Source organism: Microtus pennsylvanicus, chromosome 4, assembly GCF_037038515.1.
Source record: "Microtus pennsylvanicus isolate mMicPen1 chromosome 4, mMicPen1.hap1, whole genome shotgun sequence".
Classification (NCBI taxonomy): Eukaryota; Metazoa; Chordata; class Mammalia; order Rodentia; family Cricetidae; genus Microtus; species Microtus pennsylvanicus.
In genome coordinates, this window is record NC_134582.1 from 82,645,751 (window position 1) to 82,789,929 (window position 144,179).

The following is a 144,179-nucleotide window of genomic DNA, read 5'->3' on the forward strand; positions in this document are numbered from 1 at the left end:
GAAGAGGTGCACTAAGAATGCATGGAAATGTGCTTAGGGGTTGAAGAAAAAATGGGTATAGACAGTCATAGAAAAAATATTTGAAAATAATAAAGATAAATTCTTAAAGAGAAAATAAAGCAATATAAAAAGAATAAGCCACATAAGGAAGGGAAATACCATAACAGGGCATTTGAACCCTAATAGTTCTACATTAAATGCTTTAAAATCAGAAACAGAACATGAAAAGAGGGGCTGGAGAGATGGCTCAGCAGTTAAGAGCATTGCCTGTTCTTTCCAAAGGTCCTGAGTTCAAATCCCAGCAACCACATGGTGGCTCACAACCATCTGTAATGAGGTCTGGTGCCCTCTTCTGGCCTGCAGACATACAGACAGAATATTGTATACATAATAAATAAATAAATATTTAAAAAAAGAACATGAAAAGATATGGGACTTAACTGAGATTGGCACAATACTGATTATGATTACTATCATTTGGTATTTCATATTTTATTCTAATAGTCACAGTGGCTTTCTGTGCCCTTTCAAAGGAAAAAAAGCTTTAGAAATACAGGAAAAAGAAAAATGTAAAATGTGGATTGATAAAAGACATGCCTTAGAAGAAAAATTAGACTTATAAATAACAATGAGAAAGATACTAAAACACAGGCAGGAGGATTAAGAGAAGAGCGACCACATCACCATATAATGAAATATAACAAGGTCAGCCAAAAGTTGTTAGAAAACCAACATTAGCTTATTTGGTTACCATATGACAAGGATTACAGGCACTACAACAGCCATTCCAAGAGCGGCTGGAGGCTCAACATATAAAAGAGTTCACCAGCCCTTGGAATTCTCCTATATTTGTCATTAAAAAGAAATCTAGGAAATGGATGTTAGCAGATGTAAGAGCAATCAATAAAGTCATTCAGCTAATAGGTTCCTTACAACCAGAATCCCACTAACTTCTTTATTACATAAGCCATAGCCTATATAGTAATTGATTTGAAAGATTGCTTTTTCACGATCCCTTTGCATGAGCAAGATAGAGAGAAATTTGATTCACAATGCCTACTTAAAATAATTCTCAACCTGTTCAAAGGTACCAGCATGGGATCATGCCACAGAAAATGTTAAACGGTCCTACCTTATGTCAATATTTTGTACAAAATCATTAGAAATAACTCATAGTTTCCTCAATCTATAATTTATCATTATATAGATAACTTACTGGCTGATTCAGATACCTTAGGAAAAAATATTTGATGAAGTAATGAGAATTTTACCTTGTTGGGGATTATAATTTGTTCCTGAAAAAAGATACAAAGAGGAGATTCTTTCAATTTCCTAGGACATAAGATAGACTTACTGAAAATCCAATCACAAAAGGTACAAATCAGGAGAGATCAATTACAAACTCCTAATGATTTCAAAAATTGATGGGAGATATTAATAGGCTAATGCCCACAATTAGGTAAACAACCCAAGAGCTAAGCAATTTATTTCAAGTCTTACAAGGTGATAAGGACTTTAAATAGTCCAAAAAAATTATCAGCCGAGGCTTATAGAGAATTGACTCTGGTATAAAAGAGGTTCCGGGATCCACACGTGGACTGCTTGAATCCAAAGCTTGATTCTGTCTTAGTTATTTTGCCTTCTACTCACTCTCCCACAGGAAATCTTATGCACAGAGAAGATAGTGCCTTAGAATGGATATTTTTACCATACAAACAGAGTAAAAAATTAAAGGGCTATGTAGAAAAGGTTTCTGAATTGATTCGGAAAGCAAAAACGAGACTTCATCAACTAGCAGGAATAGACCCAGCAGAAATTGTGGTACCTTTTACTAATGTTGAAATGTCCTCATTATAGGAAGAAAATGAACATTGGCAAAAAGATCTCAATAATTTCTTTAGAGAGATTCACAGCAAAAATTCTGCAAAGTAAGAGACTTCAGGTGCCTTTGGCTGATGAGCTGCAGCAGCTCCACCCCTTCATAGACTTCCTAAACAGGGGAGTGTGTGACGCAGGCTGCCACCCTTGCTCTAGTAAACTAGTCAGCTTTGGGGGTGCTTACACTCCCATACATGTTCTTGCATCTTATATCTACTGAAACTAAGTGCATGTTCAAAAAGGCTCTCTGTAGAAGCATGTTCCTGTCCTGGGTATGCCCATGCTGAGGGAGGCACAGGGCAGGGATGGCAGAGACAGGAGACATGGGAGCCCATCCTGTTAGACCACTTATTGCGTACATAGTGTATTCTATTTTTCCTGTTTGCTCTCATTAGTTTCTGGATGCTTGATCTTCTAGGATGTCCCACCTGAGATCTTCTGTTGCTGGGTGGCGAGCAGAGGAAATTGGAGCCCTCTCCATAACACTTGTGTTCTGTCTCACAGCCTCCAAACTCCTACCTGGATCCTGGGTGTTTGGGGCTCTTGGAGGCAGGTCAGGATCTCCTCTCACTTGCTGCTGTCCTGCACTTGGATGTCAGTTGAAAGCCCACCTCCTCTGAAGGGACCGGCACTGTCCATGATAGGAACAGTCTGTAAGTGATAAAATGCCTGGCTGAAGAAAACCGCAAGTCCCCTCAGACTAGACTGTCTTTCTGTCATTATTCAACCATTACTGGTCAGCCACAGTCATATCTCAGACAGGACTGTTTGTTGAGACAAGCCGTTTCTCAAGATATCCCATTTTGCCTGAGCAAAACAGTTCTCAGTAAAGAAGGTCATGAGGAGTCTTCCTTAAGACTGTCGTAGCCTGCATGTACCTGCCACAGTCCTATCAACTTTTATTCCTATGTCTCCCGCCCCACTCATGAGTCCGGACCAGCTCCCTCCTTTGTACAGACCTCCCATTCCTACAGGAGAGAGTCTGCCCTCGCTGTGTGCTCGAAGCCGCATCTCTTGAGGTCAGATCCTGACTCCTTCCAGACTTTTGCTTCTATATCCTACATTCTAAATCTAACATCTGGTGTCAAAACCTGGGAGAACTTCTGGGGCCACTGCCCACGGGTAGCTCATGGTCTTTCTTCTTAATTTCCTTCCTGCCCTAGCCTATTCTTGGGATCTATTTCTTCAGGAGTATAGACATATTTGGTGATCTTAATATAAAGGCTAAAGAATCTCCAGCCTACTTGAGAGCTCTGATCTTTGTAACCTCTGCCTCTATGAACAGGTCAAGTCCCACAGACACGGTCTCTTTGGGCTTTACTGGAGCTCTGTGTAAACCCAGGTCATTTGTTTGGGTGATGGCTAGACTGTCTTTCTGCCTTCCTCTCATTTTCTCTACCCTGCTTCTCTCACTCTTCCTCCCTATCATAATTGTCTGACCTCTAGTTCAGAGGTCATTTTCCATCTGACTGTATCACACATCCAACACAGCTAACAAGCTGGACAAGGTAACTCATGAGACCTAAACCAGAGGTGCTCTGTTAGGACTGCAGGAGTCCGCTCATCTCGTCTTGAGACTCACTTAGTTGACAGTTCTGGGAACTTTGCACAGGCTCCACAATCTCCTGACTCCTGGAAGGCACAATTCAGGGAATAGCCTCTCCTACTTTCCATGGCTGATTAATCCCTAAACTCAAGGGATGCCTCGGCTGTGGAATTTGACTCCCATTTTTTACCTTGGTCTCAAACCCACTGTGGGTTCCAAATTATCTGTACACTCTGTTCACCTTTGTGGGCTAACTGAAAGAATTCCAGTTAGGAGAAATGAGACTCAGGATGACTCTTTTTTTTTTAATTTATTTATTATGTATATAATGTTCTGGGCACCAGAACTCATTATAGATGGATGTGAGCCATCATGTGGTTGCTGGGAATTGAACTCAGGACCTCCGGAACAGCAGTCAGTTTTTTTAACCTCTGAGCCATCTCTCCAGCCCCTCAGGATGACTCTTTCGCCTCTCGATATTTATTGAGATTTGACCTCAATAAATACTGTATAACAATCATTGACCAGAATGTTGACCTTTTGATTTTAATATCTTAACTTATTTGACATCATAAAGCAGGATAAAAATGGTGTAAGTTTCCCCTATGTAGCTCCATCTACACCTTCTGCTATTCTTACCTCCATGTCTTTTTTGTATCTTCATTCCTGTTCTTAGAAACCCAACTCACTAAACACTCTCTCTGATGTTGTCTGGCTAATACAGCCCCGCTACCAAAGCAGAGGTCACCATTCCTGAGAAACCACTCTTCTGCCCCTCCAAGAAGCAGAGCTGCTGTGAGTGACTGAGGAGCTGCAACAGCAGACTCTGCGGCATTGCCATGCCTGGTACTTCTGCCTGCTCTCTCTGGGCATGCGCCTGAGATTAAACATTCTCTCCTCCTCAGACACAATCTAACAATATGATTACTAAACATCTCTAAATTGAGTTTCTCTTTTACAATAAAAAGCACAAAAATACAATTGCAACAATGCTTAAAATATTTGTTTTTAAGAATATACCTTATGTATGATTAAATAGATACAATCTGTCTATTTACACATGATTATGTTTTTTATTACATCTTGTACTGTTTACTAACTTGACTTAGTAAATTCATTTCTAAAGCTATCATGTATCATGGTATTAAGAAATAAAAATGTTGCCGGGCGGTGGTGACGCACGCCTTTAATCCCAGCACTCGGGGAGGCAGAGGCAGGCAGATCTCTGTGAGTTCAAGGCCAGCCTGGACTACAAGAGCTAGTTCCAGGACAGGAACCAAAAAGCTAAGGAGAAACCCTGTCTCGAAAAATCAAAAAAAAAAAAAGAAAAGAAAGAAATAAAAATGTTATACTGACGAAAAGATGGAAATTGTTTAAATATACAAAGATTTGTGTATGAAGGTAAAGCTTTTGGAAGCTATGAAGGTCTGAGTAAGAAATTTAAGGTGCATAAAAGATAAGACTTAAGGATACTTAATATTTAAGGTATTAAAATATCTTGACATCTATAAACAACAATCACAAAAACTGGCTAAAATCTAAGTCTTATCAAAGTTTATCTAAAGGTATCTGACAAGTAAAATATCAAATAGCAGCTTAAAGCACGGGTGTAACTGGTCTTCTGGATGTTAGGAACCATCCTTGAAGGCTACTCTCATATGGTCAGAGGGACTAAAAGGGAAAATCCTTCCCCCTTGCCCACAAGATTACTGAGATCTCAGGGGTCTGTGGTCATCTCTAGAAATGTTCTGTAACTGTGAAAATCACCTGTTCTCTTGTTCAGGGAGGCCACGGGGACCCCTAATGAATTTAACAGAGTCCAGTCTACAAAGAGGGTCAGCACAGAGAGAATGATCACTTCCGTGCTTCCAGGGAAGCCACAGCCAGGGTGGGAAAAGCCTCCGCTTATCCTCACACAGATGGACAACTGGTGAAGAACAGTTCAAGGAGCCAGAGGTTCCTCAAAAGCCACAGGGGCCCTTGAGGACTAGATCTTCATTTGGCCTTAATGGTACAAAACTTAAAAATAATTTTGGCTATCTAGATAGTCTTGGGCACCCAGTGGGAAAATATAGCCAAAACTAAAATTGTTTCTCTACCAATTCAAGGGACCACAGTTCTGGGACATTGTACTTGGCCATATAAAATGTTATGTGGACAACTGTTCCCCACTAATGATTCTCTTACACTTACACACACTAGAGCTCAGATACACGACAAGACCTTGGCTTCCATCAGCAACTACAGTAGCCACCCATAGCTAAAACAAAAGCAAAAACAAACCAACAAAAACAGGCCTATCTTACTAAAGAAGGCCACTCTAAAAGCTGTTCTCACCAACTAGAGAGCACCAGCTCTTTCCAGAAGCATCCTCTCACAGCTGCAGTAGGTCCTTCTGCACCTTCACTCCCCTGCTCCCTATTAAAGAAGACTGCCAAGTCCTCTACCATCAAACCCACAGGTTTGGAAAATTAACCCGAATGTCCAGGCAGGATCCTGGGAACGTTCCTAGGCGATCCCATAAAAATGTCTTAATAAGATTCTACTTCTCTTGTAATCTCTGGTTACATGCAAAGTCCTTTACCTATTTAGTTCCATGTGTTCGGGCATTCTAGGTCCTTTACACTTTAATGTAAATTTTAGGGTTAGTGTGCCAAATTTCCCTCCCCCAAGAATCTGCTGGGATTCTGAGCGAGGGCTGCACTGAATTCACAGATACCTCTGGAGGATGGCTGTCCTCACCCAGCACCCACTGACCACAGCTTCCCTTCCTCTCCTCAGTGCTTCACTTCCAAATAGTTCACCCTTTTGTGAATGAAACTGTAGAATCAGATTAGTTTCCTTCTCACATTTGTTGGTTTATGGAAATACAGTTTTGGTAGAAATATTATTTCCTATAAACATAAAATTGTTTATTAGTTCTAGTATGTTCTGTTTTGTTTGACAGATTCACTGTTGTTTTCTACATAGGGAATCATGTCTTCTGGAACTGTCGGTTCTGGGTGCATTCCAGTCTGATGACTAATTCCTCCTTCCTTTCCTTTCCTCTATCCTCCATTTCCCTGCCCTTTTAATATGAAAACCACATATTTATAGTTTCCTGTGTACAGTGTGTGTGTGTGTGTGTGTGTGTGTGTGTGTGTGTGTGTGGTGCGTGCCTGTAGGTGCATGTCTGTGGGGCATGCATGGTGTGTATATGAAGGTTTGTCTGTATGTGTATATGTAGGGGGAAAGGTCATTTGGTGTCATTCTTCAGGTGTCAATCATCTTGACTTTATTAAAACACACTGTGTGTGTACATGTGTGGAAGTGTGTGCACTGTTGTGTATGAACATGTGTGGAAGTGTGTGCACTGTTGTGTGTGAACATGTGTGGAAGTGTGTGCACTGTTGTGTGCCCGTGGAGGTCAGAAGTTAACTTGTGAGAGTCGGCTCTTTCTTTCCACCACATGGTACTGGGAATTGAACTCAGATCGGGAGGCTGGGTGCCAAGCACCTTTACCTGCTAAGATAACTTACTGGCCCCACCTTCAGAAAGATTTTTTTCTGAGTCAGGGTCTCACTGTATAGCACTGGCGGGCCTGGACTCTTCATGTAGAACAGGCTGGTCTAAAACTCATCTGTCTGCCTTTGCCTCCTGAGGTTAGAGATGATAAGTGTGTGCTACCTGCCTGGCCTTAAGTGCTGTGTAGAGTCGATGGCAAACTCCTCAAAACATTTAGGGAAGAAATTTTTCATTTGGACGGTGTCAGAGACTGACCCCAGCACAGCCTCCTGCCCTCAATTCCCTGCAGTCACTTCAGGGTAAGAGGCTGTGCAGCTGTCCTACCTAACCCCTTTTTAAAGCGGCAGTACCCAAATACCCAAATCAGGCAACGAATAGAAACAACAAACCCACTTCTCTCACAAACACGACCCCAAAACTCCACAAAGTGTTGGTACATTTTCCAGAACCGTTTTGGGCAAACCTGCCACGCCACGACTCTGGAGGTGGAGGCAGGAGGATCAAGAGTTCAAGATTAGCCTGAGTGCCATAGTGAGGTCCAGGTCAGTCTCGACACAGCAAGACAGAGATTCTGAAAAGTAGATGAAAAGTAAAAAGCAGACACTAAAGCACATCAATTTCAAATATAAAAAACAAAGCAATCATACACCTGCCGCTGTAGCTTTGGGGGGCAGTGTGCGGTAGCCAGGCTTCCCAGGCACTCTCCTGCCTTTGCATTCTGGACAGATACTAAGAATCATAAAGACACATTTTACCACTAGCTATCAGTATCTTAATAATTCCTACATTTACTTCCTTTTGTCTACTTCTACTTCTTCCCTCCAGGTTCAACTCCATGTTCTCTAGTAGGTGGAAAAATGACACTGATTTTCTTTTGAAAAGAAAAAACCTTTATTGTGCATGGTTTATTTAGCAAGTGAAAATCACATTAGTGACAATTCATAAAAAATAAAAGCAATAAGAAAAAAGCGATCCAGACGCCTCCCAGAGTTCCCAGTTTTGCAATTCATTTCCCGCATGCAATGTTAACACTCAGCCCTGCCCCATTTAGTAGCTGAAGCAAGGGAAGTTTCCAAACACTAAAGTTTACCTCCCTCCAGGGACCACAGTGCCCATAGCATGAGCATGCTTCTCTCTGAGCAATCTGTGACACTGAAAATGCTGTGTAAAATGTTCAACAGCTTACCTCAGGAACATGAGGGCTGTGTGTGGGGTGCTTACTCCAAAGCTTCAGAAGGATCCCCAAACTGAGAGGCATCTTGGGGTCATGTGACTATTGCTGAGGAATGGGAAAGATCATTCAGGTGACAATGAGCGGGTAGGTAGAGGGGAGGGAGTCCAGGTCCTGAGTGAAGGAGCAAGTGCTTCCGTGTCATCACCGCAGAGGAGGGCAAATCATGGAGCCAAGTGAAGTCAGAATCAAGAGAACCTGTTGGCCACCTTTCCTAGACGACATGTTAGCATATTCCAGTGTAGTGTGGCTGGCCTGGTGACATGAGCATGTCTAGAAGGATTTCTGTGAGATCTCTGGACTCTGAAGTTCATGCCCTATTGCTATGTGCTGCAGGTGTTATTGCATGAAGCTCATGCACTGTCACTGCGTGCTGTAGGTGTTATTGCATGAAGCTCATGCACTGTCACTGCGTGCTGTAGGTGTTATTACATGAAGCTCATGCACTGTCACTGCGTGCTGTAGGTGTTATTGCATGGCATTTCTGTGGTGGTCAGAAGTCTCTCTGGGTTCTCTATGTGAGCACTGTACAATCCTCAGCACTTCTGTGGAGATCTATGGCCACTCTAGAGGGTGTGGTGCGCCTGTCTGTGAGGGAGTCTATGAAGAGCCCCATGGAGGCACTGGGGACTCTGTGCATAGGTCTGTGAAGATTGCAGGGAACTCCAGAGGTGTGTGAAAGAGGGAGGCTGAGGGGAAACTTTGGGATTCTCTGTGTGGGTGTCACTAAATGTCCATGGGGAGGGTCTGGGAGTGACTTCAAAGGTCTCTGTGTGTGGAATGTGAAGGTCTGGAGGGCATGTCTAAGGAGAACCTGGGAAGGCTCTATCAGAGTCTGCAAAGATGAATGTGGAGGGGCTGGGACAATAGGTCATCAGAAGCACTCACTGAGAACCTGGGTTTGCTTCCTGGTACTCACATCAGGTGGCCCACAGCTGCCCGTAACTCTAGAAGCAGGGATCTGAAGCCTCTGCAGACACTGCAGGTGTGCAGGCCCGTACAGACAAGCAGGCACACACATGCACTTCAGTTAGGAAAACGGTGCTGATGGGAGTCGCTGTGACTGCTCTTGGGTTTTGATGCATCCTTGTGTCCTTGTGGATGGGTCCTGGAACTCAAAGCCTGGCTGGAAGCTGAGGGAGGCCCAGGCTGCAGCCACATTTTGGACATGTCCCTCCCCTGTGTGAACCAGCCCTGTAGGATAACCTGGTTTCCTGCTGGTCTTGGGAAGGCAGGGCTGGAAGCCCAGAATGACTTGCTGTGTGACCCCAGGTCATGTTCTGATCATGTCCCCTCTCTGCCCCAAATATAGTGGTAGAGCCATGTGTATGCATGAGGGTCGCCAGACTAGGAGTCCCAGAATTCCTCGGTCTAGCTTTCCCATCAATTAGTAACTCATCCCTCTGGAATTAAACGGGCAAGAGCAGCAGAGTAGACAGCTCTGCTCTTAGGAAATAGTATTCCCTATTTGAAAGCTCTGTTTGCCTTCAGAAGTCTGGGATGAAGCTGGTCTCTCCAGGCTTGTGGTGGAGGCCATGAGCAAGGAACCCTGGAACGGTATCACAGGAAGGATGGCTCAGAGTTGGAGGTCTCATTGGTAGAGTTAGTGCTATGTCCTGTGAGAGCAGAGGTTTCCTGTCCATGGCAACCATGACTACACACACAGGCCTGAGCAGATGGAAAGGCAGGCGACCCCAGGGCAGGGTGACACACTCTTCAAATGCCACCTTGTAGCCACCACACTGCAGGACTTGGGTTCAGTGTGGCACAAGAGGGGGCAAGGCAAAGACTGGGAGATTGACATTGCATTGTCACCCAGACAGAACTCAGGGACTGCGGGGCTCAGATCCCTCAGGCTCGGAGGATGACATTACATTGTCACTCAGGCAGAGCTCAGGGGCTGTGGGGCTCAGCTCACACAGGCTCCATCAGGGAGAACAGGGGCTTCTCTCCTGTGGATTTATTTTCCCCAGGAAACCCATGAAGCAGGAGTCTCCTTTTAGCTGAAGACCACCAAACCCCAACATTCCTGAACCCTCCTGTGACATGTGAGGTACTGGCCTTCCTGTGTCTCTGCACACCCAGACCTTCACCTGCACAAATGCAGAACAAAGCCAGAGGGGCAGGCTGAGCAAGACCCTAAGGATTAGTGCATCTCCACATATGGAAAGGCTTTCTGGGTCGGCTTCTCTGATGCTGGGATTGTGGGCGATGGAATAACCAGGCTAGCTTAATATGAAACAGCAAATTTTAATGAGGGGATCCAGCGGTGAGCAGGAGATACAAAAAAAAGAGGGCAGTGGGCTCCTGCTGGCCAGATTTATAGGTAGACATTAGCCCGAGGCGAACTCGCCCCCTAAGAGGGCTGGGCTATCCCTACATGGGATAGCAAGTCTCATGGTGCAGCTAGGGATTTGGGGTGAATGTGAGCCTCAGTGCCACTGTCATGTCTTTGTGCCCTTCACTTCTAGAAGCTGCTTCAAAGACGACCAAATGCTGACCTTGCCTTATGCCCAGCTCAGTGCAGACAGAAGCCACCATGCTCAAAGCTGAAAGAAAATCAGGAAGCAGTCCCCGTCCCAAGAAGCAGCCGCTAGCACACAGATGGTGAGCTCATTCTATCAGAATGAATTTTTACTGAAGAATCTTTCCTCTGCCAACATGGCTGAGTAATACTGGGCTGGTCGGACATGCCACTTTATTGAATGACTGCCTGACGGACATGGGAAAGGTAGCCCAGAATCTGTCCCCTGTGGACTAGAGGAGAGTCTCCTGGGGACATAGACTCTCTGGGCAGCGAGGTTTGATTGCTGTCCCTGTCTGTGACCCACCTGTTCTTCATTGGATGGTGTGGCCTCTGGGGCTGGTATGATGGCCACAGCCCAGGCACTACTCTGCTTTCGCCTAGGTCATAGTGCCCCCTGCTGGTGATGAGAGTAGCTGCTCTCAGAGGGCTGGGGTTCCGCTTCTTGTCATCTTCAGTATGCTGGGACTCTGTGTAAGCGCCCATCCTTTGCAGCAGCTTGTCTCTAATGACGTCACGAGCATCCTACTACCCCATGTATAGGAAGAGATCCTTTGGACTTAGGCCTGGACTTAGGCAAAGGCTCAGCTTGCAGGCTTGGCAGGCCCTCACTCCTGCAAGCCTTTTTCTTGCTTGTCCTGCTCTGGGCCTCCCTGGGCCACCTCTCTCCATGGCTGTGGAAGTAGCCTGCTAGGACTCCTTCTGAAACCTTTTCTTTAGTGACCTGCTCTTGGCTGTACCTACAGTTCATTCAGGGCACAGGAGCTCACCAAAGTCTCCATGTTTCTCCTAGATGCACTCTGAGAGGTGCTCAGAGAGATGCAGGGAGCAGGTTGGCTGGGGTGGGCAGCATGGCACAGCAGGAGACTATTGGGTTAAGTGTGTATCTTTGCCAATATTGTGATTTTAGGACCAGATACCTACATTCTAGAGAGGGGAAGGGCTTGTACTGGTCTCCATGGAACCTGACCTCATCGGATTCACTGCTAATTCCGGCAGTGACACTATGTTGTCGTGCACTCGGCAGACATCTGCTGCGTCACTAGTGACTCCACGGTGGTTGGTCACTGGTGATGGGAACCCTATTTCGGTCTGCATGGTGGTCACACTACTTCAGTGTCTTCTGAGACCACACACCCTCTCACAGCTGTGTGTCCCCATCATCTTTGCAGGGCATGGGCTTGGCTGCAGCTGCCTCTTTGGGTTCCCAAGACAGCCTTGCTCTGCCAGGTCCCCGACCAGGAGAGAGCAAGCATAGTCCTGACACAGCAGGCAGTTTCCCTACGCGGTGGTGTGGCCCATGACAGCCAGCAGATGGGTTCCTCTGAGTCCCCGAATCCCTGCAGGTGACCAGGAAAAGAGGATTCTGCAATGCAGCAGCTGGTTTGATCTTACTTATCGACTCTTCTGGACATTTCAATGAAGTTTTATCCATGAACGCGGCAACCTTAGCTTTTACGGAACAAAGTGCATGCTCATCTCTGATGTGACAAATCTTATATCACACTGTCAGCCCAGTATAGTGCCTTGACTGATTCTGTCTCTGTTTTGATGATGCTAAGTCATTAGTTTAGTTCCTGGGGCTCCAAGAGAGGAACAGTTGGTTGTGTCCTTGTTTCATGATTACTTATGCCTTAGCAACACTTGCCTCATTGCTGTTGAAGGGTCTGTTTCCAAATCTCACAAATCACCTCCTGACTGCTATCTACCTGATACAATCCCTCATGAGCTCAAGGAACACTGTAGAAGAGGAGGTGTGTGAGATAGTAAGAGCCTATAATAAAGGGTGGAATATGTAGATTCAGGTTATGACTGCAGCCATATTGATTCCAAAATGTCATTGTGTATAAAGAATAATCTTAGCCAGAGTTTTCTGTATATTGTCTTGCAAAATACAAATAGATCCTTTAGAGGGGTCTGTGGGACTTGATGATGGGACCCTTGCTCCAGGAGCAATCTGACTCTGGTGTTAAGATAAACTAAATCCCAGTGATCGAGAGCCTTTGACCCTAACTCATATATGTTTCTTCTGACTCAAACAGTGAGAAACCAGCTGCCTCTTAGGCCCACACTTCTGTAAATTTTTCAGTAAACTGCATCTTGTACAACCCTAGATCTGTCTGCTTTTTATTCTTCCATCAATCCTCAGCAAACACAAGTACATACCACACTCACAAACCTGTCAGTGGAACAGCTGGAGAAACAGTACAATGGGGCACTCCCTGTGATGGAGTCCTAAGGGCGGTTTCAGAAGGCAGGTGTTGGGAAATGTGCTGTTTGAATCGCTGTGAAGTGATGGGATGAGGAAAACTGAATGGGAAGTTTCTGACACCAAGTGTGGAGAAGAAAGGCTAGGCCTGGGGGTAAACTGAGGCAACAGGGCACTGTCTGAACAGCACACATGTGACTTTAGTCTGCTCATATGCAGCTTCACTCATGGGGGCGGAGTTTGGCTTTTTTTAAAAAAATATTTATTTATTATGTATACAATATTCTGTCTGTATGTCTGCAGGCCAGAAGAGGGCACCAGACCTCATTACAGATGGTTGTGAGCCACCATGTGGTGGCTGGGAATTGAACTCAGGACCTTTGGAAGAGCAGGCAATGCTCTTAACCACTGAGCCATCTCTCCAGCCCCTAGAGTTTGGCTTTTATCTCATGTCTTCTGCAGATGAAGCCACAGGTGACCAAAGGTGACATCACGTGATGTTCCAATCATTCTTGCATCTGTTAACTGAGAATGGACGGTACATTTCAAAACAGGAACAAGACGGACGGTGTCTACTATCGACACAAGAGTGCACACTCCCAACGTGGGCAGAGTTTAAAGTTTATAAAGTTTATAGTTCTAAAGTGAAGCGCACTGATAACCTGTCTCTCATACTGCCCAGGAATGTACTCTAGCACACAGCGACTGGTTCTTCATTCTTCATACATGGCTTTGAAGTTAGAAAACATAAGCAAAGGGGTTATCTAAATTGGCTGCATGTATTTTTATTTCCCAGCCAGAAAATGCGTAATCGCCTGGAATACAAATAAGGCAAAAGTGAAACCCTAAAATAATGTTCCTATTTCATTTTAATGCTTTTTGGCCCCTGTTCCTAGTTATTTTATCTGCTCATATCCAATGCCTGTACACACATAGGTCAGTTACCAGAGTGAAAAGATAACTTCCATACAATGACAGTAGCTCCGATCTGTATTTGTATTTCAACTTTTATTATTATTTTTGCTGTTTGGGGGAAAGAAGCCTGAACCAGTGGATGCCAGGAAAGGACTAACCCACTGAACATCTCCAAACCTTAAATTTTTTGTTACAAATGGATTGAGAACCCCAAAATATCCAATAAATACCCAGCTAGCTAGCTACACAGTTTCATTACTGTTGCCTAAACTCTCGGCTCCATTACCATTTCTGTTTACAGGGTTGTTTTCTCATATGTACCTTGCAAAGTCACTCTCTTCTGGTTTGGCAAGAGCCCATTAAAGCATGCCTCTAATAAGAAATATAATCCTTCAGCCATTTAAAGTTTTTACTTAATTTTTTATTTCTGCTTATGTGTATGTCTTTGTATGTATGCTCTGTGTATGCGTGTGTGTGTATGAGAGAAAGAGAGCAAGAGAGAGAGAGAGAGAGAGAGAGAGATAGAGAGAACAGGAGAGGGAGAGAGAGGGAAAGGGAGAGAGACCACAGAAGCCAGAAGAGGGTGTTCCTGGTAGTTGTGAGCCACCTGATGTGGGTACTGGGAATTGAACCTGCGTCCTCTCAAGAGCAGCAAGTGCTCTTAACCACAGAGCTACCTACCTAGCCCTGTAACAGCGATTTAATACATGCTTTTAGCTACAAAGAGACAGTGTGGGCTGCACAAATTTTACTTTTTTTAGAGGAGGTGACAGCAAAAGGATCTGGAATTCAAGACCAGCCTTGGCTACATATATATTTTCAAGGGCCACTAGGCTAGCTGAGACCCTGTTTCAAAAGCCAATCAAGCAAACATGCAACGATTAACAACAAAATACCATCCTCAAATACAAGAGTGTCTTTAGGAGACTCTGTCATAGTTATAAAATTAGAGATACAACTAATTGTTGTATCTTGTTGTCTGTTTCCAAACAACAAGAGTGCAAACTAAGTCAGGCATGACCTTGTCTTCCTGTATTTTGTTTCAAAGGCCCCCAGAAAATAGTTTGTGGGGACCTGAGGATTTAGCACGGTTGGTAGAGCACTTGCCTAGCATGCACAAGGTTCAGTCCCTGGGTTCAGCCCTGACATTGCTTAAAACAAGGGTGGTGGTATGCACTTGTGATCTTGGCAATTACGGGGTGAATTAATTTGGAACCAGCAGGGGAACTCTAGCCTCCTTTTTCTTATCTCCTGGATCTGTGTATGTGGTCTAATGTCTATAAGTAGCTTAGAGATTTCAATAACTATGAATGTTTGGAATGGAAGGCAACAGAAAAACACAAAGTGTAGCAAACCTTTTAGCAGGACAGTGTTTGTAGTCCAGAGTTCAGCTCAGCTCTTCCGCCCATGAGCAAATAGGAGATTTTGTTAGTGTGAGTCACCATTATAAACCCAGTGGTGAGGAGAGTAGTTCTTGGGAGCAGTCCTCTGCAGAAAGACCTCACGCCAATCAACAAGTCGCCATTACTACAGGACTACCCTGAGTCACAACCCTAGAAATTACTTTTACACACAACACTGCTGTCATGATAATGCACAGCCACAAACACAGCCTCCAAGATGTGTATTTGCTTAAATCTTAAATGTTGAGAACTCCTATCGATCACTAGGCAGGAGGGAAGAAAAGATCAGTGGAAAAGGTTAGTAAATACAAAATAGGCTTACCTTTAAAATGCTCAGTCCCCACCCCCATGTCAATACCAGTGATCTACCCACAAAACATATGCATTTGGATTTTATTCTCCAATAAAGAGTAAAATTTTTGCAGGCCGCACTGTCTCAACTTGTAGCTAAAAGCATGTATTAAATCACTATTACTGGGCTAGGTAGGTGGCTCTGTGGTTAAGAGCACTGCTGCTCTTGAGAGGACGCAGGTTCAATTCCCAGTACCCACATCAGGTGGCTCAGACTACCAGGAACACCCTCTTCTGGCTTCTGTGGTCTCTCCCTCTCCCTCGCTCCCCTCTTTCTCTCTAACACACACACACATATACAGAGCATACATACAAAGACATACACATAAATATAAATAAAAAATTAACAAGTAAAACTTTAAATGGCTGTTATAACCTGATATTCAAATGTGGCCATGAAATTAAGGATTATATTTCTTACTAGAGCCATGTAATTATGGGATGTCCTGCCACAGATGACTCTGAGAATGGTTTTTTAAATTTTTTTATTTATTAAGGATTTCTGCCTCCTTCCCGCCACCGCCTCCCATTTCCCTCCCCCTCCCCTGATCAAGTCCCCCTCCCTCATCAGCCCGAAGAGCAATCAGGGTTCCCTGACCTGTGGGAAGCCCAAGGACCGCCCACCTCCATCCAGGTCTAGTAAGGTGAGCATCCAAACTACCTAGGCTCCCCCAAAGCCAGTAAGTGCAGTAGGATCAAAAACCCACTGCCATTGTTCTTGAGTTCTCAGTATTCCTCATTGTCCGCTATGTTCAGCTAGTCCTGTTTTATCCCATGCTTTTTCAGACCCAGGCCAGCTGGCCTTGGTGAGTTCCCGATAAAACATTCCCATTGTCTCAGTGTGTGGGTGCACCCCTCGCTGTAGTAATATGGGCGGCGGCGGGGCTGCATCCCCAACACCCCAGCCGCCTGCTCGGCTAGCTTATGCCCCGAAATAATTACACGGACACTGTATTCATTTAAACACTGCTTGGCTCATTTCTACCTAGCATCTTCTAGGCTAACTCTCCCACATGGACTAGCCCATTTCTTATCATCTGTATAGCACCGGTCTTACCGGGAAGATTCTAGCCTAAGTCCATCCTGGGTCGGAGCTTCATAGCGTGCGTCTTCCCTGGAGCAGGTAGCATGGCGTCTCTGCTGAAGGCGTCTGCTCCCAAGAGGAGAGCTGTCGAGTCTGACCTCACTTCCTCTTCCTCCCAGCGTTTTGTTCTGTCTACTCCTCCCACCTATCTTCTAACCAATGAAATGGGCCAGGGCAGTTCCTTTATTAGCCAATGACCTTCCTCCATCACCTCGCCCTCCTGAGTTCCTTGCTCTCTGCTTCTGCTCCAGATTTGGACCTTGAGATTTCTGTCCGGTGCTCCAATGTGGGTCTCTGTCTCCTTTCATCGCCTGATGAAGGTTAATATTCAGGAGGATGCCTATATGTTTGTATAAAATTCCACACCCCTTTATGATAAAGGTCTTGGAGAGATTAGGGATACAAGGGTCATACCTAAATATAATAAAAGCTATTTACAGCAAGCCAACAGCTAACATTAAGTTAAATGGAGAAAAACTCAAAGCCATCCCACTAAAATCAGGAACACGACAAGAATGTCCACTCTCACCATACCTCTTCAATATAGTGCTTGAAGTTCTAGCAATAGCAATAAGACAACATAAGGGGATCAAGGGGATTCGAATTGGAAAGGAAGAAGTTAAGCTTTCGTTATTTGCAGATGATATGATAGTATACATAAGTGACCCCAAAAATTCTACCAAAGAACTCCTACAGCTGAAAAACACCTTTAGTAATGTGGCAGGATACAAGATCAACTCCAAAAAATCAGTTGCCTTCCTATACACTAAGGATAAGGAAGCAGAGAGGGAAATCAGAGAAGCATCACCTTTCACAATAGCCACAAATAGCATAAAATATCTTGGGGTAACTCTAACCAAGGAAGTGAAAGATCTATTTGACAAGAACTATAAGTCTTTGAAGAAAGAAATTGAAGAAGACACCAGAAAATGGAAGGACCTCCCTTGCTCTTGGATTGGGAGGAACAACATAGTAAAAATGGCAATTCTACCAAAGGCAATTTATAGATTCAATGCAATCCCCATCAAAATCCCATCAAAATTCTTCACAGATCTGGAGAAGAAAATAATCAACTTTATATGGAAAAACAAAAAACCCAGGATAGCCAAAACAATCTTATACAATAAAGGATTGTCTGGAGGAATTACCATCCCTGACTTCAAACTCTACTACAGAGCTACAGTATTGAAAACAGCTTGGTATTGGCATAAAAACAGAGAAGTCGACCAATGGAATCGAATAGAAGACCCTGACTTTAACCCACAAACCTATGAACACCTGATTTTCGATAAAGGAGCTAAAAGTATACAATGGAAAAAAGAGAGCATCTTCAACAAATTGTGCTGGCAAAACTGGATGTCAATCTGTAGAAGAATGAAAATAGATCCATATCTATCACCATGCACAAAACTCAAGTCCAAATGGATTAAAGACCTTAATATCAGTCCGAACACACTGAACCTGATAGAAGAGAAAGTGGGAAGTACTCTACAGCACATGGGCACAGGAGACCACTTCCTACGTATAACCCCGGCAGCACAGACACTAAGGGCATCATTGAATAAATGGGACCTCCTGAGGCTGAGAAGCTTCTGTAAAGCAAAGGACACTGTCACTAAGACAAAAAGGCAACTCACTTACTGGGAGAAGATTTTCACCAACCTTGCAACTGACAAAGGTCTGATCTCCAAAATATATAAAGAAATCAAGAAACTAGACCGTAAAAGGCTAATCAACCCAATTATAAAATGGGGCACTGAGCTGAACAGAGAATTCTCAACAGAAGAACTTCATATGGCCAAAAGACACTTAAGGTCATGCTCAACTTCCCTAGCGATCAGGGAAATGCAAATCAAGACAACTTTAAGATACCATCTTACACCTGTCAGAATGGCTAAAATAAAAAACACCAATGATAGCCTTTGCTGGAGAGGTTGTGGAGAAAGGGGTACACTCACCCATTGCTGGTGGGAATGCAAACTTGTGCAACCACTCTGGAAAGCAGTGTTTCGGTTTCTCAGGAAATTCGGGATAAACCTACCCCTGGATGCAGCAATACCACTCTTGGGAATATACCCAAAAGAGGCCCTATCATACAACAAAAGTATATGCTCAACTATGTTCATGGCAGCATTGTTTGTAATAGCCAGAACCTGGAAACAACCTAGATGCCCTTCAACGGAAGAATGTATGAAGAAAGTATGGAATATATACATATTAGAGTATTACTCAGCAGTAAAAAACAAGGACTTCTTGAATTTTGCATACAAATGGATGGAAATAGAAAACACTATCCTGAGTGAGGTAAGCCAGACCCAAAAAGAGGAACATGGGATGTACTTACTCATATTTGGTTTCTAGCCATAAATAAAGGACATTGAGCTTATAATTCATGTTCCTAGAGAAGCTAAATAAGAAGGTGAACCCAAAGACAAACACATAGGCATCCTCATGAATATTAACCTTCATCAGGCAATGAAAGGAGACAGAGACAGAGACCCACATTGGAGCACCGGACAGAAATCTCAAGGTCCAAATCAGGAGCAGAAGGAGACGGAGCACGAGCAAGGAACTCAGGACCGCGAGGGGTGCACCCACACACTGAGACAATGGGAATGTTTTATCGGGAACTCACCGAGGCCAGCTGGCCTGGGTCTGAAAAAGCATGGGATAAAACAGGACTAGCTGAACATAGCGGACAATGAGGAATACTGAGAACTCAAGAACAATGGCAGTGGGTTTTTGATCCTACTGCAGGGACTGGCTTTGGGGGAGCCTAGGCAGTTTGGATGCTCAGCTTATGAGACCTGGATAGAGGTGGGCGGTCCTTGGGCTTCCCACAGGTCAGGGAACCCTGATTGCTCTTCGAGCAGATGAGGGAGGGGGACTTGATTGGGGGAGGGGGAGGGAAATGGGAGGCAGTGGCGGGGAGGAGGCAGAAATCTTTAATAAATAAATAAATTATAAAAACAAAAAAAACAAAAAAATCAAAAAAAGACAAAAAAAATAAAATAAAATAAATAAATAAAAAATAAAAAAGAGAATGCGTTTCATAAATCTAAAATGTCATCGTCTGTAAGTCATATCATTATACCATGAAAGAAAACACACACTGCTAATTTAAAGTATGGCTGGCTATGGATACTTTCTGATATCTGAGAGGCTGCATAATATGAGATGATTACAATAAAAATAAATCCAAAATTGTATTTGAATATTACTTTTAAAGTCAGCCACTGTAACATGAGGGCCGGGCTTGTTGGGGTTTCTGTCCTGCCTGGTCCCCCAGCCATTTAGTCCCAGAGAAAATCACAGAGATCTCCATAAGTTATACAACTGATTGGCCCAATAGCTTAGTCTTTGTATTAGCTCTTGTAGCTTATATTAACCCATTATTTTTTATCTATGTTAGCCACATGGCTCAATACCTTTTTCAGCTGGGCAGGTCACACCTGCTTCTTCAGTGATCTGGGCAGGACTGTGGGAAGAGCTTCCTTCTTCCCAGAATTCTCCTGTTCTCATCACCTTGCCTCTACTTCCTGTCTGGTTGACCTGCCTATACTTCCTGCCTGGCCAATCAGAGTTTATTTAAAACATGATTGACAGAATATAGACAATACTCCCACATCAAGCTGCTTTTTGCTTTTTTTCCCCCTTTCTTTTCTTTCAGAGGTAAAGTCTCATAGAGCTAAGCACTGGCCTCAAACTCACTTATGTAGCTTCAACTTTTGATCCTTCTTGCTCCAATTTCTCAATTGTTATTATAGGCATATGCCATCTTGCCCAGTTTTGTTCAGTGCTGTGGATCACACCAAGTGTCCTGCATGGCTCTTTGCCAACTGAGGCACACATTACCTCCCCACCCCACCTCACCCCAGCCCATTTCTGATGAATCATTTCTCTGTCAGAGACCAAACACGTCTTACCGATGCCCTTGTTCCTGATGAAATCCGATGTTACGGGTCACGCACCTATCCTGCCATTCTTCCAGGGTTAGTACGCGGTTCTTCTGCACTTCAGCATTGGGGAGCTCTTTCACACGGAGTGAGGTGCCATCAGCCATAGTTTGAAGACAATTTTTGTCTCAGAGGATGGTATCTCCAGTGCCTAAATGGAAAAATATCTGCAATGACATCAGGACCTGTGATTCTGTTGATGAACTATACAAAACCCTCTGACAATAGCTTCTTAAAAATAGATGGCTCAGTGGTTAAGAGCACTGACTGCTCTTCCAGAGGTCCTGAGTTCAAGTCTCAGCAACCATATGGTGGCTCACAACCATCTGTAATGAGATCTGATGCCCTCTTCTGGCCTTCAGGCACACATGCAGACTTAACACTGTATACATAATATATAAATAAATCTAAAAACATGTCAACATCAAAGCCAGGAATGGTATCACATGTCCTCAGTCCTTGGGAGACAAGAGGGTTGTTGCCAGTTCCAGGCCAGCCAAGGCTTCATAGCAGGGCCCTTTCTCAAAAACGAACAAGACAGGCATGGTGGCATATGCCTCTAAGCCCAGCACTAGGGAGGCAGAGGCAAGAGGCTCTCTGTGAGTTCCACGCCAGTCAGGGCTACAGTGAGACCTTGAATCAAAAGAAACAAACACCAAAACGAACCAAACAACAAAATCCAAGTTTCAACATCCAGTAAGTTATACCAAAAATTACATTTCAGTGAGTCTAGGACTAAGAACACTTCACTGTTCTATGTCAGGAAAGTTGGCCTCAGAGAATAGCCTGTACCCCACCCTACAAGCCTGCAGATGTAACAAGGAGTGGAAACCTGGCTGTAAGAAGTTGACGAAAGAAGTTTGTGATTTTAGCCTTTTTGAAACCATAAATTCAGCCAATCATTGCCCCAGTTCCACTCCCACACCCATTTCTGGGAATAGTACTGTTAAGACAGGAGGGCTCGGGATGTTGTACTGCCAAGATCATCCATTGGCTGGCCCCATGGCCAGATCAGAGTTCAGCCTGTTGAACCCGTGGAGTGCTTACCCAGCAGACCTCTGCTTCCTTCATGAATGGTTGACGCATTTAAAAATCCCGACATTCAGGGGGGTGAAGAAGATAGATACGTGGGTTCAATATATTACTGCTACATTATTGAAAGATTGTATTGTCAAATAACGTTCTCATAGCTTTTGGAAGGGTACTGCAAATTGAACCTATGGGTTCGTGTGTTCCAGGCAAGCAGTATGCCTCTGAGCTATAGCCCTGCTCCCACGTGCACTAGAACATGATTTAGAGTCCGTACTTAGGATTAAAGGACACCATCCTTAACTCTGGGAAGAAAGATGCACCTCACAGCAAGTGTTTATTAACTAAAGGCTTTTTTCCAGGTTCTGATGTCAGGGGGCAAAGCCTAGAATTCTGAAAGATCAGTAGCAAGTACGGGATTATTGTGGATATAAAAAAAGCAAGAGAATTGCTCTTCTCCCATCTGGATTTCCTATCATCAGAAACTGTGGCTCCAAAAGTTGCCCTCAGAAAGAAGTGCTCTTCTGAACTTAGAATCATCTTTACCCTGCACAGCTCTATCCCTCTCACCGAAGCCATCATAAATGCAATCACTTAGCTGTAGTAACAGTGCCTCAATGTGGTTTTCACTGTTCTTTTTTGGAGAAATAAAATTCTGAACACAATAATAGTGCAAAGTATGACGATAAGAAAAGACAAACCCACAATAGTTTCCTCTCATAAATGTTCACTTCCAGTATGCTCATTGGTCCAAGCCCTAAAAAAAAACACTTGTTTCTGCTTTAGGATTAATTTTTTTTTAACAGAGGGTCTTTCTGGAATTCACCACGTAGTAGGGACTGACTCTAACTCACTGAGTTCCTCCTGCCTCAGCACTCTCGAGCTGGGTTACAGGCCTGCACCATAACGCCTGACGTCTGCTTTAGCTTTATTCCTAAATTTCGTTAAAAAGTAACTTCATTAAAGTCCACACATCTAGAGTATGAAGATGGAATGGGAAATATTTTACATTTGGACACGTGTAAAACACGTGAAACACGCCATTAAGCACGGCCTCTGCATTCTGACCTCTTCCCAGGTTTTGCGGCGGTTCCCGTAGCTGGTCATCCGTGCTTTTCACATACTCCCTTTGAAGAACCCTGTAACAGTCTTAGCAAAAGCACTGCCTTTCTCACCGGCGGGGGAACTTACCTTGGCTGCGCACTGCTGCCTTCCTCTGACCCTAGGGGGCACCTGAGTCTGAGACGACTCGACTGGTGCAGTGAAGCGTAGGCCCCGCCCCATATAGACAGGCCCCGCCCCGGAGAAGACGCCCGGGCTCCTGTCCTATAGGTCCTATCCGGGCGTGAAAACCCCGCCCAGAATGAACTGACGCCTACGCTCGCCAGGCCACGCCCAAGACTCTCAGGCCCCTCCTACGTCTTATTAACCCCCCCCTCTCTGGCACAAGGACTCCGCCCCCCAACCAAGGCCTCGCCCCCGCGCTGGCAAAAGGGCTCCGCCCAGAGCCCGTAGGTCCCGCCCTTCGCAGGTGCGGAGTTTGCGCAGCGGCGGAAATGGCCGAGGCGGGGCGAGCGCCCGGACCCTCCCACTCCTTGGGCCTGCGAGCTCCTCCCACTCCGGGTCACGCCGCGATAGGGGCGGAAGCGGCGGCGGCCGAGGTGCTGCAGCTGCTGGTGCGGACCCTGCCGTCCTGTGCAGCCCGAGGCAGCGCTGCCTCCTGGCCAGCGCTCTGAGGTAGGGACTAGCGGCTCCGCGGACGCGCCCTGGGGAGGGCGTCGGGTTTCGGGTGACGGAGCCGCACAAAGCGGCCGGCTGTGGGGCGAGCCCAGGCGGGAGGCGCGCGCGTCCCCCGGGGCTCCCCGGCGTCCCGCGTCTGCAAGGATTGGCGTGGGGGACCCTGTGCGAGCCGGGGCTTCCCGCTCTGGGCTGCGGGTTTTCCCACTCGCCGCTGTCTCCGAAGTCTGCCCGGAGCCTCTTGCGGCTTGGCCGGCCAGAGGTGAGTTGGGGTGGCGGCTTCACCTGGCACGCTGGCGCCGTCTCCAGCCCCAAACCGGGCGAAGGGAACCACAGGCTGGGTTTCCACCCGGGGCTCTAGGAACCCCGCAACCCGGAGGAGGGCCCTCACGCTGGGAACCCACCCAGGGCCGTCGGACCCTTCAGCATGGAGGCGGGACCCCATTCTTTGCTCCCACCGGGTTGTAGGAACCCCTTAGCCTGGGACAGGGACCACACGCTGGGCTCCCACTCGGGGCTGTGGGAACCCCCCAGCCGCGAAGAGAGTCCAGGCTGCGCTCCCAGTCGCGGCTGTGGGGGAACTCCGTAGCCGGGAAGAGGGACCCTAACTGTGCTCCCAGCCTGGGCCCAGGGAACCCCGCAGCCAGGAGGAGGAACTCCAGACTGCCCTCCTACACAGGGCGTCGGGGGATCCCCACAGCAGGAGGAGGGGCCTCAGGCTTTTCTTCCCACGCTGGGCTCTCGCGGCCAGGAGGAGAGACCCCACGCCAGGCTCCTCACCTGGGGCAGTGAGGCGCCGTTGGGTTTGCAGATGTAGCGGGTAACCCCAGCGCAGCTGCCCTGATTGCTCCCGGGATGCCTCCCCTGGGGATTGCACACCGCCAGGTTCGGTCTCTGGTGGCTGTTAGTCTGCGCAGCTGGCACGTGAGAGCAAGGAAGAAGCATGCCCAGCTGCAGAAAGTTGGGGTTGAGTGATCTGGAAGTCAACCACAGAGGCCCAAGTCCTTGAGCTCGCCAGAGACCACGTCTGTTGTTTGGAGAGTCCCCCAGTAAACACAGGCACAGGCACAACTCTGGCTTTGGCTAGGTCCTCTCCCCACCCCTGCCCCCAACTCACAGCAGTCCTCCTGCCTTGATCTCTCTGCTGAAATACAGAGCCACCACATCTGCTTTGAATGTTTACAAAATACATTGTGGTGAAAGCCTTTGAGGTTTTCTTCTGAGGGTACATGAGACAATTCCCATTAATAATTGTCTTCCATACAGGGAACAGTCAAGAAAAGACAAGGGGCAATAGGGAATTCAGAATTGAATTGTTGGGTTGGTATTCAATATTAAATTATAGCACTGGGTTTGTCTTTCTGAAACTCAGATTGGCATGGGAATATGAGGTGCCCAGCTTGCCTTATTTTAAGTGACCCAAGGGGATTTCAATTTGCTAGCGAAGTTTCTAGTAGTTTGCTCTTTTCTTACAACTAGCACTGCCTCTACCGTGATTTTTTTTCTATTTTGGATTCTTTTTGATTCATGTTTTTATAAATTTTATAGTTGGTGTTTAAATTAAGTAGTTTGAATAAGCTACATTCAGAACGCCTGGGAGTTATTTTAAACATAATTCTAAATATTGCTCTATTCACTTGTATCTTAATCTTTTAATCAAAAGAAAATCAAAACTCTGCATTTAAAATTAGGAAGAAATAGGCTTATAAAATATTGACCATGGGGGCTGGAGAGATGGCTCAGTGGTTAAGAGCATTGCCTGCTCTTCCAAAGGTCCTGAGTTCATATTCCCAGCAACCACATGGTGGCTCACAACCATCTGTAATGAGGTCTGGTGCCCTCTTCTGGCCTTCAGGCGCACATGCAGACAGAATATTGTATACATAATAAATAAATAAATATTTTAAAAAAAATATTGACCATGAGGCAAATTTTATACTGTGTAATCACTTAAAATAAGGCAAGCTGGGCGCTTCATATTCCCATGAGTTTCAGAAATACGGACCCAGTGATTTAATTTAACATTGAGTACCCAGCCCAGTAATGGAGTTGTGAATTCCCTGTTGCCTCGTGTCTTTTCTTGACTGTTGATATCTTTACTGAAGAATCAGGTGGGAGGGAGCAGCTGTGTGTGGTGCTTCTCTCCTGTAATCCCATCATTCTGGAGACAGAAAGGAGATTGCCAAGAGTTAGAGTAGCCAGGGCTACATGTAAAACCCTGAGCTAACAAGAAAACCAGGTGGGAAAGCAGTCAGCATACTTGTTTGTTTTAATGACCCTTTATTTCAAAGAGTAGATTTTCAAACAGAAGTTTGCTGACTTCAGCTCAAATCATTTCCCCTTCATTTTAATGAGGACCCAGGGACTGAGCAACAGTGGAAACGCTGATGAATTACATTAGCGCTTTAGAGAGTGAAAGCTCTTTGCTCTGATTGGATTCTTACAGGTGAAGATGCACTGCCTCGAAAACTTTCAGATCTGATAGCTCCTACAGTGTTCTCATTTCTGCAGATAGTTCTTGTGTAAAAATGTGAAATGTCTGGAAACCATGCTTGGTTTTAGGAGCCATGCGTTTCTGGCTTATGTTCAGTGTTGCATAAATCCAGGCTAATTTCTCATGTTCCTGAACCGCACATTGAGCATCAAGTGCTCTTGCTACAGTTCTTACGTGTACTAACTAGGCTTCGTGAACACAGAATATTTACGTATTCTATTTGTGGCCCATCTTGTGAATGCAGAATACATGTTTTACATGTAAAAAATTTATGTATTTTTATGTATGTGAAAATACTTAGGTGAATGGTTAAATTGGACACCCTTTTTGAAAGTATAGATGAGGCATGAGACGTAGTTCAGTGCTAGAATGCTTGCCTACAGCACAACATAAAATAAGTTAATTTTAAAAAGTGCGACTGGAATCTGGAAAGTTCATTGTTGTTGTTGTTTTCGGATAGGTTCTCTGTGTAGCTCTGACTGTCCTAGAACTTGCTCTGTGGACCAGGCTGGCCTTGAACTAGGAAACTCACCTGCTTCGTCTCCTGAGTGATGGAATTAAAGGCATGCACCACCACCGCCATACTCAGAAAGTCTTTAACAAGAATTGAAGGTAGATTGTATTTTTACTATTAGCACTGTACCAGCGTAGTGGAATCCATAGGACGGATTTTATTTTATGTGTTGGGGACTTAGTTCAGGGCCTCATGCACACCAGGCTTGTCTTTTATCACTGAACTAAACTCCTAGCACCCTCCACTCCCCATTGGGGGTCAGTGAGACACAGAGATGGAGCAGCAGGTGAAGGGCTTTTGCTGCCAAACCTAATAACCCGAGTTTGATCCCTGGAACACACATGGGAGAAGGAGAGAATTGGTTCCTCCCAGAGGTTGACCTCTGACCTCCACATTTGTGCTATGGTATGTGCCCCCCCCCAGTACATAAACAAAGAAAAAATGCCTCTTAAAAAAAGTCATCTGCATCTTAGAAGATGTAGTCTTACTGTGTTGTAGCTAGCATTCTGCTGGCTTGCAGAAAGTCATGAAAAGTTGAACCACCCACAGTATTGATGTTGTGATTCTTAGTGTGGATGTGAGAGTTTGCATGTGTTGTTAATGATTTATGAGAACTGGACTTGCGGACATGAATGCAACTTACAAGTGGAAACTGAGTATACAAGGTCTTCAGACTTTTCTCCAAGATTAACAGGCGTGGCGTCAGTTCCTGCCCTCTGTGGTGCGGCTCTGCTGCCCCCACGTTACCCACACAGATGTCCTCCTTACTCTTCCCTTCCTCCGTTTGGTGTGTGAGCGATGGCAGGGCAGGAAAGGCCGAATAACTATAGATTAATAGGTCATTGTTTACTCTAAGCGTTTTCTTATCTTATTGAATATTTTCTGATAGCTCATACTCTTTCATGGGTTCAATGCCTAATTCATAGATGTTTGGTTTTGTTGGTTTTGAGACAGTGGCTCACGTCCAGACTGGCCTTGAACTCACTGTGCAGCTGAAACTGGCTGTGAATTCCCAGTTCTGCCACCATCTCCTTCTCCACTGGAACTGCAGGCATGAGTGGCCACACCCAGCTAGATGTTTGCTCTCAATGCTTGTTTGGCCATGCTGTTAACAGACTAGTATGGAAATTAAGATTTGTCTAGTAGAAGATAATAGTGCTTTTATCTAATCCAGATTCTCGTATTCTATGTAGGAGTATTCCTGTACAGTGCCTGGTATTTCTTAACTTGTACTCAGGAGAAATAAGTAAGTTTTATACTAAGACATTTAGATCGAGGAAACCCTAACAGGACAGTTAGGTGGAGGGGCCATAGCAAAAACTGACAAGGTAACCCATGCAATCCTGGCTGGCCTGGATTTGTTGTGTATCAGAGGATGACCTGGAACTTCTGGTCCTCCTGCTTCTGCCTCCCAAGTTCAAGGCTGACAGGTGCACATCAGCAGGCTTGGCTTGTTCTCCTTTTATACACGACAGCACAGACATCAGGAGGTTAAACAACTTGGAAGCGGGGGTATTATCCTCAGCCTGCTCGTGACAATGGCTTGAAATATCAGCACATGCTAATAATTTAATGGTTTATTCCTCCCCCTCCAGATTTTCCAAAAACAATGTCAACACCTCGAGGGAGGTCAAAGAGGAGAGGTGCTTTCGAGGTTTCCGATAGCCTGCCTTTGAGGAGCTCCGGGAGGCAGGTACTCTAGCTATGCCCTGGAGGATGGCTGATGGGGAGTGGAGAGTTGGAGCTGCACTGACACGGCCCTAGTCCTTGCCTGGGTGTCTGTGGAGGAGCCCATGGTGCAGTGTGTGGAGTGTGCAGCAGGGAGTGGAGGATGAAGAGACTGTGGATCACCTGGGGGGGGGGGGGTGATGGGAGAATCATAGCTGGGGGTGGCAGCTTCCAGAATGGGACACTGAGGCCAGATCATGCCTGGCTTGGATGCCATTCAAGGGGATTTGGTCCTGAGCTTGTTGTTGCTTGTTGATGGTGGATTTGCTTGTAGTGAAGTATTTAATAAAAGTCGAGTGCTCTAATTCTTTGTTTGTCTAGCTTTTAAATCTTCCGTACTGAAATATTTAACTGTTTTAAGAGAGGGAAAATAATTCTTAGTTTATAAATAACTTTGTAAAAGGATTTATTTTTGTGTATGTGTATGCACGTTTTGCCTGCGTGCATGTATATATACATATGTGTGCATCTGCAGAAGTCAAGAGAGGAGGGTATTCTGTCTTCTGGTAGGGGAGCTACAAACAGTTATAAGCTGCCATGTGGGTGCTGGGAACCAAACTTGGGTTTTCTTTCTATAAGAGCAGTAAGTGCTCTTAACTGCTGAGCCATCTCTTCAGTCCCCAAGAATGACTTGTTTATCTTGACTGTCAGGTTTTCCCTTAAGAAAAGCTCATGTGGATGCTAGTTCTGGACCTACCTATCATGAAGGTGCTGTTTCTAGATTCTCTCGTAATAAGTTATTTATACAAGCCGTTGTACTGGCCAACCCTGTCCTATTGCCAGGATGCTGTTGACCTTCACATTTAGGATTTCCGGAGCTGTGGATGTAGCTCAGTTGGTAGTGTCTGCCTGCCATGTATGTTTTGGTCCCTAATGCTGCAAACATAATGACATTTAGAACTTTCAACTCAGCAACAAACCTGCTGTGGTCACCCTTTCTCTACCTGTGAAATCTTCACCTCGGCTGATTCTCCTGTAGGCAAAGAAGAAAGCAGCAGAGACCACAGATGAGGACGAAGATGGTTCGTCGGAAAAGAAGTACAGGAAATGTGAAAAGGCTGGCTGTACAGCAATGTATCCTGTGTGCTTTGCAAGTGCTTCTGAAAGGTCTGTGTGAAGGGCTCCCTTGGCCTGTGCGTCTGCCTGTGAGCGTGTTGTTTTGTGGGAATGGCACGCTTCATGCTACTCTCCATAAAAACAAATGCAGGAACTGTAACCTGCCAATTCTGACTGCTTAGACAGTCACCACACACCGCAGCTTCCTCGACACTCTGCTTGTATCGAGCCTAGTGAGAGAGATCCCATCCAGATCAGCTGTGCCAGACAGTGTCCTCACATGCACCTAGCCGTCGCTGTGCCAGCCCTGGGGCTTGAGGGTCAGGGCATAGGACATCACAGATCCAGGCTTCCAGTGGGAGCCCACGTGTGTTTGCTTTTTGTTATTTTTTTGTGTGTGTGTACTTCATGTAGCATGCCTACTTCTTCCATATCCTTATACAGGTCTCAAAAGCGGCAGAGTTGGGAAGAGGTAGCTCAGTTGTAGTACATGTACGTGCCTGGCATGTACCAGGAACTGGGTTCCATCCCAGTGCTCTGGAAAGTGGACATGCCAGCACATGCCTGGTAATCCTAACACTGGGGAAATGGGGGCAGGAGAACCAATAGTTAATTCAAAGTCTTCCTCAACCACACAGCAAACTCTGTGCCTGCCCAGGGTGCAGGAGACCATGCCTCAAAACAAAAACAAAACCCTAAAACCTATGGTGCCAGCTGTATGTAGACTCACTATTTTTGTTTGTTGTGGCATAGTTAGAACTTCTTTTTAACTCCATAGGAAAATCTTCAGTAATGGCTTAAGATTGAATAAAATCTGAACAAATGAAACCCCGTTTGGCTCTGCACACAGAGTTGGCCATGTCAATGACCACATGACTTCTCACTCTTGTGCTGTGTCATCAGCGGCCTGGCCGGTCGTTTTGGACAGCTTGTCTGCTGTCGAGGGTGCAGCCAGTTGGATGTTATTATAGCCTTATCACACACGTGCAGCCTCAGAAAATCCCAGTCATGCTCCCAGTCTGGGTTGGACTTCAGTGCCTCAGGCAGCCATGAAGGTTACATCTGGCTGGCCTGAGTCCTCCCTGTATTGTCACTGTACCTGAGGGTAGTAAGCATGCCTGCAATCTGACATCCAAAGTGCTTAAACTCTAAAACTTTTGACTGTCAGTAACCTTTATGTTGGGTCCCCTCCCCCTCACGTGTGTGGTGCAGATATTCTAAAACCCATAGAACAACTGAGATTTAAAACAGTTTTGATCCCAAGCATTTCAGATCAGGGACTCTCAGCCTGTATGACCTTTCAACCTATTCCAACTTCCCTTGTTAGTCCCTGGCTGATAGAAGTGGAGATACTGTAAAATGGGCTGGTTAAATGAACATGAGTGAGAATTAGTCTTCATTACCAACGCTGCCTGGTTCTGCTCTTTTCAGATGTGCCAAAAACGGCTACACCTCCCGATGGTATCACCTTTCCTGTGGGGAACACTTCTGTAATGAATGCTTTGACCACTACTACAGAAGGTTTGTTCACTGACGTCTCTGTGGTCGAGGGGATGTGACAGGGTCCGGGGACGATGGTCACAAAGCTAAAACTTGCTGGGCTTACTGAGTTACTGAGTCATCCAATACCTATGATGACCTGAAGTGTGACCAGAAAGTCAGTGCTGTAAGCACTGCATATAGTGACTGAACCTGGGTATCCAGAAACAGGAATGAATGCCTGGGAAAATACATACAGAGTGAAGTCATGTTATTTATAGGAAAATGAATGTAACTGGAGATACTCATATTGATTGAATTAAGGCAGATTCTTAAAGATAATTATCAGATATTAAACGCATTTTTTCATTTCTGGTCCCTAGATTTTATATAGGTAACAAAACCACATAGGTACGTTTGAGATAAACATAGAAGCAAAACTGTTTAGGGACTGATGAAGGAAAAGGAAAAACGGATTGTAATCAACATACAGTGTATGTATGAAACTTAAGATAGAAAATGGGTGGCGTGTGTGCAGGCTTATGTGTCTGCCATGATGTGTTCGGTGTGTATAAGGTCTCGAGAGCTCCGGCGCTCCGCTGTTCTCTCACAGTGCACAGGGATAGGGTGCAGAACTGGGAGGAGCTGGCAGAGCACTGGGCAGCCATCCTAAGCAGGCCTTGAGCTTGTGTCTCCACTGATTGCCTGGGATTACAGGCTCGTGCCACTCGGCCTTGCTTTGGCTTTTACTAGTGGATTTCTGTATTCACTCTTTTTCTTCTGATTTTAGTTGAGTATTTTATTACGTTATTCCATCCCCTGATAAAATTTTACAGTTGCTGTAGGATTTACCCTGAACATGAGAACGTTTTCCCCCATGTAGAACTCTGTCCTTACTTGTTACAGGTGTACACTGCCCACAGCATGCTCCTCCTGCTAGCCTACTTTGGGCATGCCGTTGTTAACATCCCTCTGTGTGCCTAAGAATAGTGAAGTCTTTGATGTAAATGTGATCAGAGTTGAGTGTGAAAACTACAACTTAACCTGTAGGTTGACTTTTTTCCCCTGCATGGTTTCCAGCCACAAAGATGGCTATGACAAATACATGGCGTGGAAAAGAGTGTGGACCAGCAATGGCAAGACAGAGCCCAGCCCCAAGGCATTCATGGCAGACCAGCAGCTGCCCTACTGGGTAAGGAGGGACGCTGCTGTCGCAGCGCACTGAGGAGCAATGATGCTGCGTTGTGGGAAGTCTTCTCGTGGTCATTTCTAGGCTTGTTAAAGCAGAGTCTTTAAACTTGTGCAGAAATCTTTGCTAACTCAGAATAGTCTAAGGAAGAAAGTAATGTCACACACTGCCTCATGTTTATCCACCCATCTTTTGATGAAACTTGGGTGGTTTCATCTTTCAGCTAGTATGAACAGGGTTACACATAATTGGATTCCTTTCGACAGTTCTTCAGACATGTATATGTAGGGATGGGCCATAGGTCATTCATGGTTGGTTAGTTTTTGGTGCTTGCTACTGCACTACTAATGTACACTCCCGGTCCCCCTCCTACTTTTTATTTTGAGCCAGGGCTTGCTAAGTTGCCCTCGAGGCCTGGCTCTTGCCGTGCTCCTGAGAAGCTGAGCATTAGCTTCCTGTGTCTCTGTTGTGCTCTGCAGTGCATGGGGTTAGATCTCGTCATACCATCCCCAGTTCTTTTTGGTTTTTTCTTTTTGTTGTTGGAGACAGGTGTCTCACTATGTAGCCTTGGCTGGCCTGAAGCTCATTATATAGAGGAAGACTTTTCTCAAACTCAGAGAACGCCTGCCTCTGCCTCCCGAGTGCTGGGATTAAAGGCGTGCGCCACCACATCTCAATATTTTTGCCTTTTTTGAGATGGATGTCATGTAAAGTAGACTATTCTCACACTTGCTAAGTGGTTAATGTTGACTTTGAACTCATGATCTTCCTGCCTTCATCCTTATCAGCTCTTGTGTTTTATAATGCTGGCTGTCTGGATGGTGACGAGGTGACTCATTGTGGTTTTGCTTCTTATAGTTCCTCAATGCTGGTGCTGTTTGGCCATTTGCAAATGTGCAACTCTGCTCATTCTCAAGTTAGGCTTTTTCTTCTTGTAAGAATTACTTACATATTCTGGATACAAACCCTCATCAATTCTGTGATTGGCAGGTATTTTTTCATCAAGTGGTTTTTTTCCTTTGCACGAATCATTTAGTCTGATAAATTTCAGTTTATCTATATTTTCTTCATGTCTTTGGTCCCTGCTGGGAACTCATTGCCAAATCTGAGGACATATAAAGACCCATCTCTGTGCTTTCATAGAATTTCACTGTTTTAGATTTCACATCTAGGTCATTAATCCATTTTAATTTCCGGGTATGTGGGAAGCCAGATACAACTTCATTCATTCACACTCGGATATGCAGAATTTTCTATTTTGGAAAAGGAGCTTACAGAGATGCCACTAAAAGCCATGTGCTCGCTCTTAGACACATCCGTGGCTGTTTGTCAGACTGAGAAGTTAGCATGGGTACAGTGTGAAGAACTGCATTGCCTGACTTGATTTGAATTTTATTGATTTCTCATCCTTTCAGTGACCTAGAACCTGATCCAGGACATCACAATTTGCGTTTCATGGCATACTTTTTGAGTAATAGTATCTGAGCTTAACACATTATCTCCTTGGGCTTGAGCTGGAAAATCTTCCTGATAAGTTTTCAAAACTTATATCATTATCCTGTTGCCTGAGCTAGCATTGAATCAGAAATTACCCTGATCACATCATCGGAAAGAAATGCGAGATAAGGGGTCTGGAGGTAACTCAGTGCTAGAACAGTTTCCCACCATACAGTTCCTAGGGTCAAAACATGGGCCAGATCATGTGGGGACGGCAGTAGAGTGAGTGGGGCGTCATGTAGTTCAAGAGCAGGCGCTTTATTGATCTCGCCTTAACTTCCCCTGTAGGTTCAGTGCACAAAACCAGAGTGTGGAAAGTGGAGGCAGCTTACCAAGGAAATCCAGCTCACTCCACACATGGCAAGAACTTACCGCTGTGGCATAAAGCTAAATACTATCACCAAGGTATGATTTTTATGGTGACCTTTTATGTGCCAATCTATTTGTAATTGTAGCCTGTCTTTTTCATTTTGTGTGTTAATCCTTGTGTTGGTCTGTATGTAAACAGAAGTTCAACAACAATAAGTTAATTTGACTTTTCTTTTACTATAGGGAATTTGGTAATGGGCTGTTCAGGTTGGTTTAGTTATCCAAGAACACTGTCTCATGTCTGGTCCATCTTTGATTTATCTTCTATTCTCAAGTGACAAGGTGGTTGCTGTATCACCATCCACTGTGTCCGAGTTCAAAGCAGAAGAGAGGGAAAGTGCAAAGGGCATGCGTGGTGTGCTAGCTGGGATTTGTCCCTCTCTGTTGGGTAACAGCTCACCTATTAGAGTTTTCCTCGTGTCGTTGGCTAGACTGCATGAGGACAAAGGAAGAAAAAGCTTCACTCTGTGTGTTATAATGCCAGACAATGCAGAGCTTTGTCAGTAAGGAGGACAGGATGAGTGGATGTGATTGGCAGTTAGGAATTGGCCGTAGTTGATAGAATGTGCCTTTGCTGAAACTTGGCAGCTTGTATTTTAAAATGTGTTAGGCATATTGATTCTCCCAAATGTCTCATACTTTAAGTATTAAAGAGTATTAGCTATCAAATCCCAGAATCAAAATAGTATTTTGTTCTTTTGGTTTTTCTAACTGGGGGGTCCTGACAGATTGTGAAGTGTGAGGTTTCAGTGCTTTCAGGGGTCTGTGGTATAATCACACAGCTGTTGCCAGCAAAGGGACCTGCGCTTTAAATGCCTTCATTCTAAACAGTAAGTGCAAGGTTTTGTGAGGTTTAGGATCAAAGCTTTGTTTTTGTTTTTTAACTTAGGGTTCAAATTACAAATATTATTGGGTTCAGGATGTAGCTCAGTGACACAGCATTTGCTTAGCCTTAGAGTGGCCCTGGGTTTGATCTGCAAAGGGAAAAGCACCCCCTCCCTCCCGTGTGTAAAATCAAAGTGGCCATACTTACTGTATAAAAACAATGATGAGCCAGGCAGTGGTGGCGCACGCCTTTAATCCCAGCACTTGGGAGGCAGAGGCAGGCGGATCTCTGTGAGTTCGAGACCAACCTGGTCTACAAGAGCTAGTTCCAGGACAGGCTCCAAAACCACAGAGAAACCCTGTCTCGAAAAACCAAAAAAAAAAAAAAAACAAAAAAAAACAAAAAAAAAAAAACAATGATGAGGCCTATGGGTAGAGACCAGTGATAAGTGCTTGCCTCGCAGTCTTTTGCAAGGTGAAGTGAAAAAGATACAAATATTCACAGGTCAAATTGTATGTTTCCACATAGTATATTGCATGTAAATGTTACAAGGATTTACGAAATGTTACCTTAGGATTTACAAAGAGCAGATTGTGTTTATGAATATATACACATCCAAATAAACTCCTTCTGAGCCATCTTGTTTATGTTTTCAGAAGTAAACTCTTGGATGAACAATATGGCTCGGTGGTTAGAGTGCTTGCCCAGCATACATAGGGCCCTGAGAATAAACTTTAGCAGAGGCTGGGGTGGGTAGTCCTAATGATTCATTCATCTCTCCAACTTTAAACATACATTTGATAGAGGCTCATTTTTAAGGCTTTAAATAAGCATATCCAAACTGCTTTTTTAAGACTTTGGAGGGGAAAAAATAGGCTCAGTGGGGTGTGGTGGCTACTGCCTATGATCCCAGCCCTTGGGAGATAGAGGCAGGAGGACCAGGTCTTCCCTACATCACAAGTTGGAGGCCAACCTGGGCTATGAAAATTACTAGTCTGTGTCTTGAGAGGGGAAAGGAAAGAAAAAGTCTGAGACAGAGTGACGGTCTAAAAACCGCCCACATTGAGAGGTAGTACTTTTGGGTTTTGAGGTGTGGGGAATTGAACCTGTAGCTTTGCACATGCTCTACTGTGGAGCTCAACCCCAACCCCTAAGCATATTGGAGCTATTTTTAATATATGGGAATGTGCATCTCATTTTCATTTCTGAGAGATGATTTTCTACTATAGTTTTATTCATGGAACATGGGGTCTTGTTAAGTTTTAGGAAATGTCTACAGTGCACAGCCAGAATGCTAGTCTAAGAGGCAGTATTTCCTTCATCCTGGAAACTCTCATGTCTAGAGTCAGCTGTCTAATTCTTTCCCATAGATTTATTTTTCTATTTCAAACTTCACAAAACTGGAATCATTCAATGTATGCCCTTTCAGTGTTTGGTGTCTTTCATTATATAAAATACTTTTAAAACAAAACAAAAGGGACTGGAGGAATGGTTCAGCAGTTAAGAGCACTGACTGTTCTTCCAGAGGACCTGGGTTCAATTCCCAGAACCCACATGGCAACTCACACCTATCTGTAACTCCATTTTCAGGGGACCCAACACCCAGGGCAAAACACCAATGCACATAAATAATAAAAACAACAAAAATGAAACAAGCTGATTGTCGACATCACATGGATAGTGATCAATAGGGCATTTTGTTTTGACTGTATTGCTTACAGTATTGGACACTAAACCAAGGGCCTCATAAGTGCTAGGCAAGCACTAAACCACCAAACTGTATAATTAGCCCTGCTTTTGCCTTTCTTGGAGGTAGGGTCTCCCTAAGTTGCCCAGACTAACCTTGAGTTCACTCTACATTCCAACCAGACCATCAGTATGCTTTCCTCCTGCCTTGGTGTTGTGCAAGCCCAGCCTGTTCAGTGTTCTGCTTAGACTTCTCAGTAGTGTTGCATCGTCTAGGTGCATGCCAGTTTGTTTCCACACTGTGTTGTAAATGTTGCCGTGTGAGTGAAAGTAGTAGTGATTCTGTGCGAGTGTCTTGTGCTCCATTTGTGTGGGCGAGTCGGTAGTAGACTCATCACGTGGCAGAATTAGGTTTGATTCTGAAGGAGCTACTAGCTGGCGGCTGTGCTCGGACAAACGGTGGTGTCTCTGGTGTTTCTCTGCTGTGCTTGTGCTCATTCAGTCGTTGAGTATTGAGTAGTCTTCCTGACTGATCTACATAATCTAGATACACATACATTTTGAGTATTTTCCAAGTCTATATTCACCTTTCCATTTTCTTACACAAGGCAGAATAATGGCAGTATTGAAAAAGCTTTTGAGCTGCAGGGTCCTGATGCCTCACCCTCTTAGTCCTGGGATTACGGGGTGCCCTTATCACCTGCCAAGAGTTTTCAACTGTTTGTTACTGTTCTAAGCAGCCTTTCACTGTGTAGCCCAGGTTGATGAATTCTAATTGACAACTTAAGTATATTTCCATGTATGTCCTGGAATGTGTCCACTCTAGAATGGTTCATTTGGGTTCGTGTGCATTACCGTTTATGAGAACACTTACAATTGACTTAGGGATTTTGAAGACCATGGTTGATTCTTAGTTTCACCTTCCAGGTAGGCCTCTGGATGGTAGAAGAAGAAAACAAGTACTAGGGCCTCGGAAAGAAAGTGGGCAAGTCCCCCTCAGATTGACTTGGCTGCACTAGTGGAAACAGAGTCTAGGGAGGCACCTAAGGTGTGTTTCAGTCAGTGAGAACAGTTTGTATGTGGCATACCACGTTTTTCTTCCTCTGCTATTCTCACTCAATATGGAGCTATTTGATTCTACAGCTCTGGTGTAGTCTGAGTACTGTCAGAATGCTGTGCATCTACTGCACAGCGTCTGCTTCCTGCTCAAGAAGAGTGACGTTTGTTTCCAAATCTTGTCTGTCTCTGCTGTGTTTTCTGGTGTGTTGTTGTCCCAGCTTGCTCAAGTCTCTATTAATGTAAGAGTTTCTAAGGAATGTGTCCTGGAGATTAGAGCTGCTAGGCAATGTGCTCTCCAGACCTTCAGATAGGCAATGTTTTTATGTTGAAACAGAAGTTGCACAAATCAAAATGCCCAGCGCAGTAAATTTTCACAAGTACCTGCTTATCTGGCTGCCAATACAGAAATGGAATACGTGGCAGGTGCCCGGCGACCCTGCCAGTAAGTGTCCAACCTTGCTCCCCCAGAGTAAATTGCCTGCTCACTTCTCTAGATTACACTATTGTGGAATTGGCTTTGCTTGGTTTTGAACCTCACATAAATGGAATCATGCAGTGTGCTGTTTCAGAACCGCTGGTGCAGCCCGTCCGTGGGGCATGTAGGCCGTTTGTCCTTCCACTGCTGTGACAGGACAGTGTACTTCAGCTTACCTCTTCTGCTGCCGACGGACTTTGGTTTGTATTTAGCTTTCTTCTGTCACAAAGAAAATTTACTTGAATTTCAGAAATATATGCATTGAATTTTGTTTTATCTGCCTTTTCAATCCTTTGAGTTTTGCTATATAGCTCAAGCTGGGTTTGGAGTCTGTGAATCATCCAGGCTAGCTTTGTACTGTCATCCTTCTGCCTCATCCTCCGAAGTGCTGAGCTTACAGTGGTGTGCCTGGCTTGAACATTTTCCTTTTTGGTAGAGTGCTAGGACGGAACCCAGGACTTCTGGCCTGCTAGACAAACACACTCTAGGAGCCGTATCCCCAGCCTTTGATCTTTCTTGTAGTACATTGCTTGGTCTCTAGGAAATACACCAAGGGGGAATTGCTGGGTGTGTCTGTCTGATACACAGCTTTAGTTCTGTGAGATAATGCCAGGCCTCTGTGTATTCCTGATGTGTGTTTCTTGTCAGAGCCCCCTCTGCCACAGGTACAGTCCTTTGTTTTCATGGGGGAACATCCCGACAAAAGTACACATCTTCCCACACTCTCATTCTAGTGACATGCCAAACATTTTTCTTTGTGATGTTAAAAGAAAATGAACACGTAGGACTATATGTTATGGAAACATTCAATCAGAGTTGGTTTTCTTTTGCAGACTGACACCCCTGATCATTGTTCTCTGCCTGAGGATCTAGTGAGTAGTTTTCTTCATGTTCTGGATCTTTAATAAGTTCACTAAGTAAGTGACTCACACTGTGTGGATGTACATCAAAGCCTTTTGACTCTAACCTGACTGCATTGAGAAAATGCCACAATAGTTAGAAGAATTTGAAGTTATATTGCTTTACACTCAAGGAAACAAGGAAGATGCTTCTGCCTTGCTGCAGGGATCCGCCTTCATAATCTTGTTTGTTGAGGACGCCATAGAGTCCTTCCAAGACAAAGAGCAGGATGGCCATGGTTTGGCTGTCTTGGCCTGGACTTGGCAACGGGGAGGACTCTGGCGCTTTCTGACTGCAGGGTAGCCACTCTGTCCTGACCCTGCTCACATACAGAATTGGGTCTAGCCCTGGCACAAGCCAGCTGTTTCTGGCAAATTTTTCTCGTTAGTTGGCAAACTCCACTTGTCATGTAACCAGATCTGGTTTAAAATGATTTCAAATATTCTAAATTGCTAAACTCTCAAGTCCTGATCTTCCATGATTTGGGACTTGGTTTGTTTGAGCTTGTTCTAGGTGTCTCAAGTTCTTGGCCCACAACAGATTTTTCAGACAAACGGAGAGGGTCATATGTTAGATCCACTGTGAATCCATTCTCTTCTTTGAAGGAGTTGTTCTGTTTTAGTGTTAGTGGGGATTTAGTTCAGGGGGCTTTCTGTATGGGGGAAGAATTTTACCTAAGAAGGACTGTCTCAGGGTGTCTTGATCTTTGTATGAAACTCTGAGACTTGTTGAGTCTGGATGTGGGTGGATCAGGAGGACTGTGGATAACGAGTATCTACCATCAGCATGTGCATTTCCCCTTTCTCTCTCCCTGGTACATCACAGAGAGTACTGGAAGTTTCCAACCACTGGTGGTACTCCATGCTTATCCAGCCTCCTTTGCTGAAAGACAGCGTGGCTGCACCGCTGCTCTCTGCCTACTACCCTGACTGTGTTGGCATGAGCCCCTCCTGCACCAGCACAAACCGTGCCGCGGCCACCACCACCAGCAGTGCCAGCCCAGGGAAGATGGAGCCCTCCAAGGCAGCCTCCTCTCCACTTGGTGAGAGATGTTCTGGTTTCCCCTTCCTCACATCCCTTTCCCCTCCTTGGAAACTTAAGGGTAAGCAGACTGCAGAAGACTCTTGAATGTGACGTGATACAAAGCACCCACTGTTGCACGTGCTTGGCTGGGGGAAAGGTTCTGTCTGTATTCATTATATACAGCTTCCATATTATAGATTTTTTTTAATATTTTTATGGTTTATTTAACTTTATTTCATGTGCATTGATGTGAAGTGTCAGATCTTAGAGTTACAGACAGTTGTGAGCTGCCATGTGGGTGCTGGGAATTGAACCCGGGTCCTCTGGAAGAGCAGTCAGTGCTCTTAACCACTGAGCCATCTCTCCAGCCCCTATATTATAGATTTTTATCGTGTGTGTGTGTGTGTGAGAGAGAGAGAGATTGATTATGACCGCGGAGGTTAGAAGAGAGGGTTTCTGATCATTAACAGCTATTTCCATAGCATTTACATTGTATTAAGTCTTAAAAGTCATCTAGAGATGGGCCTGTGCAAATACTGTACCATCTAAATAAGGGACTTGACCATGTGTGCCTTTGTTAGACTTGTGTGGGTAGGGGTTCCAAGAACTAATTCCCTGAGGATGCTGAAGGAGGAGGCACTGGATCTATTGTACCATTGTATACAGTGTATACCTTACTTTGTAAAACCTAAAACTCCTGTTATTATTTATAGAATTTGATGAGTGTCTGTTGCAAAGTTGAATAGCTGTGCCATTTACTGATTTTCACAAACTCTGCCTTATCAGAAGGAAGTTTTAGGCTGTGTGAGCGCTGATTTTTAGTATTTTTTTCCTCCTCCGTCTTTCTGTCTCTATTGACACCAGTAGAGATCCACTCTAAAAGATTCAGAATTTCGTGTCAGGCAGAATGTCAGTGGCTTCAAAGGAATTCTAACAACCCCACATCTGTACATGAACAACACATATTTTTGAATATGAAGCTAGATTTTCTTTTTTCCTATTCAAGGCCCAATACTGGACGTCCCCTAACAGTGGAAATGTGGGGAGCTCCACGCTGAGACTGCTGTGGTAGCTCCCAGTGTTTTGAGGGTGCACTGCGTTGGGCATTCAAGTACTAAAGAGTGCACATTTGTGAAAACAGTTTGGCAGTGTGTAGCAAAGACCTTACAATGGACTGTGAACTAGCAAGCATTTCCAAGATGTCATCCTAAAGTCAATCCGTTCAGAAGTGCATGTGCAAAGAAAGATGCTTTGGTTGCTGGTTAGAATTGAGTGTGAGAGGTGTGATCTAAATGCCGAGGAGAGGGGATGGTTGACTGAGACACAGAGCCACTGTAGTTAGATTTAATGACATGGGAAACTATTTAGAAGTAGATTTGACAACAACACCTTCGTTTGCCCAGCTTTATAAAATCTAGCATCTAGTATGTAATGATAGGACACTTTGGATCCTGGAACATAGCCTAGCATGGGACATAATCAGGGCTTAGGGATTCCACTTTGTAGTCAGTAAGTGCCAAAGAGTGAACTTTTTGTTTCTTTTTAATTCTAAAAATTACATTTATGTGTGTGCCACAGCACATATGGGTGGTCAGGGGACAGCTGCAGGAATGGTGGCTCTCTCATTCCCATTCCCTGTGGAGCTGGAACCAAGGTCATCAGGCGTGGTGGCAGAAATCTTTACTCCCTGAGCCATATTACCAGCCCCTTTGTGTGTGTGTACATGTGATGTACTTCTCTAAGGTGTGAAAGTTACATCTTACAGAAGCTGCTGCTTTGTCGCCTGTCAGTTCTAGGCATGAACCGCTACTTCCAGCCATTCTACCAGCCCAATGAGTGTGGCAAAGCTCTGTGTGTGAGGCCCGATGTGATGGAGCTGGATGAGCTCTATGAGTTTCCAGAGTATTCTCGAGACCCCACCATGTACCTAGCTTTGAGAAACCTCATCCTCGCTCTGTGGTACACAAACTGCAAAGTAAGTGAGGACATGCCAGACAGTGGCATGGGGTAGAGGACCGCAATGAAGGAAAGGAGTGCTTGGTGTGGGGGTAGAACCTGGAGGCCAAGGGTTTTCCAGAGTGACACTGTTGCCTTTTGGGGCACATGACTCAAGGGTACGGGAAGGCTGTTCTATATACACAGTAGTATATTTGCTATATTCCCTGGCCTCTGCTCTGGAGACTCTAGTATCACTTCCATGTTGAGACAACTGAATACATGTTAACATCTTCTTATCTGAAATACTTGGGACCAGTAGTGTCTTCAGCTTTTAGAATTTCAAAAAAATGTAGAATATTTGAATAGACTTCTCCAGGTGTGCATCCCAATCCAAAAAGCCTTCCAGTGCTCTGAAATCTGAAACGTAAGTGTTCTGTTGGCAGTCAGGATTTGGAACATTTCAGATCTCATGTTTTCTAATTAGAGATCTCATCTGTCTGAGTCTAGGCATTTTCAGGTAGAGAGAGGGTCAGCCCTGTTAAGAACACCTTTGGACCATATGGAGTCAGAATGCTACAGGGCATGAGAAGGTGCAGGCTTGGTTCAAAGAGCCATATGGGGTGTTGCCGGGAGGCAGAAAGCAATCAAAAAGGGGGTTATAAGCCCTTGAGTAAGCGTTTTTGTTCAGCTCTGTCCCTAGCCAAGCGAGACCAGTGATTTTAACTCTGTAGGACTGCATAAATATTTGGGGCGTCAAGATAGCATCCACTGGAAAGACTGAAGGAGACCTGGAAGCAGGGGAGTAGCAGTGCAAGTAGGAGAGCAGTCTAGCCAGCCATGGTGATCATCCACACCTCCTCCCAGTGCTCAGGAGGCAGAGGCCATGGTGATCATCCACACCTCTTCCCAGTGCTCAGGAGGCAGAGGCCATGGTGATCCATCCACACCTTCCTCCCAGTGCTCAGGAGGCAGAGGCCATGGTGATCCATCCACACCTTCCTCCCAGTGCTCAGGAGGCAGAGGCCATGGTGATCCATCCACACTTCCTCCCAGTGCTCAGGAGGCAGAGGCCATGGTGATCCATCCACACCTCCTCCCAGTGCTCAGGAGGCAGAGGCCATGGTGATCATCCACACCTTCCTCCCAGTGCTCAGGAGGCAGAGGCCATGGTGATCCATCCACACCTTCCTCCCAGTGCTCAGGAGGCAGAGGCCATGGTGATCCATCCACACCTCCTCCCAGTGCTCAGGAGGCAGAGGCCATGGTGATCCATCCACACTTTCCTCCCAGTGCTCAGGAGGCAGAGGCCATGGTGGTCTACACCTCCCCCCAGTGCTCAGGAGGCAGAGGCTAGCAGAGCTCTTTGAGCTCCAGGACAGCTAGAGCTGCAAAGTGAGAACCTCTCTCAACAACAAAATGTAAAAATAAACTTTTAGCCCTAGTTTTTGTATTTTATATTCTGTTTGTTTTTAAATTGGATGACTTTCTTTCTGTTGGTTTTGCTTTCCCTGTAAACACAGGAAGCTCTCACTCCTCAGAAGTGCATTCCCCACATCATCGTCCGAGGCCTTGTGCGCATTCGATGCGTCCAGGAAGTAGAGAGGATTCTTTACTTCATGACAAGAAAAGGCCTCATCAACACAGGAGTTCTTACCGTGGGAGCCGGCCAGCATCTTCTTCCTAAACACTACCACAATGTAAGCAACTGGCTGCAGCAACTCAGCTTTGGTCGTGGTAAGCTATAATATAACAGAAACCAAAAGGAAGCCTTGTGAAGACCTTTTCCCAGGAGGAGACTAGAAGCACAGTTTCTCCAGGGTGTAGGGAAAAAGAGGTTACTTAAGACAGGTGCTGTCCTGTACTCTAGGAAAACAGAGCCTAGTAACACCAGAGAAATACAGACTAACCCTGCCTGGCAGCTAGAACCTGCCAGAGCAACTGTAGCAACCTTTGTTACCACTGTTCTAACTAGAGTTTCTTTGTTTTGTTTTTTGTTTTTCTTTTTTTGAAGAAATCGGTTCTGGTTGTTGGGGCTGGTCCAGCAGGCTTAGCAGCTGCTAGGCAACTACATAACTTTGGTATGAAGGTGAGACACTGGGGAACTGGGGGGTGGGGACAGGTGGTTCGCTGCTCCTTTGCTCTAAATTTTGTAAGACTTACAGGCCAGTTCGTAAATCTCGTGAAAAATTGTAGTAATTGGAGCTGCGGGCTGTATTCCGCCACCCAGCTCCCGCCACCGGCTAGCTTTATCCGAAATAACAACACACAAATTGTATTCTTTTTTTTTTTTTCAAATTGTATTCTTTTAAACACTGCTTGGCCCATTAACTCTAGCCCTTACAGGCTAATTCTCATATCCCGATCAACCCATCTCTAATAATCTGTGTAGCATCAGTCTTACCGGGAAAGATTCTAGCCTACGTCCATCCTGGGTCTGAGCTTCATGCCTCTGCCTCAGAGAGCAGAGCTATTGCGTCTGCCCGGGAGAGGGGAGCATGGTGTCTCTGAGCTCACTTCCTCTTCCTCCCAGCATTCTGTTCTGTTTATTCCACCCACCTATGTTCTAACCTATCAGGGCAAGCAGTTTCTTTATTTAATTAACCAATGACCTTCCTCCATCAAAAAATGATATACACACTTTGTTTGTTTGTTTATGAGAGAAGCTCACCTAGAACTGGGGTCAGGTGTCTGCCTCTTGAGTGATAGTGTAAAGAACACATCTTTTACAGCAGGTCCTAGAAAAGCTTTGGATTGGACTGAGTTGGTCAGAGCAGGTAGAACTTGGAGAGTACTAGACTATAGGAAGGAACTCAGACATTCTAGCCTGAATCCACAGAAGATCTTGGCAGGTTATTGTTAACCAGTGGAGATGATAGGACAGTTTGGGACAACAGATGGAAGCACAGAAATTCACTGTCTGTTGGGGAAGTGTTCAGTTAGCTTCCCTGCCCCCCAGTACTGAGGATGAAACCCAGGGCTTGTGTTATGCCAGGCAAGCACTCTGCTCTAGCCCTCGGATTTCTTTATGCAGACCAGTCACCCTTGGGATCTTATTCAGGAAAACATAAGCCCTGGCTTTCGAAAGCAGAATGGAATGAATGATCACATGGCTGAGCTAGAACCTTGGGAGGGCAGAACAATATGCCAGTTGCTGGCAAATGCCTTACTCCAGCTCACAGCTAGCCAGGATAGAGGCTGCTAGGGGGTGGGGCGGTATGGTTCAGCTGGGCCCAGAAGTGCACGTCTTCATCCCAGCACCAAGGAGACAGGCAGGCAGATCTGACTTGGAGGCTATCCTCGTTCTAGGCCAGTCAGCACTACATAGTGAGACTCTCTAAGAACCTGGTATCAAATCAGGAACCTTCCCCTAGCTTTCTCTGATTTTCTAAATTGAGTGTTGAAATATGAGTGGAGGGGCTGCGTCCCCGGCACCCGGCTGCCCACATGGCTAGCTTATGCCCCGAAATAATTACACGGAAACTGTATTCTTTTAAACACTGTTTGGCCCATTAGTTCCAGCCTCTTCTCGGCTAACTCTCGCACCTGGACTAACCCATTTCTAATAATCTGTGTAGCCCACGAGGTGGCTTACCAGGGAAGATCTTAACCTGCATCTGTCTGGAGTGGGAGAACCATGGCGACTCCTTGACTCAGCTTCTTTCTCCCAGCATTCTGTTCTGTTTACTCCGCCTACCTAATTTTATGTCCTATTAAAGGGCCAAGGCAGTCTCTTTATTTAACCAATAAAATTATCACAAAACAGAAGACTCTCACATCAATTGAGTACATTCTTCTTAAAATTTTTCAAAGACTTTGATTTTCATTGAAGGCAAAGTTAAATATAATTTTTTTTTTTGTTTTGAGATAGGGTTTCTTTGTATAGCCTTAACTATCCTGGAACTCTTAGTAGACCAAGCTGGCCTTGAACTCGCAGAGATCCACCTGCCTCTGCCTGGGATTAAAGGTGTACGCCACCATTGCCAGGCAAGTTAAGTATAATTTAAGATTCAGACCTTTCACTTTTCCCTATCTGGCCCAGAGAGTGTAAATTTTTGGCAAGGTGTTCAAAAGTCACGTTTCAGATTGTCAAAAGTATTTAATAACTGTGCCTAAAAGATTTTTCTCCTGGGTAGATAGAGGACTCAAATTGTGGACTGCGTCATACTAGCAAAACAGGAAAGTCAGTTGGGTTAAGAGGAAGTGTTTGTGGTAGGAAACCCCTTCTGTGAGCTATAGAAAGTGTGTGTGTTATTTCAGTAGTAGATATCAGGCTCAGTGTCTTTTGTTTGTTTTTTACTTAGGAAACTTAGATTATATTATAGGTAATATCCAAAGTCTGGGAGACTGCCTTTAATGTTCAGCCCTTGTATACTAAAAAGAGATAGAAACGAAAAGAAATTAGAGAAAGAGGATAGGAAGGTAGAACCACAGCTTCAGCCCTCCTAGTTATGTTGGCGGGGGAGGTCCCAGAGGACTCATTACTCTCTCAAGTGATTGTGATAGCCTAGGAGACCATCCGTCCCCTTAAGGTTAGACAGCAGAGTGTTCTGGGTAACCTGGGCAGCGGTTAACTGGAGAGAGCAATTCAGAGTAGCGCTTCCAGAGGTATGACTGATACTGCAGCAAGGAGCACTCAAGTTGCAACCTACTGCAACCCCCAGAGCAAGGGCATTTGGAATCCTGGGGTCATGCAGAAACCTGGCCTGCTGCCAGAGAGCAGTTTTGCATCTCACTGGCATTAGACATTTGGAGATGGGGGTGGACTGTCTGGACTCAGCCAACTCTGTTAAGGTCATACTTCCATAGTTGAAAATGTCCTAGCAACACTGAAGAACGGGTATTTGGTGGAAAATTCAGCTCTTGAACATAGTTTTTTTGTTTGTTTGTTTTGTTTTGTTTTGTTTTGGTACAGGGTTTCTCTATGGTTTTGGAGCCTGTCCTGGAACTAGCTCTTGTAGACCAGGCTGGTCACGAACTCACAGAGATCCGCCTGCCTCTGCCCCCTGAGTGCTGGGATTAAAGGCGTGCACCACCACCGCCAGGCTTGAACATAGTTTTTGTTTGCTTTGTTTGAGACGAAGAATTCCCAAGTAATACAAAATGGCCTTACGCTTGAGCATTCTGCCTCAACCCCCTAAATGCTGGGTTTACATTCATGACTTAGACTAGATTTTAATGTGATTTCTAGGGTCTTGGGAGATGGCTTTGTAGACAAATTGTGTGCTGTAAAAGCATGAAGCCTTGAGTTCAGATTCCCTGCTTTCACAGAAATGCTAGAGGTGGCAGAGTGTGTCTATTATCCCAACAGTCTGGGAGAAGAGAGGCAAGTGGATCTAGGAGATTGCTACCCAGCCAGCCTAGGTAAAGTGGAGCTCCAGGTTCAGTGAGAGGTAGCCTGTCTCAGAATATACAGTCAAGTACACCTGTATACACATGCACAGACATAAATATACCCACTGCCACACAAGTTAAAATTGGAAAAACAAACTGACGCAGGGGCTGGAGAGTTGAGTCAGTGGTTAAGAGCACTGGCTGCTCTTCCAGAACACCTGGGTTTGATTCCTAGCGCTGATGTCGTGGCTCCCAACAACAGACTGTAACTCCAGTTACAAGGGGATCTGATGCCCTCTTCTGACCTCTAAAGGCACTGCATGACATGTGGTACAGACGTGTGTATTTCCACAAAACACATAACATTAAGTAAAAAAATAACTTGTAGAATGCTGTTTAAAATTCAGTGGTGGATTTACTCATTCATCAGATCTTTCTCTTGTTTTATAATGTATTTGAGATAGGGTCTCACTCTGTAGCCAGTGCTGGCCTAGAGCTCACTACGTAGCCCAGAGTGGCCTTGAATTCATGGCAGTCGTCCTGCCTCAAACCCCAGAGTGCTCTCAGTCACTGAATCTTACCTGATGTGAGAGGAGTGGTGTAAGACCACCCACCCACTCCTTGCTGAAGCTAGGCTGGTCTAAATGTGTACCTGGTTCTCGTCATACTTGCTGTAGTTGTTTCTGTGGAACTGAATCTCTGAGCATGGGGTTGTTTAACACTGTCACTCTGTTTTTGTAATTCTGCTTCTGGTATGACTGTTCTGTTTCGATCCCAATTGTCTTTCTAGGTGACTGTACTGGAAGCCAAAGGTCGAATTGGAGGCCGAGTCTGGGATGACAAGTCTTTTAAAGGTGTCGTGGTGGGAAGAGGACCCCAGATTGTCAATGGCTGTATTAATAACCCAGTAGCACTGATGTGTGAGCAAGTGAGTGTCCTGAAGACTTGTGGGCTCTGCTTGCATAGAGCGTTAGTATGGACTGGGGGTAACGGCCCCATGGTAAAGCACCTGCCTAGTTCCATCCTCAGTGCTGGGGTGCACTAAGTACATTAATATGTTTCCAGAGTAGACAGCATACATAATTTCCTTCATACCTTCTGCAAAGTATATAATAATGGTTACATGGATGCCTTTCCCGTTAGGCATTTAAAAGACTTTCCCCAAGATCTTTATTTCTGGATCATTTTCAAGCCACTTAGTTGGTTCATAATCAAGCCCAGGGTTGCTAGGTGTATCAGGTGAAAATGTAGGATTCTTAGGTAGGTTTGTCTTTCAAACAAGTAAATTTTTTAGTGTAAGTATGCCCCAAATATTCATGAGCTAGTTTACATGCAACATTTGGGCACAGTTAATACTTACAAAGTAGAGTATTTCTCTGCAGGTGTCTTCTAGCACCCTGTCTGTTATCTTGCCGACCTGCTAGGTCTAAGGTGATTGTTTTCCCCTGAAGGTTTGTGCTTCTCTGAGTGTATGTGATCATTTGCATGAAGATCTGAAGCAGCGACAGAGTGCTTAGTAAGGACAGGCAGCCCACAGCACCTGAAACATGAGCTGAGAATTTAGAGTGCATTGCCTGGAAGCTGCTGTTGTCACCCTCATGTCCCATAGAGTGGGGTGTTCCTGACTTCATTCTATTTCTGCTTCCTCACTTGGCTGTCCCCCAGCGAGCACACAGCTGCTGTTTTGAGTTCTTAGACTCTTTTCATGAGAGCGCTGCCTAACGTCAGTTTAGAACTTGTAGGTATTTTTTTCCAGGAAAGACTTTCACCCTGTTCTTCTTGTTATTTTGAAGCTTGGCATCAGCATGCATAAGTTGGGAGAAAGATGTGACTTAATTCAGGAAGGTGGACGGATAACTGACCCCACTATTGACAAGCGCATGGATTTTCATTTTAATGCTCTCTTGGATGTTGTCTCTGAGTGGAGGAAGGATAAGACTCTGCTCCAAGATGTCCCTTTAGGAGGTATGGGGAGAACGGTGGTGTGATGGTTCCCTCGTAGTATCTGCAGGAGGGCCAGTCTTGACATACATTACTCTCACTGAATGCTGCAGATTTTCTCAGAGATGGGCAGAACTTCCCTGGGGAAGTTCACGTGTGTGCACGCATACACACAGAAACACATCTTACTTTGAGTGGCGTATTGTTTAACAAAATTATCTAAACATTTATTTCAGTCTCCCAGAAAAACTTACTTTAAACCTGTGATAAGCCCTCCATGTATGTGGTTACGGTTGTTAGCCCATATATGCCTTCTGAAGGTCTCTGAATATCAGTATTTCTTTCCTTTCTTTGACTTCAGCTATAATAGATTGTTTTTTTAAATATGTTTTGCTTAATGCATATTTTAAAGTAAGCGTATAAAATCAGAACTTTGTGGTACTTAAATGGGCAATAATAATCACAGCTCTTAAAACCTTGACTTTTTTTTTTAAAGATTTATTTTATTATGTATACAACATTCTGCCTCAATGTATTCTTGCATGCCAGAGGAGGGTGCCAGATCTCAGTACAGATGGTTGTGAGCCACCATGTGGTTGCTGGGAATTGAACTCAGGACCTCTGGAAGAGCAGCCAGTGCTCTTAACCTCTGAGCCATCTCTCCAGCCCCAACCCTTGACTTCTTATGGCGACCCATTTCCATGAAGGTACCGGCTGGGACATTGTGTACTGCCCCTTACATTTCTGTTTATGTAACTTGCAATTTTGTGATCTGCATTTTTCATTTGTAGTTCTTGGAAGCATGATTTTTTTTTTGAAGTGTGAATGTTTTAACTCTTTAATATGTTAATCTCTTTAACCGTGTATTTTGACAAGCGTGTTCTCAGTTCTTCAACTGATATTGTACTTTATTTCAGTAGCTAGGTGTTTTGGTTTTCCTCTCTGTTACTGGGATGTACTCTGACAGAAAGCAGCGTAGGAAAGAAAGGGGTTATTTAGCTTAAGTTATAGTCCATCATAGTGGGCAAGTCCTATCACATCCACCATCCAGAGCAGGAAAAGAACGCATGTGTGCATTCTGCTCAGCGTGGTTTCCGTGCTTTAACAACAGCCCAGTCCCAAAGCCCAGGAGTGGTGCTGCCCACTTTGAGGTTTTGTTTTCCCACATCCGTTAAGGCAGCTGAGACAGTCCCCCACAGACAGCCTGATATGTGTAATCCCTCACTGAATTTCTTTCATTCCCAAGAGATGCTACTTTGTATCAAGTTGACAATTTAAATTAATGGGCACACAGGGCATGTCTCTCCCTCCTCCTCTGCCGCCTTTGAGAGACCTGACTCACAGTCAGATCATTGTTGGAAAAAAGTGTTGGCAGACGAACCCTGACAGAATTCTCAGGAATGCCCTCTAGGCAGCCGGACCATTGAATAAGATGTGTAGTGTCCAGACCAATTGACCAGTTGTTAATCTCTTGAAACTAAAATTACTAGGCCCACTCGAAGTCTCCAAAGTTTACATTTTTCTTTTCTTTTTGCGTCCTCCTGCCTCAGCCTCCAGAGTGCTGGGATTTCAGGTGGTCTCATCGTCACGCCCAGCTCTCTTCTCAATGGCCGTTTCTCTTCACATCTCTTTCTTAGTTACTTGCCTTGTTACAGCTTTTCTCCTGACCTTGTTTTAAAACATTAAAGGAGGCCTAAGAATAATTTATAAATAATTGCTTAAGCTTAGTATTCTATTTAAAAAGTTTTGATAATGCATGCATATATCTGTATGAAGTTATGGTTATATTCTGCCTATCAGTTGTCTGCAGTCTCGGTATAGCAGGAGAGAGAGAGGGGGAGGCTTTGGGGCTACAGGTCATTTCACAAGGAATATGTACTAAAATTATAAGATATTACTTATGTGACAATTAGGTTATTAGCTAGTTGAAGCCCCTTTTAGTCTGCTTGTGCTTGATTTTATGCTGGGCTGTGACAATGGTGTCTCTCTTTTTCACTAAGTGACAGGAATGTAGAGACTATCAGCAGGCAGGAATGGGGCTGCTGCAAAGGGCTCTGAAAGTGACAGAGCTCAAGACACCAGGGCAGAAATCTGGGTATCTCGATATGACAAATTAGTTAAGAATTACAACATTTTAGTGAGAATTTGGAATTGAGGCTGAGTTGGGATCTAGAGTTACACACATTGGCTCGCTCTCTCTCTCTCTCTCTCTCTCTCTCTCTCTCTCTCTCTCTCTCTCACACACACACACACACACACACACACACACACACACACACACACACCGGCTACATACTGTTAATACATAACGTACCTTGTCCCAGAAAGCCGAGGGCTCAGGCTAGTGCTTAGTAAGAAACCGTTTGTCTACCCTGCCCAAGGTGCTGAGTCCATTTTCCAGCTCTGAAAACAACAACAGATGCTCACTGGTGGTTCTAGTCAGGTAGGTACACAGCACTTCATAGAAACCTGGAGTCTGTGATGTATGTGGATGATTGTCGTCACTAAACAGTTACCAAAGTGGACTAAAATGCTTGGAATTAGACCAGAGCCCTCAGATGCCAAGTGTGCAACCCCCCATTATCGTTTAGTTACGCCAATCAGAACAATTTCACAGGAATGTCTATAGTTAAAATTCCATTTGAATGGGATAGATAAATCCTGTACACACCTGTAATACAGCACTGGGGGGGGGGGGGGCTGAGGCAGCCGCTAGATAACACTAGACTGTAAGGCATGGAAGACCCAGGCGCTGGAGGCTGTACTTAAACTCAACAGCAGGAGAAGTAAGTCTAGCAGGGCTAGAATTTACCCTGAATGGATTTGAAAGCTGTGTGGCCAAGCCTCAAAGTGAGTAGGTCATAGTTGCTACTTGGGTGAAGCCAGCAGGCCCACCCTGCTCAGTCAGCTTTTGGAACTTAACTGTGTGATCATTAGTGGTGTTGAGAAAGATTGCTGATGCAGCAAAAGGCCACAGGAGAGACTGCACTTGAGCCGTCTTCCATATTTCCGTTGGTTGAGGGGAGATGATATAGGAGCTTCAAGGCCACAGCAGTCAGAGCAGAAAAGGCATTGGTGATCCTGTCTGCATGTGTAAGGGGACTTTTTCCACCTCTGGAGCAGAGGAGACAGCTTCTCAACTAAGCAGGCGCTTAACATGTTTTTTTTTAATGGCCAACTTTCGTTTCCATCAAGATTAAGCATTTGCAGCTGGATGGTGGTGGTGTATGCCTTTAATCCCAGCACTCAGAGGCAGGCAGGCAGATCCTGTGAGTTCGAGGCCAGCCTGGTCTACAAGAGCTAGTTCTAGGATAGGCTCCAAAGCAACAGAGAAACCCTGTCTTGGAAAAAAATGTGTTTGCTTGCTGAGGAGTTGGCCCCATTAAGAATATATTGCATTCTATTTATTCCTGAGTTTACTTGGGTAAGACTGGAAGTTTTGGGCTCTTTTGGGGAAAGCAGGATCAGGAATTGGACAGGAAATTGCTCCTCAGCTGATTATTTTGTTCTGATCCGTTCTCACCACAGAGAAGATAGAGGAGATCTACCAAGCTTTTGTGAAGGAATCTGGCATCCAGTTCAGTGAGCTGGAAGGACAGGTGCTGCAGTTCCACCTGAGCAACCTGGAGTACGCCTGTGGCAGCAGCCTGCACCAGGTAAGCCCGTTGGTCCTCAGATACTCTGGTGTGCAGCTGTGGAGAGGGCTCATTCAGTAAAGTGCTGCTGTATAAGCGTGTGGATCTGAGTTCGGATCCCCAGGACCCCTGAGAAAACCAGATGTGTGTGCTTATGATCTCAGTGTTGAGGAGGCAGAGAGGAGGCTTGCTGGTCAGTGAGCTTTGCATCTCCCTGTCCCGTATGTATCTGTACAGTTGCTTGAGTGCCGCTGCATGTATACACTGGTTAGAGGCCAGCCCTCCAGAGCTGGTTCTACGCCTTCACTGTAAAAACTCTGACTAAATTCTGCTCCTAGGCTTATGCAGCAAGCACTTTCAACCAGAGAGCCATCTTCCTGGCCGTTTGTGTAATCCAGGCTGGGTTTGAACTGGCCATATAGCGCCAGCTCTTCTTTTCACCACCTCCCATGTTGCTGGGGATACAGGCACATACCGCCACTTGGCTGGTAGTTTATCTGATTGTAAAGTTAAATATTGCTTGGTAGCACCAACTGGACCCGAACTCAGGTTTCTCATCCCTCAGCCTCCCAGGTGATAGTGTTATAGACATGTATCACCATATTGCCTGTGAAGAAGTTCAGTCTGTACACTCCAAGAAGGGAGGGATGCTGCGCTGGACCTGAAAAGGACCAAGAGCCTTTCCTTTGCTGCTCTTAACCCTGTGCAGGGGCCCTGAGAGTCATTTTAGTGGGGACATACTGTTTACAAACACTGCTCCAAGAAACTAAAGTTGTAGCATTGCACTTCTGTCCTGTTGGTCTGCAGAAGTGAATTTCAAGCTGGCCTAACTCAGCCAGCTGCGATCAACAGTCCACTCCCCTGCTAGGAAGCAGTCTTGAGAACACCGCCATCTCCATGCTACTCTGCGTTACAGTTTGGATTGAACCATTTCCCCCAAATGTGCTGGGTCTTGGCCTTTATGGAACTCCTACCCGTGTTGAGGATAGAAATTTGGCGGATATTCCTGTGGAGTTGGAAAAAAATGCGTGCAGTTTGACCTCCATGGATTTGCCTTCACCAGAGTTGCTGATGAACGGACTTTGCCTGCTCTAGCACGTGGCCCTGGCAGGCCTTGCCCTTCTCCTGTTCCCTCTGCCTTGTAAAAACTGTTAGCTTACATTCCTAACGCTAGCTACCGAGGCTTATACCCACTTCCATCTCCTAAGGCTGACTCCCAGCGTCCAGCTATTGAAGAATTGAAGTCCAGCAATCTGAAGGCCCGTTGGGCTCACCTAATTCATATGCCCAATTAAAATGAAATATCTCTTCCTAACACGAGGTCTCCCCCTTTACTTTTTTAAACTGCCATTTGTCTATGTGCTATGTCTGTCGCTCTCTATTCAGAGGCAGTCCTTTGTCCCTCTGGAACACACCCCTGCCCCCTTTCTCTTGTTCCTTCCCCCTCTCTCCCCTGTACCTGTCTCCTTTACCACAGCATCCCAGCCCATTCTAATGCAGGCCTCCCTTCTCTTCTCTTAAAACTTACACCTACGAGGTCATTTGCGGCTGCTTTTCTGCCAGAGTCAGAGCAGCCACTTTAACTTTTCTTGCCTGCTAAATAAAGGTTCTCTGTGAGCAGGGGTGTTTGGGTGTGCTTTGTGCCTAATCTGGGGTCTGGGAGGGAGCCCCCGCTGTGCAGGAGCCCCCTTCATCTGATGCTTCAAGTAAACATTTTTTTTCTTTAATCAATAAGTGGTACCTATTCTGAAATAATTAAACCTTCTCCCATTTGTCATGTGTGTGGGTGAGTACGTGCATGTGTAGACCAGAGGACAATCTCAGGTACTGTTCCTCAGGTGCTGTCCACTTGTATTTATTTTGAGACAAAGTCTTACTCTGTAGACTAACTGACCTGGAAGTTAGGGCAATACCTCAGTTTTCTAGGTGCTAGAACTAGAGGCATGAGCTGCCATGTCTGTTTAGATCATTTGTTCTAATGTAAGCTTTTCTGTTTGTCACATAGTTTGCCTTCCCCAGGCACTGGTGTACCCTGGGGCTGGTTGGTTGTCCTCATTTCCTCTGTGATTGGTACTCTCCTCCTGCCTGGGGTTGGTATTCTCCACCTGGAACTTTTTTTTTTTCCCTGATGTCCTCAGGAGCAGCTTGTAGGTTTACAGTATGGCTTCCTAACATGCTGTATTGTTTCCTAGGTGTCTGCTCGCTCCTGGGACCACAATGAATTCTTTGCCCAGTTTGCTGGTGACCATACTCTTCTAACTCCTGGATACTCTGCTATCATTGAAAAACTGGCTGAAGGGCTCGACATTCGCCTCAAATCTCCAGTGAGTTTGGATGGGTGGGAGACTGGGGAGGATGTGAAGTTTTGGGAGGATGTGGTTTTAAGAACAATACAGGGTTTCGTAGCTCATGACCTCGCTAGACCTAATTCAACACTAAGTTCTTCACCTCATATCTTCATAGTTTCAGAAATGATCTGCCTTACTTTGTGCTATAATAAAGCGTTTTCTATTATCTTGCCATGCTTATAAACTTTAACTGAGTTCAGCTGTAACCACTCAAGAATGCTGCATGCCCAGTACACCCTCCTCTGCATAGCCTGAGCTGTAACATAAACACACCGTGGGAAAGGTCCTGACCCTCACAGTGTTGCTAAATGTTTGTCTTGAACAGGTGCAAAGTATAGATTATACTGGAGATGAAGTGCAAGTTACCACGACAGACGGTATAGGGTATTCTGCACAAAAGGTAGGTGCTGGGGTCCCACTAGGATAGAGCACCGTACTACCAAGGGCCATCTTTGCCATCAAGCAGTTTGTCCTTGGAGTCTGCCTAGAGACTTGTTGGTTTCTAATGAAGCAGATCTACTCACAAGTCGTGAGTAGCTTACAAATCTCAAATATTCAAATACTGTCTAAACACATGGAAGATGGAGTTCTGTGTTCCTTAAAGTGGGTTCTGTAGTCGGCCGAATAATTGAATAAGAAAATTCCCAGGGCTGGCGATTGAGTTCCAGTGTGAGGACCTGCATGTTGTCCCCAGTTCTTCCTCCTGAAAATGCCTTGATCATATGAGTTTGGAAAGTTATATAGCACAGCACCCTTAGGATTGAAAGGGATGCTGGAACCCTTTTCAAATTCAAGTTCTTGTCTTGAAACTGTATTTTCCTGGGCTGGAGAGATGGCTCAGAGGTTAAGAGCATCGCCTGCTCTTCCAAAGGTCCTGAGTTCAATACCCAGCAACCACATGGTGGCTCACAACCATCTGTAATTAGGTCTGGTGCCCTCTTCTGGTCTGCAGACACACACACAGAATATTGTATACATAATAAATAAATAAATATTTAAAAAAAAAAAAAGAAACTGTATTTTCCTGGAGCTTAAGTACTTCGATGTAGTTTGGACTCTTGATAGCCAGCTTCAATAGGTGGATAGTGCAAGATGCTGAGTCTAGTTGCTAACATTCCAATGTGAAGCGTGGTACTAGAAAATGAAGGCAGCTACCCTGAAAGCTTGGTTATTTCTGGAGTTGAAATGATGATGAAGAGATCTCACGGATGGACCCTGTCACCTGCTGGCAGACTAGCTTTGCTTTCTCTCTATCATCTGACAGCTTTCATGGTCCTGAATATTCATACAGAATCAAAGGAGTGCATCTCACACAGGGAGGATGGGGCCTAGAGATACAATGGGTTGGAGGTGTCATCAGCTGGCTGGGAGACCATGCAGTGCTTCTCAGGGCCCTGTAAGGATTCTCGTTTTTCAAGCCTCTTATTCTCTGTGTAGCTTGCTGGGAGCCACTGGGCAGTCGTGTCCACTGTAAGCTCCTACTATGTAACTTCCTCCAAAGGCTAGCATTTTAAGTATGGGCTTTTTAAATTACAATTCAGCTCAATTCAAGGGAACGAATTCTGTGTGTCTGCATTTTAGTGTCAAGGATAACATGCTACTTGGTATTTCCCTGCCTGGTCACCCTCTCCCTCTGCTGATGTTGGCTAGACATATGCACTCCTGAGCCCATGTTTTTAGGACTTCCAGACGAGTCAACATAGGTGCAAACCACACTTTAAAATGTTTAAAGCAGATATTCTTATTATACGGCTAATACTCATCACCGTTTGTATTGGGAGTCTTCCTGCTGTGCAGCCCAGCTGGACAGACTGACTGTCTAGGTTACTTTCACAGATAATGAGCCTCACTGTCCTACCAGCGGGAGTTTATACCACTAGTGGCTTACTCAAGAGTTTATACTTTGGAAAGTTTTGTTAGTAAGACTTGTAGAACTTATTTTTGGCAGTTGTCGTGTCAGCTGCTGTTTGGCACTGACTGTTTTGTTGGTCGTGTGGATGCTAGTGCATACGAATAGAACTCAGAACAACTCTGGACTTACTCTGATCCAGGAACCAGCGGTTAAACCAAGTACGTGGAGGGTTTGAGGCTGTTGAGATTCCAGTGCATTCGTGTTTCATCTAGTCCTGCAGGTATTGAAAGGCAGCTGTAGTTCCTTCCCTTCCTCTTATGCAGACTCCCTTGCCTCTAAGGTTCTCCTTGTGACATCCAACCAGTCGCATACACATCTGGGAGGTGCAGCCTGTCTGGCTTTGCTTCACTGTTGCTGCCTCTGCTGCCAGCACAGTGGTTAAAGTGCTTGGTTCTGCTGTAGCAGGGGTAGCAGAGGTCCTATGAAGCCAAAAGACGGGGCAGAGGACATCTGTTTTGTTGGTGCAGGTCTTTCTCTATGTAGGGTGATTCTGGTGCTGGTAGTAGTGATGACTTCTTGGTTGATTCTGGAACCAGAACTTTCTGAATGGAAGTTGAGACAGCAGTTATTCTTGATGGTTTGTTTTTATTATGTGGCTTCAAGGATCCCATTTTTCCCCAATAGGTCCTTGGTATGTCGCCTTGGTTGGCCTTAACCTTGTAAGTGCTAGGATTGTTGTGCTACCATACCCAGCTGAGAGTTCAATTTGACCTTTAAAATTACTTAAAATCTTTTTTTTTATTATTATTATCCAGTTGGTCTTCAATTTGTTATATAGTCCAGATATAACAACAAGATGGCTTTGATCATCTTGGTCTTTATCTCCAGAGTGCTGGGATTACAAGTGTTTACCATCATGCTTGGACCACTTCCATAAATAGTGCTGCTTTTCAGAGATGAAGTCTGCTACCCTCCCGACCCAGCTTACCATTAGCCATCGAGAAGGTTCTTGTGTACACTCCCGTGTGACTGCCACTTCTGCTCAGCTAGGCACTCTTGTGTAATGAACAACCTATGTGAGCTCAAATACCACCCCATTCTTAGAACATAAAGTGGGATATTGGCAGTTTTACAGCCGGAAGCAGAGCAGAGAGGATGTTCAGGTGTTGGTTGGTGGGTGGTCTCAGATGCTATGTGAATTGTTTCCCGCAGGTACTGGTCACGGTGCCACTAGCCATTCTACAGAGAGGTGCCATCCAGTTTAATCCTCCATTGTCAGAGAAGAAGATGAAGGCCATCAATAGCCTGGGTGCAGGCATCATTGAAAAGGTGACCTAAATTACCTTAGCCTCAGAACTCCAAGACCAGTGCCGGCTGATGGCTTTGTTTGGATAATAACCTTTTTGTACAGTTAGGCAAACAAAAGGGAGTAAGGGTAAACAGAATGTACTATATACATGTATGTCAAACAATTAATTTTAATCAGTTAAAAAATGGGGGCAGGAAAGATATTTTTTAAAAAGTTTAGCCTTATTTAAAAATTTCTGATATAATTTGGATAAAAAAGGCTAGCTGAATTCCATTTTGACTTTTAGTTCTCTTGAACCCTTAGATGAGGTTTCATGTAGTCTAGACTGCCTTCAAACTGTGTAGCTAGGGGTAGATTTGAAGCCTTGATTTTCCTGCCTCCACCTATCAAGTGCTGAGATTATCCCCCTGCCTACCAAGCCCAGCTGAGAAATGATCTAGTCATCTGAGTTTGACTTTGCTATAAGCAGCTCTTAATTTGTTTTGTTTCCCATGTCCATGTTGTGGGCTCCCTTAGTAGTAAAGGCCATGCTGCAGATACTAGAAGGCCTTTTGAGTGGTGTGTAGCTTATGGAGCTCAGGATTAAATAGGTGGGCAGTTTTGAATCTAGTGCAATTGTCTGTGAGTAGACTTCTAGGTTGTGTCTGTACCATACCACCTGTACCACCTATCTACCATGGGATGGTTTGCGAGTCAGGCAAGGGGCTGGAGATTGAAACACACACACACACACTCTCACACAGACATGGGTCATCCTTGAAACAAGAATGCCCTTTTTACTGTATTACAGGGCAGCTTAGATAGGGCTCTTTTTGACTGATGGCCACGCCCTAGCTCTAGGGACTTTTTAGCTGCAAGCCCACCAGAAACCACTCCCTTGCCATCAGGAACTAACTCATGATGGTCTTGTGCTCAGAGCAGCTGCAAGCATAGGAAAACAAGTTGTTTACTCCGGCAGGCAAAGGGTCACAGAAAATTCAGGGTCTGAGGGTCTGCAGTCCCCAACACGTGTCAAGATGGCCAATGATTGACACAGGGTGGACTTATTCTCCCTGCTTGCTTTCCAGATTGCCTTGCAGTTTCCATATAGATTTTGGGACAGTAAAGTTCAAGGGGCTGACTTTTTTGGTCATGTTCCTCCCAGTGCCAGCCAACGAGGGCTCTTTGCTGTATACTATGACCTGGACCCCCAGGTAAAATGTTGTGGTGTGGTTTGAGTTCCTTTTTGAATGTTAGGGTTTATGCATTATGTACCATGAGCAGGAATGAGTGATGGTTGTGTAGATCTGTGGTATGTGTTTATATGCTAGGGAGGATGCACTGATTGGGACATTTTCTTTGGGAAAAGAGTCCCAATCCTTGCCCTGTTTTCTTAAAAGTATCAGTTCTGCTCTGTGGGGCTTGAGTCAATGATCATGAAAGCTTATTTCAGGTTGAAAGTGAATTCCTCACGAAAGGTCGGTGACACCACAGTAAGTCAGTGGACCAACGCTGAGCTAGGTTAGGTAGGGGAGGTCCGTGTGAGGGCTGTATGAGAACAGATGAGTAGAAAGCTGTGACAACTGTGCTGTAAAAAAGGAGCCTCGCCACTGTTTCCTGCTTCCCCCCATTTTGGGGAAATGCTTTAAAGGGTTTCAGGTAGAAGCCTATAATCCCTTATTTAGTTATTCCTGCAGATTTCTTTCTCAGTCTTTCTGCTGCTTCTCCAACAAAATTTCATAAACAGCCAAGGGAACCTTGAATTTGACCTTTGTATTATTTCATGAGTGTTTATGCTCGTGGGGCAGTGAGTGTGCATGAGAATGGATGGGGACTGAAGAGAAAGGGCAATGGGACACAGTGATATTGTATGTGGAACTGAGCCTTTACAGCAAGTGCCCTGTGCTTTTCCCTGTGTGCCTGCAAAAGCAGCAGAGTGTACTGATGTCCGTGATCACAGGGGAGGCAGTAGCATCCCTCAGGACCATGGATGACAAGCAGGTGTTGCAGCAGTGCATGGGCATCCTTCGGGAGCTGTTTAAGGAGCAGGTGAGAAAAACCCTCCTTGATAGGATAAACGTGCTTATTGTGGAAGGGATGTGAGCAGGTGGAACTGGAAGCCAGTCAGTGTCACTGAATACCAAGGGATCAAGACAGGCCAGATTGGTTTTCCTTGCAGTTACCATCTCCACCTGAGTACCCAGCTGAGTATCAGGGCTGCCATAGCAAAATGCCAGAGCATGGTGCCGAGACTTATTCTTTTATAGTTCTACAAGCTCAGGCCCAGGATGAAGATGTCTAACTGGGTTGGTCTCTGTAGACTCTTCATGGCTTACAGATGTTTTCCTTGGTATCCTCAAATACTTTCCCTTCTGTACTGAATTAGGCCTTCTCTAACATGTCTTTTGTAATCCAGTTACCCAGTAAAGATTCACACTTCCAGTTCCATTCAGATGGCCTTAGTAATTAAACTTGGATCTGTCAGGGCTATACAGCTGCAGACTTTTTGCTCATCACATCATTTATACTTACCTGCCTTTCCTAAGACTGTAAAAGGCCATTTTTTATAGTTCCCATGTAACAGCTTTGACTATCATTCTTTTTTTAAAAAAAATAACTATATTTAAATGTGCATACTATTACCCATATGTGTAGGTCAGAGGACAGCTTCCTTCCACTATATAAGTTCTTGGAGATCACTTAGGTCCTCATGCTTTGGCAGAACTGCCCTTATCCACTGGGCATTTTCTAAAATTTCCTAGTGCACCAATAAGCAACTCTCTCCAAGGAGCTCCAGGTACCTTCCCCATTGCCTGGAGGTCTGGAAGCAGCCTGATGAAGAGCAGAAATAGAAGTGGAGTGACTCAGAATTTAAATTGAGGGGAACTCAGCTGTCACCAGCTCTTTGTAAAAGAAAAGATCTAACTAGTCATACAATCCTGCCAGTCATTCTCAGCTTGGGTTTTTAGTTATTTGGAATTTAGTTATTTCACCTGTATTTTTAGTTATTTGGAACTGTAGTTTATAGGGAAGTGTTTTGCATGTTAAACTTGTCCAAGGCCAGTGGACAAAATCAAGTTTAGTTTACAGCCACTGTAGCAGCTCGTTGTACAGTGTGTCTTTGGCAGGTGAAGCATAGATGTGAAGGGATCAAGTGTGGCTGGAGAGAGTGCACAGGAAGGGAGGAGACACTGCTGCTCAGGCTGCCACAGTAAACTGAGGCCTAGAAGGGAAAAGTTTATTTCTAACTGGGTTGTAGTGTATCCAAGTTCCTTTTTAATCATTTTGTTAAAATAATTTTTTGTTTGCACATCAAGGAGGTCCCAGATCCCACCAAGTATTTTGTCACACGATGGAGCACAGAGCCATGGATCCAGATGGCATATAGTTTTGTCAAGACATTTGGAAGTGGTGAGGCCTATGACATCATTGCTGAAGAAATACAAGGATCTGTCTTTTTTGCTGGTGAGGTACATATCTTGACATCAGTATTTTCAGTTAAAGTGGCTCAGTCTTAAAACTCAAGCCAAGCATGTTGAAAGTCTCCATTCTGAAAGTCTGTCTTATATTTCTGCTAGCAGCCATTTTTAATTGTCTAGTTTTCCTGTGAACACATCATTCTTTAGATGTATCTTTCTGTCTTAAAGTACTTATATTGACATTGTATGATTTAATATTAGACTCTGACTTACTTTGCTATGTTAAAATAGGACTTACATAGTCTCCATGCATCATTCTTTTAATGCAGCTATTTTACTTAGTTGGTATCCGTGCTCTTTTGAGAGCAGGTCTCACACTGTAGTCCAGGCTGGATTGCAGCAATCCTAATGCCCCATACTCTGGAGATTGCAGATGTGAGCCAACGCACTTGGTATGTGAACTGTCGTGTGCATTGTAATGTTTATTGCTGAGCCAAGGTGTTCATGGGTTCCATTATTAAACAGTTTCCTGCTTTTTTGATAGCTATTTTGGTGCCTGTCTCCCCTGGCCTTTAGTCATCTCCAATTCACAGTATACTCCCTCCTAGCTCGCTTATTATCTGAAACCCTGGAGTCTTTGCACTATTCACTGACATGAGATTATAGTACAGTACATTCTCCCATTTTCTTTATCCTTAGATCTTCTGTCCTTCAAACTCTTGGACTACCAACCTTTCTTATTTCTTTATTCAACTTTGGGAGAGATTTTTGGTAATCTTTTCACCTTGGAATGAGTATTTTCTTGCCAGAATTTTTGTTGCCACCCCATTCTGACACCATCACTGGTTATTTAGGCTTTTGAAAAATGTTTCCTGTTTCCCTTGCTGGTTGTAAAGCACATTTGAGACGCCTTCCGAGCTCCAGCAGTGGCATCACTGCCTGGGAACCTTTCCTTTTGGTAGTAACTTTGCTTTTTATTTAACATGATGCCTGTTTTTATGAGAAGAGGGGCATGTTTGTGGGGAAATGTGTGCCATCGCCCTGGAGCTGTCCACCTTGGTGTATTGTTACTGTTGTTTTGGAGACAGGGTTTCATAGGCTGGAGTTACCAAGTGGATTATGCTTGCTGGGCAGAAAACATACCCTAGAGAGCCACCTTCCTAGAATTGAGTACAAGAACGTGCCACTACATCAAGTTTTATAAACATGTAGATCCTTGTGTTTGAATTACTTTATCAACCAGAGGAGGCACAGCAGCATCTGTCACCTAGAGCTTTGGAAACCAGGTGTTGTTTGCACTATGCTTCAAGCCCCAAAGATTCTTATAGAATTGGTTTGCCTTTTGTTAGTTTCTGTCCTCTGTCCCATCATAAAGGAAGCTCTATTACAAGTCTATCAGCAGTCAGACTTTTTATATTGTAATGTGGGATTACAAATCGGGCTTTATCTTAAGGCACCTTAAGCCAGCTGTGGAAATTGTATATAATGGCCATACAAGGCAGCATTTGCCATCTGCTTCTAGAGGTGTAAGTTTTTTAGAGGCTAAGATAGGATTTATTTAGACTTTTTTGCTTTCCCTGGGTAGTTATTCCCATTCTCTGAACGCCCATCGCTGAGGCTTATGTGATCTGGACTTTCCAGCCCAGTACTTACTTTTACTGTCCTAGATAGTATTTCCATGAATGCCACAGTACTTGGCATGCTGGACAAGTCTGTTAAAGCCAAGGTTCAAGGCTCTGTCATAAACACATAAATCATTTTTAGGTAGACCAAAAAAAAAAGTACAAGGTCTTATGACCTGTTGTTGATGTCATCAATTCTTTATGCACAGTCTGAAACAGTTTCTTTTCCCCCCCACAGGCAACCAACAGACATTTCCCACAAACTGTTACAGGGGCATATTTGAGTGGCGTTCGAGAAGCAAGCAAGATTGCAGCCTTTTAAATAGAACATGTATGGATGGACCTACCTTTCTTCTGTGTCCCAAATAGAAAAGTTTGAAACATAAGTTAAAAGAGAGGAGACTGTATAGTAAGATTGAAATGTTTCTGTGGTGATAAGAAAATGCAAACCCATTTCACTCTTCTGAAATCACTGACTTTCAAAATCCTTCTAGGCACTTACAGTGAATTTTATCTTTCCATAGGCCCAGTTAGTGCTAAGTCCTGTGGTTTTCAGAAGGCCGCACAGTATAGCCTAAAATTGAGAACTTATGGATCCCTTTAGACTGGACCATTCCCATTGGCAGATTTCTTTTCCTATATTATGAGTCACGTCATCCAGCAGGAGTCACTAGGAAACTTAGAAAGCCATGTGTTCTGTGACAATTTTTCAGTCCCTTTACCAATGAGCCTTAATATTTCTACACAGCTCCAATCTTTGGGCTTTTCTTAAAATTTTCAATTCTTTTTTGATACAATTTGAAGGTATGACATTAAGCTAGGCTATTTTATACTACATATTTCTTTTCATTGGGTATTCAAAACTTAAGATTCAGGTATATTTTGATATTTTAGGTCTGTGCACTCATCAGCAACACAAGAGAGTATGTATGTTACATTCTCAATGGGTACAGAATGTTTTCACACTATAAAACAAACCATTTTTGGGTGGGCAGTATACTTAAAATTTGGCAAAAATCTTGTCAGAATAATTTAAAAGCCCCTGTTATTTTTAAAGTACTTTATAGTTCTAATATTTTATATAGTTTACAGTAAGTTTCCCATAGGCAGGTCCACTGGAAAACTGCAGAAAAAATTATCTTGGTACATAGCACATACTTTATAAGCCATATGTTAAAGTCTGAATATGGCAAAAACTTTTCCATTTAAAGTTTGTTTAATAAACATAGGTTTCAGGGTTTTTTAGATGCCTATTCTGCCAAGAGACATCAGTTGACAAACTAAAAATATGCTTTTGTTTTAAAAAGTTATTGAACAGTTCTTTGAATTATTGATCTGCTTTTAAAAGGGGGCTACAAAGGACTTTAAAGCCACTTTTTGAAATTAGGTATTTCTGAAATTCAAAATTAGCTTGTTAACAGTGAAGTGAGCTCTAGACAGTCTAGATATAAACCCTCCCTGTCAAGGCATGACACAAGCCAATGACTACATATTTAAAAGTTAATCATTCACTGTACTTAGAGGTTATTTGTTGAGACTCATTGGTACTGATAAGGGAAGTATTCTGCTTTAAAGTGTAAGTAATTAAAAATGTTTAGTGTGTGTGAAGTGATAAATGCAAAATGTTAAAATTTCAGTCTAAGTTATTTAGTTTCTAGGCACTTGAGCTTGTATTATGCCATTTCGTATAAATGTGTATTTAAATTTTAGTTTTAAGTGACATACTTAATTTCATATGTTGTTCTACAGGAACTTTGGTACTTTTGAGTTGCTATGTTTTTCAACCTCTTTAAGATTTTTGTTAGAGAGCCGGGCGGTGGTGTTGCACGCCTTTACTCACAGCACTCGAGAGACAGAAACAGGGGAATCTCTGAGTTCAAAGGCAGCCTCTGGTCTACACAGTGAGTTCCAGGACAGCCAGGGCTATACAGAGAAACCCTGTCATAAAAAGTTACAGAGCAGAAGTATACTTACAGTGATTTAACTACACACCATGAATGGTTATGTAAAACTGCTTAAGAACTTTTGCAAATACCCTTAATAAAAGGTTTTAGCATCACTGTCAACTTTGTTTTCAGTCTTTTCAAACAATCACTTCAAAAGTGGTCCTTTATTACTGAAGAAATCTAAGTCATAGGATTAGGGGATAAATCCTCCCACACCCCAGAAAATGACAAAAAGCAAATAAATTGAAAGACTAAATACAAGACATTTAAAACATCGATTTATTCTTTATTGCCAAGATTTATAACAAATTATTTAAAAGTAAAGGCCAATTTTTAGTCCCCATTTAGTTACTTGTTCCATTTCACTCTATGCACACTAAAGTCAAATGTGTGAAAATACCTGTTAATGCTCAACATTAATATCTGATTTATGATGCAGAAATTAAACACTCGGTTGGTACATCAATTGTCACTCTTGTCAAAGCAGCTTATTTTTATAATTCACAAATAGGCAATTAGGACAGTCAAAAGACAAAATTTAAATTCAGGGGCAGACCATATTTACTTGATTGACCAAACTTTAAAAATCAAACAGCCTTCATTTCTATAATACTTCAGAGAAATTTACTGTATGGTTTTTGAGAAATACTTTCAAAGATACCTACATTGCCAGCATTACAATCTGATACTTTAATAAGAGTTACCGTACACTGTTCGTATACCATCTTCTGGCATTACATCTGATACTTTAATCATAATTATTATAATGGTCAAAGAAGTTTAGTTACCAGTTACTACTATCAATTCGCTTATATATAAACCAAGTGTGCTCACCCTTTCCCAGTTTTTTGAAACTCTGATGTGTTGATTTTGGTTTATCCTCAATATAAAATTTCTATGACACTTAACACACCACAAATTGATGACACTTTCAGAGCAAAGCAGAACTGGACAGTCCCCTCCAGTGCTGCCACCACTGAACTCACTACTCTGTCATGCTGCCTGCTGAACACTGATGTTCTTTAGTTACAAGTGTAAAGATACCTACATGAGTTTAAAAATTGATCTGCACAAAAGAAATTAAAAAAATTATATACAACAAATTGGTTTTTAAAAATACAAAAATAACATCTGTCACTTCTGTCATGCTGACAACTTGACATATATGCATGCAGAAAGAGTTCCAACTCGGTATCTGAACAGCTGTGCTCTAATATGATGAACAAACTGCCACTACATTCACACTGACAGAAGGTGTATTCAAAATATCTCATATACTAAATACTGCAATAGTCTCTGCACGTATAAATGCTGGTTATAATAGTTTTTGCTTTGATTAAAAGTGTCTTAAGCTAACATTAAGTGCACTAAAATCCACAACAGTTCAGAAATCTATGACCTTACAATAAATCCAAAATGTACAACTCTAAAAGCAAGAAACAATTACTGCCATGCAAGACTTAAACTGAAAACTGCAAGGAAATGCAATTTAAAACAGCAAGCTCAAATATATTTAACACTCAAGGGGTCAGCAGCGAGTTCTACCAACAATAGACTTAAAGAAAATACATTCTCTTTGCTGGTATAAATCTTATTTCCAAATCTGAGAGCAAGCCATCTGTCCTCTGGTTTAAGAGATTAGCTGCAACAAAAAAAGGAAATCACTTTACCACACCCAACATAAAATCAATTATGCATATATCATAAAATCTTACTCATAAGATTAATGTAACCTTGGAAAATCAGGTGGGCTAAATATGAATCAGTGGTTACTGCTGACCTTGTCATGCCTTGGAGTGAGCTGTCGTGAAGCTAGTGAGTACCAACTCAGAAACAAAGCTACTATGTGCACTATGAACCTATCTTAATCTAGGCTAAGTAAGGCTTTATCAAAAAACTGCTCAAACTTACTAAATGTATTTCTTCATCTATGCTTATCAACAACTCTGCTGTCTCAGATGTGAATTTTTCATTGTCAATAATCAAGAAATGCAATAATTTGATACTTTTGGTTTCTATGCCAAATGATCAAAGAAGGAAAAATGAGGAAATATTTACCTCTTTTACAGTTGTTTTAATGAAATCTTTCCTCTCAGTTAAATCGTAAGCAGGATAGTTTTCATATACCTAAAAACATTAAACGCAAATTTAAAAGTCCATAATACTGTTTTTTGGATTAATAAACAAGTAGATTGTAAGTGTTCTCTGGTTCACAATAGACTTGTACCTGCAAACAGTAATAAAGTCAAGTGACATTCCCAGTGCTTTTATAACTTCATAGTAGTGAATGAAAACCACAGGGATTGGAAGGCTATCTGTGGAGTATCTTTTAGAGGTCCTAGTCTGCATAGCACCCAATATTCTGCTTAGGATTCTACAGTTTGAACTTCAACCTCTACTCTCTATATATGCAATTCTCTTAATTAAATTATGAAAATTCAAATGGTCTCTTAAGTGCTTTACTCCTAGAATTTAGACTAATCTGTCCCCAACTTTCTTAGTCTCAAATCTATTGCTTAATTTCTAGTGTGAACTCACAAGCCTACATACAAGTACCCTGAAGCTGAACTCCTGCCCTCATTTAGGGCCTATAAAACTTTTGCTATAAATAGACAAGCAACAAAATGCTTGGAGCCTTGTTAGGCAGAGTTTGTTACAACTATACAACTGTTCAGATGTATGAAACAGATGTAGTAGGCATACAATAAATAGTAGGTGTAGCTTCATTGTACAAAATGTGGTAATATTGGATGATTGGATGACTTAGCCCATGGCCTATAGTTGGCCTGACTTTGAAAACATGTCCGCCACTTACATCATTGCAGCTATCCCTTGTTTGGCAATAAAACTACAACCCTTAATATATTTAAATTTCCTTATTGATGGTCATTTACACAACTTCTGATTTTTCAGTATTTATAGACAAAGGTGAATGAATTTTTTTTTTAATGAGAGGCCTTGAAATGGAATTGCTGGGTTAAAGAGTATGTGCCCTCTAAATTTCAAAAAGCTGTTACAACTCAAAATACAAACAGTACGTGATTTTCTGCATTTACTACTAATGAAAACTGTCAATCTCTATAGTGCAAATACTATTATTTCCTTGTAATTTCTGTACCTGATGAAAGGCCCCTTCAATGTCTACAAGTCTCTCCTAAAGTAGAGAACCAGTGTCCATTACCATGTTTCAAAAATTTGATCTCAAAGAATCTAAAATGAAGCATCTTTTAAACTATCCTGCCTGTTCTAGTCTCAAAATGTGATTACTGTTCCATGTGATTGATAGCACCTACAACGGAGCAGCCTTTGAATAGGCTTTTATTTCTGACAGGTTAAGGCAGTAGTGTGACTTGTGTCCCATGCATGTTAGTAGTGAGTACTCTATCATGGAGCCACCAAGCACCCCCAGTCACATACCAGTCTTTTGTCAAATCACCTTTTTTGATGTTTGTTGGGTAAATTTAAATGTAAATATTGAGTCTGGAGTAAAACATTCTTTTAATCCCAGAATTAAAGTATGAGCTAGAGGCCACCCTAGTTTACAGAGACCCTATCTCAAAACAAACAAAAGTAACTATTATGATAATCTCAATATTGTATCCAGATTCTCAAATACCTTAGTTTCAAGAAAGTTAGTCCCAAGGCATTTACAGACTTTCAAACCTAGTTCTCTCCTTACTTCAATAAAGACTTCCTTGGCATCCTAGTTTTGAGACAAATTACTATTTCTTACAGTCATTAGATTATGTGGCACTGGCATACTTATAGTTAAATATATCAAAGAGATAACATTGAAAATAAAATTAACATGCAAATGAGGAGTATGCCATTGTTCTTCGACAATAAAGCAGTGGCTTTTAACCTGGGAGTTGACAGGAGTTACCTAAGACCATCAGAAACATATATTTACATTATGATTCATAATAGTAGCAAAATTTTAAGTTATGAAGTAGCGACAAAAATAATTTTATGGCTGGGGGGCACCACAACAGGAGGAAGTAAAAAAAGGGTCAAATCATGAAGAAGGTTGAAAAACACTGCTATAAAGGGTTTACTATTTTATTATTATTCTGTTTATTACTCTACTATTCTGGGACTCAGTGAATAATTCTAGATGCTCTTGCATACTCTTTAAGCCCTGGCCCCCATCTCATCCCAGGTAGGAATATATGCTCTGTGGTGCTGCACTCCTCCCCAAAGTGTTCAGTTTGCACACTGCCCACATATTTAAAGACAAGTAATAACTTCTCTGCTTTATCTCTTCACACCTAGTCTTACCTTGGCATGTAGTAAAGGCTCAACTGAATGTCTAATAATTTAAAAATAAAGGGACTGGAGAAATGGCTCAGTGGTTAAGAGCACTTCCAGAGGACCTGAGTTCAGTTCCCAGCAACCACATGGTGGCTCACAACCATCTGTAATAAGACCTTGCGCCCCCTTCTGGCCTGCAGGCACACATGGAAGGAATGCTGCACACATAATAAATAATAAATTCAATAAAAGTACAGGTCATTTAACCTTTGGTGTATTTCATATGCAACTTCATTTATTCATAAGAAACTAGATTTTTCAACCTCCAACTCTATAATATGGACAGTGACTCATTCAAGAATAACATTTCCTGAAAAGTATTAAAAGAATTCCAGGGAAGTTTAAGTTAGTGACAGTCATCTGTACACTAAGAAGTAAGGTGACTTCTGAGATGCTCTTTAAATCAATGTAAGCCAATAATGCACCACTAAGTTTGCACACCAGGAAAAGTCTGTGTTGAAGCACATCATTTTAATTTATTGACTATTCATAAAAATGTTTAGAGATGTTTGATTGTTTTATGATTACTACAGTACCCGGTACCCTCAAGAGGGCCTGAAATAGTAGTTCAATACTCTCTGAATGGATACATAAAAACATGCACTAATAGTTTCAAATTAAGTGACTTCCAAGTCAAAGGAGAATAACTAGAATATGTGTGCCAATTACCTCTTTGCAAATCTGCTTCATTGTGACTTCTTCCAAGTTAGCATCAGCCAATAATTTCTTCACTGTTTCCTTTAATTCTTCATCTGTAGGTGGTTTTTTCAATTTTTTAATTAATGGTTCATCATCAGAACTATCTTCAGATTCAGATTCTAAAAGGTAAGATACCAAGTGTGAGTGACTTTTTTGCATTTGAAGGTGTAAGACAAGGAAGTTTAAGAGAACACAAGCCCTCCCAATTATAAATCATTTAGTTTTAATTTTAAAATAAAAAATTTCTACCTTAAAATTACAAAGCTTGCACTGAAATTTTTTTTAGATTTGAAAACTGGCATGCTATGTCTCAATGTTCTTTGCAGCTGTCTTACACACACACTAAACATGTACATGCATATGGTGTCCCCAGAGTTGCTGTCATCATTTCTAACGTACCTTTTTTGGAACTGTTTTGATTCTTCTTGGTAGTGCTGCTATCTGCCTTCTTAACATTAGCACTTTTTACAGACTTGTTACTTTTAGCAGCAGCTTTTTGTTTTGCTTTTTCTTTTTTAGCTGTCTTTTTTGGTGGTTGCTAGAAGGGAAAGAAAAGCATACATAGATGAGTCACTACTATTTCGCCCTCTCCTTTCTCACTGTAAATACTAGCTATGGCTGCTTAAACGTAAATTGTTAACTGTTGAGAATAACTGTACCCTAACACTATTTATTTCAATGTAAGTAAGTCATCTATATTATTCCACTTAATTGGGGCTGAAATAGAACTCAAAATCTTCTACTCTCTTCCCCAAATAGAATCCAAGCTACAAGGAGACAAGCTTTTTATCCCTTGTGTTCACTAATAAACCCTTAACTTCTAAAATTAGTTCCTGGCATACAGCAGTTGTTCAGTAAAAATTTGTGAATATGAAGAAACAGATTCAATGAAGTCATCTTGTTCCTAATCACATCAATATAAGCTATGTCTTGAACATAGACCCGATTCCAGAACACGTGCTCTTAAACACCAATCCACAAATTCAACAAAAGCTAAATGCTGAACATTTGGACAAATTACAGTGTACAAATTCTAGCTTATAAGCACTTTGTTCCAACTAAAGTCTCTGAAACTTACTCAACATAACTAAAAAACCTCAGATAAACGGGGGGTGGGGGGGTCGCGTACGCCTTTAATCCCAGCACTTGGGAGGCAGAGGCAGGCGGATCTCTGAGTTCGAGACCAGCCTGGTCTACAAGAGCTAGTTTCAGGACAGGCTCCAAAACCAAAGAAACCCTGTCTCGGAAAAAAAAAAAAAAGGAACCTCAGATAAATTCTCATCTTTATACATCATAACCACCACAAATAGCTAGATGGAGAATGTTCTACACTCCTGGTTTTCAAGTTATACCATATCAGCTTTTTGTAGTCTGTGAGATACGGCTGCAATATATACTGAGACTGGTCTTGAAGGATCTTTCTGTTACTAGAGCCTTATATTACTGGTATGTTATACCTCACTTAACCCCTTCAAAGACAAATACTGTGCTCAATCTGTTCTTCAGATCAAATTGTTTCAAAAATCTAGGTGGACTTAGACTATTATATGTAAGTGGAATTAATTCAGTTTTTACTGTGTCTTTTTCTGTTACATTACCATTGCGCACATCTACATGAACCTAGACATACCCTGTAATACTCACTCAGTAATATTCTATTGGCTGGGCACTAACTAGCAGGCTATTTTGGCTGCTACTAACCGTATATAAGTGGTATTTAGGAAGCTGATAAAATATGGGAGTGTTACCAAGCAGCATCAATAGAATTAGTTTTCTCAGGACTAACTTAAATGAGTATTTTTTAATTAATGCCCCCTACTTCAAATAAACTCCAGTAGGCACTTAAAGTGAATAATAAAGGTTCAGCTGTTATTACAATACTCTTATTACACAGAATCAAATATTCATTTTCACTCTTCAGTCAAAGGCTAATAAAACCTGGACTTGAGTTTAAGAAACTAAGTTATACTACCCAAAGAGTTGTGAGAAGTGAGCAATAAAGCAACATACTACTTCACTGCTACTCAATCTCATTACATTAGGTAATTTGAATTAGGTAATTAAAATATTTCCAAGGCCATCTAAGGTTACAATTAAACTTTTAGTAGGCATACACAATTTGATTAATTTTAAACCTATTAACTGGTACAAATTAGTGGTTTGACAAAGTATAAACATCTGTATAAAAGGGTAGGGGAGGAAATGAAGCCATTGTTAAATAAATAAAATGTTGCTTCTGAACAAATATATACATCTTTCTATATTTAACACCATGACTTTTAAAAAAGACAGCTAGCCTATTGTTTACCAAAATTTCTAAGAGTGCAATCAGACCACACAAGAACTATAGAACAAGGTTAATTATAGTTCAGAGTAACAGGGTCTTGAGGTAAGTTGCTTTCAAATTCCAGCCTCAATTCATCACCAGGCCCTACTTTCCCCAATTATCAAATAAAGGAACTAATCTAAGTCTTTATGAGGGTTAATGTACAACTTGTGAAAATACTGCCATCATAAAAATATCATCTACAAAGTGCTCATTTTGTGATTGAGAAATTCCTCCAATGTGCAAATCAATTTCCCCATAAATGTGATATTGTAAAATGTCTTTTTAAAAACAAGGTAGCTACTACAGAATGATAATTATAAAAATGACACCTCACTAACCATGATACATCATACTTAATCACACTGGTAGATACAACTCGACTCACAAACATTAATTTCCATAAATTTATACTGGATTTCACTCATTTTCATTAATCAGTTGTAAATTTTTCATGACACACTTAAGGCAGAAACTGATTTAGACTTGATGACTTGGGAAATAGTGAAGACTGAACAGTAAACCAACAAGCTCAGACTTAAATGGGACCCAACATCCTGTGCACAGAAAATAGCTGATGAACTCACATCTTGTCTTTAGCTCTACAAATATTAAGAATCACTTTCACCTACCCTGAAGATGAAGTTATTAGGTACAGATCATCCAAACAACATCTTAGTTTTGGGAAATGGACACAGTTTCAGCAGTTAAGGCAAATAAAGATCACTGGTATTTGGAGGTATAAATGATGGGCGCTAAGAAGACAAATTAACCACACCCATTTAAATTTTACACTTCCAATCTTTATCAAAATCTTAAGAATCTAAAGTCAGCTAAAGGATCAACCCTCAATATCTCACAATGTTACCAATTTGATTACTTCATAATCCCACAATACTTGGGCTATAAATCATTAATCTTAACCTTGTGAAAGATACAGTACAGAAGTGAGTAAGTAAGAACATGCGCTTACAATCAAGCTTTGCTTTAAATCGACTTCACTGTTAATTCTGCATTCTCAGGCAGATTACTTACCCTTTCCAGTACTTTTTTCCTGGTGAGTAAAAATGCATAAGAACGGCCCCAAAAGCTGGGTGGTGATGGGGCATACCTGTAATCTCAGCACTCAGGCAGAGGCAGGTGGATCTTTGTGAGTTTGGGGCCAGCCTGGTCTACAAGAGCTAGTTCCATGATAGGCTCCAAACCTACAGAGAAACCCTGTCTTGGAAAAACAAAAAACAAAAACAAAAAAAACAAGCAAATATGTCCTATATTATTAGTTCTTGGAAGAGTAAGAACCTGTTGGAGAATATTATTTTCAGGTGTGCTACTTTTGTTTACCCTGCATTTGTTTAACTCTGAAGCTGTGTTACTCTGCCTGTCTAAAACTACTGATGGTCCTAATAAAGAGCTGAATGACCAATAGTGACATAGGAGCAAGCATAGGTGAGACTGGCAGGCAGAGTATAAATAGAAAGAGAAACAAGGAGAGAATGAATAGCAAAAGAACAAGAAAAGAAGGACATCAGGCCAGCCAAAGAATTAAGAAAGATAAAAAGCCCAAAGGCAAAAGGTAGTCAGGATAATTTAAGATAAGGAAAGCTGGCAAGAAATAAGCCAAGCTAATACCAGGCATTCATAACTAAGAATAAGCTTCTATGTGTGATTTATTTGGGAGCTGGGGGGTAGGCTCCCCAAAAAGACAAGAGTAAAACACCCCACAAAAATCACCCAGCTATGTGTTCCTTTAAGCTAGGGATGAAACAATAAATTTAAGTTGTATACCACAGCCTATTTGCTATATGCTGAATACAGATCTTTTTCTATTAGAAAACAGTACTAATAATGGATGTGTTGCATTTGACTAACCCTTTTTCCTAATCCTATATGGCCAACCCTCCCATTCACTAATATATGAGGATATCTACAGCTAAAGACTGTTATTAATGTCTTGATCTCTACTACAGAGCTCAGAACCAGTGCTCAGTAACTACTACGCAATTATTAAAGTGGGAAGTGATACTTGAGGACTAGATACACTTTAAAAACTGCCCCAAGTTCCTTTGTTAGTCATCTTGCAAAAGCCATACATGGATTTGTAACAACACTATCTCCTGGTGTAATTTACATGTATAGACTGTATCTGAGAAAGAGGAAAAGGAAAAAAAGGCCACTGTATCAAACCATCAAGAGTACTCTTGCCACCCTTGAAACTAGGGAGGCTGAAGCAATAGAATTACAAGGCCAAAAAGAAATAAAACACTTAAGAAAAAATAAAATGAATCATAATAATGCTTAAACTATATAAATAAAAGTGCATATCTTATTCCTACAAAGACAAACTAGAATAAGAATTAATTAAATTTAAAATGTGAAAGATTCTTTTTTGTTGTTTGTTCGGAGACAGGGTTTCTCTGTGTAGTGTCTGTCCTAGAACTCCTTCAGTAAACTAGGCTGACCTCAAACTCACAATGATATGCCTGCCTCTGCTTCCTGGGTGCTGGGATTAAAGGCGTGCACCACCACACCAAGCTGCGAAAGATTCTTAATAGACACACCTTTGTTATTTAATCAAACAGATGGTAAGACTGGGTCTTTAACAGAATGAATGTGGAAAAAAAATTAAGTTTCAATGGATAAAAATACAGAAAAAGCTAGTTCCCAAACTGTAACTTTCTCCCAAAGGTAGGTGTGTGTGTGTGTGTGTGTGTGTGTGTGTCTGTCTGTCTGTCTGTCTGTCTACTGGGTACCCAAGGAGGCCAGAAGACAAGATCTGATCCCTTAGAGCTGGAGTTACAGCCATCTGACATATGTGTTGGGGTCTAAACTTGAGTTCTCTGGAATGCTCTTTAACGGCTGAACCGTCTCTCCAACCCAAAGGATTAACATAAATCTTCAAAAATTTGAAGAGGATTTTCCATTAATAATCAAGAAATGGCATAAGCATTTTTTTGCCAAAAATCTTGTGAGAACAAAGCTTACCTATCTGTTATAGGCAGCAGGGCTCTTGGAGGAGGGTCACCAAAAAATATGCCTGTCACAGAGCCAGAATTCTGTCCTCACAGCAGAAAGGTTGTACTGGGAGAATAGATGAACAAAATAAAAAATTAGCTTAAAATACATGATTCTTCTAACTTGGTTGAGAAAACCCAGATGACAAGAAAAAAGAAATATGTAATTCTAGTTTGAGTTCACAAAATGATGAAGTGTAAATGGATTTTTGTTGTTTTTTGTTTTTGTTTGTCGAGACAGGGTTTCTCTGTGGCTTTGGAGCCTGTCCTGGAACTAGCTCTGTAGACCAGGCTGGTCTCGAACTCACAGAGATCCGCCTGCCTCTGCCTCCCAAGTGCTGGGATGAAAGGCGTGCGCCACCACCGCCCGGCGTAAATGGATTTTTATCAAGGTGATCTTTCAACTGTAATATCCAATAAAAAATAAGATTATTTAGTTATATAATTTCCTTCGTTCATATTATGAAATATTAAGGAATAGCAAAACATGTATGTCCACATCCCACCACTATCAAGAAATTTTTTTTTTTTTTTTTTTGAGACAGGGTTTCTCTGTGGTTTTGGAGCCTGTTCTGAAACTAGCTCTTGTAGACCATATCAAGAAATTTTTTCAACTAAAAAGGCAATTTAACAAAAAATTCCAATTGCAGGTTTCTCTGAATTGTAGAATATCTAAGTGAACAACCCCACTTTTGATTCTTTTTCCTATGACGTCAGGAAACATAACGTGGCTTCCAAAAAAAAGTAAATCCACATCAGATTTGCAGTGTAGCAGCCACTAGAAGTAAAGTACTAACACCTGGATGTCTTCATTGTCCCTCACAGCTAAACGGAGAACATTGTGGTCAATGTCACACAGGTCACATAGAGCCTATGGTTGAAGGTATCCCTTCAAAGGGATAAAGAGAAACACTGTTAAGATAGCCTGTTGTTTGTAACATGGATGAATATCTGGACATAAACCATTACCCTGCGATCGTATGATTAACTCTGATGAGGACGCAGAGAGAAACCAAGATGGAACTGACCTGAAAACTCCCTCCCTCTCTGTAAGCTAATGTTTACTGCCAGAAGATATAGATATGGGGGAAAAAATAAAAGATACGAATACGAAGGCTACTGGGAGAAAACACATTCATTATTACTCTGCTACAGAACACACGTGTACTACAATACCAGTTCATCAGGCAAGATATACCCACTAATGTAATACTGGCAAAATAAAATTATTTTCCAGATGAACCAATCTGATGTGACCTATAACACAGGAAGAAATATATACATACACCTGGATACTGTAAAAATCTGGTCAAGAGCCTATGGCTGAGGATCAGGACCCACAGAAGGAACATATTACTAATGTTCACCTACATGAATATGTAGTCAGATCGCATTCTAGGTATTTTGTTTATATCCAGATTAGGGTAGCTCTCATCCTAGGGCAGAAAAGCACCTTTTTACAGAGGATAACAGTTAATACAATGAAACCTATCTGGTCAAAGCACAGAAAAAAATGATGAATACCCATCCTTAAATGGGACATCTATATCAACTCCTATCCAAGGCCCAGGGACCATGACAGAAGAGGGAACAGAATGAATTCAAGAGCTGAAGGACAGGGATGATTGTCATGAAACACAGCTATCCAGACAAGACACTACCATAGCAACCACAAACATACATACAGCAGCTACATACAAGATTGGCCCAACTTTTCATCATGGACAGGGGAGAGCCTTCCTTAGGAGCTGATGACTATTAATGGTCACTGGAGGAGTCATTTTTTAATCTAACCATTGGGAAGAGGATTCAGAAGGAAAGAGGGATACCAGAGGGTAATGAGGGGTGTTAAAAAGCATAATACAAGTTTATTTAAAAAAAAAAAAAAAGAAATAGCCCAGTGGTGGTGGTGCACACCTTTAATCCAAGCAATCAGGGAAGCAGAGGCAGGTGGATCTCTGGCATTCAGCCTGCTCTACAAAGTTCCAAGCTAACCAGAGCTACACAGAGAAACCTTGCCTCCAAATCCCAATCAAAAAACAGAGAAAACAAAGTGTCACAAAATACTATTCCTTTTACCAGGGTTTATCTTTCTAAGTCAATTAGAACTTTCAGAAACTAAACCGGCCATGAAGTATGTATGTAGTTCTAAATTTAAAGGTCTTTTAGAGCAATATAAAATTAATCTTACTAGAGGGAAATTTACTAAGAAAAAAAAAAGTATCTCTCTATAGACTTTATCGGAATTGTATCTTATAAAGCCTGACAGGGTAAACTCATGCAGGAAAAAAAATTACATTTTTGGGGGGTAGCGAGATAGCTAAGTGGTTAAAAGCACTGACTGCTCCTCCAGAGGACTTGTGTTCAATTCCCAGCACCCACATGGCAGCTTGCAGCTGTCTGTAACTCCAGTTCCCGAGAATCTGACATTATACCAATGTACATGAAATAAAGTTAAATAAAGTTTTAAAAAAATTACATTTTTATATGGTGAAATATGTCTGCAAATCACTGTCTTCTTTCCCCCTATGGATTTCCACCATTAGACCTAGGTTTTCTAGTTTATATCACAGGAGGGGGAAAAAACGAATTTACATTGGACAGCTCATTTGTACCTCTTCCTAAACTTTATCCTGGCAACAAGACTGGATTTAGAAATGGTACTCAGAATAAAATGTCTTCTTTGGGGAAAAAGAGACCTTTGAGACAGGTTGTCTCTCTGTAGTTCTGGCTGTCCTGGAACTCATTCTGTAGACCAATTCTCAATTCTCTGGCAATTGGCCGCCATGCCTGACTAAAGATTCTAACAATATCAATGAATACAAAATATATGTAGCCAGGCACTTTTGAAGTCATTTAATATGGCCCTATGAGGTTGCTTCCAGTTTTACTAATGGGAGATTGAGTACAGAAATTAAGTAATTTGTACAAAGTCATATAGTGAAAAACCAAAGATTTGAACCCAGTTCCCAAACCTATTTTGTTTTATAAAGACAAAACAAACAACAAAATTTATATACTGCAGTAATTTTAATAATTTAACTTCTCATGATTTGTCCTTAAAGTGTTAGAAACCATTAAGGACATATGGTAAATGAGCAAAATATTGGACAAGGAAAATAATTAGTTTAAAATCATGGAGGTTAGCAGGCGGATCTCTGTGAATTCGAGACCAGCCTGGTCTACAAGAGCTAGTTCCAGGACAGGCTCCAAAACCACAGAGAAACCCTGTCTCGAAAAACCAAAAAAAAATTTAAAAAAATTTAAAAAAAAATCATGGAAATTAGTGAGGTAGTTCATGCCACATAAGCATAAAGACTTGAATTCAACTTCTATCACCCACATAAAAAGCCAGGCAGAGGGATGCAATGGCTGTAATTTTAATGCTAGGGAATAGGAGAATCCTATGGCTTCCTTGACAGCCAGCCCAACCTAACCTAATCCAGGTCCCAGTGAAAGACCTTTTCTCAAAACAGGTTGATAGAGGTAGGGTATGGTGATAGATGCCTTTAATTTCACCACTAGAAGGAAAAAGGCAGGCTATCTCTATAAATTCAAGGCCAGTGTGATCTTATTATATAGATAGTCTAGTCATATTATATAGATAGTCTAGTCTTATTATATAGGCTAGTCAGTTCTATATACTGAGATCCTGTCTCAAAAAATGGAGGGCTTGGGAGCAATGGCTCAATAGCTGCTGTCTGGCATCCACATACACAAATCTGTCACAATAATATATGTACATATAAACAATGCTTTCCTCTCAGCTATCAAACCATAAAAATCTGAGAGTTCAGAGTATTCATCTTCCCTCCACACCAAAATACAGTAGAGGCTGGAAGGATAGCAGAGGAGGTTAAGAGCCTTTGTTCCTTTAGGAGACCCAGTTTAATTCCCAGCAACCATGCCAGATGTCCAACTCCAGCTTCAGGGGACCTGATGCCCTCTTCTGGCCTCAGAAGGTATTGTACTCATACACACAGACATGCATATGCACAATTAACTAAAAAACTGTTAAATGTATGAAGTACCTGTAAGATTTTAAAAAAAATTCTTACATTATGAAAATAGCTCATACTCAGATTCAGAGGCACCTTTAATAATCTGACATTAGGAGCGGGAGAGATGGCTGAGCTCTTCTTCCAAGGGAGCTGGATTTAATTCCCAGCACCCATATGGCAGCTCACAACCGTGTATAACTCCAATTCCTGGGGACCTAATGCCCTTTTCTGGCCTCTGTAGGCAACAGACATTAAAACAAGAAAGAACTTTAAATATCTCAGGTCAAATATATATACTATTAACATATTCAAATAAAACAAGTATATTACATATCTTCTCAAAAAAGATTTTATTTTTAATTATAGTATGCATGTGTATTTGTGTGAGAATGTATAGATGAGTTTAGGTTTCTGCAGAAACCAGAAGAGGGCATTATAACCTCTAGAGTTGGAGTTACAGGCAGTTCAACCTGGGTACCAGGAACTGTTCTTCTGCAAGGGTAGTATAAGCTCTTAAACAACTTAGCCACGTTCCAGCCTCATAATTTACCTTATTCATCTAATTCTGTGGTGTTCAGTAGATTAAAAAGCACCCTTCCTGACTACATAAAGTACATTTGTTAGTGTTCAAAGATATTTCTGGCTAGTACAACTGTGTGGGCTTCCCTCAAGGAAATATCTAGACTACATTATCAATCCAGGATTAATCAAACCTATAGAATAAATTTATAGAATAAGTTCTAACCCCTAAAGAAAATGAAAAAATAAAACATGGCATACTAAACATCAGTAAGAACAAACAGGAACTCACCTGCTATACCTATTTTCCCTGACCTTGACTGAGGACAGATACAGCAAAAGCTAAACACTTTTCCTCCTACCTCATATGCACTATGGAAGCATTTTACAAATATGTGCAAACAGAAAATGTCCCATTTCTAGGTGATATAAACTTCAAATGCTGTGACACTCATTAAATAATTCCCAAAAGGTTGAAGGAAAATTACAACCTTTAACACTTTTACTTTTTGCATCAAATTACATCAGTTCAGGTCAACTATAAAATATTGATAAAAGCCTTCTAAGAATGTGCTCCCATGGGCTGGAGAGATGGCTCAGTAGTTAAAAGCAAAGGCTGTTCTTCCAGAGGTTCCATATTCAATTCCTAGCCCCCACACGGCGGGGGGAGGGGGGGGCTCACAGTCACACATAACTCCAGTTTCAGAGAATTCTGATGTGCCCTTCTGGCTGCTGCAGACAGCAGGAATGCATGTAGTGCAAAGACATGCTTGTGGACAAAAGACCCATACATAAAATACTAAAAGAGAAAGAATACACCCCTCTGTGTTTGTTTAGTTTTGCTGCTTCCTTTCCCATTTCTCTCTGAATAGTTCAAGGCACACTTCAAATCTAGGTCACAAACTCAGCTGTTTTGAAACTTTAATATTTGATATGGCGGGGATATAAGCCTGCTCAATTATGTACGTAGCTTTCATGAAAAGGAACCAACAGTGCTGGTGGGTGGTGGCATACACCTTTAATCCCATCACTGGGCAGAAACAGGTGGATCTCTCTGCATCTGAGGCAAACCTAGTCTACAGAGTGAGTTCACAGTGAAACCCTGTCTTAAAAAACAGACAGAACACAAAGAAATGACATCAAACTATTTGCTTGTTTATGTAGCAAGAATATTTATCTGATAGAAAATAGAGAAAACAATAGTTAAAAAATATCTTACCTCCTCTTCACTTTCTTTCTCGTCATCTTCTGAAGACTCTTCCTTATTTTTCTTCTCATCTTCGTCACTACTGGATTCATCTGACAGAATTTCAGGACATTTGGTTTGCTTTGACTTCCTTGTTGTTCCAGAACTGTTCCGTTCCTTTTTACTACCTTTGCTTGAAGATTTTTTGGATTTTGGCAATGGCTTTATATAGAGAGAGAAAAAGAAAAAACTTTTTAACAGTATCATCTGTTAAATAAGGGTATTTCTAAGTCAATCAACTCGTTTTGATAATTAGTCAACTCAAATTCTGTCAGAAAGCATTTAAAGGATTAGCAGAGAAATCATCTTTAAATGTGTCAGGCTACCTAAAAGTGCATTAACACTATTCTCAATTGTCTTGTAAACATCTGGCATAACCATCTGCAAAGGGTATCGTTGGTTCTGAAACAGGACTACAATTATGCACTGTAATGAGTTCAGGTAGTGTCTACATTTGATCAAGACAATAACTGAAACTAGACTTAATGTATTTCATTTTTATAAGCACTAAAGATACCATTACTAGGAGTTTCTTGCTTTAATTAATCAAAGGAGTAGAAACAACTATCAGAGAAAATAAAGCTTAATTAGCAATCATATATCCTCAATTTATACTACCTCTTTCAGTAATGCCAAGTTCTCAGCAACATCTTTCAGTGTGGAATAAATGTTGAGTAAGTTAATTATGAAAGTAATAACAGGCATGAAATAGGTTAATGTGTTATATACGCCTTCAGTTAAACCGTATCCATTTCTAATCACATGAGAAAAACGATTTGATCAGTCAATGAGTTTATTTTTCAATGCTTTCTTAGGAGTATTTGCTAAATTCTAAAATTTAAACACTGTATATCAGTCCCACATAACCATTTCCTCAATGTATTTCCCTTATTCCAATGCCTTCCAGACAGAAAACCCTGGAGCCCTGGTTTATATCTTTGTGACATGTAGGTACTTTTACCTTTGTATCTGTTTGAAGCAGGGTTTCTCTGGGTAGCCTTAGGACACTGGAACTTGCTCTGTAGACCAAGCTGACCACTAACTAGAGACCCCGCTGCTAGGATTAAAGTGGGATCAAAGATGTGCATAGCCACTTTTCTTTCTAGATTTTTCAAGACCGGGGTTCTCTGTGTAACAAGCCCTAGCTGTACTGGACCTCCTGGAGTTCCGCCTGCCTCTGCCTCCTAAGCACTGGGATTAAAGCTGTGTGCTGCCACCACCAGACTACTTTTCCTAATCTTGTACTACTCACACCTGATTTGAAGGAAAATATGCTATTTTATATTATGAAAATATTGCAGTTCTGTCCATGAAAGGCATATATTTTAAATGCAGATGACAACACTGACTATCAATACAATTCTGTGGCTAAATTACCATTCCAGTAAGAGAAAGGAAAGGCTGTTAATAACCATTTTACTGAGATGGTAAAAAACAGATCCTTACTTTGCCAGAAGGCTTTGGATGCATTAAGAAATTCAAGATCCTCTTCACGAGTTTGCTGTTCACGCCTGATCTCTCTAAATCAAGAACCTCACAGATGCTCTTTAGCATGGCGTTTCTAAACCTAAAACAGAAAGCAGGGGAAAAGAAGGTGACTACACATGAGTTCATAAGTAACCTTCATAATATAAAGAAGAAAGAGCCAGAAAAATTGGTCTGCTTTGTTTCCATAACAGTTATAAGTATTTCCCTGTAGGTTACTCTTATTAATTACCTGACCACAGGGCACAACCATTAGAAAATGACTATTTACCAACAATTGAAGTAAACTCACTGAAAAATTACCTAAATTTCCAATACTATAAAATTCATGGACTTGAAAATTGTTTAAATTAGTAATTCAGCATTACAGTGTCTCAATGAAGACCTAATTTTTATTTAAATTTTCTATCTACAGGCATTTAGTAACCAAAAGTTCTAAGGTTTGTCATTTTGCTAGCATTATGGAAAATGACAATTCCTCATCAAAGCAATTATGTTCAAGGCAAGTTTAAAACACTAAGAAGAAATAGTAACAGCAGGGGACAGAAATACATTTTATTACATTTCCTTCAGACTATATGAGCTTTGAACTCTCAGATTACCTGTATCTTCTAGAAAATGAAATTTTAAGGGTTTTCAATAATTTTAAGTCATTATTTACCGGAACATAACAGATAACCCAAGGTGATGCTATGATAGACTTGTCAAGTACTAACTTAAAGTTAGCAATCTACTAAAAATGAGCAGGCATTCATTTTTAAATGGAATATAGCATTATCAACCAATAACAATATTTATAAAAATAACTTACTTTTTCAGCATTTCTTCCTTCTTTTTATACTGGGTACTGCCTTTTTCAAATGGAAAGCCACTAAACTGACCCACATTCTTCTTTAATGAGGACACCTGAAAATATTTTTGATATTGTTAATGCTACTATCCAGTAATGCACAAATAAAAAAAAAAACCTCAAAGATAGTGTCTATTTTCAGAGCCATCACCCAAGTTAATTTACTGAACAAAACTGAAAAGTATGTGCTACTGACATATTAACATTACAAAAATTCTACAAACTGAATTAATTCTTTGAAAAGTTTGAATCTGAATGTATTTTCACCTAGCAAGTTACCAGAATTGTTTCTTACGTAGGTGTAGAAAGTTACTAGTCAATGAGTATTTTTAAAAAGGCAAATAATTGTAAGTACTCCAAAAAGTTAATTCCATTTACTAGTTATGAGACATGTGTAAATTAGATTGTGCAAACTGAGGTTAGCACATGTTAAAATAAACTAGACCGTGCTTCAGACAGCCTTAATAACATCTAACTTGTTTTACACAACCTAAAGCAAAGTTTCTTATTTCAAATACAGTCAGTGACATAAGCTGTATCGCCGGGCAGTGGTGGCGCATGCCTTTAATCCCAGCATTCGGGAGGCAGAGGCAGGCAGATCGCTGTGAGTTCGAGACCAGCCTGGTCTACAAGAGCTAGTTCCAGGACAGGAGCCAAAAGTTACGGAGAAACCCTGTCTCGAATAATCCCCCCCCCCCAAAAAAAGAAAGAAATGGTTCAGTGGTTAAGACCACTGGCTGTTCTTCCAGAGGACCCAGGTTCCATTCCCAGCACCTATATGGTGGCTGGCTCACAACCATCTGTAACTTCAGCCAGGGAATCCAAACACCCCCTCAGGTAGCAAGCACACAACAGACAGACACTAGGTAAAACATCTATACAAATAAAACAATCCCCTTCTTTTCAAGTAGTTATATATAGAGCAATTAACATGTCATTTGGCAAACAACTGTCACCCACTTTTATGAGTATTACAATTACAAGGGAATATTTATTGTGAGTAGTCAGAACATTGAAAACCAATTTATTTTATTTTATTTTTTGGTTTGTCGAGACAGGGTTTCTCTGTGGCTTTGGAGCCTGTCCTGGAACTAGCTCTGTAGGCCAGGCTGGTCTTGAACTCACAGAGAGCCACCTGCCTCTGCCTCCCAAGTGCTGGGATTAAAGGCGTGCACAACCATCGCCCGGCTCAATTTATTCTAATACAGTTTTTTTTAATCACTAAAATCACAACAGATTGTATTATATAATTTAGATTTTCAGTTTGGAGCATTTTTGTTTTGGTGGTTATGGTGTTAGAAACCCAACTTAGGGCCTTGGGCATGGCAGATAAGCAATCTATCTCTGAACTACTCATCTATCCCAGGTTGGGATGAAAAACATGAGAAAGCCCTAGGTACTGTCTTGTTAATAACCAGCTACTTGCTAGGTGGTGATGCACACCATTAATCCCAACACTGGAGAGACAGGCAGGCAGATCTGAGTTCTCGAGGTCAGCCTGGTCTACAATAAGAGCTAGTTCCAGGACAGGCTCTAAAGCTACAGAGAAACCCTGTCTGGAAACCCCACCTACCCAAAACAAACAAAAACAAAAAAATAAATAAAAATAAAAGGAAAAGATAACAAGCTACTCATACTACAAAAAGTCCGTGTCTGAATTTACTTACTGGTATCGGATCTAGTCTTACAGGATTAAAATTATGGCTCTGTAGTGAAGCATCTTAATATACTAAGTATCAAAAAACATAGGAAAGATGTTTTCAAACGTCTTACTGTGCCTGGTCTGTTGTAAAGCAGTTTGTGTAGATTTCTAAGTTCATCTGTTTTTTTCTTACTCAGAAAGAAATGTATCCTTTCAATTTCACAAAGTTTCTGACCCTTCCCTGGAAAAAAAAATCATAATTAAGTACCCAGACCTTATTAATATTTAGTTACCTTAATGAAAATTATAACCACAGCACAGTTTGTATTACTTTATGTTAATAGGGAAAATTAAAATTATCCCAAAATAGATCACTATTTCCTAAACACTAAGTATGCTATTACCAAGTATTTGCTAATCACTTTCCTGCCTAACTGGGCATTTTCACTGTAAAAGAAATATAGAATAAACTTACCTTGTGCAATTGTAAATGGCTCTCTTTGTAAGGAAGACACTTGCATTGTCAATCTTTCTACTTTCTTCTTTTCTCTCTTGCCTTCCACAATGAGACTCTTTTCTAGGAATTAAATGAATAACTTTTAAATTCTTAAATAACAAAAAGCTAAAATAATGTGTCAGCTTTATACACAGGTGGGGAAAAGAGCTCCCAAACCCAATACCACACTTTCCCCTAAGCATGTTTTAAGAAGCAAATGACATGAAACACTGTGGAAGATTTTATTTACTCAAGTTTGTCAACCACCCAGTCTAAAATAACAAAAATTCTTATCCAATTACATTAAAATCTAGTCACTTGACTCTTGAAAAAAAATTAGCTTCTCACTAACCTTTTTGACACACAAGAGAAATGTATTTAACATGGACTAAGCAAGATTAGTATTTCAATCTCATTATTTCATTGTTTGTGGGCCTTTGAACTCTTCTACAAACATATAATAAAATATCTTAAACTAAGCAGCCATACTACTGTGTTATAAACACTAGCGCATATTTCCCTATCTGACTATACTTTGGCACCTGTTTTAAGATAGCTGGCTGGATGTTATTTTGTAGTATGATAATTATGTTCCTGACAGCCATAAGTCACTCTAACAAAGTTAACTACTGTTTAGTCCAGACTTCTGAGAAAAACCCAGGAAATATGTAATATATAAAGCTTAAAATATGGTCATATTTATCAAAAACTACTTATTGTTTGAAACCTAGTCAAATAAACTGTATTTTGTGGTCGGTCCTCTTTTCATTCAAGTGAATGCCTATTATGTCCAAAAATGTACCTAATAATCAAAATGGTGTTATTAAGCATTTTTTTAAATTTCCACTAGGAAAATGAAAACTGTACTTAATGTGAAAGACAATAAAAGATCTTTAAGAGAGATACAAATAAGGGATAAGGGTACAGATCGATTATAGAATGTCTAAAACTGGTGACTCAAATCCAATACCCCAGAGGCCTAAGCCCAGACAGAATGAATATGGTGGAAGATTCCCTCAAGTTGTCTTTTGACCTTCACATGCACCACTCCTGCCACACAAAACAAGGGAAAGCTACAAAATGTTTTGTGAGGGACTGGAGAAGCGGCTCAGTGGTTAGGGAGCACTCACTGCTTTATCAGAGGACCAGGGTTTGATACTCACCACATGGAAGCTCACACCATCTCTAACTCCACTTTCCGGGGTGATCAGATACTTTCTGACCTCTGAGGGAACCAGGCCACATACTGGGCGTACATACACATACATGCAAGCAAAACACCCATACGCAGAAATAAAAATATTTTTAAAAAACGTTTTGTCCAACGTTTCTCAAGACCCACTAATACCACTTGTAGGTATATACCCAAAGGATGCTCAATAGTGCCACAAGGACATGTGCTCAACTATGTTCATAGCAGCATTGTTTGTCATAGCCAGAACCTGGCAACAACCTAAATGCCCCTTGGTCGAAGAATGGATTAAAAAAAAAAAGTGGTACATTTACACAATGGGGTACTACACAGCAGAAAAAAATGACGACAGCTTCAATTTTGCAGGAAAATGGATGAAACTAAAAAACATTATTTTTAGTGAGGTAACCCAGGCAATTATCACATGTACTCACTCATTGGTGGTTTTTAAACATAAAGCAAAGAAAGCCAGACTACAAACCACAATCCCAGAGAACTTAGACAACAATACGGACACTAAGAAAGACTTACATAGATCTAATCTACATGGGAAATAGAAAGTAAAAAAAAGACAAGATCTCCTGAGTAAATTGGGAGCATGGGGACCTTGGGGGAGGGTTGAAGGGGGGAGGGAAGACGCAGGGAGGAGAGCAGAGAAAAATGTAGAGCTCAATAAATATGGGGAAAAAATAAATAAATTTTAAACACAAAATAGACCTTGATATGTTGATTTTTTTCTAATTTCTTTAAAAGTGAGATAGATGAGATAATTTTTTGTTTTTGTTTTTCGAGACAGGGTTTCTCTAAAGCTTTGGTGCCTGTCCTGGAACTAGCTCTTGTAGACCAGGCTGGCGTCGAGCTCCCAAAGATCCGCCTGTCTCTGCCACTACCGCCCAGCCCTAGATGAGATAAATTATTGAATTAAACTGTCTCATTCATGATGATACTGAATGAAGTCCATAAAAATTTGGACTCGGCATTAATAAAGCTTAATAAAGGATAAATTAAATAATTAATTTAATTAATTAATAAAGGATAAATAACCCCCCCCAAAAAAAACCGTTTTGTGAGTTGAAGAGGGATTATTTTATGGTCAGGGAGGAAAAAGGATCAAAACATTAGTGTAGGTTTTACAAGACAGTTCAGATTTGGGGCTATGTAAGGAGCTGCAAAGAATGAATGCAGAAAGCTAGCATTAACAGCTCCTCTTATCACTCAATTTCCTCTTCTTGGTAACTTTATTCACTTGCTTTGGATCAGGATCTACAAACTAACAATTACTTAGTCCAACCCTGGAGTACAGTTTTCAAATTAATGTAGGCTGGCTATAACCTGGACAATTCCTCTATGTCCTACAGGAACCCAAACAACACATCCAAGACCTTATAATCCTCTCCAAGCAAGCTTGTTCCCGTCTGTATTTGTTTTTCTGGAGAATAACACCATCACCCAAACCCTATAGACAAAAGCTAAGAGTCACTGCTCCAGTTCAGTCTGTCTCATCTTCCACAAATCACTTCCAAGTCTTGCTAACAATGCCTTACTTCCTAGATTTCAGTAACTTCATCGTCATGTACCTTTCTATCATTATACTGAAGGTATATTCTGGGCTAAGAAGAATTAAAAACTGACAATTCCAGCATCTAAAACAGCTGAAGAGAAAAAATGAGTAATAATAAATTAGTTTTGAAATATTAAGGACTAAACCTACAAAGAAAGTTTTTAAAAATAATTGACTTATATTCAACCAACTCCAGGATTCTGTGAATTATTTTTAGCCTCTAAAACATGTTTTGGCCTTTTATAGTATGTTTACATAACTTCTCAATTTCTTTCTGCCAAGGAAACTCACTACCTCTAATACCTCAACTTTGCCTCCCTAGGAAGACAAAAAATAGTAAAATATTAGAGGTCCACGTGCTAAGAAAGTCTTAACAATACTGACAAGACAGCCAACTTTCAATTATTTGATTGCAAGTAAACTTCAAGGTAATTTAAACAATTCGTATTAAGATTTATAATTAAAGCAAGTGCTGTACTTAAATGACACACTCCCATAAGGTCTTAGGGCACATTCCACTTCAAATAAAAAGTATCCCTTGTTCCCCTAGCCCATATTATATTTACAAAAAGAAATGACAGGTTGGGACGAGCGCTTGAACCCTGAGACCTGCTCTGGCCATTTGCAGTCACAACTGGACCCGACTAGCACCGGAATATGTGAAGAGCTGTATCTGGGATTTTCCAATATGAGAATGTCTCGGGAAAAGTCTTATGCTGTGGAGGGACAGCATAAGCATCCTGAACAACTGACAAGCCTCCTGCGCGTCTCTAAGCGGGCTTCCCCACACAGAGGTGGTCAGCACCACCAATCTTTGAACAGTATTAGCTCCAAAACCGAGACCGCTGTGGGTTCACAGTCTAACTTTCAGTTCAGTGTTTTTTTTTTCGTTTTGAAACTACTTTCTCCAACAGCAGCAGCTTTCACGGGCGATTCCTAGGCAAAGAAAAACGCGCCCACAAGAACCCTTCCTCAAAAATCAGCAGCCACAGAGGGCTGGAGGCAGGGAACCATTTCCAGGATGAGCTAGCATACCTGTGGTGTTAGGTTACAGCGCGGACCTTAGGGGAACTTCAAAAGGCAAATGCAGCAGAATGAAATTAGCGCAATGAAAACACTCGCGTACACACACAGCAGTGGCGTGGAAGACAGATCTCAGCCTTACAAACTTCCTGCCGGGGGACCAAGTGTTCAGATGGCACGGCGCGAAAACTCAGCTACACTCGCCATCGCAACCCTGGCACACGCTCAAAGGGAAAAAAGAAAAAGAAAGAAAAAAAATCCCAATTCTCTGCCACTGACGGTTGGCAAATATACACACCATGCGCCTGAACCAACCACTCCGACCTGCTGCCTCCGAGCGCCAAAAACCCAGAGCACCACTTCCCAAGGGAGGGGGAGGAAAAAAACTTTTGATGTGAAAATTCCACCCGTGAGGGATGCGCGTCCCTGCCCACCTTTCTCTTCCTCCTCGTCGTCCTCTTCTTCCTCCTCCTCCTCCTCCTCCTCTTCACTCTCGTCCCTGGGGCCCGGCATTTCGGGCTCCTTCTCGGACGCGGGCTGCGCTGGGCCGTCGTCTGCCTCCGCAGCGGGGGCCGCCGCCGCCGCCGACATGCTGCTGGGGACCTGCGGACGGAGAGGAAGCCGCACGCTCCGGTTCGCTCGCTCGCACTCACCGGCAGGACCGCGGCGAGCGCTCGGCGGCAGCTGCTTCTCGAGGCGCCCACTCCGGAGGCTCAGCCACCCCGCCTGCCTCCCCGGGGATGCCCGAGGCGGGAAATCGCACCGCCCTCCCGCCGCCGGCGCGCGCGCTCCCGCCCGGCCTGCGCCGCGCCGCACCGCCCCGGGCCGGGCCAGGCCAGTCCGGCCAAGGCGAGCCTCGCCGTGCGCGCCGCGCGTCCCCTCCCCCGCGTCGGGCCGCCGGGCGGATGACCGCGTCGTCCCCCTCCCCCCACCTCCTCGCCGCCGCGGGGGCAAAGCCGCCACGCCGCTCCCCGCTGCCGCCCTCACCGCGGGTGCGCACGAGGAGGCCGCCGCCGAGTGAGAAGGCGCGCGGGCCGAGGTTCTCGCGCCGCCGCAAGCTCCCTCAGCTCCTCAGAATCAACAAGATTTTCAAAATGGCGGTTCGGGAAGCAGAGCGGGAATGCTCCGGCCAATCAGCGCGCGGAGCTGGGAGTTGGCGCGCGCGGGCGGGCGGGGCGGGACGGCGGGGCGGGGCGGCGTCTCCCGGGGGGGCCGGGGCGGGGCCGCGAGGGGCTTCGGGCGGCTGGAGGACCCGGCCGCGTCGCGGGTTCGATGGGCGTTCGGCTTAGCGGGTGCGAGCGGGGGCTTCCGCACTGCTCGGACGGGCGCTAGGGGGCCTGCGAGCTGCCCGTCGCCCCCGGGTCCTCCCGGGAGAAGATGACCGTCCTGTGCCGCCGAGGGACGGGTGGCGGCTGGAGATGACAAAGTTGACGGGATCCGCAGAAGTCTCCTTTTACAGACGTGGAGGGGCTTGCACCGGGAGCCATCTCGTTTGCCTCCTAAAGGTCGTTCTGGAGGAAGGCTTCCAAATGTGACCTACTTGTGAGGATTCGCCTGGCCTGTACGCGGCCCCATGTCATGGACCCTCTAGGTTAAGTGCTCACACCACCAGCGACGTAAATAGGTTTCGTACACGTGCCTGTAAGGGACAGTCACTCTTCCCCTTTCCCCTTAGGCTTCTCCTTTCTGTAATGCAAACAGGGTATCGGTCCAGTTCATCACACTTCTTGTCCAGAATTCTAGGGAAACCCCGCCCGCCTTTTAGATTCCTCGCTTCAAAAACTCAGCAATAAGTCACGTGCTCTACTACGTGTGCGGCTTCATTTTCTCTCTACCCGAGAACACTAGCTGCCCAACTGATTTTTTTTTTAATCCACCAGACTTGATGAAAATATGATTAGTTACATTTGTGGCAATGGAGTCAAAGTTGCAGGACAAAATTCAGACTTTTTTCCTCTTGTGTCGCATTTTAGTGAAGCAAAGTCCTGTTATTTCTGCTTTCAATCAGACCTTAGGTCGGTCACCATGCTGCTGATTCCGCTCACATCCCACGCACTCTCCTTTGAGACAGTTTGGACAGCAGCACAGCCTTCCAAATACTAACATTCCAAATACTAGTCACACTCCAGCCAAAGCGATTCTGTTTAATTTGACACTCTTCCTTAAAACCTCTGATGACCCCATCATACTTGGAATAACCTCCAAACTTCTCGCAATGTGTAAGATGCTACATAGCCCAGCTGCTGACCTCTGTCTGCCAGCTCTCTGACATAGTTGGCCATTTAGTCACGCGAGACTCATTCATACACACCATCTGGGCTTTCCACTGTAAAACTTTCCGGTTAATCCTCAGTTAGCTTGCTTCTTCCCATCACTTATTTCTGCTCAAGTAATTTTCATCCCTCAGACCATCACTGTTTTGACACCATTCTCATTCGTTCATTTATAAGTATTAAACCCTCTGTCCATGTAGAGGCTGGAGAAGGGCTGCCATCTTGAAGTAGACTGTAGTTGAGACAGTGAGCAAACACGCGCATATATTGTGTGGTGGTGATGTAACAATTAAGAAGAAATGGAGTACATGCATTGCAGGTGAACTCTTCTTTTAAACTGTCAATGATTAAGGGAGGTTTGGTTAATAAAATGACATTTGGAAAAAGAACTCCAAATGAAAGCAGAGAGTTGGGGTATGCTCTAAAGAATTATCTAAATTACTGGAGGTGGGAAATGAGAATAAAAACTCAATGATTACTGAGTTTGGTTCAGACAACGAAACAACAGAGGATCTATTGGCATGAGGGAAGACTTCAGGAAATGAGATGGGCAAACTTTGTAATTTTTTTTTAGGGAGGAATTTGTGGGAGGTCTGGATTTACTTTATTTTAGATATGTTAGGATTGAGATTTATGGTCATCAAAATGGAAAATGCCAATAAACAGTTGGATATGAGTATCTAGCATTCAAAGGAAGAAGCCATAGCTCAGGATAGTAAATTTAGCAGTTGTCAACATGTAGTTGATGTTTAAAGATCTGGCATTGGACGATGTCACAAACAAAATTTAATAAAAGTAGCGATGAGAAATTAATAGAAGTAGCAAGGAGAGATAGTTTCAAGACAACCTCTGAATGCTCCAGGGTTTATGGGTTCAAGAGAGGATGGCAAGCTGGCTAAGCAGCTGAGCAACAGTAGCCAGTGGTAGAGGAGAATCGAAAGCTGGGTCCCAGAAGCCAGGTGACTTCTTCACAAGCTGTCTTCCAAGGAAAGAGTGACCTAGTGAACATGTGAACAGAGGTGAGATGTCAACAGAGCATTGACTTAAATAAAACAACATCCTCAATGACCCTGCAGAGCTGTCTCCCTTAGGTAGTGGGTATAAAGGTATCGGGAGTGGAAATAAAGAGCCAAGTGAACAAAAAGGAATTGAGACACTTCGAAGGAATTTGATTTTGCAGTGGGTCCAGGAGAGCAGGAATTCAAAGGGACTCTTTTTTTTAAGAGGAAAATGTGACTGTGTTGTGCTGGGACTGAATTGATAGACGTTAAAATTGATGATGCAGTGGAGAGAGGGCCAGCAGCTGCAACCACTAACGTACGTTTGTCAGGTTGGGTTCTGTATGGGCAGAGGCAGAATTGGAGCACTAAATATTTTTTTTAAGTCGTCAAGAAAGCAAGATGGGGCAGAGGAAGAGTGGAGCTGAGCCCGCAAATCGTCAGCCACCCCTGGAGTTGAGCACTGCTCTCCAGTACAAGGTTCCTGAATGCTGGCCCCCAAAATTGCTCAGTCCTTGCATACAGGCTACTCCAGGAAGGGCATGAGTTCAGGAATGACAACAACTTTATAGATCCTGAAGGAGGTGAGAGCTGGGAAAGGATCTGAGTGGCCCCAGTCCAACTCTGCCGCAGAAGATAAGAGGACATCGGATCTAGCACACAAGTAGAAGAGTTGTAATATTCCTTATGCTTTCTTCTCTGAAATGCTGGGGACTAGGTCTTTGATAAACAATAGAGGCTTATTTAGTTTATGGTTTTGAAGGCTGAGAAGTCCAAAAGCATGGTGCCAGCAAACTAATAAAGGTCTCACTGCTGGGTTAGTACAGCCCAGTACATCCTATGGGGGCGGAGAGAGCAAGCACAGGTGTGCTAGATCAGATCTCTCTTAAAGCTTTTTCTAACCCTAATATGTTTACAACACATTCAAACCATAGCAACCGAATAACAAGGAACTCAGAAGCTATGCATGCTTTCAAATTTAGGATGGCAGATATAATGAGAGTTTTAGAAGTTCTTTTTTTGGTTGTTTTTTTTTTTTTGAGACAGGGTTTCTCTGTGGCTTTGGAGCCTGTCCTGGAACTAGCTCTGTAGACCAGGTTGGTCTCGAACTCACAGAGATCTGCCTGCCTCTGCCTCCCGAGTGCTGGGATTAAAGGCGTGCACCACCATCGCCCGGCGAGTTTTAGAAGTTCTGATTCCTAAACGTTTCTTGATAAATTTAAGTGCAGTAACTGATATAGTCACTGAGTTGCCGAGAAGGCTTCTGGACATTTGAGGAGCTTGGAAATTCAACTAGTTGTGTAGGCTAATGGAAGATGATAGGATTAAGCAGGTAGCTTTGCCAGGCAGCTACAAGGAGCCATTGAGATTCGTGGCTCAATTGCTGAAATCAATGACTTCAGCTTTATTGTTCCTCCTGTGTCTGGATACCTAGCAGTAGGTATAAAGGTGGTAGGAAGGAATGGAGAGAGAGAGGGACAGAAAACACTTAAGTAGATTGGAATTTTTCTACAGAAGGACAAAGGTAGGTGGATTGAGGACTTGCACGTGGTGGACTCGGTAGGAAGAGAAGTAAGGACCAGAGGATAAACTCAGAAGGCGGCAGGATTAGTGAGATCTCTCTTTTTCTTCAGTGGTATTGTTTCTCTGCACCTGCAGATTTAGTTTCACTGTCTTTCTCTTTAAAATGTAGCTCCCAGCTGAGCAGGGATGGCATACACCTTTAATCCTGGTACTTAGGAGGCAGAGGCAGGCTATTTAACCTTCAAGACCTGCCATCCCAGCGTGACTCCTTTATGTTTAAAATAGTAAGGGAAGAGCAAGAGAAGTTACACCTGCTGCTCCTTTGTATGCCTGGTTGGTGGTCAGTCACAAGATTACACCCAGCTCCAGGTGTACTTCATCTGCCTTAGGGACAATAATTGCCATAAATTTTTTTAATAATTGCCATAATTACCATTGAGATGAACAGAACATGTAGTTGAATATGTCTGTTATCTTTATTTGGGCAGTTGTTAAAATGTTCTTAAATTTTCATTTTGCCTTTGATAAGTCTTAACATCCATTACATATCCATATCGATGCTTCTCAGGCATTTATCAGACTTGCACGCACACATCTGCCTACATTGCAAGCTTTGTAGGCAGAGATCATGCCCATGCTTTTATCCTCCCGGTGTTGGCGTGGGGACCTGATAGTTTGAGGATACTTAATTACTACGTTATACCCCATTTTAGTTCTTAGACAGTGGCTCAAGTCTGTTGTCTGGATGCTATTTAAAGTTGGCTCAACAAAATTGACTCACTGGGTTAGCATGCTTTGAACAAACTGATGACCAGTTCTTTTTAAAACCCGGTCAGAAATGTAAATATAGTGACACATTTGTTTCTTCTAAAAACAAGATCTCCTACTCTATTTTTATAGAAAGAGTTAGTCAAAATTCACGTCCTCGTAATTGAAGATGAGGGTTTAGACTGTGGATGCGGCTGTCTCCTGCTGGTTGATGATATCTGGCTGTTCTAGCTTGCCAGTGGCCCGTGAGGACGACTCAAGGTAAGCAGTTAATTAGAGAAGAGAAATGGTAGTGAGACCAAGACCTCTTGGGGGGCAGTGAATGGGTACTGCTAAGCTTTTGTTCTAGTAATCAAGTATATCATTTAAAACACATGCCATTAATATATCTTGATTTGTTTTTAAACTGGGTTTCAAACTTTTGAACTTGAAATCCTCCAGCCCCTGCCTCCCAAATGCTGACATTACAGGAATGTGCCACCACGCTGAGTTTTGTTTATTAATATATTGGCTGTTTTCCCACGGGTGACTGTTGATACTATCTTTCTAGAATCAATCACCCAGAAGGTACGCCTCAGGCCTGTGGGCTATTATGTAGATTAAGTTAGCCTCTGGGCATGCCTATGAGGCATCTAGGTTAGGGTGACTGAGATGAGAAGACCCACCATTAACTGTGCGCGCAGCATCATTCCACGGACTGCGGTCTAAGACTGACTAATGGAGAAAGTGGCTAGAAATTCATTGTTCTCTGCTTCTTAGTTGTGGATCTAATGTAACCAGGTGCCTCCTATAGCTGTGGCCCAGATTTCCCTACCCTGGTGAACTGTACCTTGGACTATGAACCACAATAAAGCGTGTTTTCTTAAGTTGCTTTCCTGAGGTGTTTTGTTACAGCCCCGAGACACATGATTAATACAGACAGTTGGTACTGAGAAGTGTGGCTTAGCCGTGATGAACCTGACCATGCATTTCATAGTCATTTAGAACTGGTTGCAAGAAGAATGTCAAAGGGTTGGAACTTGGGACTAGAAAAGCCTTCAAATGCTGTAAGCATAGCTTAGTGGACCATTCTGATGGGACTGCAGAAAGCTGAGAGAAATGAAGACTGCCGAGGCCTGGCTTAGGAGGTCTCAGAAGGAAACGGATTCTTACGAGAAACTGGGCTAGAAGACATCCCAGCTATATTATGGCAAAACTATGACTGCATTCTGCCTAGGTCTTGAAAACTTGAGGGAAATTGAATTTAAAAGTAATAGATAATGTGTTTGGCAGAGAAAATGTCCTGACAGTACAGCATTCAGTCTGTGACATGGGTTTTAACTACTCTCAACAGGTCTACAAGAGCAACAGGCAAACATCTTAAAAAATGTGTAGTTTGTCAAGAAAGGGGGCTAAATAAGTTTAAAGTTGCAGCCAAGACCTGTACTAGAAATGGGATGTGATTATCATTGTTTTTATTTAAAGATTTATATATTTATTATGTATACAGTGTTCTGTCTGCACTTACACCTGCAGGCTAGAAGGAGGCACCAGATCTCATTATGGATGGTTGTGAGCCACCATGTGGGTGCTGGGAATTGAATGTAGGACCTCTGGAAGAGCAGCCAGTGCTCCTAACCTCTGAGCCATCTCTCCAGCCCCATGACTATTATTGTTAAAGAAAAACCAGCAGCTTCACAATGGGCCAACAGGAAAGGACCCTTGAGGGCTAGACTCCACCCATCAAAAGTTTCAGCTTGAATGCAGGTGTACATTGGTCTAGGAAAGCTACTGTCTGGTGATGTGTTTACCTTAGGTAAGCACACAGTGAGTTTTGTTAATTGTGGTTCATTCAGTGAGAGCCTGGCAGCAAAACTTGTCAATGTTGTCCACATGGCCCTGGTTTTGCAGGCAAGAAAGATGCAAGATTGAAAGTTTGTAGAGTCTTGCACCATGATTTCAGAGAGCTACGGAGACCAGGCAATATGTGGCATGGTTGGAGTCTTCCAAGAAGGCCATGACAGACAGGATACTACTTGAAGATGAATCCTAAGCTGCAGTAGAGACCACAGTGTGTTGGAGACACTAGAACTTTGGGATATCCATTGAGGAAATTTGCAAGTATTGGCCCAAGAGACTCAAGAAAGAAACCTGATCAGTCGTCCTCATCAATTGAGATCATGAAACCCAATATGGACAAGTTCAACAGAACCACCATTTATGGGCTGCCCATGCATGCTTCAGCATTGCCAAGGCATAAATTTCATCCATTTTTTTATTCTGGCCCAAGAGAAAGGCTATGACTGCTGCAGGCGGCTGAGCAGGAAGGGCTATCCAAGCTCTGCAGAGCCCAGATTCTATCATAAACCCAGGCCATGGAATTTCAGGATTTGATGCTTGCCCTCTGGTCTTGCTTTGGTTCATTCTTTCGTTGCTCTTCTTCTTTTCCTCCCTTTTTGGGATGAGAATGTTTACTATGTACTGTTCCATATTGAAAGTATGTAACTTTAAAAATAGACATTCACAGTTAAAAGAGTGCCGTGTATCTCTATTGCTTCTGGAACTTAAGACTTTCTTTCTTTCCTTTTTCTTATTGGCTTTTTTTTGTTTGTTTGTTTGGTTTGGTTTGGTTTCTTGAGACAGGGTTTCTCTGTAGCTTTTGGAGCCTGTCCTGGACCTAGCACTTGTAGACCAGGCTGGCCTTGAACTCACAGAGATCCACCTGCCTCTGCCTCCCAAGTGCTGGGATTAAAGGCGTGTGCCACCACCACCTGGCTGAAATTTAAGACTAAGACGTTCAAACTGTAATGGATTAAGTAAAATGCTGCAGGTCCCCGAGTGGCAGCAGTGGGCCATGTGGCAGCAGGCAGGTCCCCATGAGGAGAGACAGACAGATGGGCATGCCATGAGACCCGACGCAGGTCTCTGAAGGCGGCTGGTCCCAGGTGTTAAGTGGAGTGTGGCCTCCAGCCCCTGGCATGCATCCCAGCCTCCCTGACCTGGGAGTTGCTTTGGTCTGGACTCCAAATCCCAGCATGCCAGGTCCAGACCCCTCTCTGGGGGGCCAGTACCACTCCCATAGGGTATTTAAGTGGGCTCCCAGAGGAAAAAACACATGGTTCCTGGTTTGCATGTGCTCCCTGCTGTCCTGTCTCCCAGCCATGCGCTAGGCCACCCAAGAGCACTGTGCTTAATAAAACAATGGGCATTTTTTATTTGGTTTGATTGGACCCAATTGGATTTCTTGTGCTGGCGGAGCCAGCTTTGTAAATTTTTTCTTAACGTCAGGCAGGGAGCCACGCGGTGACAAGAGACAGAGACATGGATAGGCCTGCCATGCAGAGTGAAGTTGGATATTTATTTAGTGGGTTATGGAGGGGAAAGGAGAGCAGGGGAGAAGAGAAGAGGAGAAGAGAAGAGAAGAGAGAGAAACAGAAGGGGAGGAAGGAGAGAAGTGGGGAGAGACAGAAGCTACCTCTTCGAGAGTGAGACAGAAAAGGGAAAAGACTCAGGTTACAAGCAAGAAGGAAGATCTGCCTGCCTCAGTGGATGGGGGAGGGAGTGGACAGGGCTTGTCTCTTAAAGGGACAGGACAGATCATTACACAATACTGGAATTGTTAAAGACTGGAGGTTTTTGAAGTTGGATGAAATGCATTTCGCATTATGAGATGGCTATGAGTCTGAGGGGGACACGGGGTAGGAGTTTATGCTTGGGTGTCAGGATGACAAGGGGTATACTGATTGTCAACTTGTCAGACTCTCGGGTCACCTCTCGCATGCCTGTGAGGAATTATCTGGATTATTAGTTAGCCTCTAAGCAGTTTTTTACATTAGGCTAATTGAAGTGGTGGAAAGACACCTTAACCTAGGTGGCACCATTCCATGGGCTGAGGTCCCAGACTAAAAAAAGGGAGAAAGTTGAGTCAAACACCAGCATTCATCATTCTTGGCTCTGGACACATAGTGACGAGCTTCCTTAAACCGCTGGCACCAAGACTTTTCACATGGCAGCAGCCTGGCCTCTGTGATGCGCGATAACTTTGGATTTGAACTATGATTAAAGCCTTCCTTTTTGTACTTTCTTTTGTCAGGGTTTTGTTCATTTGTTTTGTTTTTTAATCACTGTGTCAGAACCAGCAGTTAGTAAAATAAAACTGAAGGAATAGAGAAACACAGAGCTTTAATGCATTTTGTTTGTTTGGCATAAAAATCAGATAAACTTTTGGGCTGGAGAGATGGTTCATTGGTTAAGAGCACTGGCTGCTCTAGCAGAGGACCAAGGTTCAATTCCCAGCAGCAACATGGTGGCTCACAGCAACCACCTATAACTCCAGTTCCAGGGGATCCGATGCTCTCTTCTGACCCCCGCAAGAACCAGGCATACATGTGGTAAACAGATAAATAGGCAGAAAAAACATTCATACATAAAATAAATAAAAATATAAAAAAGATCATCTTTATAGGAGAGGGCTTTTCTATCTGTGGACTGACAGCCAGTGCTATGGATGTCATTACTGAAGGCCAAGTGATAACATCAAAGTAAGAAAAATGCTTCCCAATATAAGCTAATTAGATATTACCACAGGCTATCTACCAGTATGTGTGACGCTTAGACAGGCCTATAGATATTATTTTGAATCTCTACTTCTAAAAATAAAGCATTTCTAGTTTTAATTTATTCTTTAGAACTAAAGATTTCAGTGAGTACCTGTCCCAAAGACATTTTAACAAATAAACTAATATCTTCAAATGTTGAAAAGAAAAATAAACAATTAGGTGTTAGTACCTCCCAATATGATTTTGAAAAATAAGTTTATCCTGTCTCTCTCCCATCTGCTTGTCTGCTTGTCAGTGTTTTCTCACTGTAGTGCATAGTTGACATTGTCAGCTTGTAAAGAGGAAAAGGCTTGTTTGGGCTCAGGGCTTTACGGGTACCAAGTCCATGGTTAGCTGGCTTCCCTGCTGTTTCAAGGCCTGTAGTCGAGCAACATATCACATTGGGAACAAGTGTTCAAAACTGCTTGCCACATGGCCATCAGGGAAAGGACAGAAGGAAGATGGGAGGAGACATTACTAACGTCTGAGGGTAGTTTTGGCTTTCAGAACTGGAGAGAGGTGCTATTGCTATCTAGTGAGATTAGAACAAGAACACTGTTAAACATGCAATGCCAGAACATCCCCAGACAGCAGATATACCTGTTATAAAATGCCGAGTGCTGAAAATGGAAAACTTATCTAGTGTAATCCTACTGCTTCCTCAAGATTGCTCCTTCCAATGATAACAAGCTCCAAACCCAGTCAAGAGCCCTCACTTTTAGTTCTGGAATATAACTTGGTTTCCCCTTCTCTTCTTCTTCTTCTTCTTCTTCTTCTTCTTCTTCTTCTTCTTCTTCTTCTTCTTCCTCTTCCTCTTCCTCTTCCTCTTCCTCTTCCTCTTCCTCTTCCTCTTCCTCTTCTTCTTCTTCTTCTTCTTCTTCTTCTTCTTCTTCTTCTTCTTCTTCTTCTTTAGAGCTTTTACCTGTGCTGTTAAGTCTCTAATGTGAGTTTTCTCCGTCTTTTTTTAATTTGTGAATTTAGCGCTATGAACTTTTTTCTTAGCACTGCTTTCATAGTGTCCTATAAGATTGGGTATTTTGTATCTTTATTTTCATTGAATTTAAGGAAGACTTTAATTTCTTTCTTTATTTCTTCCCTGACCCAGGGGTGGTTCAGTAGTTACCTGTTCAGTTTCCATGAGTTTGTAGGTTTTCTGGGGGTTGAATTGTTGTTATATTCTAACTTTATTCCATGGTGATTCGATAAGACACAGGTAGTTACTAAACTTTTTTTTTTATATCTGTGGAAGTTTGCTTTGTTACCAAGTATGTGATCAATGTCCCTGGGTCCCTGGGTCCCTGGGTGTCGTGGCCCGTGAGGGTCCAACATAAATTCCCTAATTCCTCAAACCGGCTGGAACGGAGTCGCAAGGAAAAGAATCGACACAGCTTACACCGTCATCATGGAAAATGGCCAGATTTTCTGTTTATTCTCCAAACCTTTTATATACCCACACAAAATTGAGCGGGGAAGGAGGAAAACACATTACACCATTCCTTAGGCAGCCAAGTGCCTCGGGCCCAAATCACATCCGCATCTAGCAGTCAGGTAGGCCCTGAATTAGCATCTCTATAAGACATCCTTCCAAATTACAGAGGAAAGAAGCACCAAATATCTGAGCTCTTAAGTCATCAGCTTCAGTCAAACATCTCTTCTCAGGTAATCCACATCTTAACAAAAGAAGCTAGGAGCAGGCATCCTGGCCTTTGTTAGGGGCAGAGACAGCTTGTCTGCAGAGCTACGTGGTCAGCTCGGACCAGGCTAATGGCTTTTGTGTCATATCGAAATATGGGCCCACACCTGGGTCCCTGGGTCCCTGGGTCCCTGGGTCCTTATTGAACTCAGCAAGCATTGCTCTTAACCACTGAGCTATCTCTCCAGCTCTTCTTTCTCTAGCCAAAAGAGGTTGCCTTGGCCTTGAGGATCAGAGGATAAGGTTTTCACCTGTTGGCCCAATTGACTGTTGGGTGCTAAGCCTCCAGGGTGCTGTTGTTTAAAGGGCTTCTTACCAGTGACTAGAGGTCCATGTCTCTGTCTCTCTGTCTGTGTGTTTGTGTATTTTAACCTCTAGCCCCTTGCTCGTAGCTCACAAACTGTATGGTAGCACATAGAGTGCAGACAGGCATTGTGTGCTGCTCACCTGGTCTTGATTTAATTTGGGTATTTGGATTTTATCTAAAAACAAGTCCATCTCTTTTACATTTTCCAACTTTGTCACACATAAGCTTTTTAACAAGACCCAATGATTCTCTGAATTTCCTCAGTGTCTGTTGTTATGGCTCCGTTTTCATTTCTGATCTTGTTATTTTGTGTGTTCTCTCTCTTCCTTTTAACTAGTTTGGATAGGGGTTTGTCAATTTTGTTGATTTTACTCAAAGAACTAGCCCTGTTTCCTTCATTGATTCTTTGGATTGTTTTCCTTGTTTCTATTTTGTTGATTTCAACCCTCAACTTGATTTTTCCAGTCTTCTTCTCCTCCTTGGTGAGTCAGCTTCTTCTTCTTCTTCTTCTTCTTCTTCTTCTTCTTCTTCTTCTTCTTCTTCTTCTTCTTCTTCTTCTTCTTCTTCTTCTTTTTAAGATTTATTTATTTGTTATGTATACAACATTCCTTCCATGTATGCTTGCATGCCAGAATAGGGCACCAGATCTCATTATAGATGTCTGTGAGCCACCATGTGGTTGCTGGGAATTGAACTCAGGACCTCTGGAAGAGCAGTCAGTGCTCTTAACCTTTAAGCCATCTCTCCAGTCCCCTTCCCTTCTTTTTAAGTAGGAAAAGAGCTATTGTATGTTACTTTTTTTTCTTTGAGGCAGTCTTACTCTATAGCCTGGGCTGGCCTTAGCGCTTGACTCTACTTACTGAGCTCCCCCAGGGCTGGAATTAAAGGTGTGACTACCAAGGCTGGCACATTTCTGAGTTTCTGTGCAGTTTTGACACTGTTTATCACCTCTCTATATAAATTGTTTTTCTTCTACATAATATTGGTTTCTATTGCCTCTTTTCCTTGGCTAGCTATTCTTAGCTTGGTGACCACTCAGTGTTGTCATTCAGGTATCCAACTTCTTAACTTGGTGACCACTCAGTGTTATTCAGGTATCCAACATAGGCACTTAGTTCTTTCCCAATATGTGATACTCTTGGCTTATTTTATCATGCCTGTAATAACGATGGACTCTAGAGTTTTAAAGTCTAAATCAGTAGCAACTGGCCAAGTTAGGGTTTACTATCACTGTGGAAAGACACCATGGCCATGACAACTCCCATAAAGGAAAATGTTTAATCAAGGTGCTGCTTACAGTTTCAGAAATTCAGTTCGTTATCCTTGTGGCACAGTAGTGTGCAGGTAGACCTGGTGCTGGAGAGATAACGGAGGGTCCAACATCTTGCAGGAAGTTGACTGACAGTCATACTGAGGGAATCTTGAGCAAAAGAGACCTCAGAGCCCACCTCCACAGTAACATACTTCCTCCAACAAGGCCACAACTCCTAATAGTGCCACTCCCTTTGAGGACCATTTTCTCTCAAACTACCATAGCAACTTACTCTGTTCTGGTATCATACTAACATACAACGTATTTTCAATTGCCTCTTGGCTGCCTTCACTCTGGATCTCATCAGAATTTGAAGTTCAACATTGGGGGGCAGAAACCCTGTTCTCTAGCAAATCTCTCCTTTTTTTTACTGGCTCATTTAGTCTCGCTGTTGTCTCCCATGCTGCTCACACTTGACCTTTCTCTGTTTTCAACTCCTTGGGTCATTTGGATTCCACATCTCGAAATAACTCTTCCATCCAATCTATTTTCTTTCTGGCTGTATCATAGATTTCAAACTGTTCACTGGGCTCTCTCCCTGAAGCTTTATCCTTTCTCTGAATTACCAAAAAGTGAGCCCACCAAATAAGTAATCATCTTGTCAGTCTCTCAGACTAGCTTTATTTCTAAGACCCAAGCATTATTTCTCCTAGTGACGCATCCTTCAAGACTCTGTAGCCAGAACTCCTTCCCTTCCTGCCTACACTGTGCTCATCTAGCATCTCCATATTTTTATTATTCCTTATGAACTTACATTTAATCATTTGCATCCTTATCTTTATTGTAAGCGTCTAATGAGTTGTCTTTCTAGAGTACCCTTCGTGGAAAAATTGCCTCATGCCCTCAACCTCCTCAGATACTTCTCTGTGGGGGTCAGCTTTCTGACTGACAAACACCAGTGATCAATGAGGCTTTAGAGACAGGGTTTGTCTGTGTAACAGCTCTGGCTGTCCTGGAACTCTTTGTAGACCAGACTGGCCTTGAAATCATAGAGATCTGCTTGCTTCTGCTTCCCCAGTGTTGGGGTTAAAGGTCGTGTCACTATGCCCAGCAATAAATGAGTTTTTAAAAGGCTTATGTTTAGCGGTGGTGGTGCAGGCCTTTAATCCCAGGGAGGCAGAGTCAGGTGGATCTCTGTGAGTTCAAGGCCAGCCTGGTCTACAGAGCTAGTTCCAGAACAGGTCCAAAGCTACAGAGAAACCCTGTCTCGAAAAATGAGGGGAAAAAAGGCTTATTTTTTTCACAGTTTTGTAGGTTTTTATACATTTTTTTTTTTAGACCTGTGGTGAAGCAGGACATCAGAGCAGGGACATGGAGAAAAAGAAGCACTCGCCTCATGGTACTCAGGAAGAAGAGAGGCTGCTGTCTATATAGCTCCTTCAAGGGCATGCACCCAGTGACTCAACTTTCTTCCACTAGGTCCCATTTCCTATAGTACCACCAGTTTCCAACAGTGCCAAAGAAAGGTGGCCAAACACATACCACGTGGGCCTTTGGGGGACCATTTTCCAAACAGCACCTTCTGTCTTTATTCCAGACCCACGTCTACTCTCCAGTATGGGTAGAAGAAGAAGTTTGTAGACAGCTTTATATTGACTCTGACTTTGGTTAGGTTCCTTCGTTTCTTTGAAAAATCAAAATAGAGACACATGCTGAGTCTACTTATCATAGCATCTGTAACACAAATTTGGGGGTGTAGGGCGTGTTTTCTATCATTAAGTAGAGAAATCCTAGACTGCAGGAAGGAAAAATGAAAGATTGTCAAGATAAGGCAATGATCGTTAATTTCATGAGGCGCTCAGATACAAAGTAAAATAAACATTGCTTCTAGGTATGTTGGTGCAAGTGCTTCAAACAGACACTGATATTTTAATTGGAAAGCAGATAGTCCTCTTCAGTGGATACATAGATACCAATCCACTAAGGGCCTGGACAGAATAAAAAGGTGAAGTAAGGTTGAGGTCACACTGTAAACTGAAACACCAATCTTCCATCCTTAGGAGTTCTGATTCCTAGATGTTTTGCCATCCTTTCTGGTTCTCAGGTCTTTGAAGTGTATCAAGTTTTCTTGGGTCTTCAACTTGGGAGATAGTGGACTGTGAGACTCTTCAGCATCCAGTATCATATGAGTCCATCTTTTTCAGTGAGCGTACCATACCTTTCTCACTATCCTTCCATATATGTACCATACACATGTGCATGTGTGTGTATGTACGTGCATAAAAAGTTGTCTCTACATATGCGTGGATTCTATACCTACAGGTTTTATCTTCAGGGATTCAACCAACCATGAACCAAAAATGTAGTTAGGGCTGGGGAGGTAGCTCAGCAGGTTAAGGCACTTGCTCCCATGAACTTATGACCTGAGTTTGATTCCCAGACCCCACATGGTGAAATAAAAGAATTAATTTCCACAACTTGTCTTCAGATCTCCACACTCATGCTGTGACATGTTCACATACATACACACACACACACACACACAAAATTTTAAAAAATGTGCTTAAGCTATGATGGTGGCATTTGTATCCAACATGTCTTATTATTCTCTAATTAACTGAGTGTAGCTGCAGTTTACCTTAAGTCAGATGGGATAAGTCACTTAGAGGTGATTTAAAGGTGGTACATATGTGTCACCTTGTCATTTGGGATATGGAGGCAGGAGGATCAGCAGTTCCTACATAGCTAGACCTTGTCCCCCAAACAAACAAACAACAGCAAAAAAAAAAGTATAGGATTGGAGGCGAATCAGTTATATGCAAATACTGTAACCATTTTATGAAAAGAACTGAAGTCACATACTTAATTCTAGGGATCCTAAACACCCCAAGATACTGAGATACTCATATTCCATATATAGTAAGATATTCCATTTATATACATATATAGTCCGTGTCTTAGTTAATGTTTCTATTGCTGTGAAGAAACACCATGACCACAGATACTCTTATAAAGGAAAACATTTAGTTGAGTGGCTTACAGTTTCAGAGGTTCAGTCCATTATCATCACAGTGAGACACAGCAGCATGCAGGCAGACGTGGTGCTGGAGAAGGAGCTTGATCCACAGACAACAGGAAGTGTACTGTTTTCCTTACTGGTGTAGCTTGAGCAAAGGAGACCTCAAAACCCACCCCCACAGTAACACATTTCTTCTAACAAGGCCACATTTACTTCAGCAAGGCCACACCTCCTAAAAGTGCCACTCCCTTTGGGGACCATTTTCCTTAAAATCACTACAGTTCATATACATACATACATATGTATATCTAGACATATAACTGCAAAGTTACTCTATGTGTCAAATTTCCCTGTAATTTATTCCACTGTTCAGTTACAAATTAACCTTTTAGAAGATGGTTTTTTTCCTTTTTTTAAAAAATATTTATTAATCTTTTTGATTTTCTTTTTTTTAATGTTTATTTATTATGTATACAATGTTCTGTCTGTATGCCTGCAGGCCAGAAGAGGGCGCCAGATCTCATTACAGATGGTTGTGAGCCACCGTGTGGTTGCTGGGAATTGAACTCAGGACCTTTGGAAGAGTAGGCAATGCTTTTAACCACTGAGCCATCTCTTCAGCCCCAGAAGATGATTACATTTTATTTACTGTGTATGTGCACATGTATGCTAGGATAGGGCAGTCATGGAAAACTTGCAGGAGCATTCTTTTCCTAATGTGGGGCTGGGGAATCATAACCAGGCTTAACAAACTTGAGTGTAAGCACATTGACCTGTCGAGCTATTTTCTGGTCCTCACTAACATCCCTTCCTATCCCCGAATTAGTGAGATAATCACTACATAAATAAGGCAGGTTTAAAAGGCTGTGTTCTCTCTTATTTCTTTTTACCTTTGTCTTTTCGCGGTTTGTTACCACCCCGAGCCTTCTCCCTTTCTCCAGGAAAGGCTTATCCCTTTGAGGATGTTTCATGGGACTGAAATTGGATTTGTCGATGTTTGCTGCTTTAAATGTCCTTTGTAGCACTCTTCGGGATTCTTTCTGTACTCCACCACTGCTCTGCTCTGCCTCAGCCAGTAGTTTTTCTCAAATAAATATCTGATATCACACCTCTGTGCTAATATGCCCGCATCTCCTCATCTGTGAAATAAAGTGCAGTCTTTAAAAGCATGTTTGGCCCAGAGATGCTGCCCGACCTGCTCTCTGCCGCTCGCTTCTAGCCTTGAGTCCACTCTTCTCAACCATCTGCAGTCTTACCCCCAAGAGATGAACTGTAAGTTCTTTGAATTGCCGAGCGGTTTTTTCCTTTTGACTTTCTCTCCCTGTTACTTTCCCTTCTGGAAGACTTTATCCATCTACTGTTGCAGCCAGATTGAGCTGACACTTCTGTCTCATCCATACTGCCCCCTGTGGGCATCCCCCGTCATAGCACCTGCGTCGAAGAGCAGATCGACTCGTCCTATGGTCACCTTCATGTCTTTTCCGTAAAGATACTTCCTAAGCTCTTCAGTCTCCAGAACTAATTGCAGTGACATGTTTGATGATTTCATCTCCCACTATTCTACCTCCTGCTCAATACAGAAATCTGACAGTTCTAGTAACTGCCTCCTTTTAAAGCCCTAAGATTAGAAAGCTATTTGATAAATTTAGAAATGATAAGGGATTAATGTGCAGTCTCTTCAGTGGATATCTGTATTTTCCAGGGCGTTGTTATAAACTGGTTACCAAGTTACTTCTGGTCAGCCATTGAGTTATGACATGACCGTAAATAACTTATTCCATAAATATGCATTATACTCATAGGTGAATAAATGACTAGGCTACCACCTGACAGCTCGCCTTCCACAATCCCGTTGGGATTACATCACTTTCGGCTCCCTCACGTTAGTGAGAGGTGATGTTTCCTGGACTGTTCCCCATTCTTTCTCCTCTGCAGTATTATTAAGTAGGCTGTACACATTGCGAGTTCGTCCTCCATTAGAACACTCTTCCTTGAACATAGCCCTCTGCTTCTCCCTGGAATTGGAGCCGCAGAACTGGGTCTTTCCTGGGGCAGAGGAAGATGGGACAGACTTAGTAGCCAAAACCAGAGAATAATTAAGGGCTCCATCCTGCGCTCCGGCCCTGACAGGTGCCACACATCTATAGTACTGGCTAAGGACACTTGCCCTGACTTGTGCAGCTGAATATATCCCTCCCGAGATCAGTGGTACTCCCAGCACCCTAGGTTTAAAGAGAGGGGGTCTATCTACATTTTAAAACCAACGATAGGTTTATTTTAGACAAAATGTAGATAGATGCCTGGCAGAAGAGTCTCAGAACGGTGCTCACGAGAATACCAGGCGTTGGGAAGTGGGGTGAAGACACTCAGTGGAGGCGGGAGGTGGAGATGAATAGTTCTTTGAACCTCGTCGCGCAGATGAAAGATTTTCTAAGTTGCCCAGCGTCCGGTTTTCCTGGCGCACTCGCGCTGCCTGCTAGATAAGGAGTGCGCCTCCCGGGGAGGTGTGCGCGCGCGCTGGAGGCGGGGAGCCGGAGGAGAGGGGCCTGGCTCCCGGAATAAACAGCGGGGGAGCGGCTCGGCGGACGCCGGTGGCCAGGGGAGCGAGGTGCAAGGGCCGCAGGCCACAGAAGCGAGCCCCAGGATGGTAGCTAGAAGATTCGAAAGCCTTTGACGCCAGAAGCCGCTGGCTGGAGACACTGACAACCGAGCCCTGCCCCTACGGGAGTCTCAGGCTGCGACTTGGACCTTAAGGTAAGGAGTGGCTCGGTGAAGCCCAGGAGCTGCGATACCCGCCGTGCCGAGTGCATTCCTACCTTCCCGGAGCTGCCACCTCTTTACCTTTTTCCTTTGCCCTTCTCCGGGGTCCTCGGCGCCAAGCTGAAGCCCTATCCTGGGTGACGGGCAAGAGCTCCCATCCTGCGCGTTCTGGGTTTCTGCTCTGCGGCCCGTGGGACCTTTACCTCCTCCTCACCATCACCATCCACCCCTCACTTTCACTTCTTTCCCAAGACCGCTCCAGGAATCCGGCGCGCAGACGCTGGGTGCTGAGGGCATAAGATCTTCCACCCTCGCCAGGTGTGCGACACACAGTTGCACTAATTGCCCCTGAGGTCTGGAAATAAGTTGGCGTCTGAAATGCTGCAATTCCCCATCTTCCAGAACCTACCCTCACCTTGCATCATTGTCCTGACTTTGGAAAGACTATCAGCTCTTGAATGAGGTCATTGCAATATACCATCTTATCTTTGTGTCCCCACTGAACAGCAAGTTGGGGTTCTGCAGCCTCTACCCTACCCCCTTTCCCAGTTTAAAACACTGAGAAATTTACAGTGTTTTCAAGGCTACAGCAACTGCTACAAGTTTATTCGACCTTGAAGCGGCATCTCTTATCTTGGAGCTTGAAACAAACAAACAAACAAGTGGAACCCTCAGGCCCCACCCCACAATCTTGAGATTCAGACCTGGAGGGAGAGGGGGAGAGGGAGAGGGAGAGAGGAAGAGGGAGGCTGTACTTGTGTACGTGCTTTATATCTAAAAATTCTGCCAGGAGTGCGCTCCTCCTCAGCAGTTTTCCTCTTGAACGTTTAAGATCCACGTGGGAGAAAGCCTCAGTCTCCGGAGCTGATGGTTTGTTTTGTTGCGGTGCCTTGCTTCTCGCTTCTTACACAGCAGTTTGGGGAAGGGAGGGTTAGTGTTATTTTGAAACTCAGCTATAGGAATAGGGGAAAATGCAACGCTTCTAAGAGACCAGATTTAAAAGGTCACGTTTTAAAAGTTTTTCCTCATAAATATTCCGTGACTGGAAAGGGTGGAGGCCTATCCTGCTGGGAATCGGACGTCTTCCTCTCGACTGCCCCTTGATTTTTGTCAATGATGGAATGCAGGCCTTTGGCTGGTTCACTTGTTGCTGCTTAAAGGCAAAAGATTCAGACAGACCAATCTCCAGGCAACAAAATAAGAAAGGATCATGTAAATTAACCCAAATTCTGCTAATGCTCCCAATTGTGTGAGCCCAGGTCTTCTCTGACTGTCCTGTAAGCTTCTCATTGTATATCTACTAGTTTTATGCATCTTTATGTGTTCCTGGGCCGTGTTAAGTACCTGTGAAACCATCAGAGGCTGTCAGGGAAGACAGATTATTTGTGTCTCCTGAAAAGGGGCTAGGTTAACATCTATTAACTACTCATACATCTATTTCTTTTTATGGAATGAGATGTGTTGAAATAGGGGTGATACATGGTACCTCCTTTCAAGAATATTAAGGACAAGCTAGAGACGGGGAAGCCAGAAAGGTATTTGAACATTTGAGAAAAGACACTGACTAGTTATTGAGCCAATGTGATTGTCTTCCTGGCAAAAATTTTTCTTCTTTCTAAAATTAACCTTCCCTAAGGAAAACTAGTGCAGATGCACACGCTTCAACCCAACCAATCCTGAGAATGCTGTACGTGTTAAAACTGACCTCACTTTATTCCCGTAGACCCTTGTTTGAGGTCTGATCACAGCCCGTGAAGAAACGCCCTGTTGCTAGCTGGCCTTGGCAAAGTGCTCCTTTGATGGCGTGGTTATAGACGGAACACAGTATCATGCTACAAATTCTATTGGTGAGGCAAAAGTTATTTCCCAAAGGTTTTGTGTGTGGTGTGCGCTTTAGATCTGAGACTTCTATAATTATATACCTAACACATGTTTTTCATACGAACCAAAAACCACAATATTTTTCTCTGTGGTGAGACATTTAAGCTTTAGGTTTTGATCACTTTTCATGGAAATTTTAATATGACAGAAGTAAGGGCTTCAAGACAATAATCCAAGATCTATATGGAACTAGAAGTCCTTTAAAAAAAAATCAAGAAAAAGCTGCTGGAAGTTCCTGGCCTGCTGTGAGCCTAGAGAGGAACGGTGGTGGAATCCCGTTCTGGCAGCCTCAGCCTGTGGATGATTAGACCCTACCACTCTTCTGCAGACCTTTAATTTAGTCTGTAACTTGATGCTTCAGTGACCCCCACAAATTCTCTTTCTGCCGCACTAGCTCACAGAGGAATGGCTGGCACTTTGGATTGAATTTTTCTTCCCTCCCATCAACTAGAACACATTTGTATAGGTTTGCAAAACGCAGTTGCAATGTTAGCTCAGTATCCTAAGAAATACCTTTGGCCATGGAGAGCCCAGCCCTCCGCAGGCTGGCTGCATCGCTTGCCTTGTTTCGTGGGGCCATGTGAATTTCTCAATGATGCCAGGGTGTAGAAAGAATAGAGCCACAGGGTATTAAAGTTGGAAGGGCACCTCCAAATTCATCTCAGTTTTAATCATTCTTTTCTACAGATGAATACCCAAGTGCTCATTGCCGTAATCCAATCTTTGAGAATAGGCATTAAGTTTTACATCTTTCCAGTCTCAAAGTAATAAGGATTTCTGAATACCTGAGATGAATTTATATATGCATTCGATCGGGAGGCAATGGCTGCCAAGTAGGTTGCAAATCTCGGCTAGATTTCCAATGAAACTCAACGCAGCATTAAAGATAATGTAGATCATTTACAAAGGCAGCAAGCGACTTGAAACTAACACCCTAGGACTTTCATTATATTGGGTGGGGACTGCTTGGATTGGCTGGCATAAGACAAAGGGTACCTCAAGGCGGATGAATATAGATGGATGAAAGAGCAAGGCAGGATGTAGGAAGAGGAGGCTTGGTGAATCCAAGCATCACTCAAGAGTGGATAGATAGCCTTCAGCCTCTTCAGGTCCCTTGAAATATAGTATTTTGTTTTTGGTTTTTTGTTTTTGTTTTTTTGAGACAAGGATTCTCTGTGGCTTTGGAGCCTGTCCTGGAACTAGCTCTTGTAGACCAGCCTGGCCTTGAACTCACGGAGAGTCGCCTGCTAGTTCAAGGAGAACTAGCTCTTGTAGACCAGCTGCCTTGAAGATAAAGATTTTGAAGGATAGAAATATTAAGGAATGGACTTCTAAAGGTCAAGTTCCAAGGAAATAGAGATCCAAAGGCAAGAAACAAGGATTAGTTTTATGATATCAGACAGTCCTAACAGGAATCATTATCGTCTTTACTTTATATAGAGCTGTGATTCAGAGAAGTCAGCGCCCCATCAAGGAAGCACAGCACTTCCTAACGAGTACAGGGTGCTGAATGATCTCTAGACGACTGTTGCACACATTCGGGGCCATCTGAGATAGAGCGTACTTCTGAAAAGTCATTAGGAAGTCTCCATATGTTTTTATATTTTTGGTTGTGAGCCTAGCCTTTAACGGCTGAGCCATCTCTCCAGCCCTCCATATGTTTTTATAGCTCAGCTTACATGCATTGAATGTGTGGAACTCTACTGTCCAACATTGATGTAAGATAGAAGGGAGCTACAAGAGACCAGGCTGTGGTGGCGCACGCCTTTAATCCTAGCACTTGGGAGGCAGAGGCAGGCAGATCTCTGTGAGTTCGAGACCAGCCTGGTCTACAGAGCTAGTTCCAGGACAGGCTCCAAAGCCACAGAGAAACCCTGTCTCAAAAAAACAAACAAAAAAAAAAACAAAAAAAAGAGAAATATCTTCAGGTGCTGGAGAAATAGCAGTTAAGAGCGCTGGTTGCTCCTCCAGAGGACCCAAGTTTGATTCCCAGCACCCACACGGCAGCTCACAATCATCTAAAACTCTAGTTCCAGGGGATCTGATGCCCTCTTCTGGTCTCTGTGAGCACTAGGCATGCATGTGGTATATTCAGGCAGAACACTTATTCACAGAGTGTGTGTGAGCTGTCATCCAGAGAAGTTAGCACCCTCATCAAAGATACACACCACTTGCAATGTGTCACACTGCTTCCCTAAGAGTACAAGATTCTTCATGATGGTGCGGTGCACATTTGGGGCTTCTGAGATATTTCCTAATTATGAAAAGACTTTATAAGGTCTTCATATGTTTGTACATTTCATCTTAGATGCAGTCAAGGCATGAAACTCAACCACCTGGCATTGATTTAATACTTAGACACAACCACAACATTTAATGTGTTTCCAAGAATAAAGTGGACCCAAGTAATCAAGATGTGCACAAAATTTTTTCTTTATAATTTTAGAAATTTGAGGATTTGCTAGACACCTATTGATGACTAATTGACATACTCTTCACTGCTCCCTAAACACAAATCTCTATGGTAGTGGTTCTCAACCTTCCTAATGCTGCTAATCTTTAATACAGTTCCTCATATCGTGATGGCCACCAACCATAAAATTATTTTCATTGCTACTTCACAACTCTAGCAAATCGTAATAAAAATCTATCTTCTGATGTTCTTCGGCGGCCCCTGTAAAAAGGTCGTTTGGTTCCGAAAGGGTCATGAGTGGCTGAGAACCACTGCTCTAGTGTGTAATGTCTCCTTCAGGGCTCAGAAGCTGTCTTGTTTTTTAATGTTGCTCTGCAAGAGCAGTTACAGATTAGAACACAATGCAATGGTTCGTCTTCATTGTTACTGTGACTGGATTTGGAAGCACCCGGGAGATATACCTCCAGGTGTGTCTGTGCATGTGTGCAGATGTCTGTGTTGTAAATGTGGGTGGCAGTATCATCCCACACACTAGAGTCCTGGATTAAAGAAAAAGAGAAGAAAGGAGAAATCGACTGGGCAACAGCATTCATCCTCCTGCCTCTTAACTACAGAAGCCGTGTGACAGTGTGACAATGTGACAGTGTGGCAATGTTTAATACAGTTGGACTATTATCAGGAAGAGAGGAAAGAAGAGGAAGGAGAAAAAGAGAAAGGGAGGGAAGTGAGGAAGAAGGAAGGAGGGAGGGAAAGAGATTGGATGGATGGATGATGTATGTATGTATGGGTGGGTGGATGGATGGTGAATGGATGATGGATGGATGGTGAATGGATAATGGATGGATGGTGGGTGGATGATGGATGGATGATGGGTGGATGATGGATGTAAAGATGAACAAAGTAGAAAACAGTGAGTGTAAGATCCACTTTGGGATATAATCTCAAATCTGTTTCAAAGAAAAGTTAAGGTTGCCAACTAAGGGGGTCCAAACATCACCACCTAACATTTGTCTGTTTCACAAAGAAGGGAAATTTGATATTAGCAAGTTGTGCAAACTACTAAACAGGAATCTCAGATGGCGTTTTACTTCTCCTTCAGAGAACCGTCTCCTTCCCCTACGTTCCCATCTTCTCTTCTGTCATTCTGCCTCATGGCTTGTCTTCCCTCTCCCGCATTTCCACCTGTGATCCTCTGCTGATGGAAAGTTTCTCCCTGGGTTTAGGAATACTCCACTTTCCTACCTTAAAAAGGCATGGGTTATCATTAGTGGTGAATGAGAGCGAAAGCAGAGGGTATGGGAGGAGGGGCTGGTTGGAGAGGTGTAGAAATAAAGTTAATGGGACTGGATATGACAGGTGACAGAGAAGAGGAACCCAAGATAACTCTTCATTACTGTGTTGTCGTACAACATGGGGATCCTGGCTGGGAGGATGAGAACTGGACTTCTGTGTGGTGGGGGATTCTGACTCTATGAATTCTGCTCTTCTGTGATTCCAACTGAACTCCTAAGAAAAGCCGTAGTTGGAATGCATGTTCTGAAGGCAGGTAAGTCTGGGAAATGGGAAAGTGTTCAACTCAAGGCAGATGCAATCATCTGTCCTGTTGCAGAAGCACAGGCTTTATTAAAATTAATAAAAAGGGAGGAATTGTGGAGGCCCAAAATTATGAGCCTGTTCCCATATTGATCAAAGGTCAGAGAGTTGGAAGCCTACTTCCTACAAGGTTATTGTGTTTCTACCTCAAACAAAGGTCCCACCTAGATGTTGACCAGAGAGTTCTGCTCTCTCAAGGTTATTGTCAACAGGTGTGACCTTGTACTCCAGGAATAGAGAAGTAGATCTCTCTGTTCCTACCTCAAAAAAAAAAAATCTAAGGATCCAACTAAGTTCCAGCTCCCTTTATGGAGATAGCTTTAGATTCCACCCAGGGAGTGGTTTGTCCACAGAACGTTTTGGTCTAGTGTGTGAGTGTGACTTGATTTATTCTAGCCACAAAATGTGACGCAGCCCGTGACCTTCAATTGGTACGTTCATTTTTTTGTATTGTGCTAATGCAGTCTTTTGTCTTACTCCTACCTTTTGGGGTCAGAGGTATTTTAAGCACAGGGAAATTAAACATGGGTGAATTTCAGTACTCACTGGAATTTACTCTCGATGCTATTCTATGTTTCTCCATTTTTATTTTTATTTTTTTTTTGATTTTTCAAGGCAGGGTTTCTCCGTAGCCCATTTTGTTATTTTTTATTTGCGTCTTTGTATTCTTTACTGTATTTCTAAATTCCCATGCCTATACCCTGGAGAAAAGTAGTTTTGTCAAGGCTGGTCTCTGACAGATGAGCAATGTGGAGAGAGAAGCCTTTCTATGCCCACCTTCTCTGATGTAGGAAGTAGTGTGGTGTAGTGACATTTCAATTGTATTTTAATAAATAAAACTTGCCTGAGGATCAGAAAAGTAAAACAGCCACACTGGCCAGCCTTGTAGATCAAGCAGCAATAACACCTTTAATCCTAGTAGACACACTTGATGTGGGATTCCCCTCTGTATGTATTGGTTAATAAAGAAGCTGCTTTGGGCCTATTGCAGTGCAGAATAGGTAGGAATTTCAAGCAGATAGAGGAGGAGAGAGTAGGCAGAGTTGAGAAGAAGCCACATAGTTGCTGAAGGAGAAAGATGTCCATAAGAGCCTGCTTGAACTTTACTGGTAGGCCACGACCTTGTGGTGATGTACAGATTAATAGAGACAGGTTAATTTAAGATATAAGAGCTAGCTAGAAATATGCTAATAGGTCAAGCAGTGTTTTAATTAATACAGTTTCTGTATGGTTATTTCAGGTCTGGGAGACTGGGAAATGAATGAGCAGTCTCTGCCTACACTCACTAACTTGCCATAGAAACCAGGTGGTAGTGATATATGCCTTTAATCCCAGAACTAGAGAGGATTATAAAACAGAAGGAGACAGCTCTCAGACACAGTTTAATTCTGAGATTCTCGGAGGCAGGATCACCATTTTGAACTGAGGTTGAGGTAAGAGCCAGCGGCTGGCTGGTTTGCTTTTTGGATCTTCATGTTAAACTCCAATTTCTCTCTCTGAATTTTTATTAATTGTGCTTCAGTGTACAGTAGGCTGTGACTGAAGGAGGGCAGACGTTATCTTTTACATCAAGTTGGAAGAGCTGCCTTAGATTGGGCACATTGGCAACAGAACTGTGATTGACATTTTGACTTGGACTGACTTGAAGAGTCTGTGGTGACTAGAAAAGTCATGACAACTGTCCTGAATCTAATCCAAAGACAAGAAAAGAACAAACCATACATAATTGGAGCTTTTGAGAGAAACAGAGCCAATGGGATACTCATGGTCATATGTGTCGGGAGATTTATTGTGGGAAATGATTCGCACGGTTATTGGTGCTGAGAAGTCCCCTGATCTATGACAGCAACTGGAGGACCAGGAAGCCAATAGTGTAATACAGGTCCAGTCTAAAGGCCCAGTCCCCAGGTCCTCCAGTGTCTGAGTTAGGGGAAGATGGGTGTTTGAGCAGAAGGAGGGGGATTTGCTGTTGTTGGTCTTTTTCTTTAGTTGAAGCCTGCAGCATGTGGATGGTGCTTCGTTCTGGATGCTTTTTATTCGCTGTACAAATTCTCACGCTAACATCTAGAAACCCTTCACAGACACATCCAGCATGTTCTATCAGCAACCTGGTATCCCTTCATCCAGTCAGATTGACACATAAAATTAACCATCTTTAAGCAGCAGCAGCAGGAGCAGAGAAAACTGATAATTTTTTGATTGTACTACAAGAGTACTGCTTGTTTATTATAATAATCAGAAATGGCTTTTCAGTGATGTATAACTGAGAAGAGAATAGAAAGAAAGGCAGAAGTGACTGTTATATGAACTAAACTTAGCCATAGAAATGCCACTAAGATCACTGTTTTTGTTTCTTTGAAATAGTGCTAGGAGCATTTTAATTAATCAGTTTAAATATGCATTAGGTAATTTTAAAATGAGCGTTGCAATCTGTTCCACAGCTGGGGAAATGATCTGACATATTGCCTCTGTGTCATAAGCACGTAAGACACTTCCCTTCTTCTGCTTCCAGAGAATCACAGAAGCAACGCAAGGCTGAGATAAATGGTTTGCCATTTCTATTCTTGCCACTGATCCATTTTAGGGGGAAAATAAGCGTGTGTTCCTGTAAAACAATAGGGATGGTGCTCATAGCCAACAAACTCGAGAGCAAACACTAATGGATATCTCTTTTCGGCATCTGGGGATTTTGAAATGTCTTTAAATGCTTAGCTTCCAGATTGGCTTTGCAGAATTTGCAGTACTATCCAATCCAAGTCCTTTAATAGTAAGTGAGCAACAAGGGGACCATCCAAACAGCAATCCCAATGTGTTCCTACAACTTGAAAAATGTATGTGTGTTGCACACAAAAGTATTTACAACGACAGAGAACCAATACAACGATTTACTCCATGGAAGGAGAATTTTTGGACGCAGTAGGAGATTAGAGTCATTTAAGGATGAAAGAGAGGCTTTAGCTTGACATGGAGGCCTGAATCAGTGTTTTCTGGTTCTAGAGAAAGCTCTTGCTGTGCCCTTAGACTCCTGAGACCAGCGCCATTTGCTATAGTACCCTTTTAAGTGCTTTGTGCAGCCCCTTTAGTGAAGGTAAGAAGAGTGTTGGAAGGGGGTGGATAGAAAGTACTTAAGACTTTAGGCACCAAACACCTGTGACAAATGTGCCTTTCTTTCTTATATACATATGTATGTGACATGGGTGTGTATTTGTGTGTTGTAAGCACATGTGTGTAGGTGTGCACATGTACAGGTGTATGTGGAAGTTGACATCCAGAGTCTTCCTCTATTGCTGCCAGCCTTTTGCCCTGAAGCATCTCTGAGTGGACCCTGAGCTTGCAGCCCCAGCTAGTCAAAGCAGCCAGCTTATTCTGGGGATCCCCTGTCTTCCCCTCCCAAATGCTGGAATTACATATCCTGCAAGCAAGTACCTTTCCCTGTTGATCTTGGCCTTGTCTTCTGGGTTTTTTTGTTTTTGCTTTTATTTTTTTCTTGAGACACAGGGTCTTACTGTGCAGCTCTGACTTCCTTGGCACTTGCTATGTAGACCAGGCTGGCCTTGATTTCACAGAGAGTGGTTTCCTTCTGCTTCCTAAGTGCTGAGATTAATGGCACGAGCCACTGTGTTGGCTAATTTTATGTCAGCTTGACACATGCTAGAGTCATCAGAGAGGAGGAAACCTAGGATGCGAAAATGACGCCATAAGATAACAGCTGTAGAGCATTTTTTAATGATTGATGTAGGAAGGCCCCGCCCATTGTGGATGGTGCTATCCCTGGGCTCCTGGTCCTAAGTTATATAGAAAGCCATGATGAACAAGCCATGCAATAAACAGCACCCTTCATGGGCTCTGCATCAGCTCCTGCCTTCAGGTTCCTGCTCTACATGAGTTCCTGCCTTTATTGCTTTTGATGATGGAACTGTGAGTGAATGAAACCGTTTCACACACATGGTCATGGTGTATCATCACAACAATAGTAACCCTAACTAAGACAGCCACCGTGCTCAGCTTTGGTTTTGCTTTTCGAGACAGGTTTTCTTTTTTTTCTTTCTTTTCTTGTTTTTGGTTTTGGTTTGTTGAGACAGGGTTTCCCTGTAGCTTTGGGGCGTGTCCTGGAACTAGCTCTTGTAGACCAGGCTGGCCTTGAACTCGCAGAGATCCACCTGCCTCTGCCTCCTGAGTGCTGGGATTAAAGGTGTGTACTACTACCGCCTGGCTGTTTTGTTTTCTGAGACAGAATCTTATTACATAACCCAGGCTATCCCTAGACTTGGGCTCTTGCTGCTCCCTGATCTGCCACCAGCACTGGGATTCTAGGCTCACCCCACTGAGTTCTAAAAGCATTGTCAGTGCCATAGCAACTATTTTCAGTGGTGTTGATTCTCCTTTTTGTTTTACCTAGTGATTCTCTTTTTCCCAGGGAGCTCTTGTATCTTGTGCTGGCGAGGCTGTGTGCATTCTTATGGTACAGTCTCACATTTTATTATATTTGTCAAGACTTATATGGTTTCCTAGTTTTCAGCCTTATAATTGAGAGTCCATTTGAAGTCTTTCTTGTACTCTGAACAGCCTTAAATCTCTAATTTTTTTTTTTTTTGGGTTTTTCGAGACAGGGTTTCTCTGTGGTTTTGGAGCCTGTCCTGGAACTAGCTCTTGTAGACCAGGCTGGTCTCGAACTCACAAAGATCCGCCTGCCTCTGCCTCCCAAGTGCTGGGATTAAAGGCGTGTGCCACCACCGCCCGGCAAATCTCTAATTTCTAACCAGTCGTTCTAATTGGGGGTAAGTTGGCTGTTTTATGTGGCTTCTTTTAACAGAGAAAGGTTTTTTAGTCCTTGTCCCCTCCTATGTATTTTATACGTAGGGCTTAATTCTAGGTTCATGTGGCAGATAAATCCTACACCCACGTCAACATCCTATCACTGTGTGTCTACTGGGCTTCAGTTCCTAATCAGCATTGTAGGTTTTGAAATTCTTCTTTCTTTCTGGGGGAAGTCCCCTGCCTAACTTTCTATCCTGCTTTTCATGAAAAGCTTTTAGTTGTATTCTATCCAGGGCTTAATTAGCTATATTCGTAGAGGTAGGTTTGAGATGGGCCTGAGTAGGCATCTCACAGCGCAGTATGATTCACTTCCTCCAAGTCTTTGAATAAGGTCATGACTCTTTGCTTTTATTTGGACTATATTGACTCTCTAGATTAACTTTGGAGGGTGTATTGGTTGCTTTCCCCCTTGGTTTGCCCAAATGCCTGACAAGAAGCAACTTAAAGGAGGAAAAAAAAATTGACATGTCTCAGGGGACAGCTCTGCCTTTGGCAGTGGAAGGCTGCCTGTTCACATCAAGCTGGATCTGAAAGCAGAGATTCACGCCTGTGTTCCGCTTACTTTCCTCTTCGTGAGGTGATATCACCCACATACAGGGAAGCCTTAGCCTCTCACTTCCCATCCTGTCTGGAAACACCCTCACAGTTAAGCTGACAACTGGAATTCGTTGTCACAGAGCAAGCTTGCATATTTAAGTTACGGAGTCCTACTGACTGTGAATATCATATATCTTACCATAAATACATTTTTAAAAATAGCCTACTGAAATTATGCAGCTAAAAGATATTGCTTACATCTAAATTTAGTTCCAAGTTTTATTACACCTTATTCTAGCACGTTCTTGGCTTGCTAATTACCATGAGTGAATGATCTAGTCATTATAGTTTTAGCTTTGTTCAATGGATTTTTATTTAACTCATTTGTCTACTATAAAACAATAACCTTATTGGGTAATTAAGTTTTTTCTCCGTTTATTTATTTATTAAAGATTTCTGTCTCTTCCCCACCACCTCCTCCCATTTCCCTCCCCCTCCCCCAATCAAGTTCCCCTCCCTTGTCAGCCCATAGAGCTATCAGGGTTCCCTGCCCAGTGGGAAGTCCAAGGACCACCCACCTCCATCCAGGTCTAGTACGGTGAGCATCCAAACTGCCTAGGCTCTCACAAAGCCAGTACATGCAGTAAGATCAAAAACCCACTGCCATTGTTCTTGAGTTCTCAGTAGTCCTCATTGTCCTCCGGTTTTATCCCAGGTTTTTTCAGACCCAGGCCAGCTGGCCTTGGTGAGTTCCCGATAGAACATCCCCAATGTCTCAGTGTGTGGGTGCACCCCTAGCAGTCCTGAGTTCCATGCTCGTACTCTCTCTCCTTCTGCTCCTGATTTGGACCTTGAGATTTCTGTCCGGTGTTCCAAATTGAGTCTCTGTCTCTGTCTCCTTTCATCGCCTGATGAAGGTTAATATTCAGGAGGATGCCTATATGTTTTTCTTTGGGTTCTCCTTATTTAGCTTCTCTAGGATCACTAATTATAGGCTCAATGTCCTTTGTTTATGGCTAGAAACCAAATATGAGTGAGTACATCCCATGTTCCTCTTTTTGGGTCTGGCTTACCTCACTCAGGATAGTGTTTTCTATTTCCATCCATTTGTATACAAAATTCAAGAAGTCCTTGTTTTTTACTGCTGAGTAGTATGGGTAATTAAGTTTAATATTTTCATTTATTAGTATCAATAATAGTTCAGAAATTTAAACTATGTCTTTACCAAAATTACCACCTAAAGTGCACATGCAATAAAATTACTGAAACAAGTAGATATGGGAAAGACTAATAAATCAACGAGCTAGAAGAAGATCAGTGGTTCTCAACTTGTGGGTCAAGACCCCTTTGGGGGTTTCATGCCCAATATCCTGCATATCAGATATTTATCTTATGACTCATAACAGTAGCAAAATTCCAGTTATGGAAGTAGCAACAAAATAATTTTATGGTTTGGGATCACCACAACATGAGGAACTGAACTAAAGGGTTGGAACATTAGGGAGGCTGAGGACCACTGAACTAGACTGCTCTTTGTGTTTCTGCATGCTTGAGTCACATTGTCTAAAAATATTGGTTGAGGGAAAGACATTGTGGAACCCTGAGCAGTTCTGGTCTGTTGCCAGCTGGCTTTAGGCAGCAGATCCTATGTGAGCTGGGCGGCCTTGATTGAGTAAGGGTAAGAGACAGCTCACTCACAGAGAGATGTTGGGAAGCCTTGTAGAAGCATCAGTGGGAACTGGGCAGGCCCCATTCTCTTTTCTATACAGGACTATTTGTGAAAAACACACGGAGACTTTCCTGGCAGCTGGATACCAAGATGGAGACCACATGTGGCTCTTTCTTACTACAAGACCACCATGGAGCCAATACATTATTATTGTTTTCAGGACATTATTTATTCAATGCTACAGATCTCTTTCCTCGTTGGGTCCATTAATTACTATGGGTACTTAGAGATTAAAGTGATTTTAGAAGCCTCAGAAACCCTCTGTGGAATATTTTCAAAATACTTCTGAAGTCTTCTGGTTTCGTAGACATGCCATACGGATGGCTATGCGCGTTTGGCAAAGTCTTCTGGGTAATCTGACATGCTCTTCTGGTTGGGATCCCTTTTCTAGTCCAACCCTTTAATTGTATGGATGAGACAGTTTTCCTGGAAGGAAGAAAACTGCTTCTAATTTAAGGTTACCTTGGTTAACATAGGTAGTTAGAAAACTTAAGCCTTAATGATCCCATTTCTCCCGTTCTTTCGAAGCTCCTATTTCACCACTACCAGGCTGTAATTTAGTTTCTGACTTAATGACTTGGGGTTTTATGTAGACCTTTATTTGCAAAACAAATCCCTGCTTTTCTATAATGTGGATGAATGGACAATGCCCTACACTGTGCTTTGGGTTTAGATCATGGGAGAGGCCTTTTCAGTTCTAATGGTTCAAGTTAGCTGCAAACAGCAATAGTCAGGAAAGTCTCTGAGCCCAGTGCTGGGAAAAAGACGTAGACAAGCAGAAAAATAATTTACAAAGACACACCACATTATGTCCACGTTTTCTGAAATAATGAACAGTATGTGTAATTTATGGCTTGGCATCATCTTCCTCCCTGAATGGGTTTAATGACTTTTAAAGTTAGAGCTTCGCAACACAGTTGGTAAACCTTAGGGATATGCAAATATAAAGGCTTACTTTTTACATGGCCTTTTAAAGTGGGCTCTGCAGACAAAGAAAAGCAAGAGTGTCCTTTCCTTACTTTATTATTTTTTTTAAAAAAATATTTATTTATTGTATATGCAATGTTTTGCCTGCATGCCAGAAGAAGGTACCGGATCTTCTTTGTAGGTTGTTATAAGCCACGATGTGGTTGCTGGGAATTGAACTCAGGGCCTCTTAACCACTGAGCCATCTCTCCAGTCCCTCCTTTCTTTACTTTAAGTGGAAGAAGAGACAGGCATCACTTATGGAGGCGAAAGGAACTTAGGTACCTGGTATGCATTCCACTGTCTACCTCAGTTGACCCTCAACTAATCAGGACTCTTTTTTATTCATCAGGCCTCAAATTTAGGTTTTCTGACAGCATAATTGGTGGAATTTAAATATAAAGTATTTTGGGCCCATGCGATTTGCTACGAGATTTTCCTTTTGTCAAAAGGTAAAGGGAAAGAAAGCTTTTATATTTTTATTTATTTTCTTATATTTTACTTTATAGAACTGGGGACCAAACTCAGAGACTCCTCCATGCTAGGGCAGCACTCTAATCACTGAGCTACATGCATAGCTAGGGAATCATGGGTTTTTTTTGTTTTTTTGTTTTTTGTTTTTTTTGAGACAGGGTTTCTCTGTGGCTTTGGAGCCTGTCCTGGAACTAGCTCTGTAGTCTAGGCTGGTCTCGAACTTACAGAGATCCGCCTGCCTCTGCCTCCTGAGTGCTGGGATTAAAGGCGTGCACCACCATCTCCTGGCTGGGAATCATGTTTCGAACATTTTCTATTCTCAAAGAGGAAAAGTTACTATTTCCCATGTTATATAAAACACATAAAAAAAAATCCAGGCATGGTGGTACACGCCTTTAATCCCAGCAACTGGGAGACAAGGGCAAATGAATCTCTGTGAGTTTGAGGTCAGCCTGGTCTACAAAGCAAGTTCCAGGACAGCTAGGACTGTTACACAGAGAAACCCTGCCTGGAAATGCCCCCCCCCTACCAAATTAATAATAATAATAATAAAAATAAATAAAACACACAAAAAATGCTTCCTATTAAGTCTGAATGATTGGGAGTATTTGAGTTTCCTATCAATTAGTAAGAATGACCTTATTTGGGGTTAGGTGCTATACACTCACTTTTGTAAGGAAAAGGGATAATTCTCTGCTATTACCTTGCAGAACTTGTTATCTGATGCCACAATAGATGGGACCAATATGAAAAGAGAGAAATGAATAAGAAGTTTGTCTATTTAAATGTAGTGTGTTAGTTGCTTTTCTCATGGCTATGAGTAAATTCCTGACAAGAAGCAGGTATGGAAGGTTTATTGTGGCTCAGGGTTTGAGAGGACACAGTCCATTATGGAGGAGAGAGGCATGGTGGCAGGAGTGTGTGCTAAAGCTGGTTACATTGTATCCACAGTCAAGAAGCAGAGAACAGCCATGGGGCCAGGCTATAAAACATCAAGTCACCTGTGGTGACTGCCTCCAGTGAGACTCTACCTTCTAAAGGTTCTACAACCTTCCAAAAACAGTGTCACCATCTGGTCACCACGTATTCAAACACATTAACCTATGGGGATATCACATTCAAACCCCAACACTTAGTAATGAATAGACAGATCCAGAATGAGGGGAAATCTTTCTCTTTAATTAGTGAAGTACTTCCATCTGTTGGAAGTGCTTGAGTATGTTTCTTCTGTTGCATGGAAGCACTTCACTAATTAAAGAAAAAGTCTTGGATCAAATCTTGGGCAAGCTGTACACTATAGTACCTTGAACAAAGGGAGAGTTTCTGCTTTGGTGACTCTTAAACATAATTAAAATAAATCAGAGCAAAAACTCTACAGCCAAGAGTCACTCCTTTCGTAAAGTGTTTTCAAATTAACACTTCTCTATTTGAATATTGCAAATATTATTGTTGTTCTATATTTTTTTTTTTTTTTTTTTTTTTTTTTTTTTTTTTTTTGTTTTCGAGACAGGGTTTCTCTGTGGCTTTGGAGCCTGTCCTGGAACTAGCTCTGTAGACCAGGCTGGTCTCGAACTCACAGAGATCCGCCTGCCTCTGCCTCCCGAGTGCTGGGATTAAAGGCGTGCGCCACCACCGCCCGGCTGTTGTTCTATATTTTAAGAGGGAAAAAAAATCTCAATTTTAGTATTGCGAATGTAACCAATGTAGAATCCTCTTGTACTCAGTCCTAGCTTCAGAAGCTAGGGCTATGGTGTGGTGGTTTGAATAGAAATGGCCCCATAGACTCATATATTTGAATGCTTGGTCATGAGGGAGTAGTGCTGCCCCAGAGAAATCAGTGGGTGTGGCTTTGTTGGAGTAGGTGTGGCTTTTTTGCATGTGTGACACTGGGGTGGGCTTTGGAGTTTCAAAAGGCTCAAGCCAGGCCCAGTGTCTGTCTTGTCTTGCTGTCTGTGGATCCAGAAGTAGAACTCTCAACTGCTTCTCTGCCTATGCAATGCCATGCTTCCTGCTATGCTGATTCTGGACTAAACCTCTGAAACTGTAAGCAAGTCCTGAGTAAATACTTTCCTTTATAAGACTTGCTGTGGTCATGCTGTCTCTTTACAGCAACAGAACACTAACTAAGACAGAAATTGGTAACAGAGACTTCAGTATTGCTGTGACAGGCCTGACCACGCTTCTTGTTGGCAGAATGTGGGTGGATTTGGGACTTTGGATTAAGAATGTCCTAAGTGGGGCTTAATGGGCCATACTAGTAGAAGTAGAGAAGACAGTGCTGCTGAGAGCATTGTAGATTATGTTGGTCTGACTCAAGAGGTTTCAGAGGAGAACATTAGTTAAGTGGCCTAGAGATCATTCTTGTGATATTTTGGTGAAGAATGTGGCTGCTTTATGCCCCTGTCCAGAAAATTTGCCTGAAGCTAAATTGAAGAGTTTATGGATTAATAGTTTTGGCAGAGTAAATCTCAAAACAGCCTGGTATTGACACAGTCATATGGTTAGTAGTGGATACTCTTTATAAGATTTATAATGAAAAGGAGTAAGCTGAGCAAGGAAAAATACAAAATGTACAGTTTGAGAAGGGCAGAAACACCACGCAGTATAACAGAGTCAAGTCCAATGCTCAAGACTTAGGCATAGTCTTAACTAGCTCTTATATCTTAAATTAACCAATTTTTATTAATCTTATTTATCACCATGAGGCTGTGGCCTGCTGGTAAGATTCCAGCATCTTTCTCCTTTGACAGCTACATGGAGTCTCCCTGACTCTGCCTTCATTTCCCCAGCATTCAGTTTAGTTTTCCAGCCTATCTCTATTTTGCCCTGCCATAGACCAAAGCAGCTTCTTTATTAGCCAATGGTATTCACAGCCTACAGAAGGGAATCCTGCATCATCTCCCCTTTTCTGTCTAAATAAAAAGGAAGGTTTTAACTTCAGTATAGTAAAATTACACACAACAAAACAGGTATCGAGAAAGAATTACAGTTACAATATTTCTCTATGAGTCTAAAGTTTCATATCTAATTTATCTTTTATCACAACTAAGGAAAATTGTAACTATCTGTCTTCGACTCCATCAAAGACTCCAGAAGGACATAATATTACCTAAGTAAATATGAAGTGCATTGTAAACAACTTCCAAAACTCTAGAATTGACAGAGACATTTCACTGCCTGGACAGTCACCCAAAGTTCTTCTCTAACATTGGGGCATCCATCTTTAACCTACAGGCCCATAGTATCTGGTAGACTTTTCCATGGAGCAGGAAATTTGAAAGACTGATTTGCTTATATTGGGAGTTTGCCAGTCACTTTCTTCTGTGTCTTGAAAAATGTCTGGCATACTCTTTTATGAAACAAGAAAAGCAGGAATGCTGAAGGACTGTCTCACCATCTTTAGGCAAGTTCAGCAATCACTTTTCTTTGGGTCCTGCATGTCCATTTTATGGAGCATACCATCAAGCAGTACAGGCAAGAACAGTTTCTTGCTCAAATGGCTATACTTACCACATTAAAGGCAAATTCCATAATGAATTTCTTCAAAGCTCACCAGCCTTCCAGCAAACAGAATGTTATTGCATTTGCTGATCTGTGACCAGCTGAACCAATTATTTGCAAGTAAAATTCGATGTCACACTTCTGTGTAGTGTTTCCTTTTTTAACAACAACAACAACAACAACAACAAAAGTCTGTGTGGTGGTATTTTGTTTAAGAAATCGCCCTGAAGATCAGGGCGCAGAACTAAGCCACTAGTTCACCATAGAGGCCAGGCAGCCATGCAGTGAGAACATTCCCTTAATTCCAGCATTGAGGAGACAGAGGCAGGCTGAACTCTGTTAGTTCAAGGCCACCCTGGGCCACACAAAATTGATCTAGTCTAAAAGAGAAATGGCTCACACAAAGATAATCCCAGCACATATACCTTTAATCCTAGCACTAAAGGAGGTAGAGACAGGAGTGTTATGGCTAGGTGGAGAGAGGAATATAAGGCGGGAGGAGAAAGGAGCTCAGGGAAGTCTGAGGATTCGTAGAGTCTGAGATGCAATCTAAAGATTCACAGGAACAGGAGATCACTCCTTTAGTCTGAGAATTGGTAGAGGTAAAAACTCTAGTGTCTAGCTGCTCTGCTTCTCTGATCCTTAGCCTTTCACCCTCTGATAGCTAACTCTGAGTTTTTATTATTAAGACCAATTAGAATTCAAGCTATAGGTCAGGGCTGGAGAGATGGCTCAGCAGTTAAGATTAAGCACTTGCTGCTTTTGCAGAGGATCTTGGGTTTGATTCCCAACACTCATATGAAGGATCACAACCAAATTCAGTAACTACAGTTCTAGGGGATCTTCTGGCCTCTGTAGGCAGTACATACATCATGTATATATACACATACACACATCTACATAAAATAAATCTTAAAAATAGTTTAAAAGATGCCTGTGTGTGTGGTGTACATTACCTTTCTTCCCCTCCTCCATCTCCTTTCCCCCTTTTCCTCTCTCTTAATGCTATTGGATCTCACTATGTTGTCCATACTGGCCATGAGCTCTAGTGATCTTATCTCAGTCGGCCCTCGAGTAACTGGAGCTATATGCATATGATGACATACAAGGCTTACCACCACCACCACCATCATCATTTTGAGGGAGGTTCTTTCTCTCTTTTTAAAAATTATTTTATTTTATTTTATATGCGTCAGCATCCCCCCTGGAGTTGGAGTTACAGACAGTTGGGAGCTTCCATGTGGGTGCTGGGCATTAAACCCAGGTCCTCTGGAAGAGCAGTCTGGTGCGGGAGAATTGTCTGTATTCTGTCAATCATGTTATAAATAAATGCTGATTGGCCAGGTAGGAAATATAGGTGGGAAAACCAGACAGGAAGTAGAAATGATGTAATGAGAACAGGAAAATTCTGGGAAGGAGGAAGCTGATTCCTCCCACTCCTGCCCAGACCACTGAAGCATCAGGATGTGATCTGCCTCACTGAAAAAGGTACTGAGCCACATGGCTAACATAGATCAGAAAAATGAGTTAATCAAGATGTGTGAGTTACCCAGTGAGAGGCTAGAGCTAATGGGCCAATCAGCTTATAATTTATGGAGACCTATGTGTGATTTTCTTTGGGGCTAAACAGTTGCGGGGTACTGGGTGGGACAGAAAACCCCAACAAACGAACAGGCCCCTTCATGTTACAGCAGTCAGTGCTCTTAACAACTAGACTATCTCTCCAGCCCTGAGGTAGGGTCTTCTCACAGCCCAATCTGGTCACACATTGGACAGAGGATGATCTGGACCCCTTCGCAGGTGTTGTGGCCACAGGTATGTGCAACCAGGACATGTTTGACATAGGTACATTTCAGAATGGCCGAATCCAGTGTGTTAGCCTGCTCTGAGTGGAGCGTTTGCTCTGTGGTGTGAGTGTGAGACCGAATCTCTCTCTCTAGGGGTTGCTTGTAGTCACTGGCTGCAAACTTTCCGAAGTGTGTTTTCTTAAAAGACAGAAGCTGCAGCCGGGCGGTGGTGGCGCAAGCCGGGCGGTGGTGGCGCACGCCTTTAATCCCAGCACTCGGGAGGCAGAGGCAGGCGGATCTCTGTGAGTTCGAGACCAGCCTGGTCTACAAGAGCTAGTTCCAGGACAGGCTCCAAAACCACAGAGAAACCCTGTCTCGAAAAACCAAAAAAAAAAAAAAAAAAAAAAAGACAGAAGCTGCTTTTAATTTAGGTTTTAGTGTAGAAGGGTAAATGAATCTAGGCAACATATTGTAGGGCAAAATGTAATTTTATATGCATATAATACATCCATATGGATAATTATGGTTGTCACTATTAGGTTTTCAGGTGGAATTAAATTTCTATATTATTATCATGACTCACTACTAAAAAAAATCACCTCTGATAGCAAGCTAGCACAGAATGATTTGTAGATAAATTGTTCAGAAATTGTCTTGACTGCTGTCATTTTAAAATTATAACCTTAGCCGGGCGGTGGTGGCGCACGCCTTTAATCCCATCACTTGGGAGGCGGAGGCAGGTGGATCTCTGTGAGTTCAAGGCCCGCCTGCTCTACAAGAGCTAGTTCCAGGACAGACTCCAAAAGTTACAGAGAAACCCTGTCTAGAAAAAAGCAAAAAAACAAAAAAAAAACAAACCACCAAACAAAACAAAATCATAACCTGGAATCATGGGAAAGAAACAGACAGTCATGGAATCTGCTCCTAATTTTTTTTTTTTTGGGGAGGTGCAGATGTTTTCCGTTCACACACGGGGGTGTCCACAACACACTTAAGTGGCTGTCTAACACACCCTGAGAGGTTGTTGACAATAGGTTTGACATTTGGGAGGGGAGAAAAAAGAGCACATCAAAGTAAAAGTCAATTTAAGAGCAAGGGAACAGCTATTCTTCCCTAAGTGTGCTATTAACTCCTCTCTGCCAAGCTTGGAGGGCAGGGGCAAGTCACTTCTTCCAGCTGCTGCTAAGTGTCACTCATGTGGAACCCCTGATCCCTTTCCATTTTCAGAACAAGAATAGGACTAATTATAGCATGCCCAAATATATGTACTCAGAGGCAGCATTCTCTTCCGCATCCTGGGCAGTGGGGAAAGAAGATGGAATTTTGTCACATAGGAGTATTTTCCATATTGGATGTGAAACGGAAACCTCGAATGTGATTTTAAAACACACTTAAAACAATCCAATTTGTATACGGTTCAAATATCTTAATAATAACGGAAGGTTGCGTTTATTTGTGTGTGAGTCCACGTACCGGTGCCTACCATGGTGTGCCTGTGGAGGAGGATAAGTTTTGGGGGTCACTTCTCAGGCTATTTGGTTTGGTGGTAGGTGGCATTGCCAACCAAGTCATCTAGCTAGCTGCGACAGTTCATTTTATTCATTAATTTGACTCCATCTAAAACCATCTGGAAAGAAAGCCTCTGATTAGGTTGGCCTGTGGGCAGGGGTGGGGTTATCTTGCTTGTTTAATTGAGGTGTCTAGTGGAGGTGGAGGAAGAGACCTGGTTGGTCATCCTCATCAACTTAGACCATGAAGCCCAATATGGACAAGTTCAACAGAACCACCATATACAGGCTACCCATGCTTTAAAAAAAGGTGGAAAGACTCTCCAGCTATGGGTAGAGCCCCTCCATGACTGGGATCCAGGACTGTAATAATGGAGACAGTGAACTGTGCACAAGTGCTGCTCTTTGATTCGGATCATGATGCAACGTGAAGAGCCACTTTAGGGTTCTTCTGCCCACTATGATGGACGATAACTGTAATTATCACCCTTTCCTCTAAGTTGCTTTTGTCAAAGTATTTGGTTTAATTTTAGGTGCATTTGTATTTTGTCTGCATGGGTGGTGGACACCATTTGTATGCCTGGTGCCCTCAGAGGTCAGAGGAGGGTGATGGAGCCCCTGAAATTGGAGTTCCCAAATGCAAATTGAGCAAATAAATGCAAAATTTGCTTTTAAACTTATTTGGTATACATGTTTGTGTGCGCGCACATGTGTGTGTGTGTGTGAAAGAGAGAGGAGAGAGAGCACTCGTGTGTGTATGTGTATAAGAGAGGCAGAGGGAGGGAGAGAGAGCACTTGTATGTGTGTGTGTGTGTGTGTGTGTGTGTGAGAGAGAGAGAGAGAGAGAGAGAGAGAGAGAGAGAGAGAGAGAGAGAGAAAGTACCTGTGGGTATATGTGTGTAAGAGAGATGGAGGGAGGGAGAGCACTTGTGTATGTGCGTGAGTGCGTGTATGTGTGTGTGGAGAGAGAGAGAGAGAGAGAGAGAGAGAGAGAGAGAGAGAGAGAGAGAGAGAGAGAGAGAGAACAGTCACATGCACACATGTGGAGGTATGAAGTTAATCGCAGCCATTGATTCTTTCTTTCCATCTTGTGGATTACAAGGATAAGATACATCGCTAGTTCAAACACGCACCACACACTCACCCTAATAGAGCCCAGGGCCCTGCGCAAGTAGACAGATCCTCTCGATAAGTTGCCCAGCCTGACCTTGTACTTGCTCTGCAGTCCAGTTTTGAAATTAAACTACAGTCCCTTGTCATTGACTCTCATGCTTTTGAAGGAATCGGATTCTTGCTCGTCTCTCTAATTCCCTTACCCTCTGTTGCACCCCACTGAAAAGTTTCTGCACCCCGATAAGTCTCTCCGCCGACGCAATAATCCAAATCAGACCAAATCAAGCCATGTTAGAAAAAGCCCAGGTTTAATGGATACCAACGCTCCCAGGAGGCCTTCCAGCCTCCCAGACAGTAGACGGGGAAGGAAGTACAACAACAAAAAAGTCACGTGTTTTTTTTCTGGGGAGGGGGGAGTTTAAATACCCTTGTGGGAGTGGTCTTGAGCATCTCTGGGGAGGGGTGTTCGTTTGGTGAGCTTTCTCAGGGGTGGAGTCTGGACTGGACAACTTTCAGGGAACGGGGCTTGGAATGGAACTGCCACCCACACATTCTAGACTCTTTGGGAATATGTATGCCAGGGACTGGGGTGAAGCCTTAACCCAAACACTCACCACTGGTCACACCGGGGAACTCGACATCACTAAGTGTATATGTGAAGGGCAGATGCTGCCTCTCCCTCTTTTTCAGAGGGTTGTGTTTCATTCTGTGTGAGTTTATCTTGAACTACTTTTCCAGACAGGCTTTTTTTCTGAGCACTTTACCTAGAGTTCTGTTGTCTTAACTACCTCCATAGTCATTAGTTAGTATACTCACATATTGTCACTGGTCAAAGAAAGAAAGAACGAATAAATGAGAAGATATTCCCCCTTCCCCTCTTCTCATACTTTTGCTCTACGCCTTAGTTTATTCATTTATTCAAAGTAATATTTCTTACATAACTTCTGATTATTAAGCAGCATGTCTAAGCCAACAAAGCAATACTTAAGAGTATGAGGAAGAAAATAAAGACCACAGGAGCTCTACAACCCCGAGAAAGTTAGAACTAACAAGCTATTTTGCTGACACAATCACAAAAATCATATATAACAATGGGGTACTATATGGTTGTTTAATAAGAGTATGTATTATTTTTAAATCAGGCTAAATATGGACTTGGTCATTTATCATTTCTTTTTTTAACGATTTATTTAATTTTTATCTATGTGTTTGTGTCTGTATATGTGTATGCGCACATGTGTGGAGGTGCCTGGGGAGGCCAGGAAAGGGCATTGTATCCCCTGGAACTGGAGTCATGAGTAGTCAAGAGTTGCCTGATGTGGGTGCTGGGAGCTGAACCCAGGTCCTCTGTAAGAGCAGGAAGTGTTCTTAACCTCTGAGCCATCTCCCCATCCTCCACCGATGGTTTCTTCACAGCTCTTTGAGGCATGGCGAACACAACTGTTATGTGTGGTCACTCAGGCGCAATACTATCCCAGAGCATCTTATTCTCTCCCTTAGCAGCTGCTATCACTTGTTCCCTGCTCAAGTTTTTCAGTGTAGGAAAACTATGAAACCACACAAAGTTTATACTAAAGACAAGTGCGGCTTACGCCTAGATTATCACATACCAGTCCTTCTGGCTGATGTCTTTCCATTTTGCCACACACTGGTATCTTGATCTTTTTTTTTTTTTTACCCTTTCTTTATCCCCTTCGTTCCACTTCTACAGCATCTTTTTTTTTAAAGATTTATTTATTTATTTATTAAGCATACAATATACTGCTGGCAAGGAAGGCACCAGGTCTCATTACAGATGGTTGTGAGCCACCATGTGGTTGCTGGGAATTGAACTCGGGACCTCTGGAAGAGCAGCCAGTGCTCCTAACCTCTGAGCCATCTCTCCAGCCCAAATGGCTATTCTTTTAAGACAGGGTGAGACTGGACTGTTTTATTATTCATGGAACTCACTGAAGAGTTTTGAAAGCTGACTCTCATTTTAAAAAGCAGTTGAGAGCAGTATTTGTCTTTTCCAAACGTAAAAAGTAAGTGGCTGCTCCCTCCAAAGGCCTTTGATGAGTGGAGTCTGCATCTCTGAGAGGCTTCACCTCCTCCTGGCGTTGACTAGTCTTCCCTGATTTTGTGCTAAGCTGACCCTCCCCAGCACAGTCTGCATTTCTCTCTGGTAGAAGTAAGTAACTGTCATTCTTGTCTTTGATTGCCAGCCTTGCAGAGGGGGCATCTGGGGAAGCTAACAGCTGCACTTGCTGTTTCTAAGGCTTATGAAGATCCACCCAGGATGTGCCCCTGGGGATGCTTTTCATTTTTGTCAGGGGAAGGGGCAGGGAGGGCTTTAGGGTTGGTAAGTAAAGACTAGGCGAGAAATTCTTCTCCAGATTGTTAACAGATCGTGAGACCTAGAGGGAAACGTGCCTTCAGGCCGCTCCTTGACCTCTCATCTGCCTGACTTTGGGGAGCAGAATGCAGCTGCAGACAGGGCTGTGGATGGTCAAGCAATAGCAGCATGCTTCTAAAACAGTCAGGCAAGTGTGGGTGCATGCATATGTGTTTGCATTTCATGCGTATAGATGTGTGTGTGTGTGTGTACGTGTGTGTACGTGTGTGTGTACGTGTATGTGTGTGTACGTTGTGTGTACCTGTGTGTGTGTGTACGTGTGTGTGTATATGTATGTGTGTGTGTGTGTGTGTATGTATGTGTGTGTATACTTTTTTTGTTGTTGTTTTTCTGAGACGGGTTTCTTTGTGTTGCGCTGGCTGTCCTGGAACTCACTCTGTAGACCAGGTTGGCCTTGAACTCACGGTCCCCGGAGAGCTGGGATTAAAGGCATGCGCCACCACCGCCCAGTTTCTTGAGAGTTTTTTTTACAATCCTATATAGGTGTATATTTATGACTATTGTACTCTTGTAGAGCCTGCAAATTACTACCAGCCAACAACAACAACAAAAATCCAGTGGAAACCCTTGCATTTTCTCTGTTTAGAAAGGCAAACATTTGGGCTGTGAGTGAATTCTTCACTGCCTTGAAATGCTGATGTGCACAGCTGACCCCTGTTTCTAGCTGTTTCTGTGCCCCTTGAGCTGATGAATAAAGAACCACGCTGTTTGATAATCACTCTAGACTCAGAAGTCCTTGTTAGAGTTTAATTGGGCCAATTTCATGGATTTCTTCAAAATCAATTCCAGCCCAAAACTTAAATTGTATTCAAGTCTTTACATCGTACTTTTGACATAATAATAAGTTGTCTTCTGGGAATCTAATCCTAACACCCCCAAGACAGAGGCATTCAGATCTCTGTGAGTTCAAGGACAACCTGGTTTACAAAGTGAGTTCCAGGACAACCAGGGCTATATAGAAAGACCCTGTCTCAAACAACTAAACAAAAGATAAAATAAATAAGTAATAATAGATAAAATAAAAGCTGTTTTTCTTGGCTGACCCAGCTTCCAAGCCTCTCACGGCTGACCTTTGACCACTGTTCATTTTGTTGGCTAACAGGTTCGTGGCTCTGGCCTCCCACAGGCTCCTACGGTTACACAAACACATAATTACATAAGATAATCTTAAAACAAATAAAATAAATAAAACAAGATTAAACACATTAATTTAATAAGATAGCATCTTTATTTTAGACACCTGTTCTACGATTTTTTTTTCATGTTTCCCAAACAGTTATTTTTCATTGCATGAGCAAATACTTTATAGGTTTGAACTGAGCCAGGCATGGTGGCATGTGTTTATAATTCTAGCACACCGGAAGCTGATCCTGGATGAAAGAGAGATTGAATCCAGCATGGCTGTTTAGTAAGATCCCATCACAAACAAACAAACAAACAAACCCACAAAAAACAAAGCAACCTCCCCCAAAGTTGAACTACTGCACTAAAGCTGATTTACCACACCCTCAGATGTTTCATCTTAAATGAACTTGACTTCCAAAAACATCACCATGATTTGTGAATGAGAGGAGAAGCCTCAACTCATTGTTGGAATTAATTGATCTCCAGATGAAGCTTTGATAATGTATCGAGCACACTGGGAACAGCAAACTGTTTATACATGTCTTCTGATTTTACTGCAAACATATTAGCATTTGCTCCATTTTTTTAATTTTCATTTTTTATGTAAGCACAATACCTTGAAACAAGAGATTGGCAAAGTCGTAGCCGAAGGCCCACCAAGTGGGTCTGAGCGTTGTGTAAGCACACGCTTGCAGCTGCAGGCTAGCAGCCGCAGACTTCAAGGACGGGGTTCTCAAAATAGGGACTCATTTGTTTATGTGAACGATCATGCTCCTTCAGCATATCTGTGGTTCTGAGCTTTCATGTGGCTATTGATATCCTTTTATCTGCCTGCCTGCCTATGGGTGGGTTGCAAATACTGACACGTTGTGCCTTTTCACGTTCAGCATCAACGTTGTTGTGAGTCAGAAGTTCTGATCTTAGTGTTTGAACTAGGATGTACTTCACGTTTGAACTCATTGCTACTGAGAAGATTTATTGCAGAATACATATCGTCTCCAAATGATCCCAGAACGGAAAGATTTGGGGTTTGAGGTTACTGTGGACACTGAGAAGGATTTTATTTGTGGAAGGTGTGTGGGGGGGTAAGAAATGTATTAGAACTGTTAACCCTATAGACAAGCGGAAAGACATCAGTATGGAAGGGGCCAAGTGAAGGGATCCTGTTGGTTTCAGAGGAAGGGGGAGGTTTTATTCCATGCCATGTGACCCAACCACGCCTTTAGCACGTGAGCCTTTTGGTAACCTTCTCATTCAAATCTAACAGGGATGTAGATTGGTGTCCATATTCTCCAAGAAAGCATTCTCAACCTCTTCCCGTGGATATATCGGAACTTTCTGTGACTTCCCAAGGACCCTGCCAGCCTCCAGTGCTGCCTCGGAGGTTCTGACCGTGTCAGGCTAAGCATAGACCACGCCCCGTGCATTAGCTGCTAAATGTCAGTGATGGGGGTAGCAGGCACGAGGCACACTCTCCCTGCCACCGGCGTTGTCTCTGGACTTGGTACAGACCTTGGAACCCCATGTATGACTGTTCACCTCCTTCCGTCCTTCCCTCCCTTCCTTCCTGATGAGCGAGTGGCTTGATGTCCTTAAAATATTACTTCCAGGGGGCTGGAGAGATGGCTCAGCGGTTAAGAGCATTGCCTGCTCTTCCAAAGGTCCTGAGTTCAATTCCCAGCAACCACATGGTGGTCCACAACCATCTGTATTGAGGTCTGGTGCCCTCTTCTGGCTAACTCCGTACAAAATAAGTAAATAAATATATTTAAAAAAAATATTATTTCCACTGTGTGTGAACGGTTAGGGAAAGTAGAACCGGTTATTATTATCACTTTTCAGATTTATTTCCGTGCTAAAGGGACATCTCTGCTCACTGCTCCTGTGTCCCACGCAATGCTACACATATCCAAGATGGAATCAAAATATAAAGGAGAAGGCTAGTAAATGAACCCAGGCTTACTTTTCTGCAAATCTTAGTAGTGATTTTCCATTAAAGTAACACACACACACACACACACACACACACACACACACACACGCACACACGCACGCACGCACGCACGCACGCACACACACGCACACACGCGAGGATTCTCCAGGGCCCCAAAACCCTAGTCAAGGATGACATCCTTGTGAGCTTTTTTACACAGGAACACTAGAGGGCGCTGTAGACTATAGTTAAGATTCCTTCTTGGCTTTTACTTACTGCAGTGAGCGCTTACTGTGCCAGGTGACTGTTGCCCTTCTACGTTGTTTACAGAAGTTTCTTAAGTCCAAATCGAGTAGCTTTGATATGTCTAGCACACAACAAATTCAAAGCAAACGTCGTGGTGTCCTCTTCCTCTCACGCTGAGTGGAAGCTGTAATCCTACTGCCTCTCCACTTTGTGTATGTTTAATCTTCAGAAGTGCCTGAGGTTAGACAAGGCTGTGGTCTGTCTTCATTAGCTGGTGTGTTTGTTGTTTGTTGCGCGGCGGAGGTTTAATACAATTTGAACTGGCGATTAACACATTGATACTGCCCCAAGCCCAGGTGGGACCGTTTTTTGCTCATTGTAAGGTGATAAACATATAAGTTGTTACGGGAGCTAATTCACCTTTAGGAAATTGTGTGGCACTGTCCGTGTGGAGCCTCTGGGACTTGGGCAAAACTTATCACCTTCCTGGGTCTGTTTCTTAGCATAGTGGTTAGAGAATATTGAATTTTCTTTAGGCCAGAGATTCTGTACTGTTGATTTTTCCTTTTTCTTAGTCCTCAGTAGGTGCCACATATAGAAAAGATCTCCAAGAAGTCTGGGAATCTGGGTCTGTAGTTATTTTACACTAGAAGTAGATACCTTTTGGCCAACAGCTTGGAAAATATTCATATAGACACTGCCTCCCAACCTCAGATTTTTTCAAAAGAGAGGCCCTAATTAGTCCAGATCTGAAATTAAGTCTCACCAGGCTATCCTGACAGTACCAGAACATCCGAGGCAAACATTTCCATAATAGATTTTAGACCCCGTCTGCTCTCGTATAATTGAGGCCAGACTTCCGTGGTCTGGTGTTTGGTAGACTATTGTTGCTATGCAGTTCGTAATCCCTGAAGAATGCGTTGGTGCGCTTGACTGGGTCAACCTCTGAAGTAAACGTTTTTGTTGAGTGTGTGGCCTTTACATGAGAAAAAGAAATTGCCAGCAAAAATTCATGGGTCAATGGAGTTTTATAACTCCTGCCTTAAATACTGTAATTTCTATTGTATATAGAACCTAGATTTAAGACTATATTGTAGTATGTATGGAGTGAGTGAAGCGGGTGTATTTAGATTTGTGTGTAGATCACAAAACTATAAAGGGGGATTGTGTGAACTGAGCCTTGAGAGAAGCCGGGAAGGGTAGAGTGGTGGGGGAATGTGGCTGACCCAGCAGTGAGCCTGATGGGTCAGGATGATTGAAAACTGGTCCCGGAGCACGTAGAGAACAGAGAGGAATCCCAAATGAAGAGCCAGTCCCTCTGTTCCTCAGCCCTGTCCTGAGGACCTCGTCTGTGCCAGGTGCTGTCGCGGTGGGTGGAATGTGAAAGTTTCTTTAAGAACTCGTGGGTGAAGCAGTTGAGTGGAACCAGTGTAAAGTCATAAATCCTGGCCATGGGAGCCCCAGGATTCAGACTATGAACACTAGTCAAGTAGAATTTGGGGGCTCAAAGCAGCAGGAGTTCGATGAGAACTGAGGCAGGACAGGCTGGGCAGGAGGTCCAAAGGATGCCACAGCTTCTCTTTCTGGGCCCCTTACCTCATTTGCAATAGGTAGGGGTGTTATCACAGCAATAGATTAAAAATTAAAAACAAAACCAACTAAGCTTCCTTGTAGCCTTCTCCTTATAAAATTTTACCTATGGTTATATGTGTGTGTGTGTGTGTGTGTGTGTTGTAGGAATGTGGGTGTGTGGGTGTCCCACCAAGTGTGTAGAAGTCAGAGTGTAGCATTCTGTCCATTCTTGTTTATGTCAGCTCCAGGGACTGGACTCAGGTTGCCGGGTTTACGTAAACCATAAGCATCTTTACCCCCTGAGCCATCTCAGCGATTGAGCCATTCCTCGACGTCCCTTGGGACAAAGGTTCCACATTTGATTACTACTTCCTCTGCAGGTCAGCAAGGTGATGGGGCAACAGGAAGACAGCCCTCCAACCCAAACCTAGAACCCTCCCCATTCCATAGTGCTCAGAAATGCAGAGTGGAGATAGGTATAATTTAGCAGTGGGAGCACAAGGGGTGGGGGTCAGAGAGATTATTTGCACCTGAGTGTGGATTAGAACATTCAGCTCTTCCAGCCCCACAGCAGCAGAGTTAAGGAAGTAGGAATCGTGGAGCTGGAGTGGAGAGTAAAGAACAGATGAGCTGGAGACACAGTTCAGTGGTAGAATGCTACCCCACCCTGGGTGAAGCCTAGGTTCCAGTGTTGGTACTGACAGGAAGGAGGTAAACAAGGCATTGGAGGAGGGGCGGGGACAGGAGGATGCTGGAGCCCAGACAGGGCTGGCACAGATGTCACGCGAGCCCCAGGACCTAAGAAAGGGAAGGCAAAGGAGTGAGCTTTGTTCTGGCTGCTCTTACACAGCACCAGGTGGGACCACCCAGAAGCTGTCCCTAGCCCACCTGGGGTTTGGAAGGGAATGGTGCCACCAGCTAGGTTTCACACAGCTTCTCTTTCGCAGACCTAGAAGAAGTTTCCAAGAACTGAGCCCAGAGAGACACACCGACTTCGTGCAGTTTATGCTCCGCTGGGCTGGGAATGGCTATGGCTGGGGCTGGATTTTCAGTTATTCAACTTTCGCGGCCAAAGGGCCTCGGGCATCTGGATGCAGCGCTTCTCTAGCTCTAGCAGTGGGCTGGTGGGGGAGAAGCAAGCACTGAGGAGATTCCGTGGAGTCAGGAGACGGGAAGCAGGTTTCTAGGTCCTGGCTGTCGACCTGATTCTGGGTTACATTTTCAGTGCAGCTGACCTAATTCTGCACTGCTTTCATCAAATGACTTGATGGGTTTTTAAATCCCAGTCTGATGAGTGGATTACCTTCACTGCTTACATTTTTCCCCCCCGTATCTCAACTTCCAGTCCTCCCCCACGTTGTGCGCACTCTTGAAAATTCACTCTTCCAGCAGGGTGTGGTTGTCTGCTTCCTAGGTGAGTGACGGTATCACTGTTGGTTTTGGAAGCATCCTGGTCTGGTGTATCATTGATGGGTCACTGTGCTTTCTCAAGGCTTTAAGAAGTAGCGCTGTTGCTGTCGCTACTTAATGTTTAGTGTGCAGCTGAACTCTATACCTTCATCGATTTCCTGGAGTAGTTAAGTATGCGTCTCCAGCCCAAAAGCAAAATTGCCTTGGCTGTTTAGCCCTCACTGTTACAAGGAATTGTGGGTGTGATTTTGACTGTGTGTGTGTGTTTGGAACTCATTAAATGTAAATAAACACACTTAGGATTGTCATTATTGATATTAGACAGGGATTCATTATGTATCTCTGGCAGTCCTGGAAGTTATAATGTAGCTCAGGCTGACCTCAAACTCCCGGAGATCCACCACCACACTTGGTTGGTTTGGAAACTATTAAAGAAATGGCCTTTGTTCCCGGTGCTGTTTCTTTTACAAAAGAAGATACAAGGAATATTATAATTTTAAGAAATGTGCAAATATAAAATTTTTTACTTCCTTTTCCTTTCTTAAATAGAAAAAGACTTCAGTGGATAATGGAGAAAGTAATTTATGTTTTGGTCTCAGCCCTTAACGGGAGTCAGTTTCTCTGAGCTCATCATTGTGGCGGTACCTTCCACCGATCCCTTTTTAAACTCAGGTGAAAACAAAGGTTCTTCTCCTGGTGTGTCCAAAACAATAATTTAGTCTGTTCGGAACTTTTAATAAATGACTGCGTAGCCACTTTCTCTTTCCCCCTACAAACACAATTTGACAGAGCTCTCTTTAAAAGCAAGAAAATTGTGCCATGCTCAGAGATTGTTGCCAGGCACTTAGACTCATTAAAAACTGCTGCACAGTTTCCCCGTGATGAAGGAAAATGGGCTTATTCGCAGCTTGGCTAAACTACAGAAGAATATAGTCTAGTTTCTTCCTTTGTGTGCCTGTGGCCACCTTATAACTCACAGCCGTCTGCAGCAAAGGATAGAGCATGTGCTGTGTGACCGTGAGGCAGGCTCATTGGTCTTTTCCCCAGGGAGAAGCGGATCTGAACACCAGATAGATTTAAGACAGTTTTTATTTATTTGCTTATTAAATTTAAGTGCTGACAGAGAAAAATAGTCTCTGAGAGAGCCGTCTTCTGTAATTTTTAAAAATTATTTATTTATTTATTTTTTAGACAGGGTCTCACATTGTCTAGGCTGGCCTTGAATTTGCTAAGCAGCCAATCTTATGACCTTGGCTCCTAATCCTCCTACCCCTGCTGCCTAAATGCTGGGGTTATAGACCTGAGCTGCTTGTCACACTCAGCTTTTCTTGCTTGGTTTGTTTGATGACATTATTTATTTGTGTGTGCTCATCATGGCCCAGGTGTGCAGGCTAGAGGAAACTTGTAGGAGTCAGTTTTCCTTCTGTGATGTGGGTCCTGGGGATTGAATTTAGGTCAGCAGGCTTGACAGCAAATGCCTCTGCCTGCTGAGCCATCTCAAGGGCCACGATTCTTGTTTGAAATACAGGATCTCCTCATGTATCCCTGACTGGCCTAGAACTCGCTGGCCTCCAGTCTGTGGTGATCCCTATCCTATTGCTTCTGGTGAGGGCTACCTCACTCCTTTTCTGGGTGGAGAGGGCAAGCCTTTTGGATATTTTCCTTGGCGGTCAGTTCAAGATCTGTACCACAACAGATTTTGCAAATGGGTGGTAACCTGATAGCGGGAGGGAGGGGCGTGAGTGTGGAGTCAGGGCTCTGGGGTCAAAGCAGATCCAGGAGCCTTCCAGATGGCAGTCAGTGGCTTAGGGCTGGTACTGATGGTGGGGGGAAATTAGGTGACCACTGTACGATATTCCTTTTTGTGAGAAGTGGGTGAGAGCCGGGCAGTGGTGGCGCACGTCTTTAATCCCAGCACTCGGGAGGCAGAGGCAGGCGGATCTCTGTGAGTTCGAGACCAGCCTGGTCTACAAGAGCTAGTTCCAGGACAGGCTCCAAAGCCACAGAGAAACCCTGTCTCGAAAAACAAAAAACAAAAAAAAACAAACAAACAAAAAAAAAGAAGTGGGTGAGAAACCAGGCAGGGGAAGCCAGGGCTGAGCTGGCCGTCCTTGACCTCAGCTGTTCGGTGTGTCTTTGTTTTCATGCAGTTCTTTTCCGCTCCTCCGTTTCCTTCCCATTTTTGTTTCATACAAACGTATTTTGTTAATGTGCTAATACTTGGATGCCCTCTGAGCTTTGGAAAGGCAGTTTGTTTGGGTTCGGTCCATCAAGTGCATTTAACTCCGCTGCGTGTCCATCAGAAGTTCCTGGAGCAGAATGAAGCATGCACACGTGTTAAATTCTCTTCCATTCCTTTGTCTCCCAGCTGTAGAGTTAACTTCCTTTGTCTACATGAGAAATGGAGGGCCTGGGAAGCTGGGACTCCCCAGACCACACGCAGCTCTACTGGAGATTCAAGTCCTGCAAACCAAACACTTCTCTCTCCCCCTCCACACACACTTTCCTGAATGTCTCCAACCATTGCCTTAGGATTTGGCAAAAGCTTGTTGGTGTGGGTGTTCTGGTCTAAGCAGCTGTGAGAAGGAAATTTAGCACAACCGAGACGGAATGCAGTTATGCCAATACACAAAGTTTTGTTAAACAGACAAACAAGAGCCAGGTAAGGCAATGCACCGCTGTAATCCTAGCACTTGGAAGGTGGACACAGCAGAATCAAGAGTTCAAGGCCAGACTGAGCTACAGAGTATGCATGAGGCTAGCCTGGGTTACCTGAAACCCCATTTCAAAAGAAAAACATACAACTAAATAAAAATTTTAAAAAATGGAAAAGTAAGACAAAGAAGACAAATAATAGACTAAGGAAAGTCTGGTCTACATAGATGATTTATGAAAAAGAGACCTGGGGTAGTGATTAATTAAGATAGAACTCTTCCCCGGGCAGTGTGGCACATGCCTTTAATCCCAGCACTTGGGAGGCAGAGGCAGGTTGATCTCCGTGAGTTTAGGGCCAGTTTGGTCTACAAAGCAAGTTCCAGGGAGGCCAGAGCTATTACACAGAAAAGCCCTGTCTTGGCTCCTGTCACTGCAGACAGACAAGGTGGCGTCACTTGCTAGCAAATCTCAGTTTCCCATAGGCTTCCATTGGAACTGCTGTTCTCTGGGACATGAATGGCCATGTGGTTCTTCTGTGCAATGCTAGGGAAGGGGAAGTCAAACATTAGTTGAGGAGTCATACTTGGTATCCTGGGTTCCCCTGCGAGAGACTGAGACTTGTCCTTAGCCCGTCGATAAGAGGCTCTCTTTATTTTTAGTCTCTATTAATGAGTAGATTTGATTTTTCGAAAAAACCAATTAATTTTGTTTTCTGTGAAATGAGTGTTGGCCTGCCTGTATGTTTGGGTACCACGTGTGTGCCTGATGCCTTTGGAGGCCAGCAGAGGGGGTTGAATGGCCTGGGGCTAGGCTTGTAGTTTGCTGTGAGCCAGCTGACTGCCGGGGATGCTGGAAATGGGACTCTGATCTTCTGCAAGAGCAGCAAGTTGCACTGTTGCGTCTTTCCAGCCATTGGTAGATTTTCTTTGGTGACTGTCAGTATCTTTTTTGAGAAATCAGACTACATTTTCCTGTCAGTAGTGAGTCAAGGAACAGTGATACTATAGCAGGGAAAATAGATTTATGGTCTGCTTTTTTGATGTTATTTTTTGAAACAGTATCTCCTATAGTTCAGGCTGACCTCAGGTTGGCTGTATTGCCAAGGATGGCCTTAAAGTCCTCCTGCCTGTACCTCCTACCTGCTGGGATTACAGACATGCACCACCAAGCCCAGTTCTAGGAACTGATTTTTATAGTCACATTTTTTTTTTTTATTTAGTCACTGCAGCTGTTCATTCGATTGTATTTGAAGAGGAGGTTTCTTTGGTTGCTAATGTGGAGAGGGACATTATTTCAGATGCACATGCTTCTGTCTGCTGTGGTTCTTTGCTTTCCTTCCAGCGAGTCTGTGTTTATTTTATTCTGGAATTTCCTCAACACCCTTTATTAGCCATGGCCCACCAAAGGTGGGAAGGCAGAGGTGACTGCCCCGAGTAGACACAATTAGGGGTGCAGTGAGTATATAATTTTGCAGCAATAATAAACCCAGCTGAGACCAATCTGCAGCTTTTTCTCAGCATGCCCTCCTTACTCTACACAAACCTCATCTGTGAAACACTCTTTCCTGAAGAGAGCGCATTGGCTTCAACTCTAAATGAGTGCAGTGGTTACTGTTGAGTTTTAATGTATACATTTAATCTACAAAATACAATGTATTACTCAGTATTTTGTATTATTCTTTAACAAGTGTTATTTCTCTGCAGAAATTAAATCAGAGTACTCAAGTCTTCTTCCCTCCCTTCCTTTTTCCGTCCCTCTCTCCCTCCCTCCCTTCCTCCCTCCCTCTCTCCCTCCCTTCCTCTCTTAATCAAGTTTATTTTATTTTGTGGTCTGGAAATTGAGCCTAGTGCTTCATGTATCCTCGGGAAGCTCTACCACAGGTCTGTGGCCCCAGCTTAAGGGTTATTCTTAAACGTAATACAAGCAACAGTTCTTTACAATTACAGAGCTAACTTCCTCCTCCTTCCTCAGTGTCCCAAATGCTGGGTTATAGGTTTGGGCCACGGTA

The 144,179-nt window shown here is 43.0% G+C and overlaps 2 protein-coding genes across 4 annotated transcripts; one reads left to right on the top strand and one right to left on the bottom strand.

The window, feature by feature from the left end:
• The first annotated feature begins 23,246 nt into the window (after positions 1-23,246).
• Kdm1b (lysine demethylase 1B) lies at positions 23,247-65,102 on the top strand. Of its 3 annotated transcripts, none has more exons than XM_075969664.1 (21): positions 23,247-23,367; positions 27,971-28,068; positions 29,083-29,210; positions 30,591-30,680; positions 31,719-31,830; positions 33,613-33,729; positions 38,573-38,611; positions 39,465-39,681; positions 41,453-41,637; positions 43,121-43,297; positions 43,612-43,686; positions 47,722-47,859; positions 48,725-48,896; positions 52,401-52,528; positions 54,700-54,831; positions 55,181-55,255; positions 57,920-58,036; positions 59,084-59,209; positions 59,928-60,044; positions 61,313-61,465; positions 63,275-65,102. In XM_075969664.1, the coding sequence occupies exons 2-21, from the start codon at positions 27,985-27,987 to the stop codon at positions 63,356-63,358; spliced, it is 2,466 nt and encodes an 821-aa protein (XP_075825779.1). In that variant the 5' UTR covers positions 23,247-23,367; positions 27,971-27,984; the 3' UTR covers positions 63,359-65,102. The 3 variants fall into 3 exon arrangements, with proteins under 3 accessions (XP_075825779.1, XP_075825780.1, XP_075825778.1); XM_075969665.1 differs by lacking the exon at positions 23,247-23,367 and adding an exon at positions 23,431-23,629; XM_075969663.1 differs by lacking the exon at positions 23,247-23,367 and adding an exon at positions 26,384-26,473.
• Positions 65,103-65,238: 136 nt separating this feature from the next.
• Positions 65,239-90,459, bottom strand: Dek (DEK proto-oncogene). The gene is made up of 11 exons (XM_075969667.1): positions 90,332-90,459; positions 89,779-89,947; positions 85,548-85,649; positions 85,204-85,313; positions 83,392-83,486; positions 82,542-82,662; positions 81,069-81,257; positions 70,392-70,530; positions 69,963-70,111; positions 67,041-67,109; positions 65,239-66,624 (listed from the first exon to the last, which is right to left on the bottom strand). Exons 2-11 carry the CDS (start codon positions 89,933-89,935, stop codon positions 66,613-66,615), a joined length of 1,143 nt encoding a protein of 380 aa, XP_075825782.1. The 5' UTR covers positions 89,936-89,947; positions 90,332-90,459; the 3' UTR covers positions 65,239-66,612.
• Between the last annotated feature and the right edge of the window lie 53,720 nt (positions 90,460-144,179).

Coding starts and splice junctions, on each gene's coding strand:
- Kdm1b (XM_075969663.1), top strand. CDS start 26,413: ATGGAATTAAAGGCATGCACCACCACCGCCATACTCAGAAAGTCTTTA. Junction 26,474..27,970: donor GTCTTTAACAAGAATTGAAG/GTAGATTGTATT, acceptor CTCCCCCTCCAG/ATTTTCCAAAAACAATGTCA. Junction 41,638..43,120: donor TGTGGTACACAAACTGCAAA/GTAAGTGAGGAC, acceptor CTGTAAACACAG/GAAGCTCTCACTCCTCAGAA.
- Dek (XM_075969667.1), bottom strand. CDS start 89,935: ATGTCGGCGGCGGCGGCGGCCCCCGCTGCGGAGGCAGACGACGGCCCA. Junction 70,112..70,391: donor TCAAAACAGTTCCAAAAAAG/GTACGTTAGAAA, acceptor CTTACCTTTTAG/AATCTGAATCTGAAGATAGT. Junction 67,110..69,962: donor TGAAGCAGATTTGCAAAGAG/GTAATTGGCACA, acceptor TAATGTTTTTAG/GTATATGAAAACTATCCTGC.